At 44.7% G+C, this 115,756-nt stretch overlaps 1 protein-coding gene, 4 long non-coding RNA genes and 1 pseudogene across 5 annotated transcripts; 5 read left to right on the forward strand and 1 right to left on the reverse strand.

Annotated features, from left to right (window-relative positions):
- Positions 1–5,011: 5,011 nt before the first annotated feature.
- Positions 5,012–10,108, forward strand: Cd24a (CD24a antigen). Its single transcript, NM_009846.2, has 2 exons — positions 5,012–5,165; positions 8,447–10,108. The coding sequence occupies exons 1-2, from the start codon at positions 5,097–5,099 to the stop codon at positions 8,606–8,608; spliced, it is 231 nt and encodes a 76-aa protein (NP_033976.1). The 5' UTR covers positions 5,012–5,096; the 3' UTR covers positions 8,609–10,108.
- Positions 10,109–19,269: 9,161 nt separating this feature from the next.
- Positions 19,270–56,757, forward strand: F930017D23Rik (RIKEN cDNA F930017D23 gene). The gene is made up of 3 exons (NR_033558.1): positions 19,270–19,406; positions 30,190–30,361; positions 55,234–56,757. It is a non-coding gene; the product is annotated as an RIKEN cDNA F930017D23 gene (long non-coding RNA).
- On the reverse strand, positions 34,524–49,582 carry Gm51800. Its single transcript, XR_003949001.1, has 2 exons — positions 49,181–49,582; positions 34,524–35,746 (listed from the first exon to the last, which is right to left on the reverse strand). It is a non-coding gene; the product is annotated as a predicted gene, 51800 (long non-coding RNA).
- Rpl26-ps1 (ribosomal protein L26, pseudogene 1) lies at positions 65,054–65,482 on the forward strand (annotated as a pseudogene).
- On the forward strand, positions 84,695–88,240 carry Gm34481. Its single transcript, XR_380284.2, has 2 exons — positions 84,695–85,331; positions 86,139–88,240. It is a non-coding gene; the product is annotated as a predicted gene, 34481 (long non-coding RNA).
- Positions 88,241–101,610: 13,370 nt separating this feature from the next.
- On the forward strand, positions 101,611–108,693 carry Gm40632. The gene is made up of 3 exons (XR_871613.2): positions 101,611–103,452; positions 103,919–104,085; positions 106,844–108,693. It is a non-coding gene; the product is annotated as a predicted gene, 40632 (long non-coding RNA).
- Positions 108,694–115,756: the final 7,063 nt, after the last annotated feature.

Below are 115,756 nucleotides of genomic sequence, written 5' to 3' on the forward strand. Positions count from 1 at the left end.
AAATAGGTTAAGAATTTACCATAGTGATATCTTCACGTAACACACATACATATACATACACATATAGCATATATACACATAATACATATAATATATAAAGAATATAATGTCCTTTTGCACTCTTTAGTGACTTTATATTATTTAATAGTATAGATATGTTAATTTCTCTAACTAGGTCTCGGTTTTTGGATAGTTAAGTGTTTTTCAGCCTGTTACCAAACAGCAACTAATTATTGCACATTACTCTGTACAAGTCAGTTTTATTATAGTTGATGTTTTGAGACAGAGTTTCTCTGTGTAGCCCTGGCTGTCCTGGAACTCATTCTGCTGACCAGGCTGGCCTCCAACTCAGATCCACCCGCCTCTGCCTCCCAAGTGCTGGGATTAAAGGGTGTGCCCCCACCAGGCTGTACAAATATATCTTTGGACTAAATTTAGCATTAGAATTGGCAGAGGGAGACATGCTGTATTAACACCAATAGATGCATCCTTTCCTACAGATCTAAAAGCGTTTTCTCATATCCCTGCAGGACAACACTTCCTAAAACTCTGAACTCACAGTTTGACCAAAGGCATTAAGAGGGTGCCTTCTTTTTATTTAATTCCCTTAAACAGTAGCAACTTCCACACAGGGACACTTCAGCATGGGCCACCTTACTCAGTTTGCATCTAAACATAGTCTGGACTGTTTCTATTTACAGCTGTTTTCTTGTTGGGTGAAGCTGACCATCTGGGAGAAATTGAAAAAAAAAAAAAGCTATAGGAGAAAAAACCCCATAACTCTAAAAGAAACTCACTGTGGCTTATTAGCTTCCAGAGGATCAAAAATTCAGGATTTTTTTTTAAAAACAAAATTCAGGGCTTTTTGTTAGATGAAAAATATATCATCTCTGTCTAAATCTACTTATTATTTTGACAATGAGCGTTAATAATCCATGTGGCCAGCAGAGGGCAGCACATCCCCATAGAGTGTCCAGGAGACGCCTTCAGCAGGGACTTTGGACCACATTAGCAAGAATACTAACCCACTTTGTCACTTCCCCGCCTCCAGGCTTGGGGCTGGTGAAAGAGAGGAACAAAGCTTGCCTAAAAGACCAAGACAAACTGAAGAACTGAATGCCAGCTAAGTGCAGGGCAGCATAGAAACAGGAAAGAAAGAAGTATTGTAAAACCAGCATCATTAAGTAGAAGGGGATTTTAATTAAATGTGATTATTTCAGGCACTGTTTACACAGCAAAGCCCAGAAAGTATACTTTATTGTATTAATATCTCACTTCACATCCATTTTGCTAAAAATGTCAAATAATTTAGCTCTGTATTTAATCTTCTATTTTCCTAAAAATAAGACTTATCTTTTAAAAATCAAAATGCAGGTTAACCATATACTTTAATGTTAGTCCATTTATCCAATACTGAGTGCCAGGAGGAGAGGACATGGGGTGGACATAGTCTCTGCATTCCTGCCCTCACTCCCACGTACTGGGGATTGAACCCAGGGCCTTGTACACGCTAGGCCAGTTGTAGTACTGAGCTACATCCTCCGCCCTGACTCCTGTTTTTTTGTTTTGTTTTGTTTTTGTTTTGTTTTTTTTCAGCAAAGCAGAAAGGACTGGAAACCTGGGTCAGGAAGCTTTGTAACTTCAGAGGTGGTATCATAACTGGTTCTGCGGCTGGGGCCAGATTTCTTAACATCTCTGTTTTATTTCAGAATAAAAAACAATACGGATGCGCTGTCAACCTCACAGACCCACACACAAAACACCATGTGAGGGCGGGCATTTCGGGCCACACAGCCACACAGATGGCTTAACAGGAAGACAGCCCGATGACTTGAGTCTGAATTCTGCAATCCACTTGGTAGCAAGACAACACAGTCCTCTGACTGTCACATGTGTGCTGTGGCACATGTAGACCCCCCTCCTCCTCCCCCAATGATAAAAGTAAGAAAGCAAGTAAGTAAATAAGTAAATGGGCAAGGAGAGGAAAGGAAAAAAGAAACACAAAGATATGCAAAGATGCTGCTGGGGGAAAAGGAGTATGATTTAAAGAGCCACAGCATAACATAATGCCCACGGCAACAGCAGAGGCAGCTTGCTGTGTCCTGTGAGCCAGCACTCTGCTAAATGTTGGAATTAGTTCAGTTAGGGCCTTATCCTTTGCATGTGGGTCCACCAGACAGGCGTTGTACTCTAGGCGTTGGGAGGTGGGGATGCTCACGAGAAGTCAGACAGGATCCTAGGAACGGGCAGAACAGGCTGGACCCAGAGTCTCTTGAGTGCTGCACCTGTCTGGTGGCCAGCCTTCCTCTCCGTTGAGCACAGAGGAACTGTATGCCCTGCCATTACAGTCTTACCCAGGACAGGACCAACATCCAAAATGTCCAGAATGCGGTGATTTCCCCAGCGTTCTGGAGGCTGAGGCAGGAGGAATCCGAGTTCAAGGCCAGCCCAAGATACACAGCGATTGTCAAACAGCAACCAGAAAGCACGTCATAGGCAATTCCATGAAAACCAGAGAAAACTGACCTTACTAGTTACCACCGTTCACACACATATTAATACATGAACAATCAGTTTCAAAACCACTCCATGCTACAGCTTCTCCAGAAAGTGTAAATTGGTCATGTTCTAAAGAAGAACTGGGGTTAACGTTAAGATTCCTTCTAGTGGCAGCTTGAGCTCTTGTTGCCTAAGAGAAAAGCGAACCGTGGAAAGCTGGAGGAGCAGGACAGCTCACCAGCAGCCAGCTCAGAGCGGGGCTCTTACACTTGAGGCTTCAGGGGTCATAGGTCAGGACACCCCCTTCTGGGCACAGAATGGCCAACATCCTGCAAACACAGAATCGGTCCGTTCCCCGGGAGATTCTGCACAGGTGGAGAACGGAACAAAACACCACATAGGAGCGAGCCTGCGGCTCAGCTCGCTGTTTCTTTCAAATCACACAGAGAGGTAAACGGGGAAGGTAACTGCTTTCTGTTTCCTGTTCCCTCCAGCCAAGGAGCAAATGCCAAGGGAGAGAGCTAAGAGCTAGGCACTGGAGCGCGCAACAGACACAGCAGTCTTTTGTGTTTGCTTTTGAGATAGGGCCTTGCTTCGTAACCTTGGATAGCCTGGAACTTGCTCATGTAGACCAGGCTGGCCTGGAACTTGCAGTGAGTGATCTTCCCGCCTGTGCCTTCTTAGAGCTTGGTTTCCAGGCATGCACTATCACAGCTGGTGTACATTAATTGCTTAATAACACATCGGTTACAGTGTCACCATCACCTGCGTTTTACAGAAGAAGCAGCCCCAGCTTTTTGTCCAAAGTAAAAAAGAAAAAAAAAAAAAAAAAAAAAAAAAAAGAATGTCTCATAGCATTTGGGCCGATACCTGGCTCCAGAGGCTGTGTTGTTAACTACGGCACCAACACATTTCCTTAAACTAATACCGAGAGGGAGGGGAGAGAGATCAAGTTGGAGGAAGGAGGGGCAAGAATGGAGAACTGAGGGGCAGAAAAAACAAGCCTAGGGCACAAAACAAAACAAAACCCCCAAACCAAATGGAAGCCAGGAATAACTCCAGGAGTAGCCCCATAGCCTGTTGTCCTGAAGAAACTCTGAAGACGGCGCCCTTGGGGTTAGGCGCTATTGAGTCAGTCCTTGCGCCACCCTGGGAGAGGAGCGCCGCCGTTGCTGGGCACAGAACGACCTTTCTATACAGTGTGCTAACTGTTAAACAGAAAGTTCACTGGCGCTATACAAAAATTCCTGTGCGCCCAAGCACACCTCACACGTGGAAAGTTACTGAGCGGTTGTGGCTGACTTGGTAAGGCTCAGGCAGCCACAAACCAACGACTGTGGAGTCCATTGTCAGCTTGCTGCCATAAAACTTTGTTTTTACGAGGCTGTTCTGCAAAAATTGAAATTTAAACAAATTTCCACCGTTGCTAGGTTTGCTTTGTTTTGCTTTAAGGTCTGTAAAACACGTGGGCTAAACTTTAAATAGGAAGGTCCTAAACCCTGTGATTAAAGATTAGAAAATATTCTACCACTAAGTTGTTTTAAAGTTTGCTTTGAAGTTTTCACAAAAGAAGGTCGAAAGAAAGATTCCACTAAAATGTACAGACGGATGACTAATCTTTCTGAATCGGTTTGTCAAATTACTTAAAGGCAACTATGGGTGGAAATGGCTTGAATAAGAAAGCGTTCGAACGCTGAGCAAGTACTGTGCCACAGAGGCAGAACAAGCACGTCCCCAGAAACGTGGAGAATACTGGGACCGAAACCCAGTCCCTCGCAATGTCCCGCCCCGTGGCCGAGCGCAGCTGGCTGTTGCCTAGGTCCGGTTGGATGCTCCCGGGTATGGCCGGGTGCGCGATGCTTGATGCAGCACTAGAGGAACTCAAAACACAAAGCAAGCAGCCAGGGGCGGCCGCCCAGCCGAGCATACTCACGGCTGGGGCCCGGGATCCTGGCGATCCCTGCCGTGCAGCCGCCAAGGGACAGTGCGTGGCGACGCCCGGTCTCCTCCTCGCCAACCCCGCGCACCACGGCCCGGGGACCTGCCAAGCCTGTCCCGTTCCCCCTTGCAGCCGGCACTTGACAAAAACCAGCCCTGAGCTCCGCGCAGTCTGCGCGGCGCCCGCGGCTTCGACTTTTCGTGTTGGGGGGTAAGATGGCAGGGCCGGGGAAACAAAGGAAACTTGGGCCGGCCGGCGTGTGTGGTTCGTGTGCTCGCCCCAGGTCCCGTGTGGGAGTCGCCTGCGCCTGTGCATGCAGCCTGCCCGGGGAAACCCTAGCTGTGCCAGAGCCCGGGGCGCCCGCCCACCTGCCGCGCTGGCCGCCCCGGGACATCCCAAGTCACCCCGGGCCGGTGCAGGCGGCGGGGGAGGGGCCGTGAGAGCCGCACAGGAGGGTGGGGGTGGGGGCGGGGAGGCGGCGGGGGAGGAGGAGAGCACGGGTGGGCGGGCGCCGCACGTCACGGCTATTGTGGCTGTCCCGGTATATAAGGTCCCGCCGGCCGGCCGCGCTCCCCACCTTGCCTGCGCCCGCGCGAGCTTAGCAGATCTCCACTTACCGAACATCTAGAGAGTCGCGCCGCGCGCCGACGGAGCGGACATGGGCAGAGCGATGGTGGCCAGGCTAGGGCTGGGGTTGCTGCTTCTGGCACTGCTCCTACCCACGCAGGTGAGACCCTGTTCTCGATTGGGCACTGGAGACGCGTCCTGGGGCTTGTGTGTGTGTGTTCGCGCGCGCGTAGGAGGGGCAAAGTCTTTGCCTCCGGCCAGGCACTGGGGTAGGGGGAGAATTTTGTGTAACTGACTTGGGGAACTCGTGGTGTGGATTCCCTCGAGAGAGCGCCCCCTTCCCTTCTCACGGAAGGTCTTCGCGCTCCCTGCGAACCACACAAAGAGAGGGAACGGTCCCCTTCGGGGGAGCGTGGCACACGCCCATCCTCCACCGTCCAAACTGGTTTGGAGATCACCCAGGAAGCCCTGGTTGTGGCTTTATCTCCCACAGGTCTTGAAGCTTAGTTAGGGACCTCCCGACTGCACAAACTCTCGCGGTGCGACCCCACACCTCCATCCCTGGCCACCTTAGGAGCCCCATCCCAACCTAGAATCCCCGGGCATTATAGAGACGGAGGGCAGGACTGTAGTGTCCCGATTCTCCGTCAGGCTTTGTCCTAGTCCACAGACGCTTCCTCTCTTAGATTTGTCCCGGGTACAGATCTTGCCCCCCAACGCCATGGGTGGCGCTGCTCTAGCTGCGTTAGGGTGAAGGCGCCGCGCCCAGAATGAGACCTGGAGCTGAGCCTGAGAGACTGGGACGGGACTCAGAGAATCCGACTGTAGCTTTTCACTGCGGTTGGTTCGCTTAGGGATGTCCCTAGGGCTTTTTGCCCCTGAAAAGTTGGGAGCGCCGGATTTTTGGTCCCTAGAGATCCAGGGTCCGGGCTCACCTGGGAGAGCAGCCCAAGAGCTTGAGGCGCGCTTCGTCTTCCCCTTCTCAGGCAGGGTAACTATACCCCATTGTCTTCTCGCTGCGGGTTGACTGTGCCCCGGGGCCTTTCTCAGTTCACCCGATCCCCCATCTAGGAGGGGCTGGGCATCGTGAAACTGGTTGGTCTCACTCAGATTCCCTTCTCCCCAGGGCGCCCCCCCCCCCCGAAATGTTGAGAGGGAGGTGTTGGTTAAACAAATCAAGGGAGATTGGTGGAGAAAAACTGTTTAATGCCAATTTAATAATTAACGTAAAATTTTGTTGATGGTGTTAGAGAGGACCTCTAGACTCAGACTGAACATTGGGCTCCTTTTTCATCATCATTATTATTATTATTTAGTTTTTTTGTCACCTGCTGTACTAAAAGCTCTTTGTATAAATGAAGAGCGGTTACTTTCCGGTACCCCTAAGACAGGCTCCCTGTTTTAAACAACTTAGCATATTAATGTTTTCCTTTTTGTGTGAATGCCACTTCCCGATAGGACAAGCTCTCTTACACACAGTAGGCACCCAGTAAGTATAATTGACTGGATCAGGTGTGGCTAATCTACTTTGGACACAATTTGCACATTTCTTCAGTCAATATTTGGTTAATGACCTTACGCCTGTAGAACAAAAGGTGCTGATGTGGGAGGGCTTATCAAGGGGCCGCCGAAAGTACGTGTGGCTAGATTCTTTGCTGGGTGCCACGTCGCCCTCTCTCTTGCTTGTAATCGGAAGCTCTAGCAAGCCCTGGCAAACCCTCCTTTCAGTGAGGGCTAAAAACTCGGATCAGCCTTTGTTCCATGACAAAGGAGAGTATCACGTGCCTCGCCGGACTGTGCATTTCACGGCTTGCAAAAGCAGCGGTGAATGTGCCACTAGGTTGCTGGGACACAGGGAAAGCCTTGGTTTCGGTCACAGCGTCTAGTCAGTCACCAGGCAATGAGCTGGTGAAATTTAACTCCAAACCCCGCCTTATGTGAAAGGGAGGATGTTTTAACTGAAATCCTTCTGCCGCAGAGCAAGGAGTCTCCGATATTTATTTGAAATGCAGATTAAATTAATCACTGTTGCTGCTAACCTCTGGCGCTGGCAGTGAAGCCTGGCCCCTGAGCGACATCCCTAGGGTGGCCAGCTCCCAGTTTTCAATTTGAGACATTTTTTTTTTCAGGTTTTGGGAAGGGTTATAATTTCAAGATTTCAAATGAGCAGATAGGATACCCAATGTCCTTTTCAGTTTTAAATGTTAAGATACTTCCTTAAAGCAGGCTGTGTGAAGCCAGAGACTCAGCATATCAGGCCAGGCTGTGTGGTCCAGCAAACTCTTAGATCTCAGTCACCACGCAAGTCACCATGCAGACACACGGCCCCTACGCCTCCCTCCCCCTGTTTTGATTGGTTTTGAGATAAGCCCCACTATGAACTGCTGACTGGGCTGGGTTTTTGTTGTTGTTGTTGACTAGAATTTAGAGAGACCTGCCTGCCTCTGCTTCCTCCTGAGTGCCAAGATTAAAGGTGTATGCCACAATTCTTGGCCACACCCAAATTTTCTTCTCTCTCTCTCTCTCTCTCTCTCTCTCTCTCTCTCTCTCTCTCTCTCTCTCTTTCCAGGAATCAAATCTCATAATAGATGGTTGTAAGCCACCACCATATGGTTTCTGGGATTTGAACTCAGAACCTCTGGAAGAGCAGCCAATGCTCTTAACCTCTGAGCCATCTCTCCAGCCCAGGTTTTATTTTCTTGAGACAGAGTCTAGGCATAAAACCCAGGCTGGCCTTAAGGCCTAGATCTCTCGGGTTTCATTCTCTGGTGCTAGGGTTACAGATCAGAACCACTGACCTGGCTCGATTACAGTTTCAAAAATTTTAAGCAACTTTAAAATATCCCCTTGTCTAGGGAAATAGGAAACCTAGCCTGCAATGTTAGCCAATCCATATAGTATCTGAAACCGGATTAACCAGCTACTTTATTACACTGTGCAGAACTAGACACATTTATGCTCTTGGCAGTCTGGAGAACTCTGTTTTTGAGACCGACGGTCTCATGTAGCCAAGGCGGGACTGGAACTCTTGACTCTTCGCCTCTGCTTTCCAAGTGCTGAGATGGTGAATCACCACATTGGGCTTTAAGAACTTTTGTTGTTACTATTTGCATTCTTTAGGTATCCATGGCGGTGGTTTTTAAAACTAAAGAGAATTATTTTGGTGAGATTTCAAGCGAGAATGATTTCAGGAATTCAGAATTTGAAATGCGGCTAAGAGAACAATGTGGGGAAAAAAGAGTCTTAGGGCGGATCAGGGACTGGAGAGTGTAATTCAGTGGTGGAGCGTGAATACTTAGTGTCCCTAAGACCCTGTGTTTGGCTTCTACCTGCAGCTACAGAGACTATTATCTGCTTGAGTGTTATTACAGAGTGCAAATGGAGATAGCTGTGGATGGTTCTGAAATTTATCTGTGATTTCTTTTTCCTTATTTATTTTAGATTTACTGCAACCAAACATCTGTTGCACCGTTTCCCGGTAACCAGAATATTTCTGCTTCCCCAAATCCAAGTAACGCTACCACCAGAGGGGGTGGCAGCTCCCTGCAGTCCACAGCTGGTCTCCTGGCTCTCTCTCTCTCTCTTCTACATCTCTACTGTTAGAGACTCAGGCCAGGAAACGTCTCTACTTCCCCATCTTCTACACCTACCCCAAATGGCAACCACAAGTCCAATGTGATCAGGAAGAAACAGGTCCACCTCGAATTGGCTGTTACCATATCTCAACAGAAAACACGGAGAATTCGAAATTCGACGGGATTAAAGGACGCGTGAAAGGTTTGAGAGAAGAGAGATGCCGCTATTGAATCTGCTGGAGTTTTACATCCCAAGATGAAGACAGCATTCAGAATTGATGTGATTTCCTTGAATGTGGCTTAGGAAATGTGGACACTTAAAACTCTCACTTGAAATTGGGCACAGGTTTGATGTAGAGATAAGGACGGGGTGCGGAATGGAGACCCATTTTGTCATTGATTCATCTGACCGATAAGGCCATAGTGCAGTTAGGTGATATTCGAAAGCTTCTTTGATGCTCTTTATGTATATGTTGGAAGGAACTACCAGGCGTTGCTTTAAATTCCCAATGTGTTGTTTCGTTACTACTAATTTAATACCGTAAGCTCTAGGTAAAGTTCCATGTTGTTGAACTCTGACTGTTCTCTTTGGAATTGAACGTTTTGCATCCTCCTCCTGTGGCTTTAGGTCTGACATTGTATTTGACCTTTACTAGTAATTAACATGTGCCAGGCAATGGTGGATTGGAACCCATCCCCAAGTCCAGCCACCACTGAATAAATCTGATTTCAAAAGTCAAACAGTAGACATTTCCCATTGTCGTTTCTCACTCACCACAAGCACCAAATTCACTAGAGTACACTGGTTCCAGAGAGCAGAATCATGTTGGCCTTGGCTAATTTCAAAATGCTGTCTTTTACTTTGGTATATGTTGAGGGCTTTTCATAATTTAAAGTGTGTTCTGTTAGCAAGGCAAAAATTATGAGTCTTAATTCTACAGGCAAATATGCAAAGGAGCCAAAACTGTAAACCCAGCATTTGGGATGTGAAGACTGGAAGCTAACTCTCATTGAATTCACAAAGTCTTTTATACAATTTCTGTACATACTTTTTTTTTTTTTAAGAGAAAAACAAACGGTGGATCAGAATAGCCACGTTTGGAATACTTTGGTTATCCATTCATATTTTTAGATAGTTATTGGTCCTGTGCCTGAAAGGGGGCTTGGTTCTACCGTAAGTTTTTCCAATTTCCTTGATATACACATACCTTCTAAAACCTAGACATTTCCTGAAAAAAATCTTTTGTTCGCATGGTCACACACTGATGCTTACCCGTACAGTAGTCTTGATAACCAGAGTCATTTTCTCCATCTTTAGAAACCTTCCTGGGAAGAAGGAGAGCTCACAGACCCGAAGCTACTGTGTGTGTGAATGAACACTCCCCTTGCCTCACACCTGAATGCTGTACATCTATTTGATTGTAAATTGTGTTTGTGTATTTATGCTTTGATTCATAGTAACTTCTCATGTTATGGAATTGATTTGCATTGAACACAAACTGTAAATAAAAGAAAGAAATGGCGGAGAGAGCAGTCTGTTGAATTTATTTACTTACTTTTTAAAAAGACTTATTTATTTTATGTATGTGAGTATATCGAAGTTGTTTTCAGACACACCAGAAGAGGGTATCAGATGGTTGTGAGCCACTGTGTGGTTGCTGGGAATTGAACTCAGGACCTCTAGAAGGGTAGCCAGTGCTCTTAACCACTGAGCCATCTCTCCAGCCCCCAGTCTGTTGAATTTAAAGTGTTTCTTGAGCAATAATTATGGGTGATCATGGCTGTTAAGGGATATATCTTGTTCTACTAACTAGAACATTACATGCTGTCTATTTTTGAAAGGCCAGCTAGCAGCAGGTTTGGTTTCCTCCCAAAGCTGCTCCCCCCCTTCCAAGTGCTGGGAATAAAGGCGTGTGCCTCCACGCCTGTCTCTAGTTGACATCTTTAAGCTTTTAAGGTTGTACACCTACTTGCTCAGCAACTGAGAGCCAGCTGTGTGCCAAGGTACCCATGACTGATGAAGTTGGCTGGGGAGAGAGTCTTTGAGATGAGAGGTCTCTGGTTTGCCAGGCAGGGCTCTTAGGACAACACCAGCAGGGCAGGGCTCTGGGACCACAGATTGAGAACCCACAATGGCCTTGAACCTTAGACCTGAATGACAGGTGTTGGTGGGAGAACATGAGCGGAAATTTTCGTGGAATGAACAGCTTCTAAGTCACCTCTACTTTCTCTTACCGGCCCAGAGGTCTACACCTCACTTTGGTTTTCTAAATTGGCTCTCCCCTGCTTTTTCCATATATCAAACACATTCCTGGATTCCTAACATCTTTACTGTGATTCAGGGACCACCAGAAAGGGCAGGCTGGAAACTGCTGTTCTTAGGCAGAGTTCCATAAGAAACCTCAGGTCTACCCTTTAAGACTTAGATGATCTGGAGCTCTCTTCAATGATGTCTACAGATTGCCCTCCCCGCTGCACCCCACTCCGCAGCCATATGAAGTATACTAGGTTGGTGTGGGGGTAACTGAGAACTACTTATTGACATGTAAACTGGTCACCACAGTTCATTGTCTCAGCATGTTTTGTCTCCAGATGAACAATAGCCTCTCTCTAGTAGAGAAGTGTCTTGCACACAAACAGAAACATTTCCCAGAAGTGCCAGTGTCGTTCATTCATCCTACTTTGGTTTAAGTGTCTGATTGTTTTTTGTTTTGGAAACTGTCTCATTCTGTATGTAGCCTAGGCTGGTCTCAAACTTAGGGTGGTCTTACCTCAGTCTCCTGAGCCCCGGGCTTGTGTCGTCACACCCAGCTTTTCTGTGTTTTGTTTTTTGGTTTTGTTTTGTTTTGAAACAGGGTTTTGCTATGTGACTTAGGCATACTATGTAGCCTGGGCTGGCCTTGAACTCATGGACATCTGCCTCTGTTTCCTGAGAGCTAGAGTTACAGATGTGTGTCACTTATGTTCACTCTTAGTATCCTGTGATTTATGTTAGATATTACTGAAAATTATTACTAAATCTTGTCAGTTGTAGATACGATGGGAGAATGTAATTTACAGGCCACATGGCTACTGCTAGTATTTCCAGCTTTCTTCTTCCTCACCAATCCCGGACTTCCTTTCTGCCCATAAGCACTTCATCTAGTTGTGGATCTTAGACTGGCAGAGTGACCCAAGCTTTCATTTGAAGTTTGTTATAGCTGTCTCTGGACATTAATCACAGGGCATGGTAGTAGCAAGAGAATCCCTAAGATTTTCCTTCACTGCCCCTCCCTTCATCTCCCTTTCCCTCCCCTCCTTCTCCCCCCTCTTTCTTTTCTCTCTTCCATTTCCTCTCTCTCTCTCTCTCTCTCTCTCTCTCTCTCTCTCTCTAAGATTTATTTATTTTATGTATGAGTACACTGTAGCTGTCTTCAGACACACCAGAAGAGGGCATCAGAACCCATTACAGATGGTTGTGAACCACCATGTGGTTGCTGGGAATTGGACTCAGGACCTCTTGAAGAGCAGTCAGTGTTCTTAACCTCTGAGCCATCTCTCCAGCCCTGCCTTGCATTTTCTGAAACAATGTTTCACTTCCTAGGCAAGTCTGGAACTTACGGCCTCTGGCCTTTTCCTGCCTCAGCCTCCCAGGCTGTAGGATTAAGATGTGTGACAACTATGATTGGTTTAAAGGTCTGTTTTTCAAGCCTATTTTGCCTTAACTTCCCTTGTATAGTAGCAACCTAATTTCTCCTTGGTAACCAGGATCGTTGTTGACTAGAACAAGCCCTTTGTTCATATTTTGATGCAGAAGTTTGAGTCCTTAAGTGACTGGAAGCTGTCTCAACTTCTTATTCCATGGGATCCTGGCTGTGTCTCCTGATGGAAGTTTCCTCTTCCTCGTTTTTCTTTTTTATTGTTACTTGCATTGTTGGGGCTGGAACCGAAAGCCTCACAGGACCATGCTGGATCACTGAGCTAGGCCCTAGTCTGGTTGGAATTAGTCTTTCTTTAGAATCAAGACTTGTAGATGAGCAGGGCATGGATCTTAGACAGGAAGTAACATTTTTGCTAGTGGATCTCTAGGAGTAATAGTGGTGCCAATTTCATTTCCACCGTTGATTCTGGGTCCATGAGACCATTGGAGAAACGGCACCATATCTAGCACATGCATAGCTCCCAGGAAGACATAGCCCCTGAAAGGTGTTACCTCTAGTTGGCATGACAATACTTTTTCAAAGGATGTTTTTCTTCTGTTAGGCCAGCTGCTTCAGGATAATATGGAATCTGACTAGTTCAGCTAATTCTTGACCATGAGCCCACTGTCACACATCAGTGGCTGCAAAGTGAACTCCTTGGTGAGAAGGAATACAGTGTGGACTACCACGAGAGAGGACCAAGGATGGGTGAGAGTCTGGTCAGAGAGAGCATGCAGAAAGAGCAAGTCCATATACAGAATACATCTACGTATCCAAGAAAGAACCAAATGCAGCCGCCCCTCCTGTGATGGAAGAGACTCAACATAAGTATCCTTCCCCCCAGTGATGGGTGGGCCAGCCTGCGGAATGGTGACTGCTAGGGACTGAGTGGTGGCCTTTGCTGCAGCAGAATGAGCACTGGACAATGGCTCTGGCCAGGGTGGCATCCAGGACCATGGTTCTGAACTCCTGATCCTTTGGCTACTTTGGTTATAAACTCAGCAGTCAGTGCTAGGGATGGATAGTATAGGAATCTGTTTGGGCTTTACAAAGTGGGTCGTCGGCTTTCTTGGTTATTTAAATCCTTCCAAGGGTACCTTTAGGTCAACCTTTACATGGGACAAAAACACCACATTCTTCACATCTATGTCTTTCCTAGAACTTTTTGCATACCATTTTTTCAACTCATGTATCCTCAAAGTCTATCTAGTCCAATACTTGGCCACAGCCCGTGAGCCACTATGGATGGATATCTCTGGTCATTACTCTTTCCAAAAAAGAATAGAAACAGTAGGTTCTTTGCCTGTAATTCTGCCCACAGGGAACATTTTGATTCACCAATGACCACCAGGAATGTCTTAGAGATATTTAGAAAGCTGTCGCTGTCTGTGTTTGTGTGGTGCTAGCATGTTGTGTAGAGGCAGATCCAAGTCTTCTCTTTCTTGGTCAGCTGATCATGAGGCTGTGAAGAAGAAGGTGAAACAGCCAGCAGAGGGGCCACGGAGGTGTCTCAGCTCTTTCTTCATGGGAGTATTTGTACTTCCGGGGCCTTCTGTGTACCACGACACAGTGGATGCTCCTCCAGTCCAAAGCTAACTTCATTGCCCAGAGGGTTAGACGACTATGCTGGCGAATCTTACACTGTCAACTGCACTAGGTTTAAAATCATTATGGAAACAATCTTCTAGGTGTGCCAATAAGAACATGTCTAGAAGCCCAGCGTAGTGGTGCACGCCTTTAATCCCAGCACTTGGGAGGCAGAGGCAAGCGGATTTCTGAGTTCGAGGGCAGCCTGGTCTACAAAGTGAGTTCCAGGACAGCCAGGGCTATACAGAGAAACCCTGTCTTGAAAAAAACCAAAAAAAAAAAAAAAAAAAAAAAAAAAAGAACACGTCTAGAGAGGTTTAAGAAGGGAAGACCTGCTTGGAGGGTAACAAGCTCCTACACCTATCCTTCCCTGCCTCCTCACGGTGGGCATGCAGCATCCAGCTGTCCCACGCTCCTCATGACAACTCTCCCCAACCATGATGGACTATGCTTTTTAACTGTGAGGCTGAACGTCCCCTCCCTTAAGTTATTTTTTTGTTAGGTATTAATAACTACAGCACATAAATAAAATAACGGATACAGGAAGTTGATACCGAGAATAGAGCTGTTGTTGCAATAAACCTGACCATGTGGTTCCTAGGTCTTCAGAGCTGCTTTGCAGAATATGGAAGAGTTTGGAACTAGAAAAGCCCTAGCTTACTTCATGAGCTATTCTGGGGACAGTTTGGAAAGCCAGGATGCTAAAGAACACCTTGACAGTCTCAGCCCATGAGGTTTTAGAGAGGAACACAGAGTTGTGGTCTCGCAAAGAACCTGCCCACGTTCTGCCTGGGTTCTGGGACCACAAGTAAGGTGGAACTGAAAGGTAATTCGCTTAGTGCAGGATCTCAAGACAGCATAGCAGTCAGTCAGTCTATCTGTTTCTGTTCACTATTCTTATGAGGCCAGAAAGGGAAGCAAATGGGGCAGGGAGATATGAAAATGGGCTCTTTGGCCAAGAAAGCTGTTGAAGGTTGTAGACAAGGCAAGGCTGCAGGCAGCTGTAAATGTTAAAGAGATTAGCACTAGGAAAAAGAAACCTGTTACCTTGCACTGGGGCAAGAGTCCACTCACTGCAGGCTGCAAGTTATAAAAATGCTAATTCACCCGAAAGGAGAGAGACTGAATTAAGAATGCAGATCAAGCGGTCCCCAGCTCAAAATAACCACCCAGAAAACTGCTTCCCTGGGGTCAGCACATGGATGTCACCGTGGCTCTGCTCCTAGGCTCTGCTCAATGCTACATCTCAAGCTGGCAGCAGAACTTGGCCGTGGGGCTTACGCAGGCACAAGAGACGCAGGAGCATTTGCGCTAAGGTTTCAGAAAGCAATGGGTGGCAGAGTCAGATTTCCTAGTAGGAGAGGCCTTGAGTGGTCGTTGTGTGAAGCTGTGAAGGTGAATCTTACATCGCAATGGAGACCCCAGGATGCGGCTTGGTTGGGTAGGTTGGTGGGCTTGTATAAGCACAGCAAATAACAGCTAGGCCACTGAAACCTGATGCTGAGATGATTCTATCGTGAGTGACCCCCCCCCCTCCCCCACGCTGGGCGTGGAGTCGCTGGATTTAATGCTTTCTCTGATGGTTTAGGTTTTGTTTGTCTGGACGACCTTTGCTATGGTCCCTCTGTCTTTGGAATGGAAATAGTTAACTGCCCCCCCCCATTGTATATTGTGAGTATGTGCCCTGCTTTTTGATTTTTTTAGAGGTCCCCAGAAGAGATGTTGCAATAGCAGTGGCGACCTTTTAAAGACTATAGGGATTGTTAGAGAAGGACTAAGTGCATTTTGCTTTATGAGAAGAAAGGGGAGTTCTGGGGCCAGGGGTGGAACGCTGTGACACAAAGTGCCATGTCCGAGTGTCAGGTAGAAAAGGGATGAGATCATTATGTTCATTTTGACAGATATTTTGAATAAATGACCTGGCACTCAGTGTGCATGGTGGCCCTTGGTTAAGAGGACAGTCTACTAAGGCACAGAACCAAATCAACAGCTGCTTCTAAAAGAAAGTCAGAGGGGGAGGGGCAGTGGGAGGGGGAGGGATAGTAGGAAGAGGAGAAGGAGAAAGACAGGGACAGGGTCGGAGGCAGGCTAGCAGGCAGGCACACACAGAGAATGGTACCAGGCCATTTATCCTAGCTACTTGGCGGTTGAGGCAGGAGGCTGGAGAGTTCAAGGCCTGTCTGTACACAGAGTGAGTTCAAAGCTAGCATGGGCAATTTAAGTGGGACTCTGCCTCAAAATCAAAAGTGCAAAAGAGGCTGAAGGTATAGCTGGGATTGGAACAGCTGCTTGGAGAAATTCCTAGGACCACAAAGTCTTTATCTGCAAAAGACAGAGGGCTTTGCTTTGAAATCTGAGCTCTGACCATCATAGCAAGATCTTTTTATTTTTTGAAAGATTTATTTATTTGTTTGTTTGTTTATTTATTTATTGATATGTAAGTACACTGTAGCTGTTTTCAGACACACCAGAAGAGGGCACCCGATCTCATTGCAGATGGTTGTGAGCCACCATGTGGTTGCTGGGATTTGAACTCAGGACCTTCGGAAGTGCAGTCAACGCTCTTAACCAATGAGCCATCTCTCCAGCCCCATCATAGCAAGTTTGACCAAAAATGCTTATTAAAGAGGAACCAAAATTGGAAGTGTATCTTCATTTTAGTATACTTGTTTTGTAGTGCTAAGAATCAAACCCAGGGCCTTGTGGATGACAGTAAACATGGCACTTCTGAGCTACATCCTAAGTGAGAGAAAGATTTAAGAAGGGAAACATCAGGGGCTAAGAGACGACTCAGCAGCTAAGAGCTGTAGCTGCTCCTTCAGAGGACTTGAGTTCGATTCCCAGCACTCCCAGTTCATAATCACTTGTAGTTCTAGTTCCACGGGATCAAATGTCTTTTTCTGCCTTGCAATGATTGAGGCCAGCCTGAGTTCCAGGACAGTAGGGCTATACAGAGAAACCCTGTCTTGAACCCCCCCCCCCAAAAAAAGACAGTGATTGGTAGTTGAAGAACTGTTTTTTGAAAGCTGTTTTAAGTTACTCTGGGCTCTCTCCTAGTTACAAGAAAAGATCTCTTTCTTCATTTCATGGCTACAGTTTATGTATTCACACTTACATTCTGGTCATGTAACTCATGGCTAAGTTGAGAAGTTGAGTAATGAATGAGCAATGAATGAGTGTTTCGTCACCAAAATTTACATGGCACACAAAAGCAGACAATAGAGGCAAGAAGTGTTTGACACGGTGTCATGAAGTAAAGATGTAAAAGACATGGTTAGAACTAAACACACCCTGAACCACACCCAGGATCACCACTGTCCTTCAACAGACCTTACACCATTCGGGCATCTGACAAATGTGCGTATCTTTTATTTTTCCCTTTTCATAGACCCCACTTAGGGTCGGGTCAGTTATCCAGTATAAAGAATTTCTTTTCTAATTTTGGTATGATGGTCAAAATTCACCATCTTGGGGTGCTTGCTTCTTGATTACCCTTCAGATTAAAACTCAGTTCTAAAGTCAGTTTACATCTGAGAAACTGTAGGAAGTTTCCATATTTATGATTTCTGACGGGAAAGGAACTGTCTCCGAGAGCGAAGGGTCTGAGGCACTTTAGCTGTCCCGCCTCTTGGCAACTGGCAGCAAGGAAGCTTGGTGAGAGGCACACTTGCAGAATGGGTTTACACTTCCTCTCCACAGACATCGGCTCTTCCAGTCAGGCCACCGCGCCCAAGTCACTGCTCACACACCAGAGATGCCTTTCTCTCGTGGCTCAACCTTCTAGAACTGAAAAATCTGTCATTTAAGTGAGAGGCATCTAGGTGGTTTTTCTCAATCTGTCCGTCCCTGCCACCGCTAGCTGTCATGACCTTTGGGAGCTGTGAGTCCTCCTCATCTCTCTCCTTCTAGCTGTCCTTGCCCCTTCCCCCAAAGTATCGCTCCTTAGTTTAATACCATGGCTGCCGTTTGCCTACAAGAGCAGGAATCCCCACTTCCAGTGCTTAAGGCCCTTTCCAATCTGACCCTAGTCCCAAGTTTCAGCCCATCTTCAGCCACATCAGACTGCTTACCATCCTTCAAATACCTTCTTTTTCGTATCTGTGTGACTCTTTCATTTTCTTTTCTCTCTGGTGTGTGGTGTGTGGTGTGTGTGTGTGTGTGTGTGTGTGTGTGTGTGTGTGTGTGTGTGGGCATGCATGCAAGTGTATCTGTGTGTGCAAGTGCACACGAGAAGTGTGTGTATGCTCGTGGAGGTCACGGTACAACCTTAGGCACTATTTACCTGGAGCTTGCCGAGTGGGTTGATCTGAGCTGACCATTGCTCCCCAGAGAGTCACCTGTGTCCACTTTCCCAGCATGTGGATTGCAAGCGTGGTGGATTATGTACCACCACTGCTAGAGATAGAGGAAGGTCTTCTCTAAATCAAAGGAAGAGTTCCTGAGAGACCAGCCATTTAGAAATAGTACCAACCACCATCAGGGTTTTTTTTTTTTTTTTAATTAAAAACATTTTAAATGTAGATCGTGATGATCAAATTCAGGTCCTTCCACCTCTAAGGCAAGCACTTTACTGCCAGGTCCATCCACCCCACTCCTGAACTCAGATCACATTCTTTGTTGTTGTTGTTGTTGTTGAGACAAGTTCTCTCTGTCCCAAGGCTATCCTGGAACACAGTATTCAGTCCATGTTGGCCTTGAACTCAGGCATTAGACACCACCCCTGGCTGTGGCTTCATGATACTTCAATGCATCCATCCAATGTAACCAAGGTGAGGGTGGTCGATCCAGGCTTCTGTTGGCTTTCAGCTTGTTGCCTGCTACCAAATGCTAAAAGATCTTAGCCAAAGGGCCCAACGTTTCTGTTACCCCGGAGTCTTGCCTGTCAGATGGGCTTGATAGTAATGTGACCTATCTCATGGGGTGGGTACAGACTCAAACAAGTTAACACACAAAGCCTCAGTACGAAATCTGGCCCATTGCAATGAATGGACACACTGGCAGGATTATTTCTTGCTAGGGCAGAAAAATTCGTTATGACTTTTCTGTCAACATTGCTGTTCCCTGAAAGAATCTGCCTTCCTCATTTCTTGGGCTATGGCAGAGGGTAGGTAAGCAATGGATGGTAAGTGAAATAGATTACTTTCATACTCTATTACCAGGGTAGCTGGGAAGAGGAAGGGCAGACCTCTGCTAGTCTATTAGGTCTGAAGAGAAGTTGGGACTATTTCTAAATGACTGGTCTCTCAGGACCTCTTTGCATTAGAGAAGAACCTCCCCAGCTATAACAGTGGGGTTCAATGACAGCACACAGCAGGGCCACTTGGGAAACTTGAGAAAATACTCATACTTCTCCCTGCCCAGGAGACTCTGATAAACAGGTCTGGGTGGAGCCCAGTCCTCCGGAGGTTTGAGGAGCTAAGCAGATGATTCTAAAGCACAGCAAAGTTGAGACACTAAATGCTGGGCGTGGGTACGAGCAATGCTGCCATCATTTCAATTGCGGGCTGGGCCAAATCTTTGTGCTCAGCAAAGACCTTTTCACCAGGGGCGTGAATAGAGGTAAGTGAGGTGGCCACTTTCTCCCAGCCCAGTTTGGTTCCTACCCAAAGGGGCATCGCAGTGCTGTGGCTCTGCTCTGTGTGCAGGAATGTCTTCCCTGAAGGCATGGAGATCCACGGAGGGTTGTGCTCTCTTGAGTTGGTGAATAAATAATCAAGGACATTCTTTAGCTGAATGGTACCTCTGAGCAGGAAGTGTGGTCCTACCACAGCAGGTCTTGTTTGAATGGCTGTATGGATTTTGCATGAATCACCCCTGTCCAACGCTGGAGACACCCTTTCCAGAAGATCCTGATTCCAGTCTGCATCCATCAACCAGTTGCAAGGCTCTTGGAAGCATCTCTGGGCTTTTGAGCGATTTCACTCGACCAGGTACTTTCTAGTTTATAAATACGAGAGGATTCCATTCCGCTTAGACAATTCCACGATTGAGAATGGGCTTTCCTTTCCCCAAGCTTACGTAAACTTGCTCTCCAACTCACAGACACTTGGGCATCGAGTTTTTAAGCTGAGCCCACAAAAACGAAGACAAGTTCACTTTTATTATTTCTAGAGACACCATCATCTTTAGTCAGTGACTTGGTGTTTTTTACCCTCCTGTACTTAGTGAGGACTTGGGAGAGATTTCTTCTGATGAATCAACATAATTGACTTTCTAATTAAACACAGTACAACAATTTTAAATTGTTTCATGGAGCTTATGAAAGACAGCTAGTGTCTCAACACTTGTTGAGACACGGGTGCAAATGCAATCAGGAAACGAGGGTTCCCTGTATGATCTTACAATTGCTGCTGTGCTTATCAGTATGTATTAGGGTTTGTATCTACTTATTACAGGTTGTGTATCTCTTATCTGAAAACCTTAGGGGTTGTATTTTATATTTTGGAATATTTGAATACACATGGTTGGATATCTTGGTGATCATACCAACCTCTAAACAGAAAATTGTTTTCATATATATTTTTTAAACACAGACTGAAGCTAAGTGTGTGTGTGTGTGTGTGTGTGTGTGTGTGTGTGTGTGTGTGTGTGATATTTATTAACTTACTGCAACAGAATCTCAGGCATCATAAGCTTCAGAATTGCTGTGTAGCCAAGAGTGGCCTTGAATGCTTGACCAGTTTGCATCCATCTTCTGAGTGCTGGGATTATAGACAAGTGCCATCACACCTGCAATGATGTATTTTAAGTCTTCCTGTGTTTTGACTGTCACATGTCACATGAGGTCAGATTTTGGGCTCAGTGGGCAAGTGTGCTGGCTATTTGTCTTAGGGTTCCATTGCTATGAAGAGACACCATGACCAAGGCAACTCTTGTAAAGGACAACATTTTAATTGGGACTGGCTTACAGTTTCAGGGGTTCAGTTTATTAACATCATGATGGGAAGCAGAGTGGCAGGCAGGCATGGTGCTGGAAGAGCTGAGAGTTTTTCATCTTGATCCACAGGCAGCAGAAGGGGACTGTCTTCCACAGGTAGTCAGGAGGAATGTCTCATTCACACTAGGCAGAGCCTGAGCATGGGTGGAGACTTCAGAGTCCACCCCCACAGTGACGCACTTCCTCTAACAAGGCCACACTTCCTAATAGTGCCACTCCCCATGGGCTAAACGTTTAAACACACGAGTTTGTGGGGGCCAAATCTATTCAAACCTCCAAACTCCTCTTCCAGAAGACCCAGATTTCATTCCCAGCACCCACATGTGGCTCACATGCATTGGGTAACTCTAGTTTTATGAGATCCAACACCCTCTTTTGTCCTCCTTGAATACCAACCACACACACACACACACACACACACACACACACACACAGACTCACACACAGCAGCAGCAGCACATCATCACTATTGCCACCACCACCACCACCACCATTGCCACTGAAGGTCCTTATGTTTTCATTGCAATCATATTACTGCGATATCTCTAGTCCCTTGTTAGAGACAGAGTCTCAGGTAATGAAAGGTCACCCCAAACTTAATATGTAGCTGGAAATGACCTTGCACTCCTGACTGTCCTACCCAGACTCCAGTGCTGGGATTATTTTGTGCAACACCACACCTGGCCCTGTGTGCATTTAAACAGTGATTCAGGCAGAAGTGCTGAGGTGTGTGGTCCTTATGTGGGCTCTAGAGAAAGGGTTTCCAAAGAATGTATGGTCGATGTCAATGTCGATACAGCCCTGCTACACACACACACACACACACACACACACACACACACACACACACACAAGAGGTTTCCTTCATTCATTTCTTATCGTTTTCATCAAGACAAATGAACAAGAAATAAGTATTTATATTTTCACATTCATTTGTTTGTTCGTTTGTTTGTTATTTGAGTCAGGGACTCACTATGTGTCTCTGACTGACCAGGAACTCATTATGTAAACCAAGTTAGCCACAAACTCATAAAGATCTGCTTGCCTCTGTCTACTGAGTGCTGGGATTAAAGGCGTGAACTACTATGCCCAACATAATAATTTTAAAAATTATTTACTTTATTTTATGTGTAAATACGTGTGTCTGAGTGTATATGTGCACTGCTTGCTGGCAAGAGCTCACAAAGGCCAGAAGTGAATGTCAGATGCTCTGAAACTGTATTGTAGGTGGTTGTGAGCCACCTCGTGGGTGCTGGGAATAGAACCTGGGTCCTCTGCAGGAGCCATCTCTCCAGCTTCTAACAGAAATATTTTTATCTGCGGCTAAAATAGTGCTGCCAATCAAACACACAGCTTTCTGCTTCCATATTTATGGGACATAAGACCCCTAAATATTTACAGGCAGAGACATACAATAAACAGAACACGAAAAAAGTTAATAATAGCTTTCTGATCAGGATTGGGTAGAAACTATTAGTGAGCAACCCCACGTCTGCCCCTACCCAAGGGCTTTTATACGGTTGGAGCCATGGCTCAGTGGTAGAACATGTGTCTAACATTGGTGTACCGGGTGTGATTCCTAGAAGTCAGAATAGAAATACCAACATGTGTCATAGGGTTTCACTTAGTACATTCCTATGTGGCCCCTGCCATTGCTATCATGATCTCTCTCCACTTTATCTTATTATAGTCACCTGGTTTTGCTGCTGAGGCTTAGACATTCCAGCCAAGGGAACTCATTTCACCGAGCTTCATCCATGGGTGGTTCTGGAGTGGGTTATCTATGCAAATGCAGAACTCATTGGGCTACACTGCCAGTGCAGGTGAAGAAACCTGAACCACAAGCTATCATGTAGATTGCCTGTTCAGTGACTTCGGGCCATGAGATGCAATCCTCTTGGCCACCACAGTGCAATAGCATGCATGAGTGTTTGGGTTCTTTGTGATGGGATCATGGTAGCTAGTGCTAGCATTTGTTGTTAAGGAAACGTAGAGATGCTTTGACACTTGGGCCGAGGGTAAAGGTGACATAGTAACAAAGAACCTGCTCAAACCGTAAGTGTGCAAATGGAATACGTATGGGCTGGGCTGAGCCTTGCCTCAGAAACATTTCAGATCTTCAGCATGACACAGAAGTGGAGGTGTAGGCTACAGAGGTCTTTGAATTTTAAGCAGAGCAGAAAGGCTTCTAGTCAAGGGCATGGGAAGGAGCCGGGGAAGATGACGAAGGAAAGAACTGAGCAGACTGCCCGGTAGCATCAAAGTGAGTAATGATGTATTTCCCTTCTGGGTTTTAATTTTAATTAAATAAAAACATCTAGGGCAAATGAGCTGGATATTGTTTTGTTCAGTCTCAGTCACAATGTCTCTTTAAACACCCAACTTACTGTTTCCTTCCTGTTATGCATTCAAGGTATGTTGATTGCTAATATAGTAAAATGAAAATCCTACAAAGAAGAAACTAGAAGTCATATGTAGTCCTACCACCCGGCAGTGACTAGTTCCTACCTGGGTGCTCTGCTCTTTTCCTCTATGCATTTATACACCTTTGTACATGAAGACATGTTTCAGCAAGGCATTTTTGTATTCTGCTTTTCATTTAATAATATGTTCATTATAAATCATTTCTTTAGTTCATTTATTTATTTATGACATTTTTGTTGTACTAGGGATTGAATGAAGGGCTCCACATTGCCAAGTTCTCTAACACTGAGGTCTCTATTTTTGTTGTTTACTCTTTTAGCAACTACATGATATTACGATCTTCAGATCCACTACACTTCCTAATCAGTTTCCCATGACTTTATTAGAATTTTAGATTGTGCTTATTGTTCTTCCAATTATAAATAGATTTTAACAAACATCTTTGTACCTACCTTTCGCTTATATTTGTAGTATGTATTACATTGTATATACACACATAACATGTGTATGTAATATATATTAAATGTAACATATACATTTATACACACACACACACACACACACACACACACACACACACACACACTATCCTCAGGGCTGGGGGTCAAACTCAAAACCTTTCACATGCTAAGCAAGCATTTTAACATTGAAAGAGGCCCCCAACTCCATTTCAATAAATTCTTAGGTGAGAAATTTTTGGTGGTTGTTGTAGTATTCCCTAAGATCCTCCTTTCAGGATCCAAGGACTCATTTTTCCTGATCCAGGGGTCTTCATTGCTAACAGCTCACAACTAAAATTCTTCCCAAGAATGCCTTTGTGAAAGAAAACTGTCTTATTTGAGCTTATGTCTTATCTTAGGGCACATTACTTCCAGGGCTTGTTTAGGTGGAGGCTAGCCTCCTTCTGCAGTCACTACAGGGATCCCAGTTTCAACTCCCATGTCTCCCTCCATCTGCCTTCCTCCTACTCTGTAGGGTGTTGCTGGCAGGACATTTCAGTGATGCCCCTGTCTCAGTAGGTCTACCTGCTTTCCCAGGATTTGACTTACAACATGTCACTGACATCTTGGAACCCCCACCTGTATGCTGGTTGGTGTTTGAGTCTAATCTGGAGAGCTGACAGAAGACTGCAGAGTTGGGAACAAGTGTGGGGGAGGGTGCGGAGTTTGGCAAGGGCCTGATTGCAAAGAACCAGATAAGCTGCTATGGATGAAGTAGAGGCCTGAGAAGAAGCAGAGGGAATGTTTCATTGGGTAATTTGAGGGCAAGTTTAATGAAAAGTCTATGTTCAAGGTATGGGCATGGTTCAGTAAAGGCATGGGAGATGAACAACAACAGGGAGCCGAACCATCAGTGACAGGGAACAGAAGTGGCAGCTGCAAGAGTGTGGAGGCTGGGCATCTGGATGCAGTGGCAGCCTTTAGGAGAGGTAGACATGTGTGTGTGTGTTACACGAGTCTACCTACATGTAGCTGTCTTTTGCCAATTTGTGGGTTCTTCTTCCACCCTTCACCATTTCCCACCTTTTCAATCCCCCAACACTAGATAGGAGAGAACAAAGAATAGAGAGCAAAGGAGAGAGATCCCCAAATAAAGTCAGGGGCTGGAAAGGGGGTGACATTATCATTAGACTATTTCTGTCTGATTAGGGGCATAAAGGTTCTTGGGGGCAAGTTTGGTCTTCGCTGTCAGGATATCTAATTTTTTTCTTCTGGTTGTTTCTTCTTTGCACATGACTACTTAAACTGTGACCATCAATAACCAACCAACAATCCACCCAGCCAACTGGGGATCCAGCATTTATGTACCCTCTGAGAAGTTCCCAGAACTCCAAACACCACATAATCACAGAAACTAACCTCAGCTGGCAAAACCATGCCTCTGCTAGAGCACGAGGCAAATCATAGTCATCTTCTGTGATGCAGCCCCATGTCCCCACACCTGGATTAAAAGGAAAACATATTCTTACAATATTTCTGTGTTTTTAAAAGAAGGCAAAATTTAAGAATTCTCACTACACCTGTGCATACACAAGAAAGCTTATACCAATTCCTATTTGCTTCATATGACATAGTTTTAGCTTAGAAAGTTTGTAATGCACGTATTACCAACCATTCCCAATCTAAAAGGGCACACGATCAATGGGATGCTCAACTTTGACTGGTTTCACTTGCAGCACACTGTTAGAACTAAGGTTATGTCAGATTTTTTTTCATAACTGGATAAGATGAACTGTTCTGTATTGGCATCAATTAACACTTACAAAACACAGATGTGAAGTTTTGGGATATTCCATCTTCAGATATCGTCTCTGCCACTCGTACATTTTGGCAATGAAATGATGCTATTGGCATTTGGGTAACATCCTGTTTTCTCAGGGAAGATGTTTTCATTTGCTGCTTGGCACACAAGAACCATTCTCCACTTTCCTCTACCCTGTTCTATGCCCTGCCTTGCTGACTGCCTCTCCCAGACATTCCTGACTTCTAGCAACTGCCTTGGTCAGTTCAAGGGACAAACTGGCAAAAGATAGGAGGGGTTCAGGAAGAGGGTTGGAATACAAATCTTTCCCCCATCTGGGCTTCAAATGAACCATGGCTGTCTGTGTGCTCAGCTGCCTGTGGGAGACCCTGCTTCCACAATTTGGCTTTCACTGGATTTCAGCCTTACCCTGGCTTGAGACCCAGGCCTCCCCTTCCTCTTTTGCGGCTTTCAGCCTGCCAACATTTTTCAAGCGATTCTTTCCTTCCAACCTTCAGTGAAAGCTTTGGCATGCTATCCATTCCAGGCCTGTTACAGGAGCTGTGTGTTTAGCTCATCTTGAGTTAAATCCAAAGAGGTAGAGCATCCTAGTAGATCATGACACAGTGTCATAACTTATTTCTTGTCTCGGGGATGTCTGCAGTGGTCCCTTTTGGCAATAGGTTCCCAGTGAGCCTCAGTATCCAGATTTGAGTCCCTGGGGCCTAATGTAGCAAGAGGTGGTTCTTGCCCTTGTTAGTCTGGGAGTGTTATGGACCAAAATGAACTCTAGCCAAGGTGTGCTTGGTATACATACACAAACCGTGGTCTACGTTAGCAGATCCATCTAAGATGCACTAACCCTGAATCTAGACCCGAGAAGCCACGTTTCTAATTTGTCATGGAGTTTAACTTAAGAAAAAAATCAGCTTTTATGTAAATTCAATTTATTATCTAAAAAATCTTTTCAAAGTGATTATAGCATAAGTTTATACCATGACTTCTCTTAATTAATTAATTAATTAATTGTACATTACTGTTTTGCCTGCATGTGTGTGTCTGTATGAGAGTGTTGGATTCCTTGAAAGAGGTGTCACAGACAGTTGTGAGCTGTCATGTGGGTGCTGGGAATTGAACCTGGGTCCTCTGAAAGAGCAGTCTGTGCTCTTAACCGCATAGCCATCTCTCCAGCTCCATACCATGACTCTTAAAACAACTTCTTAAAAAACAATGAAAGAAACAAAAACTGCAAGTTATCGAGAGTAATTGCCAAGGATCTTAAGTTGAATCCTTAGGTATCTGAGTTTGCATTGAGGGATTTAATCAAAAACAACAGCAGCAAGCCAGGGTCTTGCTATGAAACCCAGGCAGAAATCATAATGTGTCTGTCTTAGCCTTTGCAAGCTGGGATTACAGTGTGCACCTCAGCATCGCACGGAGGGATTTTTACTTATTTATTTTTTAATCTGGTATTTATAATTGTCATTTGATTACTTTTGTTTCCTTCCTTCCTTCCTCCTCTCCTCTCCTCTCCTCTCCTCTCCTCTCCTCCCCCCCCCATCTCTCCCCTGTAGCTCAGGCTAATCTGGAATTCCTCATGTAGCTGTAAGATAGCTAGTCTTGAGCATGTGACTGTCCTGCCTTTCTCTCTCAAGGTCTGTGATTTAAAGATGTGAGCTCTACTTGGAGGGCTAAGGGGATTTTAGAATAAGATTTATTGTTTCCAGTAGAGATGAACAACCAGGAAAAGCAAAAATGAAACTCCAAGATGATGGTTTGTTTGTTTGTTTGTTTGTTTTTTGAGAGGAAAGTGTAATAGCTACTAGAATGTCCTGGGTCTTCATACTCTGAATAATACGAATATTAGCACTATGAAGCATTTGCTGCAGATGAGTGCGTTTCTAGAAACATCCACAGGCTTCTCTGGTTTCACTCTCCTCTGTGCTCCTAGAAGCAGCTGCCAGAGAGCCTGTGATCTATGCCATTAGTGTTTATCTGCTCTGAGAATTCTCCTCTCTAATTACACTCTAGTTTGTGGTCTCATCTCTTGCTGAAAGACTCCCCCAGCCCTGCCCCCAGTCCCGTTGCCACGATGCTCTTAGCTCAGCTCACTGTGCCTGTGTTTTCTAGTTTCGACTTAGACAAGCGGTTGCTGGATCATGGGAGTGCTCTCCTTTGTGGCTCTACCTGCTGGGAAGGAGCGGGCCGCTGTAGTCAACTGATTTATTGGCTCTGCCTTCCCTGAGCTTCCAGATGGCTGATGGGTTTCTGGGGGTTTCTTAGCAAGGATGGCATTTATTAAGCTGAGTATGTTTCTTCATTTCTGCATCCATGATTGAGCTTGGACCGGAGTAATACAAAGCCATCTGCAAGGAGCGAGGGTGTGTGTGTATTCATATATATATATATATGACTGATACATTTGTGTAGCATTTGAAAGCAAAAGACCATTACAAACATGAATGTTTCCTGCTCTTTTAATTTATTCAAGAATTCTGTCACTGAATGTCAGAGTAAAACATCACTTTCATGCACTTTTGGCATGAAATCATTACACTTAGTCTAAACAAACCCTGAAACAGATGGCACAAAGACTCTAAGAACGGTTCTGTATTGGGACAGAAGCACACGTGGCCAGAAAGCAGGCAGGCCTAAGTGTTTTCATTGCTAAGAATCTCTCTGTTCTTTAGGTGATATGTTTGAACAACCTCAGCGAGTCTGGCTGTAAATGGGAACCTTTGTCAAAGCCAACGAGTTCCCTAGGCCATTTCACAATGGCGCGTTTGTGTTTGTAAACCCCAGGTACACATTTAAACAGACAAGAAGGGAAGCGGTTTCCTGCTTTCAGATAGCCCGGTATTGTTAGGTCTAGCGTGGCTTTCCTTCTGTGTCCGTCATGTTCTGGGCTAAGCACTGGGCTAGAGGAAGTTTGAAAATAAAGTACTTGTTGGATGCCTCTCACTAGTTAAGATTTTGTTATTACGATTACTAAAGATCCTGCAGGTACCCCCCCCCCCCCCTGCCCCAGGACCACAATGCCAGATAAACCCAACTACTGTTTAGTAATCACACATGTTTTTTTTCTTTCTTTTTCAGTGCTAGGGATTGAACACAGGGCTTTACACACTTGAGGGAAGTGCTGCTGAGTTCCGCTCCGGCCCTCTCTAAAAGAAGAGAAAATTAACTGGCTATGGAGGCTCACGCTTTAATCCCAGCACAGGAAAGGCCAAGACAAGAGAACTGCCAGGAGCTGAGGCCAGCCTGGTCTACATAACTTGTTTCAGGACAGCCTACACTATAGAATAAGTCTTTGTCTCAGAAAATAAACGAGCAAATAAAAAGAAAAAGAAAAAATAGAATTTCATTTAGGCAACAGTTCCTATTTGAATGGAAATATTTTTACTATTTTAATCTGGAACACCTACGAGGGGTCCTTGGATGACCAAGTGAATCCTCTCAGATTCTAGGTTTCAGGCGTGCCCGGGTTGGGCTACTAGATACTTTAGGAGCAACTTCTGAGCAAATGGAACGAAATTCCAATATGGAAAATTATATCACCAGAAGGGACTTGTCATTTATAATCTGACGTCACCGCCTGACTTCTTGTAATTGCGTTTGTAATTGACCTTACATTACATTTGATACTCTAAGGGCTCTGCTCTTTTTCTTTTCTCCTTTATAAATGACTCCACATAAAAATGTTTGCCAGGCATGGCGGCAAGAGACTGGATCATTGGGATGCAGTTAGTCAGATTGTGGAGGTGGAGCCTCCAGAGGGGGAAGAGCATCCTTATTAGACTTTTGACCAACCAGGTACTTTGTCTTTGGACTTTCAGCCAATGGCTTATTTTCTTTTATTGATGGTTATATTCCATGACCTACCAATCACTCCAGGTTTTGGGAAAACAAATCTTTTAAATTAAGGCTAGAGAGCAAGTATTGAGTAGAGAGTGCTTGCCAGTGACTTTGGCCTGAAACTGATAGGCACATTTTTGTGTACACACACAGACACACACCACACACACATACACACACACAAACACCCCACATATCACACACCACACATGCACAACATGCATGCAATGCATCGCACACACATACATACATATCATACACACATGACATACACACACGACATACACACACAACACACACACACCTACATACCATACACACATGACATACAGACACACCACACACACACCATACACCACACATCACATACATATACCACACACACACCCCACACACACCTCACATACCACACACACACACACATACATCACATACACACACACTCACCCCCTCATATTACATACACATACCACACCCACTCATACCCCCACACAGACATCATACCACAAACCACACAGACACACATACAGATACACACATCCCACACACACCACATACACAGATACACACACCACACACATATACACATACCATACATGCATACATACACACCACACACCACAACACATGCACACACACACACACACACACACACACACACACACACATACCATGCCACATACCATACAGACACACACAGAGATACATATCCCATACACCATACACATACACACACACACAGACACACACACACCATACACATACATGCACACACACATACCACACACACACACACACACCCACACACCCACACCCACCCCAGCAAAGGGTATTCTTTGTTGTGTATTTATTGCTGTTGGAACTTTCCTTACTCTGCTTTTCTAGAAAACCCAGTGGCTGGACTGAGGAGCAGTCATGAGACGGAAGCCACGGCAGATGGAAGCTGGACATTGCTTTGATCAGATGCTCAAGTGACAGGGGACGAGAGCTACCACCTCCAACTTTCCACAAGCTCTTGCTTGCAGTGCCCATGTCAGGGCTGAGATGCTTGCTTAAGGTCAGTCAGCTATGACTCCCTGCCCTCCACCCCGCATCCCAAGCCCATGCTGTACACAGTCCTCTGGCCACTTGAATATATGACTCATTTTAATATTTTGTTTTGCAAATGCAGCCTGACCTTTTAGCACAGTTAAAACTTTGAAAACAAACCTATGCTTGAAGGAGAGAGGAAATAAGGCTGTATAATCCTGACTTGGCCTTACCTGCCTGCCACAGCAGGGCCTTACCCGACTGCCGCCTCCGGCATCCAACGCAATCTGCCTTACTCTTTGGGCTTCTTGGTGAGTGTCTCCAGGAGACCATGGCATTCCTTCCTGGAGGAGAGATTCCTGAGGCCCAGAGGTATCTGGCTCCAGTTCACTTAAGCGAACAAGGCTCTAACGTTAGGCTTTGCCGTCTCTGAGACTACAAGATTTCTGGATGTCTCATTTACTTTCTATTAATAGACATGGGTCGTTATGGTTTATGTATACACTTATGTGTCAGAATTCAACCATTCATAGCCATATCATGACTAGTGGTTTAAACTCCAACCTCAGAGCAATAAATCCCATAAAAATTCCGACTGTTTCTGAAGTTTGCAGTTAACATGAAGCAGAGCAAAGCACATAGCTAGCTAAGAAACAGCACTTTCTTTCTAGGGAATGAAGCAAGCTCTAGACTACATTTGATGAGCTCCCGTGGGATACACATGAAGGCCAAGAAGATGGACTACAGTTCTGGGCCTGGCACAGTGGCAGGAACGGTGCACAAGCTCACTCTGCTGATGCTCATGACAGGCTGGGCAGAATAAACTTAAAGAGGGTCTGCCAATAACACGTGCTGGATGCAGGGTTCCAGGCTGAGTCTGACTGGTGTAGGGGCCTCTGCAGGAGGTTACAGCTCAGAAGACCACTCTGAACTCTTTGGGGAGTCAGTATCTCATTGCCTTAGTCAGAAGTGTTCCAGTTACTGGGCTAGAAAAGGCTGAAGGCCGGGGCGTGGTGGTGCGTGCCTTTAATCCCAGCACTTGGGAGGCAGAAACAGGCGGATTTCTGAGTTCGAGGCCAGCCTGGTCTACAGAGTGAGTTCCAGGACAGCCAGTGCTACACAGAGAAACCCTGTCTCAAAAAAAAAAAAAAAAAAAAAAGAAAGAAAGAAAGAAAGAAAGAAAGAAAGAAAGAAAGAAAGAGAGAGAGAAAGAAAAGACTGAAGGAAAACAGGCTGAAGGACAGGGCTGTGACTTCGGCTGCCAGCTTCTGACCAGCCTCCTCTGGATCTGCATGGTACCTTCCTTCTCATAGCAGACACATGACTGCCAGGTCCCCTGCTATCTTACTATCACACACACGGGGACCTGAGCAGCAGAGCCCTCTTTCAAAACTCTGGATAGAATTTGGAGGCAGTTTTACTTTTAACATTTTCCTCGTCTGGCCTAATCCCTTATGTTAGAGACATATTACACATCCTCATCACGTGCCCTCATCTTGTTTGGGAGTGCAGTTGGTTTGTACAGAAGGTTTCCAGCGACATTAGACAGTGGGCATATCAATTAACACTGAGCCTTTGCTATGGTCCAGGGGGAGCAGTTTGGGTGATGCACACGTGGTTTTCAGATGCTCCAGGGGGAGCAGTTTGGGTGATGCACACGTTGTTTTCAGATGGTGGAGATCATGGATCTCATTCTAGATAAGAAAGTCATGAATGCTGCGGAGGCTGCCTGGCTGTTCAGAGTCTTAGTCTTCACAGCCTTCTGTGCTGTAGAGCTTCTTCTACGTCCACTCAGGGAGAACAACAACCCACCAAGACCACTGCGCAAACCAGTGAGTTCACAGTACGGGAAGAAACCTCCAGTCCTGACACACTTGTTTCTACCTCAAAGGTGACCAGAGGCTTGGATGAGTGGGAAGAACAGAGATTAAAGTTGTCGAAACACAGGGAAGGGAGCCCAGGAACGCTCTATAAGCTTTCTTTGCTTCTCAAAGAGCACAGATTCATAGCATGCCTTGGCCCCTCTGCTCTCTTCCCCGACTCTTCATCTCTGGCTTTGGCTGGTACTGTTTTACTGAGGGTCCTTAAACTCCTGCTTCGTGGGCTCTGCTCCTGTATGTAGACTCCTTGGTTGTGTTATCAACTTGGTTAGGTAAAGGCTTGATTTTGGATAAGCTTCAGAAACTATCTGCATCCTTTTCTAAGATTGCTTTGCTGACATAGGGCAGTAACAATCACTAAGGAACACTGACTGAATAGTAACCTCTTTTATTCCCTTCCAATTCTGAGAGTTGAATGCAGGGTCATGTGCAAGCAGTTAGCCACTGGACTACACTGCTGTCCTGGGTACTACACTGGCTTATAGCTAGGGTTAGTGAGATGGCTCAGCAGGTGTGTGCTTACTGTGCGAGCTTGGTGACCTGGGTTTGAGCCCAAGAACATACTATGTGAAGGTGGAAGGAGAGGACTGTTTCCCCAAAGTTGTCTGACATCCACACGTGACACCCACACTAGATACCCAAACTCGAGCTAGATCACATATGTGTGTGCACAAGTGCACATACACAATCATACACTCACACATTAGTGACACATATAAAATGTTACTGAAAAATAAAACCTTTTAAATTGGGAAAGTTAGACATCTTTGTTTTGGACAAGTACATCACACACACACTGAATAACTTGCTAGACTTTATTATAAAGACAGTGTGGTCTTCTTTCTCCTGCTTACTCTTAAGATCCAAAGGCAAACCCAGCAGTGGTTTGGAGTCTGTGGTGGTTGGAATAAGAGCGTCCCTCTTAGGCTCAGATAGTTGGATGTTTGGTCCCCAGGTGTTGGTGCTGTTTGGTTCAGTTTAGGGGGTGTGGTCTTGCTGAAGGAACTGTGTTATTTGGGGTAAGCTTCAAGGTTTCAGAAGTCGTTTATCTTCCTGCCATGATGGACTCTTACTTTTCTGGAACCATGATCCCAGAGAAATTCTTTCTTCTGTAAGTTGCTTTAGTCATGGTGATTTACCACAGCAACAGGAAAGTGGCTAACCCTAGTATGGAATAAAGTGAGCATGGAAATCCTCAGGAGCTAGAGGCAGGAGGATCAGAAATTCAGATCAATCTGGGCTGATAGCTAGTGAGTTTGAGGGTAGCTTTGGACACATACAACTGTCTAAAAAAAGGCAATAATTCTTAATAAATGAAATTGCTGGGAATTGCTACTGTCCCTTAGATTTCCAAATAACACTGGATTTTGTTTGTTTGTTTTGTGCTTGAGACAGGGTCTCACTGTGTAGTCCTGACTAACCTGAAACTCACTATGTAGATCAGGCTGGCCTCTGACCCACTGAGGTCTGTCTGTCTCTGGCTCCCAAGTGCTAGAATTATGGGCGTGATCCATCCTGCCTGGCTGCTTCCTGACGTTTGAATGCTAGGTCTATACTGGCTTTGTTCTAGAGAAGGGGATGTCCTGTTTTTTCTGCAATTTCAGTTTCCATCCTATAATTCTTTTCCATCTGATATCTCACAGTTGACATGCATTTTCTTATTTAAACTATAACTTTGAGTTTAATAAAGCTATGGAAATGTTATTCCGCTCCAGCAAACGCAGCAGTCCTGAATATATACTCCTCCTCCCCCAGAGCAGTAATGGCTTATACACTTTAATAGTGTGTGTGTTTTATTTTAAACAAAGTACCAAAGTACATGGGAAATGAAATATTTAAAACTGTAGGGGAGCCAGGTATGGTGGTGCACACCTTTAACCCCAGTGCTTGGGAGGCAGAGGCAGGTGGATCTCTGAGTTCGAGGCCAGCCTGATCTACAAAGTGAGTTCCAGGACAGCCAGCACTACACAGAGAAACCCAACCACCGACCAACCACCACCACCACCACCACCAACAACAACAACCTTCCTTCTCTCCAAAATACCAACCCTGTGGGGGCCTCTCAAAACCTGTTTTCAACCTCTAATTTGTGAGAATTCTGGGTGTGGTACTACTAGTTTTGAAAAATACTTCTTCAAGTGGTATGTGCTTTGTCCTTCATCTTCTAGATTTCAAAGAAATCAGTTGTCACACAGGTTTCAAATTCCTTGTGAATTGCTTGATAGTTTCTTTTAAAATATTTATTATTGTTGTTTGTGTGTGTCTTACTTTTCTATTGCTGTAATAAGGCACAATGATCAAAACAATTTATAGAAAAAAAGAGTTTATTTGGGGGCTTCCAGTTTCAGAGGGTTAGAGTCTATGATCATTATCACAGGCAGCCTGACAGTAGGCAGGCAGGCATGGGTCTGCAGCAGTAACTGAGAGCTTACATCTTGATCCACAAGCAGATGTAGAGAGGGCACACTAGGGATGGCAGGAGTCTTTTGAAATCTCAAAGCCAATCCCTACTGATACACCTTCTCCATAAGGCCACATACTACCTAATTCTCAAGTAGTTTCACCACCGGAAACCAAGTATTCAAACATATGAAGTTATACGGGGCCATTTTCATTCAAATCACCACAGTACATATGATGTATGTATGTGTTGGGGGTGGGGAGTGTCCTTGTGTGCCTAAGAAGGTCAAAGGATGCCTTTGTGGAGTCTGATCTTTTTATCTACCTTTATGTGGGTTTTGGGGAATTAACTCAACTCACCAAGAGTTGTGCTTTCTTTGATGAGACAGCCATCTTGCAGTATCTTTTCTTTTCCTTTTAGAAGCTTTTAGGATTGGCTCTTTATACTTGGAAGGATATAGTATATATTCAAATACTTTGAACAGGTTACATATTGAAGTAAAAAATTTCCTCTTAATCCTGTTCTCTAAATACTTTCCTTCTCAGGGACAGAGGGCATTAGCTGTCTCTGTCTTTGAGAGGCATTCAGTGTGTAAAGAGCACATACACATACACACACTTTTATACAAATCATAACATACACTGTCAGATGGTACTTTTCAAAGATAGCTAAATCTCTGAAAGCTACATCAAAGATGATATACTCCATCCCATGCATTGTAATATTTTATTAATAACTTTCCCAATAAGCCATGAGGTCTATGTTCCTTCATTTTGTACAGAGGAGCTGCCAGGGCCAATAGAAGGTAGGCATGGCGATCCTTTGCCAGTTCCTGTCTCTTGGGACACCTAATCTTACAACCCAGCTGCCATGCTGTGTGAAAACCCTGGACACACCCAGCAGAAGGCATTCATGGGCAAGTTGATCAGCAGCTCCAGCTACGGTCCTAGCTACTATCCAGAAATAACTGCCAGATGTGTGAAGACCTCAGATAGTGTCCGCCTCCCGATGTCAAGTCAACTCCTCAGATAGTGTCCACCTCCCGATGTCAAGTCAATTCCAAGTCTTCTCAGCTGAAGTCTCAAACATAATGAAACAAATGGCCCACTGTGCCTTTTAGGAAAATCCTGCCCTGCAGAATTAGAGAGCATAGTAAAGTGGTTGTCTTTCACATTTAGGGGATAGGTAATCGAAATGTATGTCACACATTCTCGTCTTTGCTTTGTTTCTCAAACTAAAATATTTTCATAAGTGATAAGTATACAAGCCCTCCTTTCTCTTCTCCTCTCCTCTCCTCCCTTCTTCTCCTTTGCCCTCCTCTGCCCTCCCCTGCCCTCCTCTGCCCTCCCTGTTCTCCTCTGACTTCTTCTGCTCTCCCCTGCCCTCCTCTGCCCTGCCCTCCTCTGCCCTGCCCTCCTCTGCCCTGCCCTGCCCTCCTCTGCCCTGCCCTGCCCTCCTCTGCCCTCCCCTGCCCTCCTCTGCCCTCCCCTGCCCTCCTCTGCCCTCCCCTGCCCTCCTCTGCCCTCCCCTGCCCTCCTCTGCTCTCCCCTGCCCTGCCTTGCCCTGCTCTTCCTTCCCTTTCCTCTCCTTTGCTCCCTTCTCCCCTTTTGTGACAGGATCATGTTTATAGCCCTGACTGGTCTTGAGCTTGCAATCTTCCTGCCTCAGCCCCCAAGTGCTGGGGTTACCATTGTGTGCCACATGTGCCTAGCTGCTCTTTTTTTTTTTTTTTTTTTTTTTGTTCTTATAGAACACAGCAGAATTTCTGTTAGTTACACTGCAGACTTCTTGGAATTCTCTCTGATTTCCTTATCATTTAAAATGTATTTCCCATTATTGTTAGAAAAATTTTTAAGTCATATCTTTTAATTTCTTGATTAATATAAACTCATATTTAAAAGTTATTAATATATGTGCAGGCATGATGTATGTGGGGATATGCTCAGAGGACATCTCTGTGGAGTCAGTTCTCACGCTCCACTTTTATGTAGGTGTTGGAGATTGAACTCAGGTAGCCAGGGTTTTGAGGCAAGCACCTCTACCTACTGAGCCAAATTGCCAGCCCAAATGAACGACTTTTCAATATAACAACTAAATTTAAAATTTCTATGCAAATGTTTGTTTTTAACTTCCTCTTTTTTAAGGTATTGGTTATTTATCGGAGATAATGTTTAAAATATTTATGCTAATGTTCAAAAAATTTCCTGTTCCCTACACTGTGTTTCTCCACAATGTTTTATTCATGTCTTTATTGCTCTGTCTTCTTTTTAAAATAACATTATTTCTTATGCATGGTGGCTTGACTGCTTGTGGGTCTGTGGATCACATGTGTGCCTGGTATTCACAGTACCCCCAAAAGGGGATAGGATCCCCTGGAACTGGAGTTACAGATGGTTGGGACCCACAGTGTGGTCCTGGGAATTCTGGAAGAGCAGTCAGTGCTCCTAACTGCTGAGTCATCTCTCCAGTCTTAGTCATTTATCTTCTTGAAGTGTTTTCCTTTAACATTTGATAATTTTTAGACAGCCAAGACACAGTGCTCAAAAGCTGGTCAGGAACTCCTGGTGTGGGAGAGAGGAGAGGATTCATTGACTAGCAGACTCCATCTATGAGGCAGCAAAAAAAAAAAAAAAAAAAAAAAAAAAAAAAAAAAAGGCTTTTGTTTTGGTTTATTTTTGTTTCTTCTTTCTTCTTCTTCTTCTTCTTCTTCTTCTTCTTCTTCTTCTTCTTCTTCTTCTTCTTCTTCTTCTTCTTCTTCTTCTTCTTCTTCTTCTTCTTCTTCTTCTTCTTCTTCTTCTTCTTCTCCTCCTCCTCCTCCTCCTCCTCCTCCTCCTCCTCTTTTTCCTCCTCTTCCTCCTCTCCCTTCTCCTCTTCCTCTTCTTCCTCCTCCTCCTCCTTCATCTTTTTCTTTGAAATTATAGTTTCTATAGTAACATACTTCCCAGTCTTCTGTCCTTCAGTTTACAGTGGGCCTACATTTGAATAAATTTATGGCTAATCAAAAAACACCAAAAATCAAGTCACACATTTCTTTTCACAATAAACTAACTGTAAATTCCAGAGACTGTAAGTCAAACAATGAGAGTTGGGGACTTTTGTGTATGTCTGGTTGTTGGTGCATCAATTGCCAGCGGAGGAAAGGGATGGGATGTTTATGTACACTCCAGCATCATCACCTTCACTAGGAGCAACTGTGTGGTCTAGAGCACTCCTCATCCTCAATCTCTCTATCACTCTGTCTGTCTGTCTGTCTGCCTCTGTCTCTCTGTCTGTCTCTCTCTCTGTCTCTCCTCTCTAGCTTGTTGGAGTTAGTCTCTCCTTCCACTATGTGGAGTCTAAACACCAACCTCAGGTCAGGCTTGCTGGTGAGTGCCTTGACACATTGAGGTATCTTGTTAGTCCCAAAAACAGACCTTTATATTTCAACTCAGTAGAGATGAGGCCTTTTGCTTTTCAATATAGGAACAGCTATTTCCTAGCTTGGTGGGGCAGGAAGGAGACTGTTCTGAGATCTGGCTACTCCTTATATGGTCCCCTGGCATTTTATTTTTTTCAGACTGCATACTCCTGCCTCCCCTTTGTCCCCAGAAATCCTTTCCATCTAAGGCAGAAGGAATCATCTTTGCTTATCCTCTAGTCTCACAGTCTGTCTGTTCATTTTCTTCCTTTAAAACCTCGGCCCTTGAAATTTAGAAGTTAAGAGCAGAGATGTAGCAGTAGAGTTCTTATTTAGCATCCTTAAGATAGCGCTGTGATATCCCACCAGACAACGACTTCTGGTGTGTGTTGGAAAGACCCAGATGCAGGGTGGAACAGAGATATCTGGGATTTAGGCTGGGCTGAGATTAGCTGAGAGACATGCTAAGTTTCTTTCCCTTGATGTGCTTCTTGAAGCTTCCCTGTAGTCAGGAATGAAAGCATTGACTATAGGCTATAGGTTATGGAATTGTCATTAACTGGCACAGGAAGAATAGTTATGTTAAAAAATGATCATGCAAGTAATGTTATACAAGAAGCAGTGGACTGTTGTTGTGTATCAGTACCCCACACCTGAGATCACCCTTCCATCTTAGAGGGAAGCTTATTTAGACACAGGATGCTTAAGGAGAGGTGATACAGCAAGGTGCTCTAATGGGAGGTGAAATATTCCACCCTTCAGGGAAGCTAGTCAATTTCAAGAAATATACAACTCAATAGTTTCAGGAAGTCTCTGAAACTGACCAGATTTACTAGGCCTTCCCAAGCTTATAGAATCACTCTCAGAGAAGCTAAGCTTCTTGGAAGAGGCAAAGACCAGGCACGCTGCCTGGAAGAGACATTGTTCAACCCAGAGAGCTACCTGCAAGTTGGGCACAGAGTGCCCGGTTTCCAGCTTTTATGGGCTGTCACCCATACTCAGCTATGTAGTGTAGTGAGTGAGTGGCCAGCATGGGCCACCATATCTCAGAGATACACACAACAACAAAAGGATGACTCCATCTTGGGAATCCCCATGAGATCCAGGAAGAGAAAGACCTTGTCCTGTCTGAAGCTTCCCCTCATGTGTTTCTGGTGGTCTCCACTGGCTGAGTTAATCCAGACTCCCAGGGCTTCTGTTGGTGCTTGTTGGCTTTCTGTTGCACAGAAACAATAAAGGATACAATGGAGCTATCTTGTAGAGAAGACATATTGAAAATTTGAAAAACATTATGAAGTTCTCCGGTCCCTCTGTTCTGATAAGCTTTGGTGGAACAGAAAGGGACATATTGTCTTGTCACCATGTTTTGATAGTGAGAGAATCAGGGTAGCATGATGAGAAATAACTACATGGTTAGCTTCACACAGGAGCGATGATGTTGAGAAACAGTGGTCTGGAGGGGAGGACAATTTTATTCCCCTTAAATAGTTTCCTCAGATGAATTTGAGATCAGAGTTGAGTCACAGGGTGGAGTGGGGAGGCCTGGAGAACAACTTGAAGACAGTTCCTAAGCTTGGGTTATCAGATGAGCTATGGATCAGTGCTTACAAACAGACTCAGATAACCTTCTTGAGGAATGAGCTGTTTTCCCAGAGGCTACTGGGGAAATCTCACACCATAAGGACACACTGATGGGGAATCCCTGGGGACTGTGTCTAGTCACCTGCTGTTTGTTGCTGCTTTCTCTGCTCGTAGGCAAGACTCTGTGTCCAGACAGCTTAAAAACCTACATGTCCCCATAGCAACGATAACTATTACCATAGCCATGCATACAAGGCCAACTGTATTGCCAGCGAGGCCATTTAAAATGTTGGAAAATAGTTTCAAACGTTTTGTGGAATGATCTGTCTCAGTCCTCAGCATTGTGTGTTCTCACCATTTTAAAAATGAAAAAGAAACCAAGTGCAGACATGAAAAAATGAGCATGCTTTATATTTAAATCTTCAATAATGTTTCTTTTTGGTGGTGAAATATAAAACATTTCAAACATAATCAGAATGGAAAGAAGATTGTTCAATTTCGGGGTGGCACTGAGTCACAAATAGAATTTATTACGTATGTGTTCTGCGTTGTACTTCTACCCTGGCCAGGAAAACACGTGACAGGTTGAGAGAGTTGTTAATGTCCTGCTTCTATGAAAACAACGTGGGAAGGCAACAGACTTTAGACCAGACAAAATAATCAGAACAACCCGGGACGTTACTGTAGTTTAAATCCAGGGTGCCCGAAGCTCGGAGATAAAGAGCAAGAATAGGATGAATGTTTTCACTGAAGTTCCAACTTCAAATACTACGAGGGTCTCAAGAGGTTATCCAGTCTATTCCCAGCCTTTGGCAGGATTACAGGGAAACCAGCTCAGGCAGATGGCAATCCACCCTACGCCTGAAATCGCCCATTCAAGAAATTTGATACAACTCTCTCAACAGTGGCTTCAATAGCCTCACTTTTCTTTAAGTTCCCAGGGAACTCATTTATGCTGTCTCAAAGAGCATGGGACAACATGCCTATACTCCTGTATGCCTAGCAGGCCTGGGCTCTCCACACCTACCATGGAAGAGGGAGAATTATCTTTTAATACCCGATTCAATGTGTAAACAATACCACACCATACACTAATCCTTTCCCCTTCTCCTTCTAATCTCAAATGTCTTGTATCTGTTGTCTAAGAGGTGCTCCCACCTGTGTGTGTGTGTATACATACATACATACATACATACATACATACATACATACATATTTTCCCCCACTCTCAGAATTGGAAAAGCAATTATGCCTTAGCCAGGGGGCTGTTGTCAGCATACCATGAGTGGCTCATGAGGCCAATGCAAGTGTTTGCTGAGGATCCATGCAACTTGCCAAGAGGTGTCGATGACAACAGTATCTTGAAAGGTCTTCCTTAACTCCTTCATCTTCCCCATTTTCTCCATTGAGGTTCTCTCCTCTCAGATGACTTTAGTTTGAGCATAATGCTAGCTAGCACAATGGACTTCTTGTCAACTTGATACACAAACACATCACTGTTGATCTGAAACCTTTCCTTTCTTGTTCATCCCCAAGACCACACATTAATAAAGACGTCACAATAGAAAACATTCTATAAATTTAAAACGTACCATAGATTAAAAAATCCAAACACGTTAGAAGTTTTCTCTTTAAAAATATCTAATCTCTTTTAAAATCCAAAGTCTCCATAAAACTCCAAAATCTCTTTGTATAATGTTTAGTCTCTCAAGTATGGGTGCCTGTAAAATTAATACTTTCTTCTGCCAAGAGGGACAAACCAAGGCATGATCACAATCTGAACAAAGCAGAACCACACCCCAACACTGTAAATAACTCAGTGCCAAATATCCAGATTCATCTGTGATCACCTGGGCTCAGGGGTTTGGGTCATTTTTCTGGCTCTGCCTTCTTCGAGACACACAGCTGATCATCTAGGCTCATGCAGATTACACTCTATTGCTGTTTCTCTTCTTGGTGGTCATCCTATGGTATTGGCATCTATAATATGCCAGGGTCTCCTACTGCAACTGGGCTGAACTTTCATCAGTAGCTTCTGGGTCCTCTTCATGGTGCCAAGTGTCAGCTTCTTTTCATGATCCCTTTAATCCTGGGTCTTCAGCTGCTATTAAGGCTGTGCCATCTCCAATGGCCTCACCTATTGCCAAGCCTCAGTTGATTTTTATGCCAACGAAACCAGAACCAGTGCCCACACCCAGAACCTGGTGGTTCTTACACATGACCAAGTTTGGCTGCCAGCACGAGACACAACCTTGACCACCTCTGAACACAGCTGGCAGATGCTGACTCTCAGGAAACACTTCCCAGAAGATTTCACCTCAGTGATGCTGGTCTCTTCTTAATCACTGCTAATTTCTTAGCTCCAGCTGAATAGCATCAATTGTCCCAGTAATACAAAGGTAAGTCAGCAGTTCTTGTCTCTTATTAATCACATCTGATTCTTTAGCCCCAACTGAATGGAACCATGGACTCTTAATTCAAAATATCAAATGGTCCTGATAGAGTCTTTAAACTTTCCTCTGAGACTCCACAAGCCCCGCCTCAATCATCTTCATTGCTCTCAACATTCTTGTCTTCCAAGCTTCTACAGAACATCCCACTCAGTTCTCAACACCCAATAGCCTTTCTCAGGCACAGTTCCAAAGTCCTACACTCCTCCCCAAAACAACACGGTCAGCAATACTCCACTCGCCTGGTACCAATTTCTGTCTTAGGATTTCTATTGCTGTTATGAAACACCATAACCAAAAAGCAAGTTGGAGAGGAAAAAGTTTATTTGGCTTATACTTCCATATCACTGTTTATCATCAGAAGAAGTCAGGACAGGAACCCAAGCATGGTAGGAACCTGGAGGCAGGAGCTGATGCAGATCCCATGGAGGTGTGCTACTTACTGGCTTGCTCAGCCTCCTTTCTTATAGAACCCAGGACCACCAGCCAAGGGATGCCCCACCTACAATGGTCTGGGCCCTCTCCCATCAATCACTAATTAAGAAAATGCCCTATGGGCATGCCTACAGCCTGGTTTTATGGAGGCACTTTCGTAATTGAGGTTCCCTCCTCTCAGATGATTCTAGCCTGTGTCAAGTTGACATAAACCAGCCAGTACCTTCTTCTAGTCTCTATTTTTTGGGTATGTGGGGTTAATTTCTTCAGCTTTCCAGTGCAGGTAGAAGAGCCTAAATCTCAGTAATTCTGGCACAGGTTGACAGGAAGTAACCCATGCAGGCGGGCAGGCACGGGAAGTGACCCCCCATGCAATGCAACCCCATGCAGACCAGATGCAGTTAGTCCATCATTTGGTTTAGGGATGATGCACACACAAATGGAGTCAACAAGAACACTGACTCCTTCCTCTTTCTCTGGGAGATGCTTTAGTTACATTTTATAAATGATTGGTGGCTCCCATAGTATGCAGGCACATCTGTCTGTGTACCTCTTGCTTTTCCAGTGAAAAGTTACTTGTTCTAAGTCTAGATCCTTAAGAACAAAACAAAACAAAACAAAACACTGTTTAATCTTGTCTCCATTACCTGAAAGTTCTATCATACAGTTGGAATGGAAATTTGCTATACCTGATAACTTTTTAAATACATTAAATATGTATATAGGTTCTTCATTAGAAAACACGATCAGAAGCAACTTAAAAATTCACAAATATAAAACTATTCTAAAAAATCATAAAGGGTTGGAGAGGGCCGAAGTTAGGTGGTCACAGTGTGTGCTGAGCATTTCCAGGACCCCGAGTTTGATCCATAGCACTGAAAATAGCAATGACAATGATCGCAAGACTAATGATGCTAACAGATCAAAGTTTACTCATAAAATACTATAAACCATGAGAAATAGGAAGTTTACCAGATACCATTGGAAAGATGTTTAGATATGCCACTGAGAAAAATGTCAATATATTTATGTAAAAAGAAGGGAAGCCACGTGTACATAGACATCTCCAGCAGGATGTACAGAGAATGGGAGAAACACTGGATGGGTGAGGGTGAGGGTGGGAGGATGGTGAGAGGAGGTTGGGGGGGGAGGTGAGAGGGGTGAGGGTGGGAGGAGGGTGAGGGTGAGAGGAGGGTGAGGGTGAGGGTGGGAGGAGGTGAGGGTGAGAGGAGGGTGAGGGTGAGGGTGAGAGGAGGGTGAGGGTGGGAGGAGGGTGAAAATGAGAGGAGGGTGAGAAGAAGGTGAGGATGGGAGGAGAGTGAGGGTGAGAGGGGTGTGAGGGTGAGAGGAGAGTGTGGATGGGAGGAGGGTGAGGGTGAGAGGAGGGTGAGAGTGAGAGGAGGGTGAGAAGAGGGTGAGGGTGAAAGGGGGTGAGGGTGAGAGGAGGGTGAGGGTGAGAGGGGTGTGAGGGTGAGAGGGGGTGAGGGTGAGAGGAAGATGAGAATAGGGTGAGGGTGGGAGGAGGATGAGGGTAAGAGGAGGGTAAGGGTGAGAGGAGGGTGAGAGGGGTTGAGGGTGAGAGGAGAGTGAGAATAGGGTGAGAGGAGGGTGAGGGTGATGGTGGGAGGAGGGTGAGAGGAGGGTGAGGGTGGGAGGAGGATGAGGGTGAGAGGAGGGTGAGGGTGAGAGGGGGGTGAGAAGAGGGTGACAATGGGAGGAGGGTGAGGGTGGGAGGACGATGAGGGTGAGAGGAGGGTGAGGGTGATGGTGGGAGGAGGGTGAGAGGAGGGTGAGGGTGGGAGGAGGATGAGGGTGAGAGGGGGGTGAGAAGAGGGTGACGATGGGAGAAGGGTGAGGGTGAGAAGAGGGTGACGATGGGAGGAGGGTGAGGGTGGGAGGACGATGAGGGTGAGAGGAGGGTGAGGGTGAGAGTGGGGAGGAGCTGTGCTCTGCAGTCATGGATGAGTTTATGTGAGGGTTTTGAATAATGTGAAGGTCTCATCTATAGAAGACCCGAATAATTCAGAGTGGGGTGTGGCCTCCTGCTTAGCAAATACAAGATCCCCGGTTTCTTCTCTACCTATGACTTCCCTTCTGCGCAGCTCTGCCCACCTGATTACCCTGGGAACTGAATAGAGCTCTGTATGTAAAGCTACTTTGAGAAGTGTGACTGCTCTTTCCACACAGTATTTATTTCTAGCATTTTAGCCCTGTATGAGTGTCCTTGGGTTTTCCATGTACCTCATGAACTTGTAGTTGAGGACTGAACACTATAATGAACAAAGCATGAAAACAGACAGTAAATTAAACATCTGCCAAGTGTCTTCCAGTTTGTCGTAACATGGCTCAACTGGGAAGCATTTCCCCCTGCACTTCTTTTTGGCTCTTTCTTCATGAGATTCTCTGTGAGTGCCCCCTTAAATATTCAGTACTTCATAGCTGCCTTGCGAGAAGGAGAAGCCAACTCTGGATGGGTCTAATGAGATTCATTAGTAACGTGGAGAGAAGTGCAACGTCAGAGAAAGGAAGGGCAAACAGCTGGAGCCTTAAAAAGCTGGTGCAACCCATGGAGACGCGGGGAAATTCCTTTGTTTACTATTCTGGGGAAAAAGTCCTTCAGATCTTATTACAACACATTAAAAAAAAAAAAAAAGCCAGTGTGAAGGGGGCTCTTGTCAGTCCTAGGGGAAAGAAAGGCCAGAAAAGAAAGAAAGAAAGGTGGTGGAACCTGGATTCCATAGGACCGGATTAAAACAAAGAAGCCCTGCTTGCCACAGCCCAGGGCTCCCCAGAGACCAGCCCACATCTCATTAGTACCTGAACAAGTGGCTTCTGGCCAAGCTGGCAGGAAAATGATGAGAAATCTGAGGTATTCCTGAAGGAGAACTGGTGTGATTAATAAAAAGATGAAGACGCACAGTGCGCCAGCTCCTACGGGGGAAAGAAACCCACCATTTTACTTCAATTTTTTTTCCCTAGTGAATTGTTTTTTCTCTGCACAGTTTATGCCAAGAGCAATCAGTCCATTTTTTCTCCTTTTCCTATATAAGAATATAGTAATTTTTTTTTCTGTAAAAGGCCAGAAAGCTAAATATTTTAGGGCTTGTGGGCCCAACTATCTCTGTTGTAGTGTAAAACATGCATACACATGTGAGCACAGCTGTGTTCAATGAACGGTATTGACAAAACCAGCCCGTGACTGTGAGCACGAAAATAAGGAATATTTTAAAAGTCTGCACCCCTCACACTTTCAAAGGCTCAAAGATTGCTGAAAAGAAAACCTCTGAGGACATTAGAAAAGAAAATAGGAAATTCATATGGTCACTTCAGAATGGAACCAAACCTAACTTAGATTATATACTTATTTGCTTATTCAGTCACCCATGCTCTCTCTCTCTCTCTCTCTCTCTCTCTCTCTCTCTGTGTGTGTGTTTGTGTGTGTGTGTATGTGTGTAGGCCAGAGGACAACCTTGGGTGTTGTTCTTGATAAGGGTGTCTCCCTGGGGTTCACACTGGCTCTCCAGTGAGCCCCACGGATCCACCTGTCTCTCTATCTTTAGCCCTGGGATTAAAAGCATGGGCCACCACGGTTTGTACATGTGTGCTGGGGTTCTGAGCCCAGGTTTTCAACTTTTCCATACATCATTAGGAAAAAGTTGCAGAGTGTGTGTATGGAGTACCTTCAGTTGTATTAAAATGAGGAGGTGCTACACACATCTGTGTTTGTACAGAAATGCTTCTGGACACAGTAAGCCAGTACTACGGTTCCCAAGTGAACGGTGGAATCAAGAACTGCATGTGTGTATTATAGAGATAATTTTTATTCTTATTTTTTAGTCTTTGATGACTTGATACTATTATTAAAGACCACAAGAATCACATAAACAGCCTTATCACATACAAAATTTGTTATTTGCAGATTCATGGGAGCATTGCATTATAGCGTTTTGTGTTTTGTGTGCTAATAGTAGAACTGGTAAATACTAAATATTGAAAAGCTTTCCTATTCTGAGTGGAGAGCGGACTAGGTAGGAGAATCAGCTGATTAATCAGTACGGACACAGGAAGATTAGTGTGTGTGATGGAGAGAATGGTTGGGCTGCCTCAGCAAATAGCATGCTTCCTGTCAGGTACACATGTCTCTGCAACGGGGGCACACTGTAGAGAATGACGGCTTTATCATCTTTCCAAACAATTCTGAGGTTCTATAGTTACACAGACACACACACACACACACACACACACACACACTCTCTCTCTCTCTCACACACACACACACATATATATATGAAGCATATGTATGTATAATTTGTAATATGTATAATATATGTGGTGAAGTATGGGTCTGAGAGATAGCTCAGTAATTAAGAGCACTGATGTTAATTCAGTTTCCTGTACCCATGTGACAGCTCATAACCATCTATAACTCCAGACCCAGAGGATCCTATGTCCAATTCTGGCCTCTGGCAGCACGTGATGCATAGACATACATGAAGGCAGAGCAAACGTACACATAAAATAAAAATAATGTATTTTCTAAAAAAATGAGGTAAACACCATTCATTTTATCATAATATGATATTTTAAAAAAGCAAGTTGGTGATTTATACACCTTCAAAATTATTTTGTGGGTTATAAGGAACTAACTAACAGTGGTAGATGGAGAGCCAGAACTCTTGGCGATGGTGGGAAGGCCGAGGCCACACAGGACGTCACATCAGGCTAAGCAGTCCCGGCAGACGCCGTGTACAGCTTTTCCCTTTTGCAGGTGGAGTAGGACAGGGCACAGCACAGCACTTTCTGGAACTCCATGCACTGGGCAGACAGGATATTTTAGGGACTGCCTAGAAGTTACTGACATTGATTTTCAAATCATCCCTGTTTGTTCGGCTGGCTAACGCCTGGCAGCCAGTGCCTCCCAGAGCTCCGACTTGAAGTCTGCCTCAGCTGATGCCCACAGCTCGGCTGGATATAGCCACAGATAGACTAAAGGTGCTTGTTAATTTTTTATAACAAGAACGCTGGACCATATAAATGCAGGGCTTTCTCAAGAGCGGTTGGAAAGCTGACAGAGGCTGCATTGTGAGCTAGTAGTCTGGCAGGTCCCTCTCTACATTTCCTATTCCTACCTTGCCTTCCTCCTCCCCTTCTTTTAAAATGACTTCTTTAGGCCTCCTGAGAAATGATTGAGTGGTTTGTGGGGGATAGTGTCGCCACAAAGTCTAAAAAGTAGTGATGAAAAAATGTAAAGACACCCATAGACACATGTGTTTTATTTCCCATTGTGTTAGTGTGATGATAGTCTCTCTCTGTCCCTCTGTGTGAGTGTGTGCGAGAGTGCACCCCTGTGCCTGCACGTGTGTGTGTATGCATGTGTGTGCGCAGAGGTAGAGGTCAGCAGATCTTCTGCTCTATCACTCGCCACCATCTTTCCCTGACACAGTCTCACTGAATCTGGAGCCAGGCTGGCAGCCAGCAAGCTCCAGAGAGCCTCTTGTCTCTGGGCTCCGGCAGGCAGCGCTGGGCTGGGGTTGTCGGCAGGCTATGGCTGGATTTTTACACCGGTGCTGGGATCCAGATTCAGCTTCGCTTAGCTTGCTTGCTCTGTAGTGGTCTCATCCACTAAGCCGTCTCTGGAGCCACTCTGATGGCTTCAGGGTGATGTCAGAGACACTGGCAGGTGCAAAAAGACAGCAGGTACATTTCAAGTGGGACAGTGAGAGGGAAATGAGGTTCTAAGGTTTATGAAATTGCTAAACTTTAATTTTATGTGCTAACCTGGCTGGGCCACATTGCCCAGGTCAAGCATTATTCTGGATCATTTTGTGGAGGCTTTATTTTTTCCTTTATGATATTTTGTATTTAAACAAGTTGATTTTGAGTAAAGGAGGTGAATGTTCACAATGTGATAGATATCATCTATTCCTCTGAAGCCCTTCACAGTACAAGGCCTAACTCCCTCAGGAAAAGGAATCCAGGTAGCTCAGGCTTTTGGACTGGAGTTGATGCTCTTTCCTGGGCTTCCAGCTCACCAGGCCAACTTACACCTTCCCCGGGCTTGCCAGCCCCTGCTGTCACGAGGCTACTTCCTCAGAAAGCTCACTAGTGTGCATTCTGTTTTATTGGCACATACTGACTAATTCATTAACAATGCTTTTTTAAAAGGGGATTTTTGGAGAGGAAACTAGGAAAGGGGATAACATTTGAAATGTAAATAAAGAAAATATCTAATTAAAAAAAAAGAAGTGTCATAAGAAATGGTAGCATTATGCTAATGAATTAGTTAATTTTGTTTTAAACAAATATATGGATGATTTTCAATATCCTCATTACAAAATGAAAACAAAAACAAAAACAAAAAAACCTGGATAGTCATCATTAAAATCTACTTTCCTCGTCTTGTGGACACATAATGCACATTGACCACCCTTCTAATAACAATGTGGGGTTTAGGATGGAAACCAAAAACAACAACAACAACAACAACAAAAACCTCACCAGAAGCTTAAAAATAAAAGCTTCATTTTCTGTGCGTGAAGGGAGTCGGTCAGTTTGGAATTTAAACCATATCCCCAAAAGGATAATATACATTTTCGTTTTACCAAGGAGGATCAGGGTGGCCTGTTGGATTGACTAATCATACTTTGACACAAGGAGTTAAGTAAAGACGTTAACAATGGTGACTGGGTTTTATCCGGATCACCTGGTTTCAGGAACCTTGAGTCAGCTTTTGCAGTCAGGTCCCCTCCTGGATGCTAGAGTTTAGGATGATAAGGGGACAAAGGAATGGGCAAGCTGCATGAAGTCCATTAAGCCAAGACAGGCTGCACATTCATGACTTGTGTGCCTCGGTTGAGATAACGGGAGAGAGGCATGTTCCCTCTTTACAGCCTTTACTGGTTAGCAGACAAACATGAAACATCTGAAGATGCAGAACAGAAGTTGGGTTCCGGGGCCTGGGAACAGGAGCTCAGTTTTGATCCTACCAGCAAGGTGGAACCAGTTGCTGAGATGACTGAACTCAGGAAGCTACCTCCTACAATGCGGCCATGTTCTTTCCAACAGGAAGTGGCCGGAAGTGGCCGGAAGTGGCGTATCATACCTCTGGGCCTGCGCTGTTCATCCGTGCCATAAACCACCCCCCCCCCCAATCCCCCGTTGGATCTGTAGTTGCTTGGTCTGAACCACAAAGGGCCTTGGCAAGCACTGGGGAGGCTGAGGATAGTTGTGAGTCTGGGCTGTAGACTGAGACTCTTGTCTCAACAAAACAAGACAAATATATCAACAAAAGACTCAGGAGATTCGGGGTGAGGACGCAACAGGAGACTTCCCAGATGACTCCAGAGCAGGGCAACTCGCAACCTGGACCAATCACCTCACTGCTGGTCCACGAATGAGGAATAAGCATCTTTGTGCCACCGGATGGTTAGTGTCTTTGCTGATGGTGGCTTCGTTTTGGCCTGAACCAACACGGGGTGGTGCTTGCAACTGTCTTACCTCTTGATGGCATTGCTATGACAATCAGATGAAGGAAAATGGCCAGGCTCTCCACATCTGGTGAGAGCGCCATCTTTATTGATTCCCCAACATTAACAGCAGTGTGTGTAGTAGAGACTCTGGACACTGGCATAGCTCAGGAACATTTTACTCTTTTCCAATGGGCAAACACTGCTCTGAGAATCTGAACAAAGTGGTTAACAGATTTTATTAATTACCACCAGCCTTGCCCCAATCCCATTGAGGAACCAAGATCTAATGTAAACAGTCGGGGAAAGAATGGCCATTGAAAGCAGCTGACACATTAGCTCACCTTAGTTTTATGGCCACTTTACAAGCTGGTGGCAATTCCTAAAGTACCCATTCGAGCTGAAATATATTAAATGTCATTAGTTGTCTAGGTTTTGCCAGAAAACCAGTTTATGGCGACAGGGATTTATGGTTTCATACTCCTGTGAGGGCAAAACAGCCTCTAAACCATATTGGTCTGGTGAGAGCCAAGTATTAACCCTTAGCTGGCACTGACTTTACTTTAAAAACACCTCAAAGTACAGCATACTCTTAGGAAGTCACCGTGCGTATTTGCTATATCTACAGTGAGGAAGACTCCATGATAGGATGAGATAATCTGAAGCAGACAAACAGACATTAGGTATGAAGAAGGGGGGTAGGGGGAAGGGGAGGACCACTGATTGCTTTTCATGGCCAGGTATGGCATCAGAGCAGCATTTAGTGGAGTGAGAAATGGAGTGTTTCTTGTCCCTTTGTGTGAGCAGGGCCAGGTCTGAGGTGTCAAAGGAAGTAGGTTATTAGACCCATTTTCACAGTTTCTTTCATTTCCTTATCAAAACTGCATGCTGGAAAAAGAAAAGCATTAACAGCTCCCACCAAAAGAGCAGTCCATTAGGAAAAGCTCCAGGAGGTCCTGCCAGATGTGGAGAGGGGTGCAGAGAGGAGGGGAATATCCAGCTGTGACTGAGTGTAGAGTGCCTAGAAAGGCCATCCTGGAAAGCCACAGTGAAAACATATAGTGTGTGTCATTGAATGTAAGCAACTGAGTTTCTTTGGAATCGCACACACCAGCTACTCCACACATCAGCTACTCCACACACCAGCTACTCTCTAGGCAGGCGAGTTCCCAAGGCAACTGCTTTCCTTAGACACTGGCAACTGCCTCTCTTGCCAGTAATGTCTTAAACAGAAAACCAATAGGAGCCATTCTGACAGGAGGGAAGGGATTATTTTAGCTGCTAATAGAAGAAGAGATCTGAGCTTGTTTGGAACAAGTAAATATTACTGGTTTAGGGCCCATTTGGGAATTTTCTTCTTAGTAACAGATGCCAAAGAAAAGGCTTTTTCTTTATTATTAGAGCCTGGATTGATTTAGCCCAACACAAAGCTGCCTTTACTAAATACAAAAGATAAAAACAAAACCGAATGAAGTGAGTAGTTAAACAGGGAAGGAAAAGAGGATGAGAGTGTATTTTACAGATGGCTGAAGAGACCAAGTGTAATGGACATTTGATGCTGAGAGGAGCTGATAGGGTGATGGGCATTTGATGCTGGGAGGAGCTGATAGGGTGATGGGCATTGATGCTGGGAGGAGCTGATAGGGTGATGGGCATTGATGCTGGGAGGAGCTGATAGGGTGATGAGCATTTGATGCTGGGAGGACCTGATAGGGTGATGGGCATTGATGCTGGGAAGAGCTGATAGGGTGGATTCCTGACAGATGAGAGAGGTGGGGGTGAACGTGCAGCTCATTAGACTCTGTCATTCAGCTGTCATTGTATGTTTTATGTACATTGGTAATTTGACTTCATGTATGTCCGTGTGAGGGTGTCAGATTCCCTGGAAGAGCAGCCAGTGGTGTTAACCACTGCGCCATCTCTCCAGCCCCCTATCACAAAATATTAAGGAGTGTCTTGAGAGATCGTGGGGCTTAAAAGTCATCACAGTGAGAGATACTTGAAAGCTCCAGTCTAGCCTTCTTGTACTTGTCTATTGTTTTGGGGATGCTGGATTAAAGCCAGGGCCTCCTGCAGGCTTGGCAAGTGCTCTACCACTGAGCTACATATGAGCTCATCCAAGCACTCAAAAAAATTATTGTCTTTTATTGTTATATGTGTGGTTGTTTTCCCTGCATGTATGGTATGTCTGTGTGCCACATGTGTCCAGTGCTTTCTGAGGCTAGAAGACATCCCCTGGGACTAGAGTTACAAATGATTGTGAACCACCTGTGTGTGCTGGGAATCGAACCTGGGTCCGCTACTAAAACAGCCAGTGCTTCTGCCCCTTTATACAGATATCTTTAAAGTACCTTTGCCATTTGTCTTTAGAACACCTCACAATGTATATTTATCTAATTGTTTTCTCATTATTCTCCTCAGGTCCAACAGTATTTTTAAAAATCAAATGGAAAAATCAAAATATTCAAATAGTAGAAATACTTAAACAGATCATAGTATATTGATGTAATAGAGGTTTTAAGAAACTTCATTACTTTTTGTTTGCTTGTTTTCCAGACAGGGTTTCTCTGTGTGGCCCTGGCTGACCTGGAACTCACTTTGTAGACCAGGCTGGCCTTGAACTCAGAAATCCGCCTGCCTCTGCCTCCCAAGTGCTGGGATTAAAGGCATGTGCCACCACTGCCCAGCTCATTACTTGTGTGTACACCACAGTGTGGATGTGAGGTCAAAGGATAGCTTGTGGAAGTCACCTTTCTCTTTATCCCATGTAGATGCCTGGGAGTCAGCTCAGGTCATTGGGTTTGGAACAGGTGCCTTTACCTGCTGACTCATCTCTTCAGCCTGCATCTAATAGAGCTGTGTAAAGTTAAACACTGTTTTAAGAAAGCTATTTTAGGAGCTAGAGAGATGACTAAATGGTTAAAAGCACTTGCTGCTCTTCCAGAGGATCAGAGTTCAGTTCCTGCCTCCCACATTGGGCACCCACTTGTCCAACTGAGGGAGGGATAGAGAACTGGTGGGTCATCACTCCTGGTGTGTCCAAAGGGTGTTTCCTAAGGTCAGTGAATTCAATGGAGAAGGTCTGACCCTCAGCTGGAGCAGGAAAATAGGAGAAGGAGAAAACGCCCTTCAGCTCCTCCTTGCAAAGCAGGGTACTTTTCTTCTGCTGTCCTGGACATTAGACTCTAATGCTCACTATGGACTCAGGGCTGTACTGGTGGCCATTCTGGCTCATGGACTGAGAATGGTTTGTCTCACCTTCCAGTTTACAGATTGCTCCTCATGGCTGACTTTCCAGCCACATGTGTGCAGGTGTGTCTCTGTGTGTGCTTCTGTGTATGTGTGTGCCTATATGTGTGCCTGTGTGTGTTTTTGTGTGAGTGCCTGTGTGTGTGTGTTTGTGTGTTTTACCTGGGTGTACATGTAATGCTGTTTTTCTGAGTCGTGTGTCTATGAGTTACTTTACAACTTTGTTGAAAGTCAACTGAAAAGCCTGACCTGGTGGTACAGACTTATCTGGGAGTCTCACTCTCAGAGAGGTACTGAGTTTCAGACCAGACCAAGCTACAAGAAAACCAAGAAATAAATGAGAGTGAACTGGGTAGTTTTGTTGTTTTTTTTCCTGTACCTCCAGCTCCTTCAGTCTACATCAGAGACTGACAAACTTTGGTTCAAGGGCCAAATCTAGTCTACTGTCTGTTTTTTTTTTAATTAGGTATTTTCTTCATTTACATTTCAAATGCTACCCCAAAAGTCTCCCATACCCCCCCACCACTCCCCTACCCACCCACTCCCACTTCTTGGCCCTGACGTTCCCTTGTACTGGGGCATATAAAGTTTGCAAGACTAAGGGGCCTCTCTTCCCAATGATGGCCAATTAGGCCATCTTCTGCTACATATGCAGCTAGAGACACGAGCTCCGGGGGTACTGGTTAGTTCATATTGTTGTTCCACCTATAGGGTTGCAGACCCTTTTAGCTCCTTGAGTACTTTCTCTAGCTCCTCCATTGGGGGCCCTGTGTTCCATCTACTAGCTGACTGTGAGCATCCACTTCTGTGTTTGCCAGGCACTGGCATAGCCTCACAGGAGACAGCTAATCAGGGTCCTTTCAGTAAAATCTTGCTGGTGTATGCAATGGTGTCATCATTTGGAGGCTGATTATGGGATGGATCCCCAGGTGTGGCAGTCTCTAGATGGTCCAGCCTTTTGTCTCAGCTCCAAACTTTGTCTCTGTAACTCCTTCCATGGGTGTTTTGTTCCCAATTCTAAGAAGGGACAAAGTGTCCACACTTTGGTCTTTGTTCTTCTTGAGTTTCACGTGTTTTGCAAATTGTATCTTGTATTTTGGGTATTCCTGTCTGTTTTTTAAATAAAGGTTTATTAGAATTCAACCAAACTCATTCATTTATGATGAAAAGCTAAAGTTCAAACAGAGACTACAAAGTCAGAGGCATTTACTCTCATGATCTTTACAGAAAACAATTTCTGTCTCCTGGGTTCTGTGTCTAGCCTTCTGTGACACCACACTATTTTGGTTGCTTTGGCTTTATAGGAAATCTTAAACTCACATGGTCTACACCCTCCAAATTACTTGATTATTTCAATCTTGTTTGTATGCCCAGGAGTTTTAAGACCATCCTTTCAATTTCTACAAAAGATCATCTGGAATTTTCTTAGAGGTTGTTTGAGTCTCTCAACCTAGCTGGATAGAGTCAACCTTTTAACAATGTTGGTCTTTCTAATCCTCACTGGCCATGGAATGTCCTGAACTTCGAAGAGAAATGCTTTGATGTTTTTCAGTTCACATGTCTTGCATACATTTTGTTGAAGTATGCGTAAGTCTTTCATACTTATACACATGCATACACACATACAGATAACCTCAGGTAGCCCTGGACGTCATGGAACTCACTCTGTAGACCAAGCTGGCCTCAAATTCAGACATCTGCTTACTTCTGTCTCCCAAGTGCTGGGATTAAAAGTGTATGCCACCACCACCTGGCCTGATGCAGCTTTACTGCACTGTTTTTAAACTTTTAAATTGTTTGTTGATAGTCTATAGACATGCAGTCAAAATTTGCAAATTGTACTTTTCCATCATTGCCTTATTTATTATTAGGATATATAAATTTCCCAGAACTGATTATGTAAGACTTTCTATAGAAGTGATCAGTGAGTGAATGTGGAATTCTTTTGGCCTTTCCAATCTAGATACATTTTGTTCTTTCTTGTCTTGCTTCTGGCAAAGACTTGTGGTTGGATGCTGACTAAACATTCCTGATCTTCCAGGGCAAAGCACTCGCTCCTTCCCTTGAAGCGTGACATAAGCTGTTCTCGAATGTGGTTTGTCAAGTCGAGTAAGCTCACCTCCAGTCCTTATCCCCTGGAGATTTCCTCCAGGAAAAGATGCAAAAGATGCCGAGAACCCAGTGAGTGCCTTCTGCAGCCCAGAGAGAACTCTTTCAGAAGAAGAAACATCTGTTTTCTACTTTAGTTGTTTGTTTGCTGTGTTACAAAGATTGAACCCAGGACCTCAAGTATGCTAGGCGAGAGTTCTGCCACTATGCTATGACACCTGGATCTCCCCCATGGGACATACTTAGCCATTTAGAATGCTTCAAGACCCATGGAGACAGCCTGGGCTAGCCCTTGCACAACTCCCATTTGAGTGGTAATTTGCTTTTGTTAAGATTTCAGAAATGAACCCCACTGGGAATTTTCTCCTCTTCTCAATGCAATCTCCATGATGGCTCAGAGTCAAAGCCCTGTATCCTCCATGAGAAATGATTGTAGTTTTGTTGGGATGACCTCTGGAAGCCCTCTGGTCTGCTACAAAGCTGTGCAAAATCTGGAAAGGGTGCTGATGTGAGAGTAAATGGCTAGAGGAGACATCTGTATTGCTGAGGCAAGATAGCCTGCCCTGTGTGTCTGTAGCTAGAAGCATTCTTCTACCAAGCCCTCTAGGCTCCCACCCCCATATCCTTGAACTTGCTGGCCAGCCCTTCTCCAGTCTTGAATTTCTTCTGCAAACCAACTCCTGGATATTAGTTCTTCTGCTCAAAAGTGTGCTTCAAATGTCCCTGGTGTTCTGTTACTCCAGCCAACAAAAGCAGGTGGTCTCTTTCTCTAGAAGGTTTTTTTTCCATAGAACTCAGATTTACCCAACATTTAGAATCCTCCATTTTTCCTGCCAATGTCTAAACAGTGTCTGTGTGGTGTGACACTCTAAATTAACAGTCTGCGATATGAGTGGAAGTGAATTTTCCAGGACAATTGTGATTTCATTCTTTATTCTTTGATTTTCTTGAAACAGGGTCATGCTGTATAGCCCAAGCTGGCCTTGAACTCAGGTTTCTCCTGAGTCCAATTATAAAAACATCAAATCCCCTTGTTAATAAACTCCCAGACCTAGTGTGCATTAGTGACTGACATTGAAGTCAAAATGAGAACTTTATTGAAAAAGATGCTGTGGGAATATTTTCAATGTATTGAACTATGTATTAGCCATGAGCAATGCCTGCACATACTAGCCGTGTACAATGCCTGTACATAGCCATGTGTGATGCCTCTAATCTCACTCTGAAAAGCTGAGACAGGAGGATTATGAATGATACCCTGTGTTCAAAGCAACCAGAAAAAGAAAAAAAATTATGAAGCGATCATGCAACTCTCACTAAATATGTTGAATACTAATCTCTAAGAAGCAGCTGTGGACCTTGCATGAGTGACATCTGATACAGCTAGAGGGAGGAGCCTCCCTGAGGTGATACAGTGTCTGGTGTTCGTGGTCTACAAGTAGTAAATATGAAGAAATGAAACACGAGGTTGCAAATGTCCATTTAATGAATAGAACACACACACAGAGACTTTTGGTGCACAATAATGAATGGCAATAACATCCATCCCCATGCCCCGCTCTCCTCTTTCCTCTTCCTCTTCCTCTTCCTCTTCCTCTTCCTCTTCCTCTTCCTCTTCCTCTTCCTCTCCTCTCCTCTCCTCTCCTCTCCTCTCCTCTCCTCTCCTCTCCTCTCCTCTCCTTTCCCCTCCCCTCACCCCTTTCCATCCTGTCCCTCTCCTTCCCTCCCCTCCTGTTTCCTCTCCTCTGCTCCTCTGCCCCCCACCCTCTGGAGCTGTCATCACTATGACAGACTCTGGAGGGAGAAAATGAAAAATCTGGTAAGGTTTTGTTGCCAGGAAACCACCCTATGAATAATCATCAGTCTCTGGGTCTTTCCTCCCTCTTCTTGTCACCAGAAGACTCTGTTTTATTTTTTGAACAGGTAACACATTCACATGGTTCAAGATTAAAGAGTTTCTAAAGCTTTAAAACCAAACCTCAGTCTCTCCCTCTGCAGCACTCAGTTCCTATCCCAGACAAATAATCAGGGCTAGTTATTTCTTGCTTACTCTTCTGAGTATTTTGAAGTATGTGCGTCATTCAGATATACTCTATGCCCTAGCTTCTTTACACACCTGACAACCACTTTACACACATGTGTAGGTTATGTCTCTGTCTTTATGAATGGTCTTCTCACAATGATTCATTGATTCATCCAAATAATTTTAAACCAAATTAAAGATTTATTTATTTTTATTAATTGTGTCTGAGTATTTGCTTGCATATGCATGTCTGTGTACTACACGTGTGCCTGCTGTGCTCAGAGGCCAGAAGAGGGCAATGAAACCTTTGGAGCTGGAGTTACTGACAGTTATTCAGATTCTGGGAATTGAATCCTAGTCCTCTGCCAGAGCTGCTATGTTCTTAAGCACGGAGCCAACTTTCCTGCCTCTCATTTTAATAGCTAAAGACTACTGTTGTACCAATTTACATTCACTGATTAAGTCAATTCCCTTTTAAAACCCTTTTTACACATATGTATGTACACATGTGCATAGGGGTATGTATTAGGGTTCTCTAGAGTAAAAGAACACACACACACACACACACACACACACATTATAAAATAAAACCCCATCTCTAAAATCCAGTAGTTGCTCAGTCCACAAGGCTAGATGTCTCAGCTGGTCTTCAGTGTATGCCAAAATCCTGGCTCTTATGCAGACAAAGGGAGCAAAAACAAGCAGCAAAGAGCTAAACTCCCTTCTTCCATGGGCTTCTATAGACTGCCAGCAGAAGGTGTGGCCCAGATCAGAGGCAGTTCTTTTCATCTCAAAAGATCTTGATTAAAGGGGTGTCTTCCCACCTCAAATATCTGGATTAGAAGTGAATCTACCCACTTTAAATTAAGCAGAAATTCCTCACAAGTGTACCAGGCCATTTTTAGGCTGTAATTGATTTCAGATGTAGTTAAGTTGACAACCAAGAATAGCCATCACAGAGTGTTTTGCCTGCATATATGTCTGTACATTATATGCATGCCTGGTTTCCATAGAAGCTAAAAGAGGGTGTTAGATCCCATGGAGCAGGAGTTACAGATGGCTGTGAGCTGCTGTGTGGGTGCTAGGAATTGAACTTGGTTGCTCTGAAGGAGTAGCCAGTTCTCTTAACTTCTGAGCTCATCTCTTCAGCCACTTAATGCCCCTTGGATAGACATTTAGGTAGTAAGCTTTTAGCTACTATGGACAGTGTTTTGTATATAACTCTGGTAGGATGTATGCATTTCATCTGTATGTATACCTGAATGACATATTTCTAGGCTCAAACACTTGATGATGCCGAGGTCAATGGATCACATCTATTACAGCGGCTGCATAGCATTCTATCACCTTGTGATGTCATAGTTATCTTAGTTCATATAAAGAGCCTTGAACTCACCCAGCTGAATTTCTTAATACTATCTCCAGTGTTTAAGCAATGCATGCCTTAACTTATATTTCTGTGATTATTCATTGTATAAATCAAATCAATTTATGCTCCCATCAACAACGAAAGAGATTGGCTTCTTGCTATTCGGATGAAGAAAAAAATAGCATAATTTTGATTTTCTTCTTTTTTTTCAGTAGTCTTTAAAAATCTTTAAGCCAAGGCTGGTGGCGCACACACACACACACACACACACACACACACACACACACACACTTCCACCTGCACAGGAGGCTGAAGTGGGTAGATATCAAATTCAAGGTTAGCCTTTGAAATTTATGGAGACCTTGTCGCAAAAAATGTGTGTGTGGGGGGTATAATCAGCGGTACCAGCATTTGTGGAGTCCTAGGTTCAAAAACACACTTTTAAAAAGAGTTAACCACTGTCTGGGAATGTGGTTCAGTAGATAAAGCATTTGCCGTACAAGCATGAAGACCAGAATTTAAGTCTTTGAATGCTGTAAAAGCCAGACAGGAGTGACTACCGATTGTAATCTCAGCCATCAGGAGGTAGAGACTAGGGATTTCTGAGGCAAGCTGGCCAGCTAGTGTGTGTAACACACATACAACCTGTACCTGCACACACACACTCATACATTATGTACATGCAAAAAGTTATTATACTTACTCTTTTTTCTTTATTAGATTCTTTGCACACACAAACATACTATGTATGCAGAAAGTTATTATACTTACTCTTTTTTCTCTATTAGATTCTCTGCACACACACACACACACACACACACACACACACACACACACACACACTCTTTTCTATCATGGTCCTGATATTTCTGATGTTTCTTACTTATTTGCTTTATTCCAGCCTGTCATTTATCTTCTGACTCTATTTATTTCGGTGGTGGTGATGGGGTCGGAAATGAATGTTTATTTCTAGATATTTAACATCAAATTTATTTTCCTTTAATACCTGAACTCAGGAGGCAGATGCAGGCTGATCTCTGAGTTCAAGGCCAGCCTGGTCTACAAAGTGAGTTCCAGAATAACTAGGGATATACAGAGAAACCCTGTCGCTAAAAACTAAATATATATGTCACATATATATGACAGGTTGTTGCTATGTACTTTTGGCTGGCCTAGAATTTGCTAAGCAGACCAAGTTTGAATTGAACTAGCAGAGATCCCCCTGCCTCTGCCTCCCAAGTGGTATGATCAGAAGTGTGCGCATCATCACAGCTGGACAAACATTTGGATTTTTGTGTAATACTTAACAGGACTAGATCTATGGGAGGGCCAAAAAGAAATCTTAAGATCTTTCTGTGGTCTACCTTAACACTTTATACGTTTATTTTCATAGAGATAGTTTTGATTTTTATATAATTTATTCTGTGTAAATGTGCTTCCAGTTGCTGACAGCAAGATTTGACTGGCCTTTTCTTCCTTCAGTGTGACCCCCGTGGAGGACATGTGTGTTTACTGTGGCAGGCTCCTTTCTGAGCAGTATTAAAACTTAACAGTGCAAAGCCCCAGGGCCACACTGTTGTTTCTGTGACAATGGTGGGAGAGGCATCTTCCCTACACTCACCCCACAGAGCTTCAGAGACAGTCTCCCTCTTAGGGATCTGCTCCCACAGGACCTCGGCTGTTGCCTGCCCAGCCCCCACTGTGCCTGGCTCCAAAGCCACAAATGTGGAGTGCAGCGGCTCAGAACCACCCCAGTCAAGGGTGGAATTGGGCTTTGGGCCTGAATAAATAATTAGAAATCGGCTGCTGAGAGAATGTCCCTGATGATTGCTTGCTCTGGAATTTTTCTGGGTGCCACACAGAGTTTTATTACCCAATTAAAATACAGCAGATTAAGTAGTGCAAAAGGAAGATGGAGTGCGCAATAAATTTGCTGTGGAATGGGCTGCGGAGGGCCCAACCTGAGAGGCACAAATTTATGGTTCAGAGAGAATTGAGAAATAGAATAATCGGGTTTCGCCAGAAGGAATCACAGGCCAAGCATGTTCTTCAAAGGAGACAAAATGTCTGCCCTAGAGAGTAGGGATTGGAGGCCTGGACAATGGGAGGGTGAGGCATGACTCTGAGTGAGTGGCTTGCAGGAAAGGGAAGTGGGGGTGAGGAAAGCAGGCCGCGGTATCCTGGACAAGGCTCCCGCCAATCTGTAGCTTTCTGTGACACACCAGCACTGACGGAGATACTGGAGGTTTGGTGGTGCCCAACCTTGTTCATTGCACATGGAACCACAAGATCAAGGCAAGCCTGGGCTACTTGATATGATCCTGACTTAAAATATGAAAGTACAATACAACACACACACACACCACAACACATGCACACATACACACTCATACACACATATACACATACACAGATACACATAGGTATACACACACATATATATATACACACACAACATATACACACAGACACATACACAGACACACACAAAGACATATACACACAGACAGACAGACACACACACACACACCTACCACCATCACCACCACCACCAATGGGGAAAAAAAGCCAAACAAATCAAAGAAAGGAGGGCCAGCTGGCTTGGGTTTGGACCCAAGACTGTATATCTAAATAGAATACATTCTGGAGTACTGGATGTCTTAGTAGGGAAGAGACACTGTGGCCACAGAATTGGGGCTAGCTTACGGTTTCAGAGGTTTAGTCCATTATCGCCATGGCAGGGAACATGGAGGCATGCAGGCAGACATGGTGCTGGAGAGTTCTACATCTTGATCTGTAGGCAGCAAAAGGAGACTGTGTACCACACTGAGTGTAGTAGCTTGAGCATAGGAGATTTCAAAGCCTGCCCCCACAGTGACATACTTCCTCCAGCAAGGCCACACCCCCTAGTAGTGCCATTCCCCATGGGTCAAACTCATTCAGACACATAAGTTTAGGGGGGCAGGCATTCATGCTCAATCTACCACCCTGGGTTTAACTTATGAGGTTCTCAACTCATGAGTTTTGTAGGACAGCACTGACTGTCTTAGAGAGCAATTTCTTTACTATGCACTCACTGTCTCCTCCTCCCAGAGCTTATTCCTAATCTCTAGTCTTTCCATAGTTCCCTTTTGGTTACCAGAGTTTGCTATGAGCTGTGGGAACTGCGTTCTTCAGGGCATTCAGCCCTGGATGTCAGCGAGTGGGTTGGCAAGCTTGGTCTTCTCTGGAAGATGGGACGGTAAATGTTTCTCCTCAGAAGTGAAAAGACCCTTAAGCATGCCTCGGGCTTCACTTCTTACCTTGTCTTCGGTAGCTGGATATTATATCTGAGATAGCCATTTTGGCACACATACCTTCTGAGGAGGATCTGAGTGTGTCTACACCCAGGCTCATCATCACATTTATCCAAGATTTTGGCTGAAACCACCCCCAATTGTTCTTCGGTATCCTAGAACTTTGCCAGACTCTGAGCAAAATGAAGCTCAGATTCTAAAGCTCTCGTCTTTGAACTGTGACCCCTTAGTGATTCTACACAGCAGATTAATAATGAAGATGGAGGCCTGTGTATCAGGTGTCTGTACATCCCAGAGCTTGACTCTGAACCCTAGCCCGCCCTGCCTAGGGGTAAGACCAGCTCCTCACAGGCCTGCTCAGGATTGAAGCTTCTCACACAGGCAGATCCCTGGGGTTAGGAGCCATTCTTGATTGCTGGTTGGTATACATTGGTTTTGTTCATTCACCCACCCACGCTTCATTCATTCATTCATTCAGCAAGTACTACCTAAACAGCTGCTTCTTAAAACCAGTTAATCTTCCAAGAGATAAGGATGTGGCTATGAGGCCGCCTCAGTGCCTGGCTGTCTCAGGTGACCACCATGGCCACACTTGCAAAGTTATTAAATATGAACTACTTACAAGTATGTTTTAAGCTCCGCTATCTCTACTTTCTGTCACCAGTTCATCCTCATGAACTTCCTATTCCTAATAGTCATCAAGTTCCACACACTCCTGTAGAAGGCAGGGCCCTGTGATCCAGTTCCTGTCAGCAATGCATCATGAGAAAGTTATAAACGGATGTGCCAAGCCTGCGCCAGGCATGAAGAGCAGTAGATAAAAGGGACGTAACGTGGGCTCTCAGCTTTCCCAAGGAAGAGGTATCGGGCAATTCTAATATTCAAGGCCCTGAGGAAAGGTAAGCTAAGCCAAGGAGTGGACCAATGAGACTTACCTGGGAATCTGTGGCTAAAGGCATCTGAGAAACTAGGAAACTGCCTATATCTGTCTGGGTATCATCCGAAGAGGCCATTCACTGCTCTGAGGACTGCGTGAACGGCCCCCACTTCTGCGCTGACTCAAGGCAGCTGATTTGGATATGGGGCTTTAAGGGGTTGTTTTGTTTTGAGAAGAGTTAGTGTCAGGGACATTTCTTGTTGGTGTGATCAGAGACCTGAGAAAAGCGGCATAAGGAAGCTTATTTTGTCTTAGTGTTTGCAGCGACTGAGACAGGGGCAGCGTGGTGGCCAGAGAGGATGTCACTGTGCCAGCCGGAGTGTGAGGTGGCTGCTAGGAGCTGAGAGGTGAATGTTGATACTTGTCCCCAAGAGTTATGTCTCCTAGGAGATCCAAACCCCACGGTGTTCACAAGGAAGCTTTACCATCAGTGTCCTTATATAAGGGGCTCCATAGAGAGTCCAGGTCCCTCCCAGTGATTATAGTGAGCACTCATTTGTCTATGGGGAAGGGGTTCTCGAGTCCACCAGCATTTGGCATTGGTCTTTCCAGTCTCCAGAACTGTGAGCAATACGTCTGAGGTCAACTAGCCACCTTGTTTGTGATAGTTTATCTTATCAGCTGGAACAGGCTTAGATAACGTCTATCTAACTGTAGATTTCCCACCATTCTGCTTCTTCCAAGTGTCTAGGCTAGCCTGTCCTGTTTATCACTGTTTCTCTAGGACCCCAGTGGGCCCAGGAGTCAGATGAGCCAAAGAACAAATGAAAGGAGGAGCCCTTTATGAGCATTAAATAGTAAAATAAGGCTGTGGTGGTTTGAATATGCTTGGCCCATGGGAAGTGGCACTCTTAGAAGGTGTGGTCTGGTTGGAGTAGGGTTGGCCTTGTTAGAGGAAGAGTCATGGTGGGGATGGGCATTGAGGTCCTATGCTCAAGCTCAGCCCAGTGTGAAGAGAGAGCCTCCGTCCTGGCTGCCATCCTATCAAGATGTAGAACTCTTGGCTCCTCCAGCACCATGCCTGCCTGTATGCTGCCATGCTTCCCACTACTATGATAATGGATTAAATCTCTGAAACTGTAAGATTCACAGATTAAATGTTTTCCTTTATAAGAATTGTCTTAGCCATGATGTCTCTTCACAGCAATTAAAACCCAAACTAAGACAAAGGCTGCTCTACTTTTTTTTCCAGGCCCAAAGGCATGTGTAAGCAGTTTTTTTAAAAAGGAAAGATAGTTTTTGCTTGTTTTATTAAGCAAAGCAACCATATCTTTTCATTTTGAATATTATATAGATTCATATAGAAAATCTAAAGGAAAACAGTTGGTGTCTTTTCTTCCAACTAATTTTCAATTTCTAGACTTGTGTTTTGTTTACATCAATGTTCATTTTTAAGTAAACTTCTTCTGTATTAAGAATAAAGCCTGGGACCACACTGGTGGCTCTGGGACCACGCTGGTGGCTCTCTGAAATGTTTTCTAAGTCTTCTTAAGGATTTATCCAAATAAGAAAGCTAGGCAATATAATTAAGTGAACACAGTAATTGGGTCAATTCATGGTGATAAAATCCCCCATATGTTGAAAATAAAGCCTGAAGTCCTAGCCACTAAGTAGAGCATGCACTTGGGTGGTTCTGTCTGACCCTGAGGGTGGAAAACCAACGAGACCCCACTGGGCTTTCCAAGTGCATCAAAATGAAGAGTGGCCCTCGCTAATGCATGGGCTTCAGCAAGATTCCCAGGCAGGGATGAAGAACGATGGAACGAAGGCTGGAGGAGTTAACAATTTTCTGTGCATCACATTAATATGTGAAATTGAATTCAAATAAATCCCCAAGACCGGTAGCATTTATCTCAATGTCAGCAGGAGACCAGAAAGCCAAGAATGTAAATTGTTTCTCAAATTAAGCAATTTGTCATGGAAAATGGACTGTTATAAATTTGTTCAATTGTACACTTGTCTCTGTCAGATGCTATTGAGAGAAACTCAGGTAAGCAGCGGGTAGCAGACCTTCTGTAGAGGAAAAGAAAACTATTATTTGGTGGCAATAATCACTGGAGCTCCTCAGATAAACTTTATCAGAGTCTATTGACAGTCTACCCCAAATTTAAAACAGATATCTATTTGGCAGGTGCCAAAATTACATTCAATCCTTTTGTGACTTGTGACCAAGTCAAGAACTGCACACAGCATTTTAATGTACCTTCTCACATTTGGACGAAGATCTTGCCTTCCCCCTTTCCAGAGAGCCGAGACAGAAGTACACGGTTCCATCCGTGCCCACTGAAAGGATGATGAAGTTCAGGTTGTCCAAGGACACCATGAAGGCCTGCAGATTGGCAAAGCATCCCGAGTGTCCAGGAAGAAACACGTCATCTCCATTGAACAAGTGCAGCCGAGAAAAGGCTAATGTCACAACTGTCCACATGGGCATCCGACCCAGCAAGGCGGCAATCACCAGGCTAAAGCTGGACCACAAAATGATCCTGGAGTGAGAAGTCAAGTCTCAACAATAGGGAAGGAGAAGGGCAGAACCAGGGAACAAACAATTAAGAAAGCCAGTAAGTCGAGCTCCTCCACGGTCGCTGCTTAGGTTTTGCTTTGAGTTCCTACCCTGGAATAGCTCAGTGAAGTATGATCTCAAGTTGTTTTGGGTCATTGTTTTATTACAGCAACAGACAAGTTCACACACACACACACACACACACACACACACACACACACACACACACACAAACACGAAGTTTGTTTCCATAGTCCTTTGGGAAAGGATTCCAACTGAGCCACAGGAACGTTCCCTATGTCTCCAAGCTGGTTCCTACCTTCTAATCTACAGCTAGTTCTCAGTCAGGATTTACCAGCTACCACAGTAGTCTCATTTTGAATGAAGGACACTGGTCTATCTGGGTATGGTGGTACACACCTATAATCCTAGTACAAACCAGACCTAGGGACATAGGTAAGAGGATTACAGCCTGGAGCAAACTCCAGCCAAGTAGTGAATTTGGGTTTCAAGAAGGGCAGGGGAAGGAAAGGAGAAGGAGTAGGAGGGAGAGGAGGATGAGGAATAAGAAGAGATGGGGGAGGAAGAGGAAGAGATGGAAGAAGAGGAAGAAGAGAAAGAAAAGGATGCAGTTGGGAGTCACTTGGTGCATATGTCTTTGAATCTGGTCACGCTTTAGTTGTGTTCAATCTACACCAGTTCCTCAGTCTTTGATTTCAAGACTTTGGTGTTTTTGAAGAGCAGAAGTCAGTTATCATCACAAGATTTAATCAGTGAGTTTTTATCCACCTTCCTGCACTGCCCTGAGGATGGAGATGAAGCATCATTGAAATGCAGTAAGCCTCCTGAGGGGCCTCCCAAGGGGCCTCCCGAGGGGCCTCCCGAGGGGCCTCCTGAGGGGTTTCCTGGTGTGCCACTGCCACATACACCACTTCCTATGAACATTGTTTGAGTTGGAGGCGTCTCATGTCCTATAATCCCTTCTGTATCAGAGCAGAGGGTTGCCCCACAGAAATCCACTTCACACCCTCTCCCACCATCAGGACCTCATCTTCTGAGACAAGAAGTCTGTACCAACCTGGGTGCACAGTGTTACTATTTTTCCTGGGTGACATGTCTTTCAAAAAGTCATTTGTATTTCTATACCTGTCCTATCTCTTGTAAGAAAGCTGTGTGCTCTCCCCTTTACTGTCTTCATCCCATGAGGATGTGGCTCAGCTGTTGAGCATGCGTGAGGCTTGGTATTAGCAATGGAACGAAACAGAAGAGAAAGGCGTCTGCAGGCCTCACTGACCAGTCTTTTTGTGTCACATTTCTGTGACCTTCCACAGACTTACTTAAATATTTTCCTTCATTTTGTTTTTTTGTGAGTTTTGTTCGCTGATGCTAAACAGTCAATTTGCAAGGGTAAGTGCCTTTTACCCTCCCTGTACCTCTGTCTTAAAGCATGATCCTGTCGCGTGGGAAGTGCCGATTGCTGGAGAGTTGAAGCAGTTGTTGTGGGTGTGTTGTCCGTGGTCCTGTTGTAATGCCTGCTCACCCCGGTTCACCCAACGCTCTCCTAGAAACGCCATAGACTTTTCTGGTTTAGCATCAGGCAAAAGCAAGGGCCAGGCATGGAAAGTACTAGGAAAGGGCATTTGGGACAAACGCAACCACAGACCATGACTCATCTGATCCAGAGGCTACGAGGTCACCCTTAGTATCAGCAGCACTAGAAGGTCACATGTTCTCTGTGGAGCCTCACCGCACATCAAAATGTCTATGGCTGGCATCACGCAGGACAGAGCTTCTCTGTCAGCTTCCTCTTTTACAGACACATGGCCGTTTATAAGTAACATCCCCTTCCAAGACACAGGGACATCATTCTCAATTGACACGTTGCTGTGTTCTGTCTTTGAATTTTTGAGGTAACTGGAAAAATTTCCCCCATGTTGTTCTGCTAAACATATGAGGCTTTGGGAGGTTTAACTAGAAAAATTTCCACCTGTCTAAAACAAACAAACGAACTCTGTGGAGCACTACATACATTCTGGGAAGTGTGGTTATGAGGAAACAAAAGGTGGTGTTTCCAGGAGACGCTGGACACTCTGCACTCACATACATAAAACACCTAGGCCGGGTCTAACACAAAGAAAGTCTTTGCTATTATTTTTCCTTGTGCACACAGCTGTTCTGTTGGAGAAGGCAGGCCAGTGAATACAGAACAGATAAGAGTGTCACAAAGTCGGGTGGTGGTGGTGGTGGTGGTGGCGGCGGCGGCACATGCCTTTAATCCCTGCACTTGGGAGGCAGCGGCAGAAGGATTTCTGAGTTTGAGGCCAACCTGGTCTACAAAGTAAGTTCCAGGACAGCCATGGCTACACAGAGAAACCCTGTCTTGTGTGTGTGTGTGTGTGTGGGCAACCAAACCAAACCAAAAAACCCAACAAACAAACAAAAAAAGAGTGTCACAAAGGTTTCTACAGAGACTAATTACCATGACAGAAGTTAAAAAGGGATGGACTTTAAGTAGAGGCTCAGGGTGTCCTTCTGGGGGACTTGAGGGCTAAATACAAACTTAAGGGGAAGGACAAAGAGGAAGAGGGGGAGAAAAGAGGAGAAGGAAGAGGAAGGAGAAGAGGAAGAAGAGGAGGAGAAGGAAGAGGAGGAGGAAAAGAAGGAGGAGGAGGAGGAGGAGGAGGAGAATTCTGAGAGCAGGCCAGAGAGACAGGCAGGGCCAGGAGAAATCCTGCAGGCCATGGTGCAGTTTAGTCAGTAAGTGAAATAAGAAACTGCACAGGAGAGAGAGAACAGGGCACATGACAGGGAACCCAGGAAACCTGATTAATCAGCAGAAACCGGGTGACATTGAAGATGGAAAGGAGACGTTAAAAATGGAAAAATTTTGGTGGGGAGGGGTTAGAGTAACTGGGTATGATGTTGGATAAAGGAAGAGGGAGAGTTGGGGACAATCCTCAGATTGCTGGATCTGGTGATCTGCTAGAGAGTGCTGTCAAACACAGAGAGGAGAAACGATTACATGAGGAAGTTGTGAGGGGGCCTGTGAACATACACACACACACACACACACACACACACGCACGCACGCACGCACGCACGCACACTAGACCAGAAAATGGAGTTTCTATATGCTTAGTAAGAGAAAAGTGAAACAGAAATTGGTTAAATACCGGTTCTGTCTCCATCATGTGTAGGCAGATGTACTGTTGTTTTGTTTTTAGGCAGTCTCACTGTGGAGTCCTGCTGGCCTGGAGTTAGCTATGCAGACCAGGGCCCTGAACTCACAGAGATCTGTCTGGTTTTGCCTTCCATATACTGGGATTTAAGATGTGTGCCATCAAGCCTTGCAAGATAAATTTATTTGCTAAAACATTACCTTTAACTTTCTCTGGCAACAATCAAAATAGAAATGGAAGCTAATGGTAGATAAATGGTATAAATGAGCTACCAGACAGAGGCCCACTCTGAGTAACTGGAAAATAATTGCCTTTTAGGAGACACATAAGAGAGGCCTAAGCAAGGAGGGGGATTGAAAGACTGGAGATTTGAACAACATAAAATATTGCAGGGGGAAATTATATGCCCAAAGCTGACCAAAGACAGAATAACAGAAGAAAAAAGTACAGAGCTTGTTGTTAGGATTTTCCCCTGGGGCTGGGGAGTAGAACCCAGTTGGTAGAGTGCCTGCCTAACACAGTCAGGGACTGGGTTCAATCCCCAGCCCCAAATGAATTGGGCCCAGTTGTATATATGAGGAGGTAAAGGCAAGAGAATCAAGAGTTCAAGGTCACCCTCTAATACAAAAAGTGAGTTCAAAGCCAGTTTGGGTTACAAGAGACCCTGTCTTAATAATATTAATGAATGTCAAATTTATTAAAAATTAAAAAAAATTTACTTGACACAGAGAACTTTGACAAAGAAATGAAAACTTCAAAGAGGTTACTAGGATAAAACATTTATGTATATTTTCAGCAGTGGATGACACGTATAGAAATAGCTAGACACGAGGAAGGGGCTTGTGTCCACATCAGGACATGGGAGTGTGAATGGGAAATATACAGGAGAAGCTGATGGGACATAGGTTTTGTTTGCCTAGATTCCTCTTGGCATGCACTGCACATCTCTCCAGATAAGAATATTTTCACCATGGAGCCAGGCAGGCAGCTTTCTCACGGGGAATGTATGCCTCCCCCAAAGGGGAGAAAAGAGGATCTACTCTGTGTCTGCTTCTTCTTAAGCTCCTTCAGCTCAGAATGATCAGTACGCCAGAGTGATACGTTCTAGGGTGGCATGCTGCGCTCTCCTCCAGTGAACTGATGACGGAGAAGTGACCACTTGAGAAAGTTTTGTTTAGATTAAAAGCAGGTACCTTCCCCCCCACCCCCCAGAGTGAACAAATTTCTCTCCCCTTGGTCTTTTTGAAGCAGGGTATCACTATGTAGCCCAGGTTGTCTGGAGCTCTGTAGTCCAGGCTAGCCCTGAACTCCTGATCCTCCTGCTTCTGCTGTCTGACGGCTGGTATTACGGTTGTATGCCATCATGCTTAGCAAGAGCTGAGAGGTTTAAGGGCTGGAGGATTGTAGTTGCCTAATATGCCCAAAGCTCTGGGTTTGATTCCTACCATGGAAACAACAAACAGTCAAACTGGGAATTGGAGGAGCAGTTGTACCCAGCAGATAGTTAAAGTTTTCTGCATTCTCTTGAAAGCAGAAATCTAGGAAGAAAAACTTATTTATGATGTGCTGGGCAAATGCTCTGTCATTGAGTTGAGCTATATGCCCAGCTCCTGGCTCTTGAAGACACAGTCAAGACAGTTCAGGCTGAAGTTGAAATTCCTATATAGCTTGGACTTGCCTCAAATTTATAATTCCATGATTCTAGTTATGGATGAATATGTGGTTAATGAAGTTTTTCACATAAACAAAATAAAAGATGTATTTCTGGAAAGCATTTCCTAGTTAAACATTAAGGAGGGAACATGGCAACCTTTGCTCAGTAACTTTCATACATTAGGAAAATTAGATGAGCTCTCACGGGCAAATGGGGCCTGTGTTCTGTATTCAAGGCTGTTTCTCCAGAGGCAACATTTTCCACAACAAAACCCATTGTGACAAGCAATAGGAAGGAAAAATTAGGGTCCTTACAGTATCCTTCTTCACTATGAAGACTTCTGTCTTTCCACCAACCTGCTAACTTCATTCCACACATGTTTGGGCCTTTGCCAGTGCTTAGAAATTCTCCATACACTTTGAAGCAGGCTAGACAGGCAAGAGAAGAACGTAAGAGGCTGACTGGTTAACTCGAGGACTAGTGGTTAAAATCTGCTCTTGCAGAGGCCAGAGATACAGAGCTGAGTTCAGTACCCAGTACCTATGTCGGGAGGCTCACAACCTGTACTAGCAGTTTCAGGTGTGTCTACCACCTTTGGTCTTCTCAAGGATACACACACACACACACACACACACACACACACGCATGCACGCACGCACGCACGCACGCATGCATGCACGCACATACATTCCTATGCATGCACACACTTGAAAAGAGGCATACTGAATAATTAAAAAGAGGCAGACATGACCACAGAGCTGCTTTTCAGCAGAACATTCTATGAATACTCTAAATTGTAGAAAGCAAGACCACTCCCAACCATCTGAGACCAACACACTGAGACCACTGTTAACTGATCTTTGCTTCATGACAGAGGCACCTTCAAATCATTTGCCTTGCAAAACACCAGCTCCCGCATGTATCTGATGCCATGACACAACGAGGGCAGAAAGATAGAGTAAACCCTGCTCTAGGAAAATCTTTGTCTGGAATGCCTCACCTCTGCCCTGCCTTAACTCCCGAGTACTCTGCATCTTCAATTAAGCTTGCTCCCAAGAGTATCTACCTTTCAGAACCCCACACTCACCCCTTGGGTATGTACATTTTTGCTCGGTAGAAAAGTTACTAAACTAGCATAATCCCGAACAATAATCTATAAACTTTTCTCCTCATACCCACCTATATATGAGTTTAGTCTTCACCCTTCATCCAGAAGACCTCTCTTTGGAACAGATGGAGACCGCCACAGAAAATCACAATCTATCACAACACAGAGGCGTGAATACATCTACACAATATTCCCACATCTAAGGCTCAGAGAATATTGCAGAAGAGGAAATGGAGAGATTGTAAGAGCCAGAGGGTCAAGGAGTTTGCTGTGAGATTAGAACATTCAGAAAGTATGCCTGCAAAATCTCACCAACATAATCATCCAAATGTGAGCTGAACAGGGGCAACCCCAGTGGACATGCCAGACTGGACGGGGTGAAGTCCAGAAGGCCTTAGCCCTATACAAAAACCTGCAGGAAACCGAGTAAAGCTGGCCAGGAGAGGTGGTCCTCTTCAGGGACCAGCTCACCAATGGGCCATCCAGGGCTAAGTGGTCAACCCTGAAGATATAATACAAGTAACATTATATGGACTGAGCAAGTTATATTTATGAATATATATGTGTTCATACACATGTGCATGTAACAATAATATTAAAACAACAAATAATATAAATAAGTAAAACAATCACCAATAAAAATAAATAATAAAAATACATAAATAAAAGAATTAATAATAATAATGATAATAAAAGAGGTCATGAAATTGAAGGAGATCATGAGGCATCTGGGAAGGTTTGGAGGGAGGAAAGGGAAGGAAGAAATGATATAATTAAATTATAATCTCAAAAAAATGCTTTCATAAAAATTACACAATTTACTCCTGATTCCTTACTTGTCTCATTGGTGAATTTTTTTCTGATGGTAAAAGGAACCTGAAAACGCCGGGGAGAGGGCTGTGTCTGGGGAGAGGGCTTTGTTTTCTGCACTGTAGTGATCTACCTCTCTCACCGTTCCTATCAGCAGCACACTTGCCTGTGGTTTTATTAATGTTCCAGCAGTGTGGACAGCTGCCCTGTGACAGAGCCTCTCTGCTATCTCTCAGCTTTTCAATGAGACCTGTTTCTCTCCCTTCTCAAGCTGTGGGTCATGACCCCTGTGGGGGTTGAATGATCCTTTTGCAGGGGTCACCCAAGGCCATTGGAAAACACATTGCGACTTATAGCAGTAGCAAATTTACAGTTATGAAGTAGCAACAACAATAATTTTATGAATGTGTGTGTGTGTGTGTGTGTGGGGTCACCACAACATGAGGGACTGTACTGAAGGGTTGCAGCATTAGGAAGGTTGAGAACCAGTGTTCTAGCACCTTCAGTGTAGGGAAGAGGCTCCTCCCAGTGCTCATTGTTCACCCGGCGATTTCTCTGGGAAGTCCTTCATTGATACATTGTAAATACCCATAGACAGACCAAGTATTTGTCACGTTGAATCCATCACACAAAGTCTAATAAGTAGCTCCTAATAGGTTCCATTAGGCAAAGGTTTGCTTTCTCCTCAAACCACTGATGAGTTCTTCTGAGAAACCGCAGAACAGGGGAGAGGACCCAACAGGAACATTCGAAGAGTATTTATCTCTGTGTGGTTGATTTTGTATTTTACATAGTCACCAACGGTCCTGATGTTAGTTAGGTCATATTTCATAGCTTTATCTTATTTTTATTCTGAGGTTTTATGTGTACAGGTGTCTTGTCTGCGCGTGTGTCTGTGCAGCATGTCTGTGCCTGGTGCCCACAGAAGTAGGAGACCCCGGAACACCTGGAGCTGCAGTTACAGATGGTTGTGAGCCTCTAAGTAGATTCTGGGAATTGAACTCAGGTCTTCTGGAAGAGCAGCCAGTGGTTTGTCTTCTTTCTCCTTTTTCTTCTTTCTTCTTTCTTCTTTCTTTCTTTCTTTCTTTCTTTCTTTCTTTCTTTCTTTCTTTCTTTCTTTCAATTTTGTAAAGGAAGTTTTTTTAGATTGTTTCTCTTTCCTTTCCTATTGTTGAAACAAATGAACTCTGTCAAGAACACAAACTTAAGCTTAAGAGAAAAACCTTTGGGTGGAGATAAAATAGACACTGGAACGTCCCCTCCATTCGACCCTTCACCACCTACCCTGTTTGGGGAGGTTTGTCTGTGTTTGGGCAGCCAGTGCTTAATGGGGACACTGATTATTACCCCTTTGGGGGCTTAGGAACTTGGGCATTTAAAAGTACTTTTTCAAAACAGAAAGCAGAGTTTTGGTTGCTTTGATGGGGGCAGGGAAACAGCACAAAACGTCCTGGAGTAAATTTAGAGCTGTAATTGACTTGGATACCACAGGAAAACACAAATCTATATGAAGAAGGAATGCTTCATACATATCCCCAAGCTCGTGGGATTGTGGTGGTGGAGAGGCTAGAGCTCCTTAGAGATATTAGCTTTGCTCTAGAAACACTGACCGTTCCTTTTAAATGAATATGTGAATTCTCAGGTCCTGGACTCCATGCATTCACAGTGGCTCTTGTATTCGTTTAGCAAGCCCCTAACTTCTTCAGCATTAAACAATAACCTTTTTTAGCCTCTTAAGTGTGGGTATGGCTGACATTTTGCATGCATCAGGAGCTCCTCCACAGAGCATTTGGGAGAAACTGGCTAAGAGCTAAGGCTTAGGCATAAAGATTTGATACCCTGGCTAAGCGTGAGAGAGAAAGCTCTTGTTCCTTAAGTCCACACTTTTCATAGAGGATTAGATCAAAATTAATTGCATTCTCAGGTCCTGGTCATTTATTTTAGTATATTCACAAGCAGTGGGACATTTATTTAGAACTTTGTTTCAATTTGTAATTCTTTACCCAGTGATGGTGTGGTTGGCCCCTCCTGCTGCTGTAGTGCAATGTCAGCTGTAATAAACGAGGACTCTTCCACTCCCTAATTACTCTGTCACAGTAATCAGAATTGTTGTAGGCAAATTGATGGAAATGAGAATGAGAGCTTTTGTCTCTCATGGTGCTGAGCCTGATTGTCCTGCCTCACGGTTTGGGGGAGAAACCGCCTTCCTTCTTCGAAAATGCTAGTGGGAGTCTCACAAACCACTTTATAATATTATCAACAGTGACATTAGAGGCATTCCTTCAGGTGGAATCACTGGTGTTGGCCATTTGGAGTGGCGAGCATCATGTAGCACCTTCAGCTCGGTTAGATGATGTGTGCTGTTTCCCAGAAACAGAGTTCTCAGCCAGCAGCCTGCTCGCTTGTCTCATTGGGTTGTTTTTTTAAAAGAAAATTTACTTATTTTCCTTTTTCTATATTTTCCAGCATGTATGTATGTGTACCACACTTGTACCTGTGTGCCTGTGGGGGTCAGAAGAGGGTGTCAGGTTATCTGGAATTGGAGTTATGAGTAGTTGTGAAGTACCACGTGGATGCTAGGAACTGAACCCTGGTTCTCCATAAGAGCTCTTAACTGCTGAGCTATCTCCCCAGCCCCTCACTTAGATTTTATGTAGAATTTTCTTATCAACCTGCTTGCCAGAAAAGGGAAGCAGAGGGAAACAGGGTCTGGTGACAGGCTGAGCCCTGCTCTAAGACTCACCACACCTCTAGAGCAGTAGCTTCCAGGCTGTGCCTTAGCATGGGCAATTCTACTTTATAAAGCAACAGTTTGCTCTGTTCCGAATGTCAACATGAAGCCTGAATAACTGTATCCTTTTTGTGGAAGTAAACACCCACCATCTGTCTAGTGACAACTGTGACACCCAGACTAATAAACAACCCATTTATGCAAGACTACCAACTATGTCTTATCAAATTAAACACGTGGGTATAATTGAGAGAAAAACCAGGACTGTAGGATTGGTGAGCACACCAGACCAACTAACTGTGCAGCACCACGTCTGGATCATGTCACAGGAGTGACGCGTGCTTGTTTGACTGTTCCTGAACCTTGTTCAGGAAAATTGTCACAGCCAAGGACTTGCATCTCTGCTCCTAGATGCCAGCTCAAGAATGGCTTCTCCTGACTGTTACATCAGCCTTCTTCAAACTAATACTTGAAAAGGCCTGTTTTTAAGACCTGCATTTGACAACTTTGCATCCTGGTTAGCTCTAAGCTTCTGGCTCCTAAAGCCTCTAACCTGGTTCCTTCTAGAGAGTTTGCCTGCCTCCTGTCTGTACCTGCTCTCTGCAGGCACCTTTAGTACAATCCCTTAGGACTGTGCAACCTCTTTAACCCTTTCTCAGTACATATTACAAGATCTGACATTTGTCTATGTAGCTGACATAGCTTACCCATGATCTGGCCCATTTCTTTGCATAACTTACTTCAGGATAAATGTAGACTGCATTTTATATTTGCCTCCTTAGCAGTAAGAGGAAGCACTGGTTCGGTCTTACTGGGGCTCAGAAAGTGATATGTAAAGTATGTCTCTTTTACACGTTGCATATTTTAGACTAAAGGACATCAAAAGGCCACAGAGTCAAAGTCTCTCTAACCTCACACTCCTCTACTTGCTCTGTATATTCCTTGGAAGGGAGACATAGACATTATAATTTCTCTTCTGCAAGGCAGATCACAGAAACCAGATGCCTCCAAATAAGCCCGTGTCATTCTCTCTCCATCTCTCCGTGTGTTCTTATCCATTTGTCTGTCTGTCCATCTTTCTGTGTATTGTGAACAGAACAGAGATGGAGGAAGAAAGCAAAAGAAAAATTTCTTTTCTAAAGCAACTTACAGAAAGAATTACGATTACAAAGCATAGTGGAATTATCTTTCCAGTTATATATATGTATGTGTATGTATATATATCTTAAAATTTTGTATTTTACAAATCAATGGCCAAAAAAATCTAGAACACCTGATAAGCCTGTAGAACTTAAAAACAGTTTATTTTTAACTGGAAAATATCAATTGCCAAAGCAAACTCCACAGGGATTTGAGAATCCAGTCTTCCCTCAGTCACTGCTATAACCAGTTAAGACACCATAGAATGTTTATTTAGTTATGGTAGAAGATGGAAGTGGATGAGGGGGTGGACAGCTTAGAGTTTATGGTGTTTGTCAATGAAGTCTTCAGCATACCAGATGGGCAGGCCCAATCTTGGGTTTGGGGCTGGTTGAATAGACTTCTATGTTGATATCAGCCACAAGCCCATAGGAAACCACTAGTAGGTAAGGCACACACACACACACACACACACACACACGGGGGGGGGAGATGTTGGTGGGAGGGTAGAAATATTTTAGGAAGTATATGCTAATTGATATAAGAAGTGTCAGAATATTTTAAATTCTTACATCTCTTTTTGGTTCAATCTAATTATTTTTCAACTTTTATGGTTTCATAATGCTCTAGACATTGAACCCAGGGCTTTGCACATACTAAGCAAGGTATTCTAATATATACAAACTCTTGGTGCCAAACTACGATTTCTACTGAACTTTATTCCTATTTTGAATCATGTAGGTGTGGTGCTGGGAGAGCCTTAGTTAACACTCCATGGCTTCAATTTTTTTTTTTTTTTTAATGGTTTTTCAAGACAGGGTTTCTCTGTATAGCCCTAGTTGTCCTGGAACTCACTTTATAGACCAGGCTGGCCTCGAACTCAGAAATCCGCCTGCCTCTGCCTCCCAAGTGCTGGGATTAAAGGCCTGCGCCACCACGCCCGGCTTATTCCATGGCTTCTTTCTGCACAGATCATTATAGCTGACTTAACAGACACTTCTTGTTGACTTGCAGAAGAAAAGCCAGCTTTAGTGCCACAGCCTACAATCCTGAACCAGAGAGTTTCTGGTCAGCGACATTCTATCTGAACATGACCATTGAGCAAGGGAGAATAAGACCCCCACCCCCCACCACACACACCAGTTACCCAATCCCAAACACATGGACATATGAACGACACTAAGTGGACCCAGAAGCCATATTTTGTAACAATAATAATTATAGAGGAAGGAAGCCATGAATCTAAAATGGAGAGGCAAGGGAGGAATTGGAGGGACAAGAGGGAGGTATAGATATGATATACATTGATTAAATAGGAATGAGGTTAAATTCCTTATCCCTTCTGTTTTTCTGTGCCTTCTGGAGAGAGCCACAGTAACACAGGAGAGGAACTGAAGACACCATTCCTGGGTGTTTGACAATGGTAAACTGTGAGTGGTAAGCGTCCCTCCAGTAAAACCTACCCAGCAGGTTCAGCCTGTTTCCATAGAGCATTCCAGGCAGGTGTGAGACGACAAAATTTGGAACACTAGCTTCAGGTCACAACATGGCCTCTGTATTGGGTCGCACTTTCTTGGCCTCTGAGCCCTCTGTGTTAGCACTGTGATTGTGGTTGCTCACACACGTGATCTTCTGGTCATCTGGGCTTTGTTAGATGGCGCTACCAGTCCCCTGAATATAGTTCAGAGATGAACCAGTGTGGGAGATAATGCATTTATTTGCACGATGTTCCCATACCCCCTTTAAGCCATTGTAGATTAGATTTATTAATCCTTCCGTGTAGTGTCGGTGGGCTGATGAGGACTGGCTGCTCCACCAGCTTCCAGCCACAGTTTTCTCCGACCCTGCCAAGAGGGCGAGGTGGCAGCTAAGCCATTGCATAGTCATCTGTCTGACGACAGCCTGTACTCTGAGAGTTTAGTATTTGATTACAGCTTCCAGGGCTTATACGAGGCTCCGTTCTAGACAGCGGAGGCAGACGCAGAAGCAGCGTGCTCTTCCTGGTTGCTGTTCGCAGTTGATTTCCTCTGGACTGGGACTGTCAGGTTGTTTCAGGACACTTGTGTCTGTTTGACTCCCTTCCCAAGGCCCCTGAGAATTTCGTTATAGACGCTTCCTTTGCTTCAGACTTCAGACCAATAGAGAAGGCTTTCTGCAAGGAGATAGGTTTAAAAGGGGGAAAGAACATTTTATTTAGGAAAAAAAACCAAGTCTTTAAGAGAATGAAAAGATAGGTCACTGCTGGGGGCGGGGAATTATTTGTAAAACATTATCTGAAAAGGATTGACATCTGAACAGATGAAGGACCCTCCTCATTCATATTTATTAGGAACTAATAAAACCTGTAGAACAATCTAATGGAATAGTTATGTATTTCAGTTCATGATTTCAGAGTTTTCAGCCCATAGTCCCTGGCTCTACTGAAGCTCGGCCTGCGGTGAGGCAGAACTTCACAGTGGTAGGAACATGTGGTGGACACAATTTATCTCATGCTAGGTAGGAACTGGAGAGAGGGGAAAGAATTAGGGGCAGGTACAGCCTTCAGAAACACTCTAGTGGTATCTTTCTTCCAGCTAGACTCTACCATCTAAAGTTTCTATCACTTCCCAAATTGGAGTTACCAGCCAGGGACCAAGCATACTTGCTCAAAAAACAAAAACAAACAAAAAAAAAAAAAACAAAAAAAACCAAAAACAACCAGGGAGCTAGGGGAGAGTTTCCCCAGGTTCAGGTTTTAGGATGCTCAGAGGCATTAGAGCTATGGGTGCGGGTTCAGGACTGTATGCTGAGCTAGTAGCGGAATTGGTCAGTACCATCCACATTTTTATGTCTTTGAAGAAAAGCAAAAGTCTTAGAGTAACAGGGCAGTGGAGGCATGCACTAAAGTTACAGAGAGTCATCAAGGTCAGACAACATTGGTGGGGTTGGATTCTCCAGAAGGAGCCTCAGGAAGTCACCATGCAAAATTGCCAAGGTAAAGCCTAAAAACAACAAGACGCTGGAGATGCCAGGGCCAGAATATTTGCTGAGGAAGCCTACAGTTTAGAGTGGAGTCAGCAGAACTTCAGGGATGGAGCTGTTCATGCCTGTTGGAACCTGATGATGCCATCAATTGCCCCAGATACCAGACATGGGACTGTAGGCTTGGTGTTCTCCCTGCTGGGACTTGCTTTGGTCTGGGCTTTCCTTGTTATCTTCCCATTCCTCTCTTTTGGCATGGGGATATTCAAGGTGTGCCATTACATACTGGAAATACAGTCAAAATACTTCCTGCACAGTGGCTCACAGTTAAATGATTGCCTTGAGTTGCAGAATAAAAAGCCTTGTGGTTTTAAAACTTAGAACCATTAAGATTTGGGGACTGTCTTAGTCAGAGTTTGTATTCCTGCACAAACATCAGGACCAAGAAGCAAGTTGGGGAGGAAAGGATTTATTCAGCTTACACTTCCACATTGCTGTTCATCACCAAAGGAATTCAAGACAGGAACTCACACAGGGCAGGAACTTGGAGGCAGGAACTGATGCAGAGGCCATGGAGGGGTACTGCTTACTGGCTTGCTTCCCCTGGTTAGCTCAGCTTGCCTTTTTATAGAACCCAGGACCACCAGCCCAGGATGGTACCACCCACAATGGGTCCTCCCGTTCTTGATCAGTAATTGAGAAAATACCTCACAGCTGGATCTCATGAAGGCATTTCCTCAAGAGAGGCTCCGTTCTCTGTGATAACTCCAGCTGTGTCAAGTTGACACACAAAACCAGCCAGTACAATTGACCCCTTGTCAACTTGACACACAAAATACATCACTATTAAGCCTCAAGCCTTACTTTCTTATTCATCCCCAAGATCTAAATAACTTTAAAAGACCCACAGTCTTTACAAATTCTTACATATTAAAGTTTCAATCCCTTTAAAATATCCAATCTCTTTTGAAATTCAAAGTCTTTTTACAATTCAAAGTTTCTTAACTGTGGGCTCCACTAAAATACTTCCTTACTTCAAGAGGTGAAAATATCAGGGCACAGTCACAATCAAAATCAAAATCAAACTCCAACTGTCCAATGTCTGGGATCCACTCAGGATCTTCTGGGATCCTCCAAGGTCTTGGGTCACTTCTCCAGCTCTGCCCTTTGTAGCACACACCTTGTCTTCTAGACTCCAGCTACCTGTATGATGCTGTTTTTCTCATGGTACTGGCATTTCCAAAACACTGCTGTCTTCTGCTGCAACTGGACTGCACTTTCACAAATAGTCTCTAGAGTTTGGAGTTATACTTGAAGCTGCCCAACTCAAGCAGCCTTGAGATTTATGATTGTGATTGTGTGGAAATATGTGCTGTCTATACAATGTTCACCATGCACGTGGTGTTCACACGCACCCATGACAAGAGAGCATGCGCCTGCTTGAAAGCCAGAGAGACCAAAAGGAAGGAAGGGAGATTCCTATATCCGATTCCCTGAAGGGGCAGTCTTCCCTGACCTGGATTTTCCTAGCTGTCCTGGAACTCACTCTGTAGACCAGACAGGCCTCCAACTCAGAAATCCGCCTGCCACTGCCTCTCAAGTGCTGGGATTAAAGGAGTGCGCCACCACTGCCTGGCTTCGTGTTTGCTTTCTTGGAGGCTGAGAGAGCTTCCTGCTTCTCCTTCTGTTTTTTGTTTTTTGTTTGTTTGTTTTTTTAGAATACCTGTAGCTCATTCTGTGGTTGTTACATGCCCGTTTCTTCTTTCCTTCCTAATAGGATGTTTGTGCGTCTCAGTGTGAGTAGAATCCACTTGAGTGGAATCCACTTTGCTCGTTGCCTAGATTGTTGCAGGTTTGGAGAGAGAGCTGCATAGTTTAAGCAGCTTGTGTTCAAGTGGACACAAATTCCTTGAGGGAAATAAATCAAAACAACGGAACGATTGCTTATCCCGACTTTGAGTTGAACAACGTCTAAAGGCAGGTGGTATTTTCTGAAGAACACTGTGTGACGGAGAGCCTCAGGCTAGGGCAAAATCTGGTTCACACTTCCTCCAAGTGTGTGCCCTTGAGAGAATTAGTCTGCCAGAGCAAACCCTCAGGAGAGCAGGGCACAGCTTCTGATGCCTGTGAGGAAAGGCAGAGGACTCGACATGTGATCTCCAGAGGTCTCATTTTATTGAAGGTCTGTGAGTGCCGGAATGTAGGAAACACTCTCTGCTTAGACTGAGAAAGGGCAAGCTTTTGCTGGGTTCTCCTGAGCCATGGTTCCCTGAGTTCCTGGAAGCCTATGGTACACAGTTAGTAACCTTCACAGCGTCCTTTACTGAACAATGTTGGAGCCTCTCCTCAGTGTAAGTGTGCAGACTTAGGGAACAGTGGCTAGGGAAGAGATAGGCATGAGGGGGCTTCAGTGTGGAGCCAAGAACCCCAATTTCTGAGACCAGATACTTTCTGGGGGTCAGCACATTCTCCAGGGAACTAAATGGGACAGCTAGGCAAAGGCTGTGAGGTCTTTATTTTTATACTTGCTGGCTTCCCAAGGGGCAACAGGCACAGAGCTTCTGGGCAGAAGCAGCTGGAAGCTGCAGTGTCACTGGGGGGAAAATTAAGCATCCAAATTCCCTTTAATGCATCTTCAAGGCTGAGCTGTGGGCTGCTTTGAACTGGTTGGCTGCAGTAGAGGGAAGTGTCAGCCAGGGATCCACAGGAGGAAAAGCTGAGGGAAAGGAGGAGAGGGCGGGAGTCAGAGTGTGGGGGAAGATGAAAGGGAAGTGGGACATCAGACTTCATGACAGGCCTCTGGGAGAGGGCTGACTAAAGAGGATTTGAGGGATATTCCCTGTGTGTCTACAGCTGCACCCTGGAACTAAAACATCTGGGAAATTTAAAACGAGTCTACAACTCTTACATGTTAAGTCTATTTAGTGCTGAGATGGACAGAGAGGAGACCCGTCCAGGCTTTGGCTAGACAGCGAGGAGATGCTTTTTAATCAGTATGATATTGGTGTGTGTGTGTGTGTGTGTGTGTGTGTGTGTGTGTGTGTGTTCGTCCGTGTGTGTCCCACAGCAAATGTGGAGGTCAGAGGGCAATTTTTGTGAGTTGATTCTCTTCTTCTACCATATGTTCTGAGAGTTGAACTCAAGTCATCAGCCTTTGGGTTCAAATGTTTTCACATCCTGTGGTGGTTTAAATATGTTGGCTCATGGGAAGTGGCATCATTAGGAGGTGTGGCCTTGTTGGGGAAGTATGTCACTGGGGGGAGGGGTGTGGTCTTTAAGATCCCATGCTCAAGTTCCATCCAGTGCAGAAGAAAGCCTCTTCCTGGCTGCCTGCAGAAGAGAGTCTCTTGGTTGCCTTTGGATCAAGATGTAGAACTACTCTCAGCTCCTTCTCCAGCACCATGCCTGCTTGGATGCTGCCATGCTTCCCACCATAGTGATAATGGACTGAACCTCTGAACCTGTAAGCCAACCCCAATGAAATGTCTTTTATAAGAGTTGTCTTGGTCACGGTGTCTCCTCACAGCAATAAAACCCCAACTAAGACACATGCTGAACCATTTTGCCTGCACATCAGCTCTGGTTTCTAGTTCGTCACCCTCCCCCTAACCCAGGCCACTGAAATAACAAGGATTTCTATTTCCCAAGGCTAGTCATAGAAATGCAAATTTCTCAGTCTCACAAGAAATCCACTTCCTAAGGGAGACATGAAGGGGGACTGTCTTACAGTTTGGAGGAGGAATGCAGCATAGAGAGGTTAAGGAGAGTCTGGACAGGCTCCACTGGGTTTCCCCACTCTGTTAACATTGGATCATACTCATGTTGTATGCTCACAACTATATGGTGCATATGGTGTCCATTCTCAGTTACACTGGAGAAATGCAGGTGATGGAACACTTCCAGACAGCAGAGAGGCTCCTGGAGGCTCCTCCATGCAGCGTGGAGGGCAGGAGCTCAGCAACTGTCCTTGCACCTCGCTCCATCAATTCTCATCTGTACATCTTGTAATGAACCTGTAAATGTGTTTCTCTAAATTCCTTAAGCCAGACTCTAGCAAATTAAGCAAACTCAACAAAGGATCTGTGGGGCTAGAAAGATGGCTCAGTGGTTAAGAACAGTAGCTGTTCCTACTACCCGAGACCTGGGTTTGGTTCCCAGCACCAACATGGCAGCTCATGATCATCTCTGTAACTCCAGTTCCCTTTTCTGGTCTCTGTGGGCAACACACACACACACACACACACACACACACACACACACACACACACAGAGTAAACATATATATGTACAGCCCAAACAGGCACACACATAAAATATTAAAATGAGATTAAGAAATAAATAAATACTTGATAATAAAAGTGTATTTGGGGTTCTCTAAGCCCGTTCAAGGCAAGTGCTTGGCTCAGGTCTGTTTGGCATTGCTATCAGAAATGTGAGTTATGTGAAAGGAATGTTCACAGATTGTTCAGATGACAGAACTTGGGAGACACAGCTGAGTCACTGTGTGGAGTTACAGACAGAAGCAGTGGTGCCAGGAAGGAAGGCTTCACATCTCACATAGCATCTGTATCGCTGGAGATGAGCCACCTACAGCTCATAACCCTCAGGCCCCCAACCTGCTCCTTTCCACAAAGCCTCATCGCCTTGTCTTGATGCCAAGAGGACACTCTGCATGCTGGAGCCAAGAGCACAATGCTCTGAGTACCTGTCTGAGTTGACTGAAACTCCAATTCATGCTTTCTGCCTCTCTTGTGTCTATTCTGTGTGTGCCCTCCCGGGTTCATACTTACCCACTTCCTTTCTTTCCTGCATTTGTGACTATTACCATTTCCTTCCTGGGCTCCAGCTCAGAGACTCTCCCGAGGTGTGAGGAAACGTGGTCCCCTATGCTCCTTATAAGCATGGATCTGAATATGAGAGGCGATGACAGAAAGATGCCACGTGTCTCAAGGATTGTTTTGTGTTAAAAGCAGAATTAAGAAACAGAAAAATCTCAGTGTTTTTATTTCATGGCCTAAGAGTGAGCCATAAATTTCCCTTTGTGAAGATGTTCTCCTCTCTCCTGCTCTAGGGAAGGAATAACTCGTAGTACAAGAGACAGAAAATCCATACAGAGATGGGTCTGCACTACCATACTCCACCAACCTCTCTCTTATCTATCATTACTTTCTGCACAAGCTTCACTTTCCACAGTTTATCACCTCTTAAAGCCAAACTCCTCTTCCTTATCTTGTCAATTCTCCACATGTTTATTGTTCTTCCTTAAGATGGTATGTATACACCCTATATTCACTCTTGGGTCTTACCTCTGGGCACAGAAAATAAAATATTAGTTCAGATAAAATGTGTGTGTTCTTTCTCCTCTCAGTTTAATTCATAAACCTTAGTCATGGAGGAGGAAACCATTTTTCTTCACTGCAGCAGCTTGAATGAGAATGGCTCTCATAGGCTTATTATATCCTTGAATGCTTGGTCCCCAATGGGTGGAACTGTTTGAGAAGGATTGGGAGGTGTGGCCTTGTTGGAGAAGAGCTTTGAGATTTCAAAAGCCCACATCATTTCTTGTTAGTGCTCTCTCTCTCTCTCTCTCTCTCTCTCTCTCTCTCTCTGCCTCATGCTTGTGGATATGGATAAAGATGTAAACTCTCAGCTACTGCTCGCTCCAGCCGCATGCCTGCCTGCCTCCTCCATGCCTTCTGCCATGATGATCATGGACTCTAACCCTCTGAAGCCATGAGCCCTCAGTTCGCTCCTTCTTCTCTATGTTACCTTGCTCATGATGTCTTTCTACAGCAACAGAGAAGTAACTAAGTCACATCTCAAGAAATCTGAATGTATGGCCTATTTACTCTACACTGTTGGATGGCAGATTCTATGGACAAGCCTATGTTCTCCACATTGTCTCTGTTCTTTCGATTATCCTCTGCCAACGTCTCAAATGGCATTGACGTTCTTTCCAGGCCTGCTTGAAGTTTTTACCAAAACAACCAGGGACATTTACACACTACTCTGAGTTTCTCATGATCTGTCTCTTGCTTTTTGATCTCTCATCCTTGATTATGGCACTGTCCCTTCCTTCCTGCTCCTTGGAATTCCCAAAGGAGAGGGACTGAATGCTCACTGGTCGTTCACTGCCAAGCCCCACCATGCCATACTGTTGGTCTTTCAGAGCGAAGCAAACGTAGCTCCTTTTTGTATACCTCTGGCTTTGACCTCTTCATTTTCCGGCCTGAGTTTCAGTGAATACTGGAGGTGGAAAGGCCAAATGAGCCTGAAGCTTGTCCTACTCACAGATCTGCCTGTCTGCAGTCACTTTGAAGTAAGTCACTCTTTAACACCCTCCTGAGTTCAGGTGGTAGATAGGAAAGAGGAAAGCATTTGGGGAGTGCCAGAGCAGTGGGCTTAGGAAGGGTGTTCTAGTGAAAGATTCAAGGTTTGTGGTGTTTTTTTGTTTGTTTGTTTGTTTTTTTTTTTCTTTTGCAATTGTAAGGCTGATTTGAGCAGAGTTAAGGGAATTTGGAAGATAAGAAATAGGTTGAAAGTAGTTAATCCCACTACTGCTTTACCAGTTCTTCAGGAGGTGTGAGCAAATGCCTGTTCACTAACAGACGGAGGTGTAGTTCTACCCAGGTCCATACATTTATAGGGCTTACTTACCAGACCCCCAGGAGGGATGGACTTAGAGGAGCAAGAATGAGCCCCAAGCAACTGTTTGGCTGCCAAGCCCATCGTGTCTTCCCATCCCTCTTCAGATAAACTTCCATGTCCTGTGAACTCAAACAGTTCCCAGATTGCTTGTAGTTGGGGGTGTGCAGGAGGGAAGAATGGCTGTGGCTTGAGATGTGAGTCCTGAGACCCTCCTCTCTTTCTTCCCCTGGGAAGTGTCAGTGACTGCATTACTTTTACTATAGGCCTAGCTACCTCTGTACTTTTCTCACCTAGTTGCCATGGCTACATGGCCATAGTCATATCTTCACCAGGAGGATGACAGTGTGAATGGGCTTTGTGCTGAGAAAAGAAGGCTATACTATATTGTCGTTTGAAAGATTTCTGTATTTCCTTTTATCTGTCCTGTGTTTTACTGCTATAGGGCTAATTTTATGTTTTGTTTGTTTTCTTTTGCAAGGATCTCAAAGGTGGTGACAACTTCGTTAGTTATGTGTGCCCCAGCAGATGGAGGAGCTGAACGTTACTTAGGGATCACTCCCCTGTTGCTGGACATCTATGTTATTTTCATTTATTCTCACTTATTTCTGCTGGTACTGGGGGTTAAATCCAGGGTCTGTGCATGACTGCCAAGTACCCTACCACTGAGAACTGCATCCCATCTTGTTTTACTATTTTTATTTTGAGACACTGTCTCCCTCAACTGTCCACACTGGCCTTGAACCCATGACCCTACTGCTTCAAGTCTTCTATTTCTTTTTTCTTCTTTTTGAGACAGTGTTTTGTTATGTTGCCCAGGCTGGCCTTGAAATAGAAATTTCCCTACTTCGACTTTCTGAGTGGTGGGATTACAGATATAAGCCGTTACATCTGTTCATATTTTTTATTGCTGCTACCGTGACCTTCAGTATGCTTGAAGTATCTTCCTGCATCCAGAGTTTTACTGACATCAGAAGTATAAAGAATATAAACATTTCCCACAAACACAATTTTTTATTATAAAATAATACTTGGTAATGGTGCTATTATCTATTTACTTACATCTTAGGGCCAGCAAGATGGTTCCGTGGGTAAAGGCACTTGTTACCAAGCCAAGCCTGATGACCAGAGTTTGATTCCAGGACTCACATGGTGGAAGGTGACAAGTTGTCATCTGACCACCTCATACACTCCTACATACATACATACATACATACATACATACATAAAATAAAAATTTAAAGGATGTTCTTATATACATACATAACACACACACACATATAATTGCTTTTGAAATAAATAACTGAGCTCATGTGTGTATGCGCGCGCGTGTGTGTTCCTCTGTGTGTGTGTGTGTGTGTGTGTGTGTGTGTGTGTGCTCATGAGTGTGCATACGTTCCCACCATATTTCAAGAGCAGAGATGAGAGATCACCTTCCTCCCTTGCCTTCTGCTTTGTAAAGACAGAACGTAGTGTTAAAGCTGCTGCGCTGTGAACTCCAGTTCCTCAGACTGGCCGACCCGGAGCTTCTGGGTGATTCTCCCATCTCATCCTAGGAGTGCTGGGACTGCAGAAGCTGCCATCACATCTGCCTTTTTTTTTTTTTTTAAAGAAAAAGTTGGAGGTTTTTGGGGAATGAACTCGTATAGCTAGTGCTTTTATGCACAGAACCATCTCCCTGTCTCCTTGTACACATTTTTGAGGAAGAAAATGGACTCTATCCTTCTAGAATCTGCTCATCCTGTCCCCTGGGACCCTTTGCACCAACGGCGTTCTCAGCAGGAAACGTTCTTGACTTCTCCGTGACTGGATTCTTCTAACTTTAAAAGTTAAGAGACTTAGGATTTCAAATTATTTTGCATGGAGTTTCTTGTAATGGTCAGCATCTGACATCCTCCTTGGTTTTCCTATTTTCTGTCTCTCCCAAAGGCATCAATAACCTAATCTGTTTTGTTAACCCTCATAACTCAGCATTGGGCACAGCAGCTACCGTGGTCATGGTAGCAGCCCATATGTGGTCATGCATAAAGACCCTTGAATTCCAGATTCACGGCTGCTCATGAGAACTTCTTCCTGGCCTGTCCTCAGTGGGGTTTGAAGCACTGGTGTCCAACAGGTCAGTCTTTCCTCTCCCTCTTACCTCCTTGCTTTGGTCAGTCAGTAGCTGACTCCCTGTGGTTATAGGAGGAAGAATCTGGATTTTAAGAATTTGACTCAATGAAAAATAAATATGAGAGGGACAGAAAACAACATAGATGTAAAGAACTATTCAAGGTATATGATTTGTGTAAATTATGCTTGGTTTTCTGTTCAAGATTTTTTAAAGTTAAATCTGATTTTTCCATCAAAGATCAGCTGGTTTCTTCCCTTACGGTTTGTAGCTAGAATGACTTATAAAGTGACTTTCTTGTTTTGTTTAGGGTAAGTTTTCTTTGTGTATTTATTAAACATAAATAGCTATGTTTAATACTTTGCAGGTAAACAGATTAGCTTTTGCTCAAGAAGTCAGAAAATAAGTTCTGAATTCTTCTATGCCTATTTCTATGCTGAACCAGGTCTGTTCAAAAATAAATATTAAATGAGGTAAGGACTCAATTTTAACTGCTTGATAAATGTTTAAGCAGCTTAATCGTATAACATTTACTAAAAAAGGTCAAATATTGACTAAAGCTAAGGTAAATATTTCTCCAATTAGCAGTATAACTGGGCAGTCATCAGTGAATAAAACAGATGGTAATTACGGGGAAACGGAAGTGCACACACAAAGACATTTAATAGTGCTCCAACCCAAGCCTTTTTAATGTGGGTACATGTGTGTGTGTGCTAGTGACTGTGTACCTGTGTGCTTATGAGTCACTTTCTGATGACTTTCCTCAAGCGCCGTCCACATCTTTTCTTCTGAGATAGGATCCCTCACTGGGCTGGAGCACACCAAGGGTTCCAGTTGGCCAGTAAGCCCCAGGGATCCTGAGTCCCACAGGGGTCATGGCAGGCAGGAAAACCATCTTCCAAGAAGTGCAAATGGAAACTCAGCTCAGTCTGACTTAAGTCAGGAGGCTCAAACTTCTGGAGAGTCAGGCAGTTGGTTGCCAGCATATTTAAGTATAGTACAACTTGGAAAAAAGTTTCCTGGTGTAACACAATACCCAGTGCACAAGGAGGCAAAATTACATTGAAATTTATCTCAAAGTATATGTCATTTCTTCCAAGAAGATGGATTCTAGAGACAGGCTATCTGTATTAGTTTAGGGGCTTGGGAAGTGTTTAGCATGGCCTTGGGCATACAGACAGCATAGAGGACATTGGCTACTTGTGATCCTAGATGTGGGAGCTTGGGGTAGACCCTTGCTGTACAGGTAATGTTAGGGTCATTTAGATCACCAGTCACCTTTGGTGCTGGTTATATGTGCTTGATGTGGCTTGGCCCAACATTTAATGCAGATCTCCAGGCTGTTAATTGCCTTCATTTCCCAGCATTCTGGATGGAAGAGCAGGTTTTTATTTCATTTCCCTTGAGAGAACGATCCTGTGTGTTTAGTGGTTTTTCTAGAAAGCTGTGGGTGCAGGACCTTCATGCTCCCAACATGAGGTCTTTTAATAAAATTCCAGCTTTCTCTATTTGGTATATTTGGGGGAGTTTAATGTGGGACCCTTTAAATAAATGGCTCTATTAAGTGTATTACCTTATCTCTGCATTCACCCATCTCTCTCCTAGCTGTAGATGGATTTGGACTGACCTTGAGAACCTCATTGTAACTTGATTATTTTTTTGTAAATACTATGTTTCCAAACTGAGTTACATTTTAAGGTACTGACTTCAACATGTCTCCTTTAGGAGGACAGTTCAACCCCTGAGGGTAGCACACATAAGAAGTAGTTCTATTGGGGCCTGGAGAGATGGCTCAGCAGTTAAAAGCACTGACTGTTCCAAGGATCCTGAGTTCAAATCCCAGCAACCACATGGTGGCTCACAATCACCCATAATGAGACCTGATGCCCTCTTCTGATGGGTCTGAAGACAGCTACAGTGTACTTACATATAACAATAAATAAATCTTAAACGAAGGAGAAGGAAAAGGAGAAGAAAGAAGAAGAAGAAGAAGAAGAAGAAGAAGAAGAAGAAGAAGAAGAAGAAGAAGAAGAAGAAGAAGAAGAAGAAGAAGAAGGAGAAGAGGAAAGTTCTATCACAATCTCTGTTGGTAGAGGTTGCTTTCTGGTTTTTTGTCTTTGAGACAGTTTGTCTTCCCAGGCTGTAGCCCAAGGCTGGCCTAGAGCTCATTATGGAGCCAGGCTGGCTTCAACCCCATGGCCTCCTTCCATAGTCCCACTGAGACTACCAGCCTAGCTCCACCACAGATCTGTTCTGGTGAATCAGAGCTGTTGCTCTGGTGGCTTCGGTTTGGTGCTCAGAACTGAGACACTGGGTTTCTCCTTCTATGAGTGTCACACATTGTGCCTAAGAAAGCCTATGCCTGGCTGGGTGAAGCCTTTGGAGTCTGAGAGTCCACGTGGGGGGTCCTCAGAGACACTTCAAAGACCCCCTCAAAGCAGATGGGAGTGTCACATGCTAAGAAGAGTTCTGCAGGAAATTTTGTTCAGATGCCTCTACAATAGGACAGTAGCTGGTGACAGACTTGTTAATATCTTAGAAAGAAACACAGTTCTGGGACTGGTGACTTCAGAGAGGCTGTGAGATGGACAGGGGGAGTCCAGATGAGGAAGACTTCCCCGAGGAAGTCCCTTGGCCGAGCATTGAGAGTGAGGAGGCTCTTGACAGGCTCTTGATGGGGACCCAAAGGACAGCTGTAGAACTTTCAGGACTAGCCCAGAGGGGAGGCTATGAAGGGACTTGGCTTGTGTGATGGAATGGGGTGGGCATTATCAAGAACTTTGTGCTACAGAAGTTGTTCAAATTTAGTGAAAAGCTTATGGAATTGTCAGGAAACCTTTGAGGTTTTGAAAGAGCACACGGGCATCTGTATTTGATGGACAGGTTGAGGAGAAAGGTGTTGCAGTGACTATCCAGAAAACTACCGACGGAGACTATCAGAGCATTTAGGAGGTGCTTGTAACACCCAGATATAAAACTCTAGGAACCTGAGAACAACTAGCAACATTGGGTTGGAAGGAAGGAGACCCATTTAATGAACAGTTATGATGTACCTCTGTGAACTCACTGAATGGCTGGCTAGATAAGAACAAAGAGTCCTGCTTTGGATGACAGAGCACGTGGTGATGTGTGTGACTGAGATAAGATCTATAAGGCAAGGAGCCAGTCTGGGGAACAAAGGGAATGATAAGACCAGGAAATGCCAACGGGTTCAATAGATTCTGTTGGTGTTCTTACAGGGCCTGGGAAGGGCTGAATTTCTCCCACTTTATCTCATTCATGTTGACAGTCTAGTGGTCAGTCCCTTGGAAAGTGCTCTAACTTGAAAACAAGGTCTTTGCATATATAACGAAGCTGAGGTCTTATACGAGGCAGGTCGTGCCTTTACACAAATGGGGAAATTTGAATGCAGAGATAATCATGCACATTGGAGAACATTGTGTGTGGATGGGGGCAGAGACCAGATGGAACCAAGAAACTGCCGGAAGCAAGAACAAGTTGCCAAAGATCTTCCCCCGTTAACTGTCAAGTCCCTGACCTTAGTTTGGGACCTCTGGCCTCTAAAACTGTAGGAATAATTTCATTTTCCTGAGCTATATGATGTATGGTGCATGACACTTTCCTACCACAACCCTTCCTACCAAACACAGTGCCCAGATCTCCTGCTAGAGCTGTCTGGTTCTTTGCTATGCAGACCACGGCCAGAGAGAAGCAGGAGGGTCAACGGGAGAGCCAGTTGTCTACAACAGTATGGTGGGTGTTTGCCATTTCTATCTGTTGGAACCCTGCTCTCAAGGTCGCAATGCCCCTTGACTGGATGGTTCTCTGACCTCAGTACAAAATGGAGGACTCCCATTCTCTGGAGGGCTCCCCTTTCTCTGCCTGACCTTGCCTGGAGAGTATCCCTGAGTACAGACGCCAGGCCTTATCTGAAGAATGACCTTCTGTAGAGCTGTTTAGCTCAGCTCACAAGACCCGGTCTGGCTTCCCGCTCGCCCGCATGATAGTTAGGTACTGTATTGTGACCACCTACACCCCTAAAAGCCCTTGTATACTCTAATCCTGGAACAATCAAGTGCTGTCTCGCTGCAGTGGTCTCTGGAAGTCCATTGGCCACACTCACAGCCATCTAAACCCTGCTCACCGCCTCCACTCCCTTTGTCCTCTCGGGCCAGTGGCCAGTGACCCCCAGGGAGAAGGGAGACCCACACTGTCCAACTGTTATCTCCTCTTTTGGAGAGAGACTTCTCTGCTACTTAATGTTGTGTTGGTGGGACCGAGACTTGTGGTCCCATCTTCCCTCAAGTGTGGATGGAATCTAGCCTCGGTAATGTTGCATTGGGTCCAAATTCTTACAGATCTTTGAGGAATTTTATGGCTCACTCCAGGCAGTATTCCTCAATAGGAGGCAATATTTTTTCCATTTGCCTCTGAGAGTTTGAGTTAGCACTCCATCAAAGGGATATAGTGTAAACAAAACCATAATATCAGATAAGACAGCATATGTGGAATGGGAGCTGAGAGGAGAACAGAGCATGGGGACCCAGAGGGACAAGAAAGGTGGCACCCTGGGGCCCTGCAGAAGGCAAGGGAGAAGAATGGCCTGTGACTCTGCAAGGGAACAGAGAACAAGAAAAGGGTGACATGAACACTCCAATTTTAGTTAAGCAGGGAGTGGAAACGAGGCCATTATTAGATCTGCTATCTGGGTGGCTGTGTTAATGATACATGACTCTATCACCATTACCCCAGGACAGAGCTGCTCAAAACCTCACATGTCTGTAATTCTCACAGACACTGGGGGTCAGGCATCAGAAGCAGCTCCGGCTGAGGCCTCTCACGGGGGAGGGTGTGGGTGTGGGCGTGGTCCAGCTGTCACTCAAGTTAGGGTGCATTTCTAATATGTCTAGTGGAGGAGACTTCAGTTCTCCCTCTGTGTGCTCTAACTCCATGCAAGTAAGCCAAGAAAGAGATGCAGTGTACTCTAACGTAAGTAAAGTAAAGATGGGAGGTGATAACCCACCATGTGCGCCAAGCCGCACATGAAGAAGTGAGTCCTAGTGGGTCCCCACTTCCCTAGAAGTGGGTCACTAAGTATGTCCGACTCCCCGTGGGAATGGAAACCATCTCCTTAAAAAAGTATCAACATTTACAGAGATATATTCAGAACCGGCTCAAAATCTTGGGTAGTTTCTGCCAGAGCCGTGATAGAGAAGGATGAAGTGAGGCACGCCCCCTTTCTAGAACCGTGCCTCTGAAGAAACCGGGGAGGAAGCGTAGAGACAGTTTTAAAATCTCCCATGACTTTCACTTGTTAACACAGGGCCTACACTGTATAGATTTACAGTTAGCTAACCGCTAACAGGTAGGAGACAATGGGCCCAAAGGTGTTGAACTAGCCCTGCACATTCCTGCGGACACGGGAAGGGACTCATACAATCTATCTGATTCGCATTGTATCGACCGTAGAGGAGAGCGCCGCAGTCGCCGCGACTCCCTTGGGATCTAGGGCTCACTGTTGGGTGGGGTCTGCCACCACGACGGCCCTGTTACCTAGGAGGGGCTGCTAAGCAAACAGAGCCCTGTTTTATAAGTGGAGCTGCGCATGGGGACCTCAATGGAAGAGGAATAAAGATTCACATGTGAGAGAGGGGAAGGGCAGCCGGAAGCGGGGCTGATGAAGATGAAGAGGCGCTAGGACCTGCACTTTGGTTCCACTATAAACGGGAGGAGTGGGCTTTACTTTACCAATTTTGAAACGGAAGAAACGAGCGTGCGTGTAAAATGCTGGCCAATTATAGATCTCTTCAGCAAAATTAATAATAAAGCCTAAGGGAGACATTTTAGGTAGTGGTGTGAGGGTGTGGGCTCAGTCCACCTTCTGGGAGCTGAGTCACTTCCCAACTCAGCTATCTGATGGTTTCACAAGGGTAGGCTGAACCTGACCATGGCAACCGTGTTTGCCGTAGGAAAAAGCAACCCGCTTTAGTAGTTTTGCCGAACGGAGATAGCTTTATTTCTAAACACATTTAGCAGTGGACTACTTGTTCCCGTGCAGATGTGGGGTGAAGTGTCCGTTAAAGCTATTGCTCACTGATGAGACAGTGGACGTCCAGATGCGGGGGAGTGGCACAGAGGGGATGGGCCGGAGTTCCAGTGACCAGATAGTGAGTTCCTCTTCTGTAGATTCTAGGGGTATAATTTCCTCTTTCCTCCTGTCTTGTCTAATTGCCTCATATGCAGGCTAAGGTTGTGGTATGAGACTCGTGGGAGGGGTGAGGAAGTAGCTATTCAGGGAGAGAGCAAAAATATCCAGTGTATTTTATACATTTATATTTCTAGACTTTGCTGATTTTTTTTCCTTTTTCTTTTTGCTTTGCCTATTTAAATTTTACAAGTGCTAAGACGATATTATCAGAACCAAAAGACCTTTATAACTACACTCAACTGTAAGGTTCCCTCACTTCTACCCCACCCATGGCGATCTTCAGCCTGAATCACATGATTTCAGTTCCTTGATTTCTTTTTTTTTATTGCAATTATTCCTAAAACATATGTCAGTTTTAATTGCAGCTGCCTGTGATATTACGGAAAGAGGGCTGGTAATGCTTTCCAGCTTTTTGTGTACTGAACTCTTGGTTTTGATCCAACCGCTTGACTCGTTCATTTCCCCTGCTGTCAAAATGTTTTTACCAAAGGTGTTTTGTACGTTTTAGTCACAACTTCTTTAAATGTTTAAAACAAAAATATAGAGCCAGGCATAGAAGTCCATATTCCTCTTTCCAGAGCTCATTGAAAGATAGGCCCGGCATGAAGACACACCCCCAGTCTGAGACACACAGCTAATACTGTCTCAAAATAAAACTTCAATTTAATGTAATCAGACAAAGGATACCAGGTTTATCTGCAGACTGTTAAAAGACAGTTTATATAGTACTTGTGTAGGGAGTAAGTTCGTTATCCTGTGTCATCTTTATAGGTTGTTTTTTTCAGCATCGGTACCTTAAAGCACTTTCTCCTCTCTGACTTCTAATTCAGAAGTCAAACTTTACTTACCAAACATAGTTTGAAGGGCAATAAAACATTCTTCATGAAAGGCATAGAGTTTACATAGTAAGGTTAGCAAAGATTCCTTCAAGTTTCCAGTTTGTAAATCTTTGCAAAGCATTATCTCAGAGCAACTGAACATTCAGTAATTTATCTGTCTTTTATCTACAGAAGTCCCCCAAGCTCCAACCAAACCTAAGGCGGTAAATGGTTCTGGCTTTGGGAATTGCTCATGTGTTGTAACCTTTTGATTTGTCAGGTGCCATTTGTCTTTTGCTAAGGTAGCACAGGGATGTTCATCCTCATTTGGAATCCAAGCCAGCATTTGGCAAAGTTTATACAAACCATTGCTGAAGAAACAGTGTCTGGTAACTATGGCAGTGATGAGTCTCTCTGGAAGAACTTTCTGGGGCCAAGGACAACCCCCTTAGTCTTGGCCAGAAATCCTCATTACCTTAGCCAGGAAAGGCCTGTCCCTTCCCGGGGGTAAGGTGGGGGATGGGAGGGAGGGAACAGGTGAGGCAGCAGCCCTGTCCCCACACACCCACCCGCTCCCAAGGAGACACAGCCGCATCTACGTGACATTTGGTGAAAGCTGGCTCTCCTTCCTTCAGAGAAACTCCCAGGGATGGCAAGAGATAAGAAGTTTCTAGGAAGGGAAAAAAAAAAAAAAAAAAAAAAAGATGTGTGTGTGTTGGGGGTGGGGGAGGGGAACAGTGAGAAGATCAAGACTTCAGATAGGAGCAGATGTGAGAGACACATTTTCATTTTCGTCCTTACCACGAGAGGGAAGGAATGGATGTGAGCTTGCTTTGGAGCTGGGTCTGAGAAGTAGGCAGAAGAGAATTTCTCTACTCTAAAGGTTTTATAGCAACCAGAGAAACTTCCACTAATCCAAGGATGCCAGAGCACAGTCTGTGGAGAGGATGAGAAAAGATGCCTGCCACTCTGTGGGATCTTAGAGGCACCAGGGTGCTGCCTCTCTCCAAGATGGTTCCTTCTCTGCTCAGCTCTTGTGCAGAGATGCCTGAAGCTGCAGAGTCTGCTGCAGAGATCTACCTTGTCCTGCCATTGCTGAACTGTGCCCACAGCTGGAGGGGGAAAGCACACCTTAGCCAGAGGTGTGTGTGCCAGAGTAGGTCTCTTTCTAAGCACTGAAAAACTTCCCAATTCCTGAAAGACAGTCCACCAAGAGTTGACTATCTAGGAACTGGGGAGATAGGTCGGGCAATAAAGTGCCTGTGTGCTAGTGCTCAGCCCCTGTTTGGATCCCTATCATCAATGTAAATAGTTGGATGCTTACTAGCACATGGTGCTATGTGTCTCTAGCCCCAGAGCTGGGGAACCTTGAAACTCACTGGCTAGCCACTCTACCCAAACCAATGAACTCCAGGTTCAACAAGAGAACCTGCCTTTAAAAAGGTGTAGAAGTTATTGAGAAAGACACTCTGCACGCAGGTGCGCAGGCAGGTACAGACATGCATTCATGACTCTCGGCTGTGTTTTCAGCCTGCAGTCTGGAGCTTTGATCACTGCTCAGAGGACAGGCTCACTGTGATGCCCCCCGGAAGCCACTTCCATCTCTCTGTGACCTATGACCTAGTGTTGGAACGCATCCTGTGAGAGAGCGTTGAGGAAGAACAGAGAGATAAAGGGGGGGTGGGGGGTTGGAGTTCTCTGCAATTTTGCTTTGGAGGCTTTGAGGCCAGCTTAGACGACCAGGTCAAAGGACACCCATGGTTTGGCTTTCATCTGGGACTGAAATGGCTGAAGCTGACCACAGATCACCATTGAGACCAGAGCAGACCAAGGCCCACAACAAACTGGTTATGGTCTGATCAGGCCACTGTCTCCCAAGCAGACTGTGTCTCCTTGTTCTCTGGGTTTATTTCCCTTTGGCTCTCTAATGTTCAGTAGTGTTTCCCCCAAAGTTCCCCCAGCTTCAGCTTATCAAAGCAAAGCATAATGGTGTCCTGGTCACTGATAGTGACAAGGGGACACAGAATGAACTAGGCTTACAGGTTCTGTGGGCCTCACCTGCCTGTGAGTGTTCTGGGCTCTGTTTTTATTAGGGGTGAAGTTAGTCTACCTCCCATCTCCAGCAAGCACTCTCTTTCACGCCTCAGTGGTACAAGGGCCACCCAGAACATTCAGCTCAAGGAAATAGTGAGCAATAGTTTCTTTGTCCTCAAAGGTTTTGGGAGGAACTCCCATTTTTAAAATAGGTAGACACATGAAGGAGAGGAGTACAGCATACATGTGAATAGAACATACATGTGAGCAGAACATACATGTGAATAGAGCACACATGTGAATACAGCACTCATGTGAATATAGCATACATGTGAACAGAGCATACATGTGAATAAAGTATACACGTGAATACAGCACACATGTGAATACAGCACACATGTGAATACAGTATACATGTGAATGCTAAATGCCATGCAGAGCTAAAAGTAAATTTCTAGTTGGACATAAATTGTGCCTGTTATCCCAGCATTCAAGAGGATAAAGGAGGAGGATTAATAGTTTGAGGCCGCCAGGCAGTGGTGGCACACGCCTTTAATCCCAGCACTTGGGAGACAGAGGCAGGCGGATTTCTGAGTTCAAGGCCAGCCTGGTCTACAAAGTGAGTTCCAGGACAGCCAGGGTTATACAGAGAAACCCTGTCTCGAAAAAACAAACAAACAAACAAAAAACCCAAAAAACCACCCCACCCCCCAAAAAAAGAGTTCGAGGCCAAATCCTGTCTACAAGAAATGCAGAGACAGGGATGGAACAGAGATTGAGGGAATAGCCAACCAATAACTGGTCCAACTTGAGACCTATCCCATGAGCAAGCACCAATCCCTGACACTATTAATGATACTCTGTCATGCTTGCAGACAGGAGCCCAGCATAACTGTCCTCTGAGAGGCTCCACCCAGCAGCTAACCAAAACAGATGCAGAGACCCACAGCTAAACACTGGACAGAGCTTGGGGGAAGGATTGAGGGCCCTGAATGGGGATAGGAAATCCACAGGAAGACCAACAGAGATAACTAACCCTCACCCTTGGGGATCTCAGAAACGTAACCATCAACCACAGAGCGTTCAAGGGCTGGACCTAGGCCCCCTGCGGATGCACAGCTCAGTCTCCAGGTGGGTCCTCAACAACTGGAGATGGGGCTATCCCTAAAGCTGTTGCCTGTCTGTAGAATACAGTCCTCTAACTAGGCTTCCTTGTCTGGTCACAGGGAGAGAGGATGCGCCTAACTCTGCAGAGACTTGATGTGCCAGGGTTGGGGATACAGAGGGGTCCTCCTTACACTCTCAGAGGAGAAGGGGATGAGGGGTGGGGGGGGGGGACCATGTGAGGGGGTCATGTGGGAGTAGCGATTGGGATGTAAAGTGAATAAAAATTAAAGTTTGAGGCCAGCCTAGGCTACAGAGTGTCTCAGTAAACAAAACAAACCCACCAATGACAAACATAAAATCTCAGTGACTTTCTGGCCCCTGAAGGCAGCTCTGGGGACCACTCAGTCTTTCTTAGAATAACTCATTGTTCCTTCTCTTCTTTGCAGAGGGTTTCAATAGAAGAAGAGTTAGAGGAAGTTCAAAGGTTTTTGCAAAACCAAACGAGGTTATTAGGTAGTGAGAACAGTGGAGAAGGAAGTTCTCGGGCTCAAGGGCTTCTCTTGGACACCCAGCAGTGCTCGGATTGCTGGGGACAGCTGGCCTACAGACTCTGAGAACAGATGTTTCGCCTCAGAGCAAGGCAGGGATTTCAATGAGTAATTATACTCCAGGTTTCCCCCAGGACAGCAAGTAAGCCTGGAGTTCCTGAGCAGAGACATTCATGTCTATCCCAGTTTCTTCCTCTTACTACTCAATGTGACTCGATAGAGACTCGATCCTGGGGAGGCAGAGTCACACAGCTAAGCGCAAGCCTAAAACCAGGCCTCCTTATTCTCAGTGTCCTGATTGGCTGTAGCAAGCAAAGCTTGCTTTTTTATCCCATTTCCAGGCTTCGGGATAAACACATTCTTAGGTTTGTTTACAGGTTTCACTTTCTCTAGGTTAAAATAAGCCCTTTGAGGCTGAATGTTTATTCTGAGTGCTATCGGGCAACATTCCACGCATATATAAAATGGGTTCATTCATTCATTCATTCATCCATTCATTCATTCAAAGTACTGACAGGAACTACCAGATCTTGTGGATGGAAACGTATGGATGCATTACTCCTTACTCTGAAGAGGAGGGAATGGAATGGAAGCAGAATCCAGCAAAGAAAACTGTGGGTCCGCAGCAAAGAAAACTGTGGGTGCGCAGGGTAGCCCTGTACAGTGCCTGTTAGAAAGTGCAAAAGGAATAATCCAGATGAAGTAAGGATGTACATGGGTGGGTGGGTAGCCCAGGGTGGCCCAGGTGGCTTGGGTGGCCAGGGGTGGCCCAGGGAGGCATTAGGGCACAGTAGGGACACACTGACAGATTGGAACACACTTTGGATAATAAAGTTCACACTATCAGATTTCTTCAAAAGTTTCTTTTTAGACGTATTTATTTAAATTTACATGTGTGAGTGTTTTGCTTGCATGCATATATGTGTGCATCACATGCGTGCCTAGTGCCCACAGAGACTGTAAAAAAGTTATTTGCAGAAACAGTGCTGCTTTATCAAAATAAGAGAGTTTCAGCTTCTTGTTACTCAAGGACTCCGGAAGAGAAACAGGGGTTGAGTCTATAAACTTAGCTCTGTTCAGACAGCTAGCCACCCAAGAAGACAGAGACCCACCAGCAGGCTAAATACAGGGAGGGGAAGCAGAGGCAGGCAGACATGGGAGAGGTTAGTCTTGACTGTCAGGTCTTGCCTCTGACGGCGTTGGTACCTCTCTTCTCATTTCTCCTGAGCTTTCCCCTAATCATTGCCTCTCTCTAGCAGCTAGGTTTGCATACTCCCAAAGCCACCGAGCTCTGCAGTCCTTCCGTGGCGTCAACTGGTCTAGGGAACTATCCCAGAACAAACAAACCGTTATTACCATGTCCATGTTGAGCTATTTACAGTGTGTCCATGCAGATTATTTTTTCCAACATGATGCACAAATGTGCCCTTGAAATATGAATGTGGAACTGCGGGTCTGCCTCTCCCATCCTCAGGCGGCCTGCAGATATGATTATGTTATGGATGTCAAGGTCACGTTGAATTATGAGGATGGGCCCTGGGTGAAACGACAGCATCTTTATAAAAGAATGACAGAGATAGATGATGATGGAAGGACCTTGTGAGGATGGAGGCAGAGGGGATGATGTCAGCCAGATGGTGTAGGCCCAGAAATGCTGACAGCCATTAGATGTTGAGGAGACGGAGATGTGGAGGGATCTCTTCTAGTGTCTCTGTATAGGGCATTATAGTGCTTCTAACAGTTGATTTTAAACTCCTGGTGCCCAGATCTATGAGAAAATAAGCTTTTCTTTGGTTAAACCATGAGATATGTGATAATTTATTCAGTCTCCAGGAAATCGATATACAACCTGTTCCTGCCCCGCCTACCCCTTGGTCTCTACACTTCTTTGCCTCTCTCTAGCAGCTAGGTTTGCATACTCCCAAAGCCACCAAGCTCTGCAGTCCTTCCGTGGCGTCAACTGGTCTAGGGAACTATCCCAGAACAAATTTTTTAAAGCTTAGGAAGTATGACATTAACAGAGCAGAGGGCTCAGGATTCAGTGAGTGACCCGGGCTGACTCTCTTGTCTTTGACTCAGGGTCCTAAGAGTCACAGAGAAACTAGGACGATTCTACAAAGTGCAGCCACAGTGATCCTTCATGTATCAGCTAGTCCATTCCCTAGGGACAGATGTTGCCAGTCCTAGTGGATAGAAAGCTGTGTGACTCTATCTTGAGCAGTCACCTCCTCAAGCATCTTTAACAGTCACCTTTGGACACCCTTTCTCTAGCCCCATCCTCCACCCCACTTCTTCCTTCTTTTCTTATCAGTTCTGGGGATTGGCTCCAGAGCTTTGTGTATGCCAGACAAATGCTCAACTGCCGAGCTACCTTCTCTGTCTTTGTTTTTTGTTTTTGTTTTTTAATCAGCCTGGGATGGTAGTACATGCCTGTACCACTCTAACTTTTAGAAGTTTGGTCTTGAGCTCACTCTGTAGCCTAGGCTAGTCTTAAACTAATTTTTAAAACGATTCATTTACTTTACACACACATGGGGCATGCCTGGAGCCAAGGTGAGCAGAAGAAGGCATTGGGTGCCCTGGAACTTCGTGGATGGTTGTGAGCCACATGTGGGTGTTAGGAAATGAACCTGGGTCCTCTGCAAGAACAGCAAGTTATCTTTACCACTGAGAGAACTCTCCAGGCCTCTGACATTAAACTCTTGTTCCTCAGGTCTCAGCCTCTCCAGAGCTGGGATAGCAGGCATGAACCATTCCTAGCTGGACACCAGAGCTTACCCTTGCTTCACCCCATTAGTCTGCTATGGACAGAAAGGTAGAGGACAGTTTCATACTGCAGCTTTGTGCTGCTTGCTGGCACCCATCAGTATTAGGGGGTAGGCTAGCTTCTCCTATCTTTATATGTTGTAGGACCAAAAATTTGTTTAAAAAAAAATCACATATGGGGCTAGAGAGATGGCTCAGTGGTTAAGAGCACTAAATGCTCTTCCAGAGGTCCTGAGTTCAATTCCCAGAAACCACGTGGTGGCTCACAACCATCTGTAATAGGATCTGTTGCCCTCTTCTGGTGTGTCTGAAGACAGCTATAGTGTACTCATATAAATAAAATAAATATTTTTTAAAAATCACATATGAATTAGGTAGGTGATGTATAATCTCAGCTAATTAGGAAGCTGAGACAGGAGGATTATATGTATTCAAGCCAGTTTGGGCAACATAATCAGATCCTGTCTCAATATAAAAATTATAGATACATTGTAACTATTCCTACACGTAAACATATACACAACTACATAAAAAAACATGCTGGCTAGAAATGCATGTAGCAGTACAAATGAGAGCATTCATTATTTCTAGATTCCTGGGTTGTAATTGTTTTCTTCATCTTTCAAGATGTAAACTGAAGCAGTTTCTGACTCATTTTTCTATTAAATAAAGTCCTAGGTTTGCCTTTAAGGTTTTATTCCTAGAACTAGTTCTGAATACAAATGTTAACATGAGCTTCTGGACAATTGACTAGGTGCTTCCTCCAGGCTTATGCTGGATTTACGGAAGCCGTGTTTGTTATTTATTTTTTTCTCTTCTCTTCTCTTTTCTTTTCTGCCTTTTGGCTGGGTCTCTTGTCAAGGCTGTCCTCAAATGTATTGTGTAGTCGAGGCTAGCCACGAACTCCTGACCTCCCTGCCTCTGCTTCCTGAGGGCTGCAACTATTGCCATGGCTGCCTCTTCTCTTTTCACCAGACACACAGACACCAGACACACAGACACTAGGCTGTCACAGCAAAGAAGAGTAACAGGGACACTATTGTCTTCTGAGAATTTTAGGGATCTCCCTCAGCCTGCCTTCATCTTGGCCATCCAGCTGCTTCCTCTGATAAGGACATTCTTGTGGGGGACTAATGAAGATTCAGTGTAAAACATCGATCCCATCACACTTTCTAAATGTCCACTTAAAACACAGAACATCCAATAATTCCCAAGGAAAACCAGTTCTGTCAAATCGCATTGCTAATTCACGAAGGGCATCAACTGTTCAAAATGGGCAAGTGTAGGCATCCAGTGGCTGTTTTCAAAAGCTGGCTCTCAGGGGAGTTTGAATCCGTATCTTACTCAGCTGTGTGAACTTGAATCATTTAAATGTAGATAAATGTGCAGATAAGTTTGGTTTTGCATAAATTTAGAGCATTTGCAAAAAAAAGAAAAAGAAAGAAAAAGAAAACTCTAACAGCATGTTCCACTCTAATTCCTTATTCAGTACTCACATATTTCCCTTTGAAGTTAGAAAAGAAGGGATTTTAGCCACACACTGTAGCCAAATGTGTTGCATGTTTCCGTGTAGAGGGCACACACTTCTTGTTGTGATGATATTAATGATTCTTCTCATGTACTACATTTTATAACTTTTAGTCCTAATTGAGAGAGAGAGAGAGAGAGAGAGAACCCTAAAATTAATCTTTCAAAGTCACAGAACCGGAGTGGCTAATCAGACTTGGAAGTGGGGCTAATGGCACTGTAGTCAGATTGATTGGCTGTTAAACATGTGGAGTGAAAGCCACATCACGAAGTACTCAGGGAGAACCTGTGCAGAATTCCTCTTGAATCTGTCCCTGGCCTCTGATTTCAATACGTGGCTCAAGGCCTGTTACCTTAGCTTCAAAGCACAGCTCCAAGATATCTACCAGCTGACAACTTTTAGTTCATTTTAGTTTTTAGCTTTTTCAAGTAAGACACAAAAGGAACGGGGTGCTGACCATTCTTTACTGGGAAGATAAAGCTTGCTATTTCTTTTGTTTGTTTGTGTGAATGGGTGACCCACAAGACTGATAGTTTGTTTATGTTTCAGGCTGTTTATGGCTAAAATGTTCCATGCACAGGCTGTGACAGGGGACAGAAAAAGTTTGGGCACCAGCTTTTCACAAAGGGTCAATTCCTCGAACATCCTTGCACTGAGAAAGGCTGAGCGCAAGTCGGTAGGCATCTGGACTATAAGGTTTTATGTAGGACAGAGCCTAAGTTTCTTCCTGTCATCCTTGCAGTGAGAAAGGGTGGCTGCGTGCAAGTTCAAGCAGGGCTTCTAGGTTTTATGTAATGCAGTGTATAAATCACTGACAGAAAGGGAGACTCCATGAAGTTATACCAGAGACCACTTGGACATAGAATGCTCCATTCCACTCCCCAACTCCACCCTGCCCTGCCAGGCTCATGTGCTTGAACAGTTAGACCACAGCCAGGAGTGCTGTTGTGGGAGACTGTGGGATCTTGAGGTTAGGGGTTGGGGCACTGGTGGGTGTGGGTTGTGGGGGTAGAAGGCTGGGGAATGTTACAGCCCAGCCATTTTCTGAGAACCCCAAAGACCCCTGAGACCCTGGAAAGTGTGGTCAGTGCCATCTAGGTGATGACCAAGTGCTCACTGCCTCTGTCTTTGTACCAAACCAGGTTGTTGAAGTAGCAGGTGGTAACCTCAGGTTCAAGTTTTAAAAGGACATCAAGGAGGAAGAACGAGAAGCTGGACTTTATAAAAGTAAAATATTTCTGCTCTGAAAAGAGACCCTGTCAAATGAATAAGAAGACAAGAGAAAACACCCTGCGAGTTTCTGATGGAGGTCTGTATCCCAGGCACACCCAAACCTCTTAACCCTAAACAGCAAGGAAACAGTGAGGGACTAAAACTGGAGGGAAGGAGGATCTTGACGGACACTTGATAGGTGACTGGCAAATAAAAAGATGTGCAGAGTCTGGGCATGAGATTGCATGTCTGTAAGAGCAGAACTTGGGGACCAGAGGCAGGATTATAGCGAGTTTGAGTTCACAAGGTCATCCTGGTCCACACAGCAAGTTCAAGTTTAACCAGGACTGGAATGTAAAACTCAGCATGAGAAGAGGAGGAGGTGGGGGAAGAGGAGGAAGAAGGAGAAGGAGGAGGAGGAGGAGAAGAAGGAGGAGGAGGAGGAGGAGGAGGAGGAGGAGGAGGAGGAGGAGGAGGAGAAGAAGAAGAAGAAGAAGAAGAAGAAGAAGAAGAAGAAGAAGAAGAAGAAGAAGAAGAAGAAGAAGAAGAAGAAGAAGAAGGAAGAAAGAAAGAAAGAAAGAAAGGAGGGAAGGAAGGAAGGAGGAGGAAAAAATAGATAAAAAGAAAGAAAGTTGGGTGTAGTGGCATATGCCTTTAATTCCAGTACTTTCGAGGCAGAGGCAGGTGGATTTCTATGAATTCCAAGCCAGCTTGGTCTACATATGAGTTCCAGGACAGTCAGGGCTATATAGTTATATGTAGTGAGACCATGTCAAATGTAAACCACAGACGCCATCACATGCTGGCAAAGGTATGTGGGAACAGGAATTCATATTCAGGGCCAATAGGAATGCAGACCAACACAGCCACTTTAAAAGCACGTTCTTTCTTTCTTTTTTAAAGATTTATTTATTTATTATATGTAGGTATACTGTAGCTGTCTTCAGACATCCCAGAAGAGGGCATCAGTTCTCATTACGGATGGTTGTGAGCCACCATGTGGTTGCTGGGATTTGAACTCAATACCTTCAGAAGAGGAGTCAGTGATCTTAACTGCTGAGCCATCTCTCCAGCCCTAGCACTTTTTAAGAGTAAACATTATCTTACTTGTTTACCTGAAAGAATCAAAAACCCAATCCTAGACCTTTACAGCAGCCTCATTCATAATTGCTGAGTTGGAAATAGCAGAGTGTCTTTCAGCAGGTGAACTGATAAATAAACTGTGATACATTAGACAGTGGGTGCTGAGTGAAACGCTAAAGGGAAACAGGTTGTCACCCACCAACTGACAGTCTCATTACCAAGTCTAAGAGACCAATTTGAGAAGGTTACATGCATTGCAACAATGCGACACTCCAGGAAAGACTATACATGGAAATAGTAAAACAAAACGGAACAACAGCAACAAAAGGATGGTTGTCAGGGGTTATGTGAGAGGCAGGGAAGAAGAAATAGGAAGAGAATAAGAGACTTACTAGGAAAGTGAAGCTATCCTGTACAGTGTTGCAATGCTGCAGAGCTACCATTATAGATCTGGCAAACAGAACAGGGTGTGGCCCTGAAGGTAAAATACTCAGAACATTGGTACCGATTTGGTAATGATGTGTCACTGTAAGCTCATCAGTTGAAGGACACTGGAAATGATGGAGGTGGAGCATATTCAGGGGTCAGGTAGAGTATGTGTCAGACAAACACAAGGAAACAAGAGAATTGGGAAGTCAGGGATTGGGTAAGAGACCCATTTTAGGTATTGGGCTTTAGGATTTGAGGTTAAAGCTGTGGAGGCAGTAGGAAGGAAGGAGGGATAAGCTCAGATAAGAAGTAACACTGTCAAGGCAGCATACGCATAGGAAAGCTTATCCAGGGTGTAAAAATTCGGATTCTGAAGACACCCAAAGATGTTCAAATTGTGACAGCTGATGTTACTTAATTGGAGCCCTGGAGAAAGGGGTGGTTAAATTTTAGGTGGTGAAACCATTTCTTTCTGTCTGCCACCTTTTCAACATGTAGGAAAAAAAACTGGAAGAAGGGCACATTTCAATCCAGAATTTTCAAAAGAGGTTTGAAAATAATATCAGTGCACATTGGCTGGGCGATGGGGCCTGGAAGGACATTGGGGTCTTATGGAGAGATTTATTCTGTAATGTGCCCTCTGCAGTTATGGGAGGACAATGTACGCTCACACTGTGGAAAAGGCTGTTCCAGATGCACAGGGGACTAGGTGGCTGGAGTAGATGCTGTCCCTAAGGTTCTAGGCCCCAGCAATCCAGAACTGACACTGTTCAAAGTGTGGTATGGCCTCCTTGTGTGTGTGTGTGTGTGTGTGTGTGTGTGTGTGTGTGTGTGTGTGTAAAACTCATCATGTAACTCTGACTGTCCTATAACTCACCATGTGGACCAGGCTACCTGTCTCTGCCATCTTAGTACTGGGGTATATGTGTGTGTGTGGTTTTACAATTTTATTAGGAACGGACTAACAACTCAGTAGGAATAAAGGGGACACAGCACAGAAAGCTGAAGAGGCTGGGAGAAGAAATACAAAGGATTTAAAAGCACAGAGATAGTGACCAAATGTGTGAGTAATTAAATAAACAAATTGGAACTCAACAATAACATTTTCACCTGTTTGATTCCAACAGTTATAGACTTTTTTTGTTTTGTTTTGTTTTTCAAGACAGGATTTCTCTGTATAGTCCTGGCTGACCTGGAACTCACTCTGTAGACCAGTCTGGCCTCGAACTCAGAAATCTGCCTGCCTCTGCCTCCTAAGTGCTGGGATTAAAGGCTTTCGCCACCACAGCCCGGCTGGTTATAGACTTTTAATCCTTATTTCTCTTTTATTTTTGGTGCATCAGGGCCTATTGAACACTCAAGGGTCTCATGATCCATGTCTGAAGTACATCTTCGTCCATTCGGAGATGTCAACATCGGTGTAAGAACACACACTCTTGAATACAGGACCTCAGCATCAAACAGTCCACACAGCATGGTTTGTGGCTTGCAGAGAATGGAGAGATGACCCAGGTGTTCTTCAGTGGGGGAAGTAATTAAGTGTGCTGTCCTATGGATTAGAAATGTTTTAGAACCTTACTCAGATGTAATAAAAATGGATGACAGCCGGCATTGCTCCCAGAAGGCCTTGTGGGGACACTGCTGTCTTGGGAAGAAATCCCAGGAAGACAGAAAGTCTGCTTCTGGGGTAGCAAGGACAGATCTTTTCACCTTGTGCTCAGAATCCCTGTGCTGATGATTTCCACTGTGGTGGTATAAAGAGCTGGGGTCTTGGGGAACTCGATTCCTAATCATGACCTCATGAGGACTTTCAACTCAACTTACTGTACTCTCTCAACGCACCCCCAGGTCATTAGTCTTTATTCATTTTCTTCAAAGTGTTCATAACTTTGAAGTTCCGAACATTTGTTCTCTGGTTTGGTTTATTTTATTGCTTTAGTTGAGTGTGGGTCTCACAGAACAAAATCTTATTAGTCTGTTTACCCCTCCTGGCATTATCCGATGCATGTGTGTTTAACTGAAACAAAGACTAAAAAGAATCGTCGCATTTTATAAAAATTAAAATTAATAACAGAGAATGTAAGGATATAATAGGGAAAAGAAGTGTGGAAAATCTGGACCAAGCTGTCGACAGCAGTTGCCTGTAAGGAGGGAGCGTGTGACATCTTGTGTTCTGTTGTTTACATTTCTCTAGTATTTGAATTTCAAATAATGAAAGTTTGATGTTTTCTTTTTATATTTATTTTAATAAGGAAAACAGCTAGTGGTGGGGAGAAGGGTGTGACACTGTGACAGAGCTTTCGCCTAGTTTGGGCCCCAGGTTTGCTCTCTAGCACCACAAACCACTACAGCAAACAGCACTGACGTTAACTCTAAGTGGTGGGTGGAGCTTGAGGACCCAGTTAAGTACAAGACGTGGGCTTGCACCACCTGCCCACCCATTGTCCAGGCTGTCAGCTACTGGCCACATGTGACTGCTCAGCCAGGGAACTGTGACCACTGCAGCCAAGAGATCAACTCTTAAGTTATACTTAAATAATTTTATAATTAAAAATGAATATTTAAATGTTTGATTCAGTTACTGGAACAGTTTGGAGCATGGTTTGAACCTAGGAATGAGAATCTACTTTTTCCAGTATAAGACTCACAACATCTGTGTTTAGACCAAGTTTTTAGCAAAAAATATCACATCCAAACTTGATATTCTAGAAAAACAAAATTAAATATTTGTTAAGAAAAAATCATTATTGATGTTTTTATTAACTATATATTTTGTAGTATTTTGGATGTATAATACTAAGTTAATTTATGAAATGATTAACTTTGTCTATTTGTGAAAATGTAGCTAGCTACTAGAAAAACTTTAAATTGAACAAATGATTCAAATTTCATTCCTGTTGGATCATTAATTTGAGGAGACTGGAGGAGGCGAAAGGCTTGAGAAGTGGGAGCAGCAGGGGGTCGGGGAAGGGTTTGACTGACTCATAGAATCTGCTCTAACCTGGGGTTGATGCACTAGAAAGAAGAACTGTATGTGTGAATGGCAAGGGTCAGTTTTCCTGAGCTATGGCCTCCCCAGCCAGCCTCTGTTTCTGCATGTCTCTGGCTGCATGTCCAGCAAGTCTCTGTTTCATATACACAAACCATACACAAAGACATCATACACACAAACTATATACACATAGACATCATCCATACACACATATACCATACACATAAACACACACCATACACAGACATCATATACACACACACCATACACATAGACACACACATCATATACACACATATTATACACACACATCATACACATTGACACACGCATATACGCATACACACATACACCATACACACACACACACAGTATACACAGGCACACACATCATACACACAGACACACACACCATATACATAGACACACCTGTGTCACTGTTCTACCTGGCAGCTGCCACCTGAGTCGGGACACTCATCACTCTACTCCGACAGCCTCAGTTTCTCCATGTTTCATCCAGGTAGCCTGCACTCAGGTGTTTTTTATATAGAATGTTCTAGAAGCAAGAGGAACCAGGACCCCTTCCTGAGAAGTGGCTGCCAGAGGCATTGTGCTGGCCTGTACCAGGAATGTTGCTCTTTGACGGAGCCATGGAGCAAGGGTCTCTTCACAACAGTCACTTGGCTCCAATGCCCCTTAAAGCTCTTACAAATTATTGCAGGCATTAGAGAGCTTTAGTGTGCATGGGCTATACTTATTGATATCTACTATTCAAAATCAAAATGAGACAACAACAGAACAAGGAAAGCAAGCACACTCCAGCATTCATAAGCACTGTGAGGACATCGTGTGCAAAACTGCAGTGCACACCAATGAGAAATGAAAAGTCAAACAAGGCTGGGAGGCAGCCCAGTTGGAAATGTGCTCGCTGCGCAAGCATGAGCATCTGAGGCTGTGGCCCTGCGCCTATGTGAAACACACGAATGCCGCACTGTGTGCCTGCACACAGTCAGACTAGCTGAATAGCCGAGTTCCTGATTAGTGAGAAACTGGAGACCGGGCTGGAGAGATGGCTCAGCAATTAAGAACACTTGCTGTGCTTTTAGAAGAAGACCCAGGTTCAGTTCCCAGCACTTACATGATAACTCACAACCATCTATAACTCCAGTTTCAGGAGATCTGATTTCTCTTCTGGCCTCTGCTGGGACTAGTCACACACTTGGTGTATAGACATGCATGTGGGTAAACCACTCACATAGTTAAAGTGAAATTAAAATTAAAAATAAGGTGATAAGCAATAACAAGAAGACACCTGATGTTGCACACACACACACATTATACAGACACACCATACACAAAGACTCCATAGACACACACACAAACACCATACATATAGATATCATACACATACCATATGCATAGACATCATACACATACACCACATACACACACACACACACACACACACACACACACACAGAGACATCATACAGACACACCATACACAAAGACTTCATAGACACACACACAAACACCATACATATAGATATCATACACACACCATATGCATAGACATCATACACATACACCACACACACACACACACACACACACACACACACACACACACACACACACACCACACGGGTTCTTGACACCACCCAGAGTGCTGTCTTTGAAACAGCCTAGTGGAAGGCTGAAGCTTGTCGTCTCCTCCCCCAACACACACCACACCCCTGGCCCCACCTGCCTCTACCTGGGCTGCCAAGCCAGCGGGAGCTCAGAAGAATGCAGCCCCACCAGGCGCCTCTTTTCTTTGCCCTGAGGGAAGGCATGTGACTCCTGACTGGGGCCCAAAGCTCCATTCCCGGTCCTCAGGCAGTGCTAATGTGTTTGTGGGAACTGCTTCGGAGAAGATGAGGCTCTTTGGAAATGGAATTTGGAGTGAGATCCTTTTTAAAGGCTCGGTTCCATAGAGCCAAGGGAAGGCCTTCCGAGGGTTAGCAGGCCTCACAGGCCTCACAGGGGACGGGCACTGGGAGCCCAGCACGTTCCTGCACCTCTTCTCTGTTTCTGACTGAATCTTACTCTTGGTACCTGGCATGCAGTAGGGGACTCACAGCATTCTGACCTGGGTTTTGTGGATGAGGCAACCGAGGCTCAGAGAACTCTGCTCACAAACCATGTCAACACAGCAGGAAACTGTGCAAGAACACTCACTTCTGCCTCCTCGGTGGCCACAGTTTAAACAGTTTGCAGTAACCACCCAGGAGCCCACAGCTAAAGGGCTCCTTTAACTTTCACTTCTAAAAACAGACAGACAGACAAACAAACAAACAAACAAACAAGCAAACAACCCAAACCTAGATGGGCAGTGGTGGCATGTGCTTTTAATTCCAGCACTCTGGAGGCAAAGGCAAGCATATCTCTGTTAGTTCAAGGCCAGCCTGGTCCACAGAGCTAGCTCTAGGACAGCCAGGACTATACAGAGAAAACATGTCTCGATATAATAGTAATATAAAATAAAAATAACCTTTACTTCTAACATTTTAGGAGATCTGACAGAAAAATGTGTTGGGCTAGAAACTGGGACACATGACTTTTTTTTTTTAGTTTTTAAAAAATTTACATTTATCTACTTGTTTATTGTGTATGTATGTGTATGTGTGTGTGGTGTCTGTGTTGTGATGTGTATGTGTATAGTGTGTGTGTGTGTGTGTGTGTGTGTATACTCCCCAGAGCGCTCGAGCACAGGTGTACTCACCTGCGGGTTGATGCCACAGTATGCCCGTGAAAGTCACAGGGACAGCTTGCAGGACTTGGCTTTCTTCCTGCCCATGGGAGTTCCAGGGATGAAGCTCAGATCACCAGACTTGTCTGCAAGCTCTTTTGTCCACTGGGCCACCTCACCAGTTGCCTTTATTTGAATTCTTTATGAAGTTTTACAGTGCAAAATTAATCTGACCCACGTTCCCATTTCCATGATCCCTTAGAAGTGAATACTGTGTGTAGGTCAGAGACATGACCCAGGACATAAGCCCATACTTAATCTTTCTGTGTCTCTGACTCTGTGTGTGTCTCTAACTTGCAAATCGTTGACTCTTTCAAGTTTCCTTAGTAAAAATGTTTGGACTAGTTTCTTCTCTTCTTTTCTGTTTAACCTCACACCCTCCCCTCCAACATCCCCCCAAAACTTCCTGAAATGATTGCAGATTCCCCCCCCCTAGACTCCATGCTAAGCAGGGGTGATGGTGTCTCCTCCTCCATCGTCTTTCCTGGTGGATCATTGCAATGGTTTTCTTCTCAATGCCATGGCTACATACTTGCTAACAAAGCAACTCCAGGGAGCAGAGGTTTGTTTTACCTCATGGTGAGGGATGGAGCCCTTCCTGGCAGGCAGACTTGGTGGCAGGATCCTGCTGGTCAAGAAACAGAGGCAGCAGTGTTGGTTCACATTCTCCTTTTCTGTTTTATTCGGTTTAGGGCTCCTGACCCTGGAATGGGCTGTCCTTATTCAGGATGGGTTGAAATCTCTCAGTTATCGTCTCTGGAAATAGCCACAACAAAAGGTGTAGTCCACTAACGCCTTAAACATGTCTTAATCTGACCAAGATGGCACACAAGCATCTGTCTACGGCTGTGATCAACCTGCTGGGCTCCTCTTCCTGTAGACCTAAAACCTGCTACTCTCCTGGCAAAAGATGGGGGCAGCTGGATACAGAACATTTTGGAGGAGGGAACAGGCGAGGAGTAGGAGAGTCAAAGCACAATGGAGAAACAAGACTTGTAGAGAGATGGAAGGTACCAAGGCCAGCCCGAGAGTGAAGTGAGGACTTAGGAGACCTGTTTAGGCTGCCTCGGCAAGGCCTCTTCTCTTTCAAGTCGATGGGTAGGTGGTACTTGTTAATGGCCTTAATGATCAGCCCTCTTGAACTCATTCAGGGCTCACTGTCCTCAGGGAATCAGCTAGAGCGCAGCACAGTTACAGGCACCCGTCAAACAACAGGCTCTGCCTCACCAGGGTGTCCTCTGGGCCTCCGTTTCCTTTCTTGGAAAACCAAGCCTTAATGATCTATGTGGTCATGCTGCTTCCTCAAATGATAAACATGTCCCAGGAAGCTCTTAATGGCCGGGAGCCTGCTGCAAACTTATTCTCTTAAAACGAGGTCATTATCGGCTCTTCTATCTCAGGAGCCATTAGGAAAGTTTCAACAGGAGCCTTGTACTGAAAAGTGAAAACCTCAGCTGTGTCTCCTATGGAGCTATGGATACAACTTCATTTTTTTTTTTTCTGTCTTGAACCAAAGTTATTATCACATCCTTCCCTGATTGTTAGAGCAACCCAAGAGATGCTGACTGGTGTGTATACATGTGTGTGCATATGTGTGTATGTGAGAGAGAAAGCCACCACCTGTGTGAGTATGTATGTGTGTGCAAGAGACAGCCACTCACTTATGTCTCTGTGTGTGTGTGTGCATGAGAGAGCTGCTCGTGTGTGTGTGTGTGTGTGTGTGTGTGTGTGTGTGTGTGTGCGCGCGCGCGCACGCGCATGTGTGGAGGATAGAAGCCTGAGTTGGTATCTTCATCACTTTCTAACTTACTTTTTTGAGGCAGTGTCTCTCATTAAACCTATTATAGCCCCCTTTTTTGGCGAGGTGCTGAGGTCACAGTGCCAATGCCCCTGACCTTTTCTGAGGCTGCTAGGGCTCTCAATTCCTGATTGTGCTGCAAGCGCTTACCCACTAGACCACTCTCCAGTCCTGACAAGTACAGCTTTGTTTTTCATGTCATAATTGTTTCTTGACAGACCTGGATGGTGCTGTCATGCGATCCTTCCCTCCATGTTTGGTTTCCACAGTACATATATGAACAAGATTATTTCTCTGTGAAAATACTTCAGGGTCTTTTCTCAAGTTCCCCCCCACCCCCACCCCCCACCCCCGCCCCGGGCTTCAGCTCAGTCCTTTGATATTCAAATGATCTCCTTTGAAGCCCCTATCAGCATCACTCTGGGTGTTGTCTCCTAGCTATTAACAGGGTACCTTTCCTAGAGTCTCCTTGCTTCTGAATTTGGTAGTTGACTTCACATAAAATACAAGTGCCTTGTGTTTTGCATTTTTATACATACACTGATGCAAAACAGCTAAAGAAAAGAATATGAGGTTCTGTTTGTTTACAGGGTCTACGTGTATTCCCTGCCTCTTGAGTGCTGGGATGAGTCCTTCACCATAGAGCCTAGCTTAATTTTTTTCTAATAGACTGTAACTTGTTATGACTTCAGGGTTGCTGACTAGCATAAATAGACAGAAGGATGGCTGAGGCAGGGCTGACACAGGAAAGCAGTCTCTGCAGTGAATCCTTTCCTGTCCGGATACCTGTTTTCTCTGTGCATTCTCTTAATGGAACTGTGTTCCTAGCTGGGAGGAAAACCATCCTAGGCGCTTAGATGAGGAGAGGAAAACACCTCTTATCTTAACTTGCTAGTCATCATCTCAGGTGTGCAGAGCAAAATATCCAGAGACTCTTTGGTCTTTGTAGGTCAGGGTTCCACGTTTGGTTAGTAGTGATGTGTTAGAATGGCTGGTCAAGTCTCAACAGCACACTAGGCCAAGGCAGATCCACGTGGAAAAGGTTTCATTGGAAGGGAGAGACAAGGTAGTAGCAGAAAGAGAAGAGGAGGAGAGAGAGGGAGGGAGGGGCGTTCTCCTTATATCGAAAATGACGTAACACAGGTAAAGGTGGGAGGTGAGCCAAGCGAATGCTGGGAATATGGTGCCTGTTGTCTTGGCAACTGGTCTGCAGGTCACAGGTCGCGCTGTCACCTATGTGATGTCATAGGTTTGGAATGTCCTGATGCCAACAAGTAGTGTGCAATGAGATGTGGAAGAGGTCAGAGGTCACTTACCATGTTGCTAACGGAAGCTATAGTTCAGTTGGGAAAGTGTTAGCTTTCCAGGGACTCCACATATAAAACTAGGTATTGTGGCATGCCCTTGTAATCTCAGCACTGAGAGGTGGAGACAGGAGGAGGCCAGGAGCTCACTAGCAAGCCAGCCTAGCCTAAAACAGTGAGCCCCAGGTCCCAGTGAAAGACCCTGTCTCAAAACCAGTGTAGTGCACAGAGTTGCATCCAAACTTGACTGTGGCTTTCAAATGCATGTACATAAGTGCACCCCACAGCAGATGCATGCATACATACACACACACACACACACACACTCACGAGAGAGAGAGAGAGAGAGAGAGAGAGAGAGAGAGAGAGCAAGAGAAAGCACATTTGCAATCTAAGAGAAAATAAAAAGAAACCAGTATTAATAGAATATTCTGGTAGCCACTGCTTAGTCACTTGGGCAGTTAGATGGTCAAATGGAATTTAGTGGGCGCTGGACATTCACATAACCTGGAGGTTCTGGTGACTCCTGCTTCCTGGTGCTGTCCAGTGTTGTGGAAATGTAGGTGTAAAACCAGGGGAATAAGAAAACATGTTTCTTCCTGTTATAGTTTTGCTTTAGAAGTCAGGCAAGTCCAGGTCAATTCCGGCTCAGAAATCACGTGTGCTATCAGCATTTACTAAATCTGTATGGATGTCATTTCCTTAGCAAAATAAACCTAATACAGGAACTGCCGGTTGGAAAGCTCTGAGCACTGTGCTTGCCAGAGGCTTCTGCCTGAAATAGGGATGACACAGTTCTCTCCCAGGAAAGTGTTGCTATAGTAAAGCAAGCCTAGAGCTGGCAGGGCACCTAACCCTGGGGTCAGCCTGGTGTCACTTGAGCCTGAGGAGTAATTTGCACAAGCCAAGAAGCTGGAGAGGTATGGGAGGTGGGAGTGGGGAGGGGTGGTAACTCCAGGAGAGCCCTAGGAGGTGGGAGGGGAATGGTAACTCCAGAAGAGCCAAGGGAGGTGGGAGTTGGGGGTGTAACGCGAAGATTCGAAGATTCGGGGCTCTGTGCTTCCTGTGTGTTTGCAGGAATGTGATTGTTTCTCCAGTAATCCTCCCAGGGCCACTGATTATCTTCAAGGCTAATCAGAAGACACCAGGAAATAAAGTTTTCTGTGTGTGCTTAACCTTTGCCAAACTCTTTTAAATCCTTTTGTTTGCCAGAAAGTTGTATCAATTCAAATCTGTTCACGCTTCCAGTTTCGGTCTTCTCTGTTTCACTGGAGCCTGCTGCCTGGGAGGGAGCCTGAAGCAGGGATGGGAAAGGGGTGGGGAAGGAGAAGGCTGCTTCGGGTAGTCTCTGAGTCAATGGGATGTTCCTTT

This window comes from Mus musculus, chromosome 10, assembly GCF_000001635.26.
Source record: "Mus musculus strain C57BL/6J chromosome 10, GRCm38.p6 C57BL/6J".
Lineage (NCBI taxonomy): Eukaryota > Metazoa > Chordata > Mammalia > Rodentia > Muridae > Mus > Mus musculus.

Excerpts from the sequence above, each read along its gene's own strand:
- Cd24a (NM_009846.2), top strand. The coding sequence starts at position 5,097 with ATGGGCAGAGCGATGGTGGCCAGGCTAGGGCTGGGGTTGCTGCTTCTG. Across the intron at positions 5,166-8,446 it reads CACTGCTCCTACCCACGCAG|ATTTACTGCAACCAAACATC; the intron begins GTGAGACCCTGT and ends TATTTATTTTAG.